Source organism: Sminthopsis crassicaudata, chromosome 4, assembly GCF_048593235.1.
Source record: "Sminthopsis crassicaudata isolate SCR6 chromosome 4, ASM4859323v1, whole genome shotgun sequence".
Taxonomy (NCBI): domain Eukaryota; kingdom Metazoa; phylum Chordata; class Mammalia; order Dasyuromorphia; family Dasyuridae; genus Sminthopsis; species Sminthopsis crassicaudata.
Window position 1 is genome coordinate 429784906 of NC_133620.1, and position 121896 is coordinate 429906801.

The 121896-nt window shown below is 40.0% G+C and overlaps 4 protein-coding genes across 9 annotated transcripts; 2 read left to right on the plus strand and 2 right to left on the minus strand.

Annotated features, from left to right (window-relative positions):
* Nucleotides 1-2620: 2620 nt before the first annotated feature.
* Nucleotides 2621-9438, minus strand: WDR77 (WD repeat domain 77). The gene is made up of 10 exons (XM_074263047.1): nt 9005-9438; nt 8709-8894; nt 7545-7686; nt 7182-7231; nt 6597-6667; nt 6311-6365; nt 5179-5250; nt 4707-4815; nt 4211-4279; nt 2621-3670 (listed from the first exon to the last, which is right to left on the minus strand). The coding sequence occupies exons 1-10, from the start codon at nt 9177-9179 to the stop codon at nt 3499-3501; spliced, it is 1101 nt and encodes a 366-aa protein (XP_074119148.1). The 5' UTR covers nt 9180-9438; the 3' UTR covers nt 2621-3498.
* Nucleotides 9439-9500: 62 nt separating this feature from the next.
* ATP5PB (ATP synthase peripheral stalk-membrane subunit b) lies at nt 9501-17326 on the plus strand. The gene is made up of 7 exons (XM_074263049.1): nt 9501-9640; nt 9806-9842; nt 13334-13479; nt 14262-14425; nt 14879-15004; nt 15611-15790; nt 16418-17326. The coding sequence occupies exons 1-7, from the start codon at nt 9601-9603 to the stop codon at nt 16499-16501; spliced, it is 777 nt and encodes a 258-aa protein (XP_074119150.1). The 5' UTR covers nt 9501-9600; the 3' UTR covers nt 16502-17326.
* Nucleotides 17327-37343: 20017 nt separating this feature from the next.
* C4H1orf162 (chromosome 4 C1orf162 homolog) lies at nt 37344-47052 on the plus strand. 2 transcript variants are annotated; one of them, XM_074263056.1, is made up of 7 exons: nt 37344-37603; nt 37738-37830; nt 41184-41229; nt 44844-44919; nt 45344-45441; nt 46169-46221; nt 46535-47052. In XM_074263056.1, exons 3-7 carry the CDS (start codon nt 41193-41195, stop codon nt 46712-46714), a joined length of 444 nt encoding a protein of 147 aa, XP_074119157.1. In that variant the 5' UTR covers nt 37344-37603; nt 37738-37830; nt 41184-41192; the 3' UTR covers nt 46715-47052. The 2 variants fall into 2 exon arrangements, with proteins under 2 accessions (XP_074119157.1, XP_074119156.1); XM_074263055.1 differs by lacking the exon at nt 37738-37830 and having other exon boundaries at nt 37345-37603.
* Nucleotides 47053-48335: 1283 nt separating this feature from the next.
* On the minus strand, nt 48336-119160 carry ADORA3 (adenosine A3 receptor). Of its 5 annotated transcripts, XM_074263054.1 has the most exons (9): nt 68825-69598; nt 60862-60887; nt 59788-59804; nt 57839-57880; nt 55640-55966; nt 52257-52323; nt 51345-51478; nt 50785-50849; nt 48336-48468 (listed from the first exon to the last, which is right to left on the minus strand). In XM_074263054.1, exons 1-9 carry the CDS (start codon nt 69206-69208, stop codon nt 48457-48459), a joined length of 1074 nt encoding a protein of 357 aa, XP_074119155.1. In that variant the 5' UTR covers nt 69209-69598; the 3' UTR covers nt 48336-48456. The 5 variants fall into 5 exon arrangements, with proteins under 5 accessions (XP_074119155.1, XP_074119153.1, XP_074119152.1 ...); XM_074263052.1 differs by lacking the exons at nt 48336-48468; nt 50785-50849; nt 51345-51478; ... (4 more) ...; nt 60862-60887; nt 68825-69598 and adding exons at nt 65801-66836; nt 109311-109445; nt 118475-119160; XM_074263051.1 differs by lacking the exons at nt 48336-48468; nt 50785-50849; nt 51345-51478; ... (4 more) ...; nt 60862-60887; nt 68825-69598 and adding exons at nt 65801-66836; nt 109311-109448; nt 118475-119160.
* Between the last annotated feature and the right edge of the window lie 2736 nt (nt 119161-121896).

Genomic DNA, 121896 nt, shown 5'->3' on the forward strand with positions numbered 1-121896 from the left:
ATACCCAAGAGCTCATAAAGACCTAGAACAAAAAGGATTAAACCCATTGTTTCCAGACAGCTGAATGTAGAGGTGTGTGTGTGTGTGTGTGTGTGTGTGTGTGTGTGTTGTGTATAAAAAATACTTTGGCTTTCCACTGTTAACAGTGATATGCAGGTGTGATGCAGATGTGGGGGAAGACGGTAAATAAGCAAGTCCTGGCCTCTTTGATCAAAGTGTCTCAAGATCTAAGGCCTCCAGCAAGGTTTCCTGTTTTTATATTTATCTTGTCTGTAGCTTATTTGTAGATAGTAGGCACGTTTATTGACCGATTCAGTTAAACGTCATTTCTGACAAACTAGTGACGTTGTCTCCTGCAGGATATTGTTCAAACGCTTCCACCCTTACTGAAGAGCAGCTGAATTTGTTTGGTTTACCTCCTCTACAAGATGGGGAACAATATTCTCATAGCATGAGAAAAACTGAAGAGTTTATCAGTTCATCCAGACCAGACACATTTTACAGATGTGGAAACTGAGGTCCAAAGCAAGCTGCCCACGTTTTATCAGGTAGGGAGCAGAGCTGGAACATGTGCCTACCTGCATCATTGTGCTTCCTCAGATCATCTAATCTACCCCCTTAGTACTTGAGAAATTTAAGTCCTAGAAAGTGACTTTTTCCTAGCCACACAACCAGTTATTTAGTGAGATATGAATAGAGATAAATATTACTTTGAGAGGGAACCCTCATAAGTGTTTCAAAATGTACTCAGCCTGAAATTCCCATTTTCTAAGGCAGGGGTTCACCTAGGTCTGACTTAAATGGGAAAAAAAAATCATTTAAACCCAACAGATTTTCTAATTCCATGCATTCGACTATATATATTTAAGAGGTCCACAGCTTCACTGGATGGCCAAAGAGAGAACGAGACAAAAATGACCAAGAAAACCCTTTCCAAAAGTACCAGAGCCTAGGGACTGTGACCTAATGCCAGGTTAACCTTTTCTTATTTATCCTTGGGCCACTTCCATAATCTAATTCACTGACCCATTTTCCACCTACACATTCACCAGACTAATCAGCCTGTTTTTTGGCCTTCAATAGAACTCAAGGTCTTAACCAGTTTTTTGCTGGATGCTTCACTTTGTAGTTTTATGTAAATTTGGCTATGTATCTCCCAGGGCCTGGTGCAAAAGATTGGAGGGTCTAAATTTTTTTTCTTAAACGGACCATATTTTAGTGAATTGGTGAGAAAAGTTCTTTTACTAGTGCAGACCGGCAAACCATTTTTGCAACTTAGTGCAGTTCTGGGGTATCAGAGCCACACTGCCTGCATACCTTTACTGCTTACAAACTTAAGTTGCTCATCTCTTTAGTGGTAAGATCTGTTTTCTGATTCTCTTTATCTATGGAACTTTTGCTGATTAAAAAAAAAAAAATCCTAGGAAAAAGATAACCTTATCCCCATTTTTTCCCCTTTGTACATAATAGCTTAGTTTGTAAAACAGTCTTAATATGCACTATATATAGCTGGTGTTGTTAACAGTATTACCTACTATGTTTTCAGGTACTGTGCTAAGTACAAGGATCTCATCTGATCCTCAAAATAGCCCTTTGAGATAGGTGCTATCATTATGCCATTTTACAGTTAAAGAAAACCAAGGCATCTGAAATGACTTGCCCTAATTTACACAGACTGAGATTGGATTTGAGGTCCATTTGATTTGAACCAGCTCTTTATCCTGTGCCATCTAGCTGCCTCTAGGTAGATCATTTATCATCCTTCCAATCCAATAAGCATTCAATAACTATTATTTGCTAGGTTGTGAAGATAAAAAGAAAATGCAAACCCTGTTCTCAAAAGAATTTAGTGGTGTCAGATGGAGAAAGTGCAATAACTCCTACTAATAATAATGTAACAAAAATGAAATTAATTTAGCTTTAAGAGATAAAAATCATTGCTGTTGTGGCAATCACACTTGAGTTTGTCTGCAGTGGTAGATTAAAAACAGATTAAAAAAAATACACAAAAATGACTCCACCATGACCTCTTTAAACAAGCTACTAATATTAAAAGTCTGACAGGAAAAGGCATCAATAATTAAAAAGGTTTAATCAATACAAATTGCCAATCAAGGTCAAGTGGTCATTAAGGGTGGAAAACCTCCCAGCAACTGTTGAGGATTCTAGTTTAGCTATGGGTTAGCTGAAGTCAAAGTTTCTTAAACTGTGGGTCATGACCTGACATAGCAACTGGTAACTAAATATGGGGGTCAGAAATTATGACTATTAATCAATAAATGTTTGATTTGTATACCTTTTTTTAAATCACTATACACCTGGGATCACAATCTCTCAGGTGAAAAGGAATCCAAGTGGAAAAAGTTTAGGAAGCTCTAGCTTTGGTGATCACAAGATCCCTTTCCAACTCTTGGATGATGTGCATCTTATCAATGGAGAAATTTAACAAGATTAATTGTTGTGCCCAAGCAAATGAAGCTTGCAGCTAAGGTGCAAGTTAAGAAGTCAAACCTGAATTTCCCATTTCTTCAGTGCCTTTCTGGGTAGTGACAGCAACACTGGCTATGTTGCCCTTAACCCTTCTCCTTCAACACAAACTTTTAAACACACACACAAAACAGAACCTAAAACAGAAAATTTTATTTCACCAAGTCATCTCAGATTCTCCATTGGGATGGCTCGTAGCAAGGAAATCTATCCTTGACATGGTCCTAACCACAGCAAGCCAACTTCTGAAAGCTGGGAAGCCTCAGGAGGTGGTGGTCAGGGCAGGCTGGTACCAGAGAACAGATCCCCAAGCCCTCCCCCTCTTCTAATCTGTCAGTTTTCTGTCTTGTCCCCACTTCCCACTTTCTCCTCAAATCCACCTGGATGCCCCTAAACCAAGTCTAACTTAACCCCGCTGGCACTTAGCCAAAACAAAACACTGAACTAGTCTCTTATGATTAGGGCAAGAAGGTATCCTTCCTGCTCTACCAAGCAAAGATTCATACCAAGGGAAAGAAACTACCTCAAATGACTAAGGCAAGAGGCTGTCCTGGTGTTCTCCAAGCTGGGAATTTCCAGTTCCTATAATCACAATAACCAAAACCCCCAAAGGGCACAGGAGGACACAGCGATGCTCCAATCTCAGCTGGTGCCCAGGATTCTGCAAATGCTTCACCACCAGAGGGAAACTTCCGAGTAGACTCTTCTCTACCCTCTTATGTACTTTTGGGAAGGAGCAACAAGGGAAGGGGAGGGGAGGGGAGGTAACTAGATGTGGGAACAAACGGTCCCGGATTATCATTTTTTAAAAATTTAAATATAATCTAAAAAAATAAATGGCTGTCTCCTTATGAGTCTACAGGACCCCTGGCAGAGAAACTCAGTGGCTCCCAAATGCTCAGCTCTAACAGATCAAACCTGCTACATACAGGACTTGTCTTCTCACAAACCAAGGAGTAAGTGGGTATGGATTTGTAGGATTTTTTTTGCCTTTTCTGCCTCAAATCCAATCTAGTTGCTGGCACCATTGGGATCAGGCTCAGGATCAGAAATTATAACTGGCTCTGAGGGCACAGTGTGGTGGAAAACCTGATGGTCCCAGCCCACAGTTGTGAGCAACTGGTTATTGGCTGGGGACCACGTAGCATCTCTCACAAAGTCTGTGTGGTCCCGGCTTCTGAACCTGGAAAAGGAAGAGAACAGAGCCTGGCTTGATGAGAAAGGACTAAAAGAAGAAAACAAGTTAGGTGGGTCTAAAATCTGTCATTTGAAGAGGGCATATGATCCCATCTTAAATCTACTGGCTACTAAGAATTTTAAAGCTCCAAGTGTATTCAGACCCTCAGAAGAGGTCCACCAACATCCCAAAGCCAGAGGCCAAGTGAAGACCAGCAACCTGCATGCCCTAGTTCCCGTTGGGGGCTCTTGCCATTGCTGCAGCTCCCAAGATGTAGCTGCTCTCACAGCACAGGCCTCTGTCTCTTAGAAAGGAACTCTTGCTGAGACCCCACCTTTTACCCTCGACAGTGCAAAGTGCTGGTTTCAGGCTGGCCCCTGGTCCTAGGAAACTTCAGACAGACAATGGACTTTTTAAATTGGGCAACCAAAGTCCTGTCATCTGAATACCAGGACAGCAAGAACCTGAGCAGACATGCTGGCTAGCTCCCCCCCCCCCCCCCCAAGGAATTCCTGCCTCAGGCTCAAGGCTTCATTCTATACTTACACCTCTGAAAGTGCACAATCAAGCACAGCTACGGAACAGTCTTCACTGAGGGATGCCAGGAGGGGCGAACTGTAAGGAAGAAATGGCAAGAACAGCAGAGCTGGAGGCTCCCTCAACAAGCCTTTGAGTACATGTTCCTGACTTCCCCACTAGCCCAGGAGATGCTGGGCCACTGCTCAAACCTCAACAAAACATCTATAGCCAAGCAAAGGCAGGGACCAGGAGAATAGAGGATGGATTCCTGGGCCTGACACCCAGCCTACAACTTCAGCTGCACCCAAGTTTCCCCTGCCACACCAACAGCCAGATGCACGAGGGATGGAGATACCCTTGCCATTATCAGTGACCCACCTACCACCCAAGTAATCAGGCCTGTTAGTGCTTTGCTCTGCCTGCCCAGAAGTTTGGACTTGTTTCTGGGGCTCTACCTGCAAATGTCAACCCCTCCCTAACACCATCAAGGCACTAGGTAGCATCAGGGCAGGGAGGTCAGTACCTATCGGGCGAGAACACCAGCCTCGTGACGCTGTGGGAGTGCACAGATGAGGAGAGGATCGAGTTGGGGTTCTTGAAGTCCACAAGGAAGACAGTGCCATTCTCATCACCTGTATGGCACAAACCAAGATGGCTTAAGTAAACAAGGCTTCATGGGCTACTCTCAGGCTAGACTCAAGGTGCCTCTTTGTGAGTTACCCATGGCTCGTTTCAAATCAAAACTAACTACTCAATCAACTTTTCCCCACCTCACAAGCCCTTTGGTCTGTCATGAGATTCACGGGTTTAGGGGTGGTGGTGTGCATTTTGGCTAACATATGTAAGTAAACAATCACAAAGGAGAGGTTATTTTATCATAACCACGGACAGCCAATCTCCCTCCTAAGCCCAGAGATACAAAAGAACAAGAGGCAGGTTGGCTGCTCCAAGAAAAGAAAGTAAGAGACAACTGCCTCAGCTCCAAGACTTCTTACCAAAAGTGAAAACGCGTTCCTTCTGAGGATGCCAGGCCAGTGAGGTAGGAAGGTGATGGGAGGCACTTTGGCCTGAGAAAGTGAGAACAGCAGAGGGAAATGAGCAGAACCAAAACAATGTCATACTTTCTAATTTCTAGTCCTGCTTTTTTCCCACTACCTTTTCTTGTCTTTTTGCTTTATCATGGAGAAAATTTATACAAACTGAACCTGTAAGTATAAATCAACTGGCCTATAATCATTGAAGTTAAATGAAATAAAATTATAATTGATGAAAAAAAAAAAAAAAGACAACGTCATAGAGGGCAACAGCAGTATTATTCAAAGAAAAAACCGTGAATGGCTAAGCTATTCTGAGCAATGTGACCGTTCAAATCAACTATGAAGAAAATTCTATCCACTTCCAAAGGAAAAAACTGGTTCCACGTACAGAGCTAACACAAAAGTTCTCTAACAAAGGATTAAGAGAGGAAATATAACTCAGAACTCAAAACATGACAAAAATAAACTTAAGATTTGGCTTTTTAAAAATGAGAACAAGGGAACTGAAAACCCCAGAGGCAGAAAATCCAACTACGTCCATTTCAGCCCTGAGCCTGGTATTAGGATACAGTCTCCCTGGACCCCATACTTCCAAGACACTAACCAATAAAGATAAACTGATATCTAAGTCCCCTTCCCCTTTCCCCCACCCACCCAACTATTGTAGTCAATGAATCAGGTCCTACCCAGGAAAAAGTGAACTCTCCTTGCTACCTGGATTAATACAATCCTACAGCAGGGTCCCAGCAAACTACAGGATAAATCCAGCAGCCGATTTTTAGATCGTTCTCTTGAATTAATAATGGTTTTTAGCATTTCATTAAAAAAAATTTTTTTTTTGGGTTAAGTGACTTGTCTGGGGTCACACAGCTAAGAAGTGTTAAGTGAGACCAGATTTGAACTCACAGGGCTGGTGCTCTACCCACTGCGCCACCTAGCTGCATTAATAGTTATAATGGATTAAAACATCATTCTTAGCTCTAGGATCCATATAACAACAGGTGGTTGCCTAGTAAGTATGTCTGCCGATCTCTGTGCCAGAAGACAGGTTGTTCTAAAAGCTCTTTCCCCAGGCTACCTTCAGACTCACCAACATGTGAAGCTGGCTTGGGGCACCGGAGATCCCACAGTAAAACTCTGTTGTCCTACAAATAAGAGAATAGTGCTGCATGATCAGCGCAGTGGATTCCCAAGTTCCCGACCCAGCTCTGCCCTTACTGTCTGGGTCACCTGGCACTCCCCCCTTCCCCGGGACTCCCTTTCTTCAGTGTAAGATACGGGTCTCTCCCCAAACTACCTCAGGTGACCACTCTGGGCTCTAGCAGTACCGAGCGACTAACACCCTCGGTGTGGGCAAGGACAGGGCGTCACCTCACCTCCCCGCAGGACAGGAACAGAGCCTCCTTGTGGGGAGAAGCAGCAACGCTGGAGATGGGGCCAGAGTGAGCTAAGGAGGAAAGGAGCGGCGCCATCACCACCAGGCAGAAGCAGCGGGCTGGACCAAAGGGACCCCCCCACCCAGCCTCGAGGTGGCACTCTCGTGTTTAGACGCGTGGACAGATACAAGCAGAACTGAGGAGTTTGCAGAAAACAAGGACAAGGTGAATCACAGCCGTTCCTCGGGTGCTCACAGCATGTGGCTCCCAGGCCCCAAAGATTCCCTCTCTCTGTAACAAAGGTGAATCTCAGAGATTCTTTCCAGCTCTAGGTCTCCCTAGGATCCTCAGCTGCTTCCCTGGAGGAAGTGGTCAGCAGTGGGAGGAGACTTCTGTGAGGCTTCAGGAGGCCACCACAGGCGGAGAACACAGAAAACATCTTTTCCCTTACAACAGGACGAATGCACGATTTTCTAATGACCAGGTAGACTCACTGGGGCCTTACCCATCAACCCACACAACTTTTACCATGAAAATGGAACCCAGAAGACAAAAATGGAAGTGGGAAGGAGAAGCAAAACTCACCTCTATAGGAAGTCAGCATTCTCTCTCCTGAAAGGTCCCAAAACTTTACGCTAAAGAGAAAAAGCAAAAAACAAAACCCTACGTTCATTACTAAACAAAATAGTTCATAAAAAGCACACGCTCAAATACAGATGCTAAATAAAGTTTAGAAAAATGAGTTTTCCCTTTACTCGGTTCCTTACCAGAAACGTTCACACCAATGCGTATTCAGATGGCCTGCTATTTTTGAGGATGTCCTCCAGTTTTGAATGTCTTAATTATTATTCAGGTTGTCTTTCCCCCCCAAGAATGAACTGGCATTGTTTAGAGGGATCAAGAGAAGAGGGGCACAAGCAGGGTCAACAGGGGAGAAGGGGGACTCACCAGAAGTCTTTGCTGCCACTGATCGCCTGCGTGCCGGTGACGAGGACGCTCACACTGGTCACTATGTCATCGTGCTCATATTTGCAGAATTTGTTGACGATAAGTTTCTCACCCTCGTCCAGTTCCCATAGTTCCACAGCACCTAGAAGATGTGGGGAATAGAATCATGCCAGATCTACAATTCATAGGGCAGCAAGGCTCACTTCTAGGCCCCGGAGACCCTAACCCTTTAGCTTTTGTCCTAAACATCAACAAATGAGTTTCATTATTCTTCACTGAGTAAAACTGCAGGATGACGCACGCTCCTGGTCAGAGTTTTGAACTGGTTCTTTCCTCATATGGTTTTATGTTGGTGTTGGTTTCCTAGGAAAAGCCTGACCAAAAAAAAGAATAGAAGAGATTATCAGCCTTCTAGTGGGGGGGGGGGGGGGGAATGAGCTTCCTAAGGAAAAACGACCCTTTCCCAGGTCTTCCTGCAGCTCTCAGCTCAGGGGATCCATCGCTCCAGCTGGTCCAACCTAGAGAACGTCTGTCTGGCAGACCAGAGAGGGCTCCCAAACACAAGACGGGCCAGCGAACGCTGGCCCCTAGCCCCCATCCCGCCTCTCCGCCGCCGGACAGTTCCTCCTCTCCTCGGAGCTGGAGCAGGCCCGTGGAACGTCTCCCCAGTGGGCAGTTGCTCCTTCGGTTGCTGTCATTTAACAGTCTGTTTGCTTTTCTCTGTTATAAGAATTCCACAGGGAGGGGTCATTGGGAGGCAACCGGGGTGCAGGAAGTAGCAGCCATCAACAACACTTGTTCCAGAGCCCAGCTGGAGATGCTCCGCGGGGCGGCCGGCGGCACGCGGGGAGCGGCGGGGAGACCGGCCAAGGCCGGTTTCCCGAGTCTGCTCCCAGACCGTGGCAGCCCCGGCGGAAAGAGGAGCTCTTCATCGCTGGCGGGGGCGGGCGGGGGCCCAGCAAACTTTTCCTGCACCAGTCTGAGCCCGGGGCGGCCGGGGGAGCCTGCCTGCTCTGAGCTCCACTTTGACCGACACCTGCCTGAGAAGGGGCCGTGCATTCAAATCTCGGCCCCTGCAGAGTGTTCTAGGAGAGGACCCTCCCGGCCCCTGTCCCCCCCTCCCCCACCCCTCCCGGCCAAACGGCTCCGGGAGGGGCTACTCACCCGAGTCTGAGGCCACGAGGATGCCCCGGTCCCCCACCCAGGCGAGGTCCGTCAGGCCGGCTTCGGTCTGGACTCCGGCCGAGCAGAAACCCTCGTTGGGGGCCGCGTTGGGATCTTTGAACAGCCACAGGGAGCCGGCCCAGCTGCGGCCGCTCAGGCTGGACGCGCCCAGCAGCAGGGAGCAATCTGCGGGAGGAGCGGAGGCCTCGGGTCAGCGCGGCCCCGGGGGAGGGGAGAGCCGGGGCGGGGGCGGGAGGGGGCCCGCTCGGGGCCGGGGTCGGCGGGGCGGGGCTCACCGGACCGGTAGCGCGCCGCCTCCAGCTGCCGCTCCATGCAGGCCGGCGCGTTGGGAGGCAGGTTCCATTCCGGGGCATCGGGAGGCATACTCGGCGGCTCCGCCGGCGGCGGCGAGGGCGACGCCGACGCCGACTCCGACTCCGGGGGCAGCGATTGCTGCGACTCCTTCCGCATCTCCGCGGCTCAGGCTCTAATCTTCTCTCGGTCCCAGGCTGCGCTTCCCACGTGGTGTCCACTCGGGGTCCCCGCCCCTCTCCGGCCGAGGGAGGCCGGAGCCCCCGCTTCTCGCGAGACTTACTTCCCGGAGCCGACCCGCCCCCTCCACTTTCCGTTAGCCGCTAGCTAAGCTACGCTCTCCGTCCTCCCTCCTCCTCTCCTTCCCCGCCCCCCGCCCCCGTCCCTGTCCCTGCTTGCTTTCTGTTCTCGCGACAATAGGGGTTGGAGACGGGAGAAGCAGAGATTGGACGAGTCGAGAGAACTCTCGCCCTCCTCATCTCGCGAGGTTTGCCTTCCGCCATCTTAGCGCGGCCGCTGACAAGTTCTCCCCGCCGGGGTCATTGGGACGCAGAGGCTGCTGAACAGACTCTCGAGGAACATGCTGTCCCGGCTGGCTCTGCACGCTGCCGGCGCGCTGGGTGAGGCGCCCCGACTAGGGGACGCGGAGTCATAGCTGGAAAGGAGAATGTCCTTGGGATAGCGGCCGCGAAAGGGGTGGGGGGAGACCCTGAGGGTGGTGGGGTGCCGCGGGAAGGGAGGCCTGGGATCGCGGACCCCGCTGACTGAACTCTGTGTCTCCACAGCGCCGGCGCTCAAGAATGCGGCCCCGCTGGCCCCGGGGTAAGTACGGCCACCCTGGCTTCGAGCCCTAACGAAACTGCGGCCCGGGAGCCGCTTCGGGTTTGAGGGCGAGGGGCCTGGCTCAGGCGAGCGGGTTGCGCCGTAGCATCTGGGGCTCTAGTCCGACGTCTCGGTCCGGGAGCCCTGGGTGGGAAGGCGTGGGCTTTAGCCCTCCTCGGTGACCTTGGGCCGCGGGCAGCCCGGCCTCTTCCGGCTCTAAGTCGGAGACCTCGCATCGCCCGAGGGCAGCCCCGCCGTCCGCCGGGGCCCGTTCCGTACCTTCCTCTGCTGTTTTGAATTTGCTTGTTTAAAAGTAGACGGCTAGTGGCGTCCTGTTTTAAAAACAATTTTGTTGAAGCTGTGTGCTTAATGGTTAGAGAACTGACCTTAAGGGGCGAAGCTGTGGCTTCCCATGAGTCCCCCAGGTACCGGCTTCGGGACTTGGGGGAAATCACCTACTATTTTTATGCCTTACTTTCGAGGTCAGACTTTGAAGTTTTCTGGAAGGTGCCTGCTTGCATCGTTAGAAGTGTCTCCTCATCTGGGGTTCCATGTACTAAGGAAGTCTCACGTTTGGGCCTTGTCTCTCTCTGTACTTTTTTAATGCAGGCGGAAGATGCGTTCTTGTGGACCTGAATGCTAGTCTGGTCTTAGAGCTGAGTTTTCCCATAGTAATTGACATGTAGATGATATTAATGAGAGAAAACAGATGCTCTTTTGTTCTCAAAGACTATTGTGACATGGGGTAGGTCGAGGCCCCCTATTGCAGGTGAACTGCCGTTAGTGAAGAGGCTGGTTAAGCTGCCTTCTGCCTCCTCTGGAGTTTTCTGCGGTCCAGCCACTGATCCCCAGGGGGTAGGGGGAGGCGTTTCCAGGTGCTGTCGGACCTTTTTAGGGTCAGATTCTTAATGGGTCTCAGTTTGATTGAGGTAACACCAGACCAGTAATTAAGGCTGGGTGATGAGAAAGAAAAATGAGGAATATAATGACTTTTTAAACCTAGTCCAAAAAACATTTAACCTGGGTAGGGGAAGATCCTCAGGGTTTCTAGCCTAAACCTGAATCAGTTGCAGTTTACATTCACTCAGTCTGGGCCCTGACAAAATCCCTGTGGGGCTTTAGCTAGAATGAATGAGAGCGGGTGGTTTTCCTTTAAGATTTGGTGCTTAAGAAATCTAGCTCATGAGCGTAGATATTTTAGAAAAGTGTTGCTCTCCAAGAACAAGCATGGCTACAGTAAAACTGGCAGACCTGCTGACTGACCCCTCTGGTACTTTGTGGTTTTTTGTTGTTATTAATAACCTTGACAACAAAAACCAAATAAGAAGTAAAATCTTGTCTAAAATCGGCCAGTTCTGATACATGTTTGTTTCCTTTTTTGAGAAGGTTTATTAAACTGTTGGATTAAAAGAGCATTCTGGGCCTTTTGCTTCTTGTTTTTAGGCAAGCATTGTTAGTTCAACATAATGAATTGGCCCGAACTGAAAAAAAAAAGTGGTCCAAATAATATTAGATGAATCCATTTAAATACATATGTGTACATTTTAGTGGAGATCTTAGTGGCACAGCTAACACTGCCCTGCTAGTACCTACCAATTCATTCTTCCCTCTCTCCATTTGTTTTTTATTCTATTTGCATACTGCCACCTCAAGTAGGGTTCAGAGCGGGCCTGCCTGAGTTTAGTGTAGCCTTGGTTTGGAATCCAGAGAGACTGGGTCTGGTCTCAGTTTGACATTTGGGCACGCCTCTTAACTCATTGAGTCTTAGCATAGGCCTTTTAGTCCCCCTCTCCCCCACTCTATCTCCCTTACAGAGGACATCTGCAGTGCTTCCTTAAGAATATTGTGAGGTTCACATACATAGTGTTTTCTAACCCTTTAAAATATTGAACAAACACATATTTTAACATTTTTCAGTATCGAAAATTAAAGACAGTAGAAGTAAATCAAGGAAGACAGTTAATGTTAGAACAAATGTAGTTCATGCCCATATGAGGAGAATTTTTTGAAAGTAAAAAAACATAAATTGAAAGAATAATTATTCTACCATATTCCATATTTTAAGACAAAAGAGTTCTATTCCAGGACTTTGTAGACTTTTCAGGTGAGCAGGAGGCTAGCATATATACAAGTCACTTGCTCTCACTTCCCAGCTTCTCTCATTTTGTTTTTTAAGTTAGCCTTCATTTAATTGAAAGTTTAGGAATAGTACTGCTCTTTTGAATCCGGAACAGAGGTGCCTCCCTTCCTGTATCTACTCTTATCTGTGATGTCACATTCCAGGAGAAGCTACCCAAGGTCACAGAGAAACTGGCCTGAGCTCTGTAAGACAAAGTAGGAACACTTGGGAAGAGGGGCCTGTGTGTCTGTTGCTCTTGGTTCTCCCCAGCCTTGTGTATATTAAAAGGGAAAGAAGAGCAGGATATACAAAAGTTCTGAGATGAAATTGTGAGGAGAGAGATCTGCCTTCCTTGTGGCAGTACCTTGACTTCTTCAGGGTAGCCAGACTGGAAATGAAAGAGTGTTTTGTCTGAAAAGGAAAGTTGCCCAGAAAAATTAGCCATCTTCTAATATCTGTGGGAACCTTCTGGAAGAGAAATTCTTGTTGTTGAATTCAAAAGAGAACTAGAAACAATAGGTAGAAGTTAATAGAAGCCAGATTTTTCATTTAGTATAAAGAACTCCTTTAATATAAAGGACAATTAGAACTGTCCACCATGAAATGTAAACTGTCTAGAAAGATAAAAGACCTATAATGAGACATGCTCAAAGCAGGTTATCAAGATGTTGAAGAAAAAAAGCTTGTATTGGGAAGCAAATCGTATTAGTTATAATCTCTGTAAGGAAGACATAGGTAGTAGTAGTGGGACTAGAAATATTTATGTAAATTCATATTATGCAAATTTGACTTATCTGAAATTTTTTCTGAAAGTAATCACATTCTGAAAAATCTATTAACTCATTGCACTCACTTTCTACTCCTGTCCCTTCCCTCAGCTCTGCATTCAGGCCTTCCATTTCCCCACACAAAACAAACAAACAAACAAACAAACAAACAACCTGCTAGATGAAAATAGAAAAACAGACATGCGAACACCTTTGCCACCAATGGAATAAGGGCTTAACTTGAAACATGTAGTATGGAGAGAGGAGACCTTTGTCCCACTCCATCCAACCCTAGTGAGGCTGTCTTTCATTCTGTGTTTGGGTACTGTGTGTCTGTTCCTGGTCCCAGTCTGTTCATATTTAATTCCCATGCATCTATACTTGTCTCCCACCTACCTACTCCCCAAGTAGCAGGCCCAATCCCTGTGTTCCTCCTTCTGCTCCCACTTCTTTGTCGTCAGCCCCTTCTGCAAGGGCATGTGATTCCCTATCCAATTCCCTTTCTTTCCCATGTCTACAGGCAAATTCTCATTATATAAAAGGTCTGGGGAATGCTTCACTTACTTAAAGTTAGAACTTCTGTATGCTGTCTTTTATTTTTGCAGAGTGCTTCAGGCATCCAGAATTTTTCACACAGCTTCTCCCCATCTGGCTCCTTTGCCTCCTCTTCCTGAGCATGGGGGGAAAATTCGTCATGGGTTGATTCCTGAGGAGTTCTTTGGGTTTATGTATCCTAAAACTGGAGTTACTGGTAAGCAAGCTTTTCTGCAGAGATGATTTAGTATGATATTTATTATGGTAATAGTTTGGGATACATGGATTTCACATTGTTTCTTCCTTTTCATCATACCTTGTTATAATGAAAAACAATCAGTGCTTTTTAAAGGATGTAATCTGTTTATTCTTGACAAGCAAAACTTATTGCTATAACGATTAGCCTTTGGAAACTAATTATTTCTGGACTTTCTAAAGTATGATATAGTTTCTTCATCCGTTTAAAGTATTTAAGGACATATGTGCATAATAATTCTTGATTTATAGATGATAAAGTCAGAATTTACCAAGAATTAAGATATACATGGAAGCTAAGAAATTCTAAAGTATATAATTGTTGAAATGAGTGGCTTAAAATAAACTCTGACAGGTTTAGCCAACTTAAGTGTAGAAGGTGGGCTATTGGGTGACTTCTTTTTTTAAGCACAGCTTCTTACAACTTGCATTGCTGCAAAGAGTACCCCCTTTAATAGGATCAGACTTTTTTCCCTATTTTTAATGTGAAGGTGCTAACTATAGATAAGAGTGGATAGACTTCAAATACAAGTCTTAGTTTGTTAAGAAATTATTTTGACAACAGTGATTATTGAATGACATTAATTTATAATTTTTCTAAATGAAAGGGTTGGGGGGTTTATGCACTAGAATGAATTGATTTTTAAAATTTTTTTAGCTAGCCTAGTCTTCAGCTTGAAACTTCATTCACTCCTTGTTTTTAATGCTGTATAGAAGTTCTCATAAATATTCTTTTTCTTTCAGGTCCTTATGTATTGGGTACAGGGCTTATCCTGTATTTTCTCTCCAAAGAAATCTATGTTATAACTGCTGATACGATTGCTGCCGTTTCAACATTGGGGCTCCTCGTTTATGTGGCTAAAAAATATGGTCCCACTATAGCAGCTTTTGCTGATAAACTCAGAGAGGTATGGATAGAAATTTGATTTTTCCCCATTTTTGTGTTGGATAGAAATTTAGGAATTCATGATAAGGCTTTCAACTGTTGACCCATTTGGATTTAAAATGAATTTTTAGGGAGAAAATCATTATTGCAGAGTTATGTACTAATGTTACCCTAAAATGATTTATGTTTTTCAAATATTTTAATAACCAGCTTTATAGCCATGGTAATAAAACACTTGTAACTCTGAATAATGGATCAAGTCCTGTGGAATAATTTTCTGTATTTATTAAAATGCTTTATTACTTTTAAATTTTAGATAGATTTCTTTCAGATATTGGGCTCCCATAAAAGTTGTGTGCATCTTTTCTTCACATTGCACACAAAGGAACTCTAACTTTGAAAGGGGAAAATGAATTGTTGCTTTATTATCATTGACCCTTTCACCAATATTATCATAAATATCCTCTGATTGTAGGACCAGCTGGCTCAGGCAGAAGCAGTGAAACAGGCCTCCATGAAAGGTATCAGTGATGCAATTGAGTTGGAAAAGAAACAGCAAGCCCTGGTTGCTAAACGTCATTACCTTTTTGATGTCCAGAGGGTAGGTATTTTTGAGGAATTAAAAGGTACTTTTCCCACATAGGAGAGAAAATGCCCTGCTGGGCATTCGGTACACTAAGATTCAGGAAAAACAAAATGTTCAATTAAATGTGTCATATATAGAAACTATGATAATTTATTTTTGGAGAATTTAATTCATTTGTGACTTAGGAATTATATTCAGATTATTAAGTATTTCATTCACTTCTACCATGTTACCAATAACTCCTCAACAAAAGTGTCAACTGCCTGCCTATATTGAGATTATATGACAAGAGCAAAATTCTTGGAGCGTGGACAAATCAGAAGTTGGTTTACTAGGGACATTTTAATCCAGCTTCAATAGCACAGGTCCTTGCTTGTTACGTACAATTTATTCTTCATACAAGTCAGCGACCACTTGCCACTTCACATATGTTAATATCACACCCAATTTGGTTAAGATTTTTATTTTCAAATCACTAAATTTTAAATGAAAACCTAACCAAAAAAGCCCTTATCTTTTGTATGGGATATGAAAGTGTGATGCTCATATTGTTCTCCTGGCACAGATCTTGAGAACATGTGGTTCTTTAACCACAAAAATAAGCTTTCTCACTTTCTTTAGAACAACATTGCCATGACACTAGAAGTCTATTATCGTGAGAGGCTGCACAAGGTGTACACAGAAGTGAAGAATCGCCTGGATTATCACATCGCCAAGCAAACCATGATGCGACGCAAGGAGCAAGAACACATGATCTCATGGGTGGAGAACCATGTTATGAAGAGCATCTCTGCTCAGGAGGTATCACATTTCTGACATGTCTGGTGAATCTGGGTCCTGGGCTGGAGATGGAAGGGAAGCTGGCCAGTGGTCTTCAGAAGAAACTGGAGCTCCTAGCATTTAATCTGGAGAAAGGCATATTCAGAAGAAGTTACTGCACAGCTGATGCAGAGTTCTTTCTTAAAATCTGATTTATAAAAGATTCTTCATCTGAGTTTTAGGTACAGTAGGTCTCCATAGTCACCTAACTGCTGGTACTACAAAGGAATAATTTCTTGTTACTTGCTCTATTATCACTTTATTTCTATTCAGAAATGACTGAGACTTCAGTTCTAGAGAAGAAAGACATGAGAATATGATTGGAATATGATTAAAGGTTATAGGAGCCAATGATCACTTAAATAAATATGCACAAGCACTACTGTAAAATATACATGATAGGAAGATTCATACCTAGTCTCCAGTTTGTTGTCCCACTCTTCATTTTCAGTTCTCTTCCTGGGATAACTAACTTCTGCTCTTGATCATCTCATTCCCTAGATCCTATGGGTCTCATATACAGTCACAGAATTTCAGAAATAGAAAATAACTTTATATATATACAAACATGTACATAACCTATAATTATTATTTTTCTCTTTGTCACAGGAAAAGGAAGCAATTACCAAGTGCATCTCAGACCTGAAGGTACTAGCAAAGAAGGCACAAGCACAATCACAGCCAGTTCTGTAAAAACTATTTCATCTTAATTAAGACAAAGAAAAGCAGTTTACTAGCAATGTAGAAGCTGTATTCTTTGTTACCCTCAATAAAAATCTTTCTCTAAACATTGTATTGCCATCCCTCCTAGAACTGAGCCTGAATCTTTCTAGAGCTATGAGGTTCTGAAGGTTACAAAGGTCACCTTTCAGCTCAACTGCTTTATGTTTTGGTGTAACTAAAAAACTTGAATGAAGTTTAGAACACTATCAGAAATTCTCAAGTTATAGCTTAAGTTTTAATTTTGACTCAAATCTACCATATTGAAATAATAACTGATACTTTTAAGACCTAGGTGGTTTCTGAAATTTGCTTAGATTTCATTAAAATTTAGTGTGTGGTTCCAGAGAGAAAATTTGCATCAGAATTTCTGGAATTTGTAGAACTCATAGTTTGCCATTTGATTGGGTTATGGTGCTAAAGATTATTTTATTTTAACAGTTTTCAGGAAAGTATGCATAAGAAATGTGTTAAATGTTTTCCCACTGAATTTCTTTTTTAATGTCAAAAAAAATCATACTAAGATTCTAAACAGTATCAAAAATCATGTAATTCTCAACCTCTTCAAGAAAATATTGTGCAATTATATGATCTGAGTTATTACACTTTGTGGTCACACTTAAAAGGATATTATAATATATACCACATAATTTAATTCGTAGTTCTTTAATGTTTTCACTCATTTTATGGAACTTGATATTTCAGCAACCTCTATGACTTTACTTTTACTTGAGCTGAGCTCCTATGTTAAACCTAATAATTACACTAATAAAGGAATTTCTAAAGTCTCCTAATTGATAACAGTCACCAGGAATGTCTCTTTGGAGAAAATCTTTTTTTACTTCAATTAATATTGAAGTCATTGGGGACTGGAGAGAGAACCTGACTATATAATTCATCATGCTAAAAAAGTTTGTTGCTTAAATTCTTAAAGGTAGTCCAGATGTTTATCCCATGAAATGAGCTTTATTTCTACAGTTACCTGTCTTCCCAGTGGCTTTTTACAAGAAAATAGATCTGGAAAAAACCCTTAAAAGGGGCTTGATCTGGTCCTCCTTTTACAGATGTTGAGGGTGTAGGTCTATAGATGTGAAATGATTTGCCCAAAGTCACATAGTGACAGAACCTAATGTGAACCTATTCCTTCTGACTCATCTCAGTCTTCTTTCAACCACACAAAGACAAGATATGCATTTTCCTGTTCAGTATTTAGAGCCTTTCACAAGCTGACTCCAATTTAACTTTCCAGACTGTTTCAGATTCTCTAGTTTTTTCCCAAGTTGACCTAATTACTTTTCCCAGTAGAAGACATTCCCTCATTCCTTGACACAGGTTATCTCCTATTTAGGAGCCACCTCCAAAAGTCTTCCTTTTACAGAAGAAATGCTTTTCCTTCACTGTTCCCCGAGATTCCATTTTCAGTAGGAGGTAAATTCTTTGAGGGCATAGTGTGGCTCATTTTCTCTCCAGGGTTATAATCATGCCTAGTGATGAACAGGCACTTAACTGCAAATTTAGTTGAGAGTATTTGGGAGGTAATCTTGGCGAAAGTCAGTTGTACCTGCATTATTCTCTTGATGTAGCCCTGTCAAAAAAAAAAAAAAAAGGAATGAAGTTACTTTTTGTTAAATTCACACTTGCTTGTCATAATCATTACATTTTTAGGGTTCACAAACCATTTAATCATCCATTCTGGAAACCTGCCTGACATTTTTTAAAAAGAGGGTGTTGGACTAAGTGATCTCTGAAGGTCTCCAACTTTAAATCTTTGATCTTACTTTCTGATTCCACAGAGTTCAAGGGGAGTGTGCTGGAACCACATTTTATAAGTGCTTTTTGTGCCCTGAGGTGTATTTTGTTCTGCTCAGATATGTTAAATCATTAGAATGCTATAGGGTTATCATAATTTACCAAGAGTACCGCTTTGGCTAACAAACTTGGAATATTGTTAAGAGGAAATGATGAGAAGAATCCTCAGAGTTGGTAAATCTACAGTGTCTTCATTTTTCTCATGCTGCATTTGACACTGGTAACTGGCCTCTCCTCAATGATATTTCCTCTGGGTTTTCTTTCCATTTTCCCTGATTTTCCTACCTATCTGACTATTCAGTCTCCTATGCTGTCTTAATCTTCCCCAAGCTTTTTTCCTAGGCCCTCTTCTAATTTTACACCAGAGGTTCTTAATCCTAAACCACAGAGAGATTTCATGGGGCTCTTCAACTTGAATGGGGAAATAATTACATTTTTATTTTTACTAAGAAATTTAACATTTAATTATTTTAAAACATTGTGGAAAGGTCCCAAAAGTTTCACCTGACTGCCAAAGGAGGCCATGATGTAAAAATGGGTAAAAGTTGTTTTGCTTTACTTTCTCTCAGTAGATTAATTTTTTATCTCTTTGTAGGTGCTATCTAGTTCCAATTTCTCCACTAAGCATCTATCCAACATTTCAAATGGATATCCCATAGACTTCTCAAACTCAATATGCTCCAAACTGAAATCCTCTTTCCCTCTTTTAAACTTGACTTTTTTTGTTTGTTTTTTGTTTTTTGTTTTTCAAATAAAGTACCATGTCTCCCACATTCAAAACTTTGGCATTATCTGGGACTCTGGCTCATCCCTCATAACCAATCAGCTCCCAAATCTTGCATTTTTTACCTTGACAGCGTTGCTTGCATATGTTCCCTTTTCTCCACTCATAGGACTGTCCCTTTAACTGGCACTCGTCTCTTATTGCTAGTTTTTACACCAGATAGAGCACTGGATTGAAGTCAGGAAGACCTGAATTCAAATCTAGCCTCATACAAACTATGGAGAGAGACATTGTTTGATGTCTCCATGTCAAATGGAAATTTGACATTGTGACAAACAGGTTGTGATTTCCCCAGTTTCCTCATCTTGAAAATGAAAATGGTAATCCCTGGAGTTGTAAGGCTCGAATGAGATATCTAAAAAATGCTTTGCAAACTTAAAACTATATAGCCTAATTGGTCTTCTTGCCTTACCACCAAAGTTCATCCTGTACACTGCTACTTGAGCAATTTTCCTTAAATGAAGATCTGACCATTAGGGATCAACACCAGTGGCTTCTTTTTGCCATATAACATTTTATACATATATATTTTTTCTACATATATAAATATATATATATTATGTGTTATAAATATAATTAAATATGCATTTATATATAATATAAAAACTCTGTCCCCAAACTATCTTCCTAATCTCATTAGTTATTAACCCTCTCACTACAACACAGCCAAATTTGCCTTCTCTGAATTCTTCACAAAGGACCTTCCATCTCTAGTCTCCATTTTTCTATCCAAGTTGACTTCACCATCCTTGGAATGTACTCCTTCCTTGGAGTCCCCTGTTATTTTCAAGTTGCAACATAAGCAATAGTTAAATGAAACCTTTCCCTGATACCATCACCAACTGCTAGTGCCCTCTCTCTTATGCTATATCTTCTTGTATTTAACTTTTTAAATTTATTTTAAAGCTTAATATATTTATAGATACACTTTTATTCCTCTACATACTATTAGTGTGAAAACTTCTTGAGAGGAAGGATTGTTTCATTCTTTTGTACTTTTATGTCCAGTATCCCCAGGGCCTGGAACAAAATAGGTTCTTCATACTTGGTGAATGATTCTCCATATGATCAGAACTCAGTTCCTATAATAAAGTATGCTATGGTGCCCAGCTTCTTAAACTGATTTGACCTCAATTGAAAGTGGGAATTGCATATTTAATATGTATTGGACTACCTGCCATTTAGGGGAGGAGGTGGGGGAAAGGAGGGGAAATTAGGAACAGAAAGTCTTGGAGGGGTCAATGTTGAAAAAATTAGCCATGAATATGTTTTGTAAATAAAAAGCTATTAACAAAAGAAGGAAGGGGTTGCAAAATTATTACTTATTTGCAAATGTTTGCCTACCTATTTACTTATATACTTAAGCATACTTATATATTGAGGGTCATGTAAATTTTTCTCTAGTAAAAAGACTCCCTAGTAGAAAAAGTTTAAGAAGCTGTGCTAGAGTGGGTAGTGTTATTGTTGGAGTTAGAAATATCTTGGTTCAGATTATACTTCTGACACTGTCTTTATGGACAAATCACTTATTTCCTAATTTATCTCATCTGGAAAAGAGCAAAAGTCATTGTATACTAATTTCACAATGATGAAGATAACACTTTTTAACTTAAATAATAATTTTTAGCATTCTTTTAAAGTTTTGAGTTCCTTATTCTCTTCCTCAAACTCTTCCCCCACCAATGAAAAGGTAAGCAATATGATATCAGTTATCCATGGGAAATCATGCAAAACATCCACATTGCAAAATAAAGAGCATCATATTTCAGTTTGTGCTTAGAAGTACATTATTTCTCTAGCGATGGATAGCATTTTTTCATCACAAGTTCTTTGAAACTAATTTAGATCATTAAATTGTTCAAAGTAACAAAGTTTATCATCGAACAGTATTGTTGCTGTAAGTGATGATTTCTTGGCGCTTCTCACTTCACTTTGCATCAGTTAATATAGGTGTTCCCATGTTTTTTTCTGAAACTACCACCCTGGTTATTTCCTATAGTACAATAGAATTCCAATCAACCTACAATTTCCCCAACTCAAGAACATTGCCTTAATTTCCAATTATTTGCTGCCCCAAAAAACTGCTATAGATATTTTTGTACATAAAGCTCTTTTTCCTTTCTCTTCGACCTCTTTGGGGTATAGATCTACTAGTGAAATTGTTCAATCAAAAAATATGCAGTTTTATAGCCCTCTAGATGTAGTTCCAAATTGTTCTACAAAATGGTTGGACCAGTTCACAACATTAGTGTTTGTTTTTTCCCCCATCCTCTCCAACATTTGTCATTTCTGGTAAGTATGAGGTGGTATCTCAGAATTACTCTAATTTTCATTCCTCTAGTCAATGATTTTTAGCATTTAAAAAAAAATGACTATAAGTAGCTATGATTTCTGAAAGCTATCTTTTCAAATTCTTTAACCTTGTCAATTGGGAAATGGTTCTTATTTTTATAAATTTGACTTAACTCCCTATATATTTGGAAATATGTAAGAAAAACATGCTGGAAGAATTTTTGATATAGCTTTATTGTACATGATACCTTGTGCTTTTGATCTCTTGAGGTCATGATTGCTTTTTTTTTGTACTTCAGATTTAGATTCTGCTCCAACCCTTTATTTTAACTGCCTTTTTCAAGTGTATATGTAGTAAATAACATATTATTAGATTCTAATTTCTAAATCATTCTTCTATCTGCTTCCGTTTTATGAGTGGACTCATCCCATTCACATTCACAGTTAGGAATGGAGTTCCCTCCATCCCATTTACTATAGTCTTTTCTGTTCCTCCTCCAAAGTCTGTTTTATTTCTAACCACTATATCTCCCTTACTCTGCCCTCCTTTTTATCAATATCTATCTCCCTCCATGTCTTTTATCCTATTCCCATCTTATTTCCCCTAATTGATAAGATAGGTTTCTATAAGCAACTGAGAACATACATATATGTTCTTGCCTTTTTGAACCAATTCCAACAACAGTGAGATACAGGCATTGTCTGCTTTCCATTTTCCCCTCCACTGTAAAAGCTCTTCCTTACGTAACTTATGTGAGAAAATTTTTCTTATTCTGCTTCTTCCTTTTCCCTTCTCTTAGTGTATCGCTCTATCACCCCTTCATTTTTTTAAAATCACCCCAACATAACTTACAGTTATGCTCTCTCTATGTAGACTTCTAACTGCCCTAAAAATGAGTTATGTGTATTATTTTCCCATATAGAAATGTAAAAAGCTTAACTTTATTATATACCTTATGATTACTCTTTCATATTTACATTTTTAAGCTTGAGTCTTGTATTTGTCAGATTTTCTACCCAGTTCTGGTTTTTTCACAAGGAATTCTTGAAAAATCTTATGTTTCATTAAATATTGATTTTTTTTTTTTCCCCTAGAGATCATATACTCGGGATGTGGGGTCAAGATGACAGAATAGGCAGGTCTTTGAGCTCTTCCTATGTCCCTCAGATCAACATCGGATCAAGACCCTGAATGTCTTTTGGAGTGACAGAACCCACAAATATCTGGAGTGTAACAAATTTCCCGCAGATGATATTTTGGAAGAACTTCAGGATAAGGATGTCTCAATCAGGCAGTGTGTGTATGGGGAGGGGAGGAGGATTGCAGGCCAGCACAGCACAGTGAAGAACAGGGAAACCCATGGCAGAGAGGCTTCTGTACTAGGGGAATCTAGTAGGAGGCTTGTAGACAAAATACAGCAGCAATTCCTGGTTCAGAAGCCTTTGAATCAGATTAACTGTGGGACCTCCATCACATCTACAAATGGCAAATAGAAAGCCCTCAAACCCCAATATAATGCACGGGACTGGGCATGCCCACCCAACTCAGAAAGGGAACCTGTAGCACCAAGTCAGTGTGAAGTCAATGTCACCTGTAGAGGAAGCTTGGGACAATCTCTCCTTTTCCCCAAAAGCAGATCTCAAACTTTTAAAATGAGCGAAAAAGCAAAAAGAGCTCTGACCATAAATATCTTTTATGGAGACAGAGAAGAACAGACCTCAAATACTGAGGATACTAAAGGCAAAACATCTGCAGATGAAGCTCAAAGAGTGATATAAATTGATCTCCATCTCACAAGACTCTTTGAAAAATTCAAAAAGGATCTTTTAAAAGAGAAGAAAAAATGGTGAAAGGAAATGAGAGCTCTGGAAAAGGAAACACAAAAGTTTTCTGAAGAAAATCACTCCTTAAAGAATAGTTCTGACAAAGTGGAAAAGGAAAGCAGCTCTTTGAAAAACAATTTCTAAATAGAAAAAAAAAAAAAATCTAATGAGCAAAACATTTAAAAGTTTAATTGGCCAAATGCAAAAGGAGATAAAAAAGCTAACAGACAAAAATTCACTAAAAATTAGAATTGAACAGAAGCAAATGACTCAAGACATTAAGAGTCAGTTAAAACCAAAAAGAAAAAAGAAAAAGAAAAAGAAAAGAAAAAGAAAAAAGAAAATGTAAAATACCTCATCAGAAAAACAACTGACTTGGAAAATAGATTCAGAAGAGACAATCTAAGAAGTATTATACTATCTGAAAACCACAATGAAGAAAAGGCTTAGACAATGTCTTTCAAAAAAATCATCAAGGAAAATTGTCTTGATGTCAAATAGCCATTGTAAGAATCCACCAAACATCTTCTGAAAGAGACCCCAAAATGAAAACTCCAAGGAATATTGCAGATAAATTTGCAGAGTTATCAGATCAAGGAAAAAAATATTGCAAGCAGCCAGAAAGAAACAATTCAAATATCTAGGAGCCACAATCAGTATTTCCCAGGACCTAGCAGTTTCTACTTTAAAGGATTGAAGGGCCTGGGATATGATATTCTGGAGAGCAAAGGAACTTGAACTAAAGCTAAGAATTGTTTACCCAGCAAAATTAAGCATTATCTTTCTGGGGAAAATATGGACATTTAACAAAATGCGGGGTTTTCATTTTTTTATTATTATTTTAATAGTTTTTATTTACCAGATATATGCATGGGTAATTTTACAACATTGACAATTGCCAAACCTTTTGTTCTAATTTTCCCCCTCCTCCCCCCCGCCCCCAGATGGCAGGTTGACCAATACATGTTAAATATGTTAGACTTTCTGTTCAACTCTGATCTTTTCATCAAAAATAAATTCATGACTGATGCTGAGTGAAATGATCAGGACCAGGAAATCATTGTATACTTCCACAACAATACTATATGACGACCAATTCTGATGGATGTGGCCAATGAGATGAACCAAATCAGTTCCAGTAATGAACTGAACCAGCTACACCCAGCAAAAGAACTCTAGGAGATGATTATGAACCACTACATAGTATTCCTAATCCCTCTAATTTTGTCCACCTCCATTTTGGTTTTCCTTCACAGGCTAATTGTACACTATTTCAAAGTCTGATTCTTTTTGTACAGCAAAACAACTGTTTGGACATGTATACATATATTGTATTTAATTTATATTTTAACATATTTAACATGTATTGGTCAACCTGCCATCTGGAGAGGGGAAGGAGGGGAAAAATTAGAACAAAAGGTTTGGCAATTGTCAGTGTTGTAAAATTACCCATGTATATATCTGGTAAATAAAAACTATTAAAATATTTTTTAAAAATTATTTTACAGAGCTAAAAAAAATAATAAACTTCATCTGGAAAAACAAAAGGCCAAAAATTTCAAGGGAATTAATGGAAAAATGGAAATGAAGTTGGTCCAGTTGTACCATACCTAAAATTATATTATAAAGCAGCAGTCATCAAATCATTTGATACTGTCTAAAAAAGACAATAATCAATCAGTGGAATAGATTCACAAGACAGAATAGTCAATGGCTATAGTAATCTAATATTTGATAAAAGCTAAGACCCCAACTTCTGAGATAAGAACTCATTGTTTGACAAAACTTGCTGAGAAAATTAGAAATTAATATGGTGGAAACTAGGCATTGATCCACACTTAACACCCTATACCAAAACAAGGTCAAAATGGATTCATGATTTAGACATAAAGAGTGATACTATAAGCAAATTACAAGAACAAAGCATAGTTTACCTCTCAGATCTGTGGAGAAGGAAGAAATTTGTGGCCAACGATGAACTAGAGTACATTATGGAATGCAAAATGGATAATTTTGATTATATTTAAATATGTACAAACAAAATCAATGCATACAAAATTAGAAGGGAAGTGATAAACTGGGGGAAAAAATTTGCATTCTAAATGTTCTGCTAAAGCCCTCATTTCTAAAATATAGAGAAACCTCAAATTTATAATAATTCAAGTCATTCTTCAATTGATAAATGGTCAAAGGATATGAATAAGACAATTTTCATAAGAAATTACAACCATTTCTAGTAATATAAAAAATGCTCTAAATCACTATTGGTCAGAGAAATGCAAATTAAGACAGCTTCAAGGTGCACATCTCTCAGATTGGCTAATATGACAGGAAAAGATAATGATGAGTATTGGCGGGGATGTGAGAAAACGGGGACACTAATACATTGCTGGTGGAGTTGTGAATGGATCCAACCATTCTGGCTAACTAATTGGAACTATGTCCACAGGGATATCAAACTGTTCATACCTTTTGATCCAGCAGTGTCACTTCTGGGCTTGTATCCCAAAGAGATCATAAATGAGGGAAAGGACTTACATGTGCAAAAATGTAGCAGCCCTTTTTGTAGGGGCAAGAAACTGGAAACTGAGTGTACACCCATCACTTGGAGAATGGCTGACTAAGTTATGGTATATTAATGTTATGAAATACTGTTCTGTAAGAAATGACCAACAGGATGATTTAAGAGAGCCTGGAGGGACTTACATGAATTGATGCTAAGTGAAATGAGCAGAACCAAGACAACATTGTGGCAACAAGAAGATTATATTTTTGAGGGATATGGCTCTTTTCAACAAGATAATTCAGGCTATTTTCAATGATCTCGTGATGAAGAAAGCAGATGCACCCATAGAGATGACTGTGGGAACTGAGTATGAATCACTCATTTTATTTGTTTGCATTGTTTTCTTTCTCATTTTTTTCCTTTTTGATCTGATTTTTATTGTTCAGAACGATAATTGTGGAAATATATATAGAAAAATTGCACATGTTTAACACATGTTGGATTACTTGCCATCTAGGGAAGGGGTGGAGGGAAAGGGAGAGAGAAAAAACTTTGAAACACAAGGTTTTGCAGGGTGAGTGTTAAAAACTGCATATGCTTTGAAAATTAAAAGTTTAAAAAATGTAACTCAGTTTTGCTAAAAAAAAAAAAAAAGAAGTTATTCTTGATTGTGAACTTGGATCCTTTGCCTTATAGAATATCATTCCAAGCCCTCCACTCCTTTAACACGAAAGCCATTAAATCTTGTGTGATCTTAACCATGGCACCACAATATTTTCACTTTTAAGTTAGTTGGACCATTTCACAGACCTCTATATAAAACAACTTTTACGTAATGCAAATTCATCATCAGAAGTAGGAAAAGGAAGAAAGCAGGAAGGGGGTTGTGGGCAGGAGGAAGGTGGTTAAGGACATGGCGAATCCAGGGACAGAGAAGAGCAGAAGGAGACACATGGAGCCTGGCTAGAACCAAGAGGAAAGGAGAAGACATATGGGTGCTGGACCCAGACATAAAGAAAAGGACAGGGGATACCCAGGGGCCAGCACAGATACACAAGGTAGGAAGAAGAAGACATAGTTTTAGAAAGGTAGGCAGGTAGGCAAGGTGAGACTAGAGCCTCCTCTCTTAAGGCTAAAGATCTCAAGCCAAACCCCTGATCTGGCAGTGATCTTTTTGTTCACTTGTTTTTTTATTTCACTTGGATTTTTTTTTTGGGGGGGGGATACTTCCTGTCACTGGACCCCACATGTCCTTGTTGGGGAGACACTTGGTCAAGCCAAAGGACAAGAGTGAAAAGAGAGCACAAGTATCATGTTCATAAGATCCTTGTGTGTGCACTGCAACTAATATTAAAATTGTCTTTTATTTATACTCTTTAACCATTTCTTAATTGTACTTTAATCTGCTTTGGGCCACACTGCCTACTGGCTGTGATTTGATACCTCTGGCATAGTACCTGACAAAGTACTAGACTTGAAATCAAAAAGACTTGGATTCAGATCCTGCTTCAGACATTACCAAGTTGTATGATACCAGGAAGCTCACCACCTCTCAAGATCAAGTTTCCTTATCTGTAAAGGGTAATAAAGTCTATGACAAATTATGAAGATCAATTGAGATAATGAAAATACTTTACCAGTGTTAAAGTTCTATATGAATCTATTAATTATTATGGCCTCTAAAATTACTTCCACATCTAAAATCCTGTGGCTCCCATTTAAGCCTCAATTCTGTTTTTTTTTAGACTCATGAATGCGAAGGTCTGGTCTAGCTCCTCTTGTCAGAAATAAGCAAAAGTCCTTGCCCCACGTGTGGACGCCAAATGTAGCGTGCTGTTGTCTCCAGAAGCGACTTCCCTTCCTGCAGAGAGCCCCGTCAAGCCTGATGCAATGCAGAGTCTTTCTTCTTGAATCCTGGCTCTGAATCTCCTCCAACTCTTATCCTTCTTCAGGCCGATCTGCTCTCTGCGCCCAGTGCTGTCTCTTTTATCCTCCCAGAGAATGGGCGTGGGATAATGCAAGGGCTTCTGGGAAGAACCACCCCAGCCAATGAGCTTGCCCCCTCTATCAAGTCAACCTGAGTTCTCACCTTGTAATTGTCCAGAAAACCTGAATTCTCACCTTGTCACTATCCAGACAACCTGAGTTCTCACTTAGTAATCCTAACACATGAAGATTTAGATCTATAGATCTAGAGTTGGAAAGTTCTTTGAGCATTTGTGCTGTTACACAAACAAAACCCCCCTTATTTCAGATCCAAACATCTTTTCTTACCTCTGGTACACATTCCCTCCTCCACTCCCTGGTTTCCTTTAAGTCCCAACTTTTTACCTTTTACCAAAAGACTTCCCCAATTTTTAAATACTGTGTCTTCCCTTTGTTAAGTATTTCCTATTTATTGTGGATATAGATTATACATATTTGTTTGTGTGTTGTTTCCCTCATTAGATTGTAAACTCCTTGAGGATAGGAACTATCTTATTGTATCTCCAGAGAACAGCAGAGTGCCTGGCACATGGTAGGCATTTCCTGATTGATGTGGCAACTCTTCAGATATTTAGAAATGATTACCATGTCCATTTTTCCAGGTCCTCTTTTCCATTTCTGTCAAGTGATCTTCAAATGACTGACGTGCTTCACAATTCTAGTTGTCTTCTTCTAAACATTATCCAGTTTATCAAAGGCCTTAAATTGCAGCACCCTAATCTGGCTTCCCTGGTTTCCTTCAAGTCCCAACTGAAATCCCATCTACAGGAAGCCTTTCTCAATTCCTTAATTCTAGCACCTTCCCTCTGTTGATTATTTCCTATTTGTCCTGTTCATAGCAAGCTATATATATGAAGCTTTACATACATATACATGCATACATATATATGTAAAATGTGTATGTTGTGTCTCCACCCATTAGATAGTGAACTATTTTAAGACAGGGACTGTTTTTTGCCTCTCTTTTTATCCCCAACACTTAGCACAGTGCTTGGGACATAATAGGCGGTTAATAAATGCTTTATTGTCTGATTGAACAGAACATAATAGCCTAATTATAGTCTGACCATCCAGAATACAGCAGCAATAGCACATTAAAGCAACAGGAGACTATAAGGAAGAGAAAGGAGGCAGTCTGTGTGCTGAATGAATCCAACCACTACCACCCTCCCATCCTGACCACCATCTCCCCTTAGACCCTGATAGAGAAAGCTCAGGACCCAAAAGTCTGAGAATAGTAATTCTTCAAGACCAGTATTCTTGGCTAATATCCTGGGAAGCAAACTGTGAAGATGCATTTAGGCAATGCCTGTGTAGGTGCTACAATCATAGCTATCCTGAAGAACCCAAAAAAGAAAGTCTTGTTCCCAAAGTCCTTGGCCCTGTCCAATTGTTCAACTGTTATTTTTTTTTTATTATAGCTTTTTATTGACAAAACATATGCATCGGTAATTTTTTAACAACATTGGTCCTTGCAAAAACTTCTCTTCCAACTTTTCCCCTCCTTCCCTCCACTCCCTCCCTTAATGGTAGGTAATCTCATACATTTTAACTGTTATTTTAACAGAGGAAATAACATTAAAGAAGCATTATTCTCTGTTCTATCACTTCACCCGAAGGACCAAGGGACCTTTCCATCTGCCTGGCAACTAAAGCACAAAAATTATCTTACTTTTCTATTTGTATATCTTCAGCAAGAAAGAAGTATCTAATAAATGCTTCCTCTCCCCCAGTCTGTGTGATAAGCTTACCAAATATACCTTTATCTAAATCAATGAGAAAATAAAACATGTTAATTAACCTCCCTGAAGGACGCACTGGAGACCTCTTTATGACTTGTTTTGCCAATTATTGTGTCCAACTCTTAGTAACCCCTTAGAAGTAGTCTTGGCAAAGGTACTGGAGAGCTTTCCCATTTCCTTCTCCAGCTCATTTTATAGATGAGAAAACTGAGGCAGGCAGGGTTAAATGACTTGCCTAGTCACACAGCAAACAAATCTATAACTCAGAGTCAGGACCATCTCAATGCCCTCCTTCTGAGCTGACATATCTTAAAATGGAAGCTGATCCAAAGCTCCAAAGTATTAAAAATAAAATTGATGTGTGGTTTGTAAAAATGAAAAGCTAATAATATGAAGGTGGTACAGTGAATAGGGGACAGGGCCCGGAATCAGGATTCATCTTCCAGAATTGAAATCTGACCTCAGACACTTACTACTCTGGGCAAGTCCTTTAATTCTATTTGCCTCAGTTTCTTCATCTTTAAAATAAGCTCGAGAAGGAAATGGTAAACCACTCCAGTATCTTTACCAAGAAAATCATTACTAGGGCCATGAAGAGTCAGATGCTATTGAAAACTGAACAACAAAATAAAACCTGTTGTAAAAAACTTAAAATTTAGATATTTAAAATTCCTAAAACTGCAGATTCAGGGTGGGACCAAAAGAAGAAATTTTCTATATTTGGTCCTCTTCACAGCAACCCTTTTCATTTCTCTTTCATCACTTCCATCTCTTCATTTAAATCCTATCTGCTCTTCAAACTAGCTAGCTACCTAGTTCAAATAAGTGAGAGGGTTTTCCTCTCTTCTCAACTTCTATAGCACATTGAGTATACACTACCAAAATGAAGTGATTACACTTATATACTAATGTTTATATAATGTTATATTTTTCTGGACTTTGTCTTCTCAACTATTAATCCTAGGATACAAATTCCCCTGGCATTTAAAACTGTCATAAGCAAAGTCTCACTTAGCCTAATCCCCTTATTTTTTACATTTAAAATTGGAAATTAGACATTTATAATTTATCTAATAGGTTTCTTTTTCTTTTTCTTTTTTTTTACAAGATTCACTTAGCTCTCACTGGGAAGGGGTATTCATAGTAGAGAAAGAATTATTCATCCATGATCAAACATTAAACACAATTTCCCAAAGTGATTTGTGCTTTTGGTCTGTGGTTATAAACCAGAGAGAGGCTTAATCTTCTTTGATGCAAACCTAATCCCATAGTTTCTCTTCCAGATCCAAGACCATCCTTCTCCCATTTGTTAAGCCTTTGCTTGTTTTGCGGATTTGCTTATTGATAAAGTTCTTTAGTTATCTAATTCCTTCTTCCTCCCTTTCCCCCTTTAGTGGTTAGTTCAAAATCTCCCTTCCTCTCCTCTTCTTTGATTTTATTAGGTTTTTTTCCCCCCTTTTCTGGATTTTTTTTTTCCAAGAAGGATTTTTTTTTTTTTAACTCAGTTGACTTCATTAATTCTCCTTCTATTTTGAACTTTCATTTTTAATTCAAGCTATTTAGTCCTTCTTTAATCTTTATGTTCTTCAAGTAACTAAGGTTTTTAAAGTACCACAGCTGAACTACCCTTTAAAATTTCTTTTTGTCTTTATTGTGTTTCACTCATAAAATTGAGAAATCATGAGTCTGGAAGCATTGTTCCATAGCAGAAATAATTACTGTGTTACAACAGTCTTTCAAAGAAAGTGGTCTCCTTACACATTCAGTAGACCTTAAGTAGACCTATTATAAGGCTCCTATCTAATATTAACATAGAAAAGCTCTTTCATGGAAATCTCTCTACCCTTAGTTTGAAACTCCCCCCTTTCTTTTCCCTTGTTCTAATCTCTCTTCTGCCACCTCTCCCATTATTCTAAAATCTCTCTTCTTCTCCTTCTACATGGGTTCCTTCCTCTCATTGTTTACTCCTGAAATTTATTATAGTATCTCATATACCACTCTGTACTCCATTTTTTCTTTTCTCATTTTTTTATCTTTCTATTCTATATTCTCTTATATTTTACAGATGAGGAAACTGAGGAAACGTCACACAGCCAGTCCTGAAAGCTGGATTTGAACTCTGATTGAGTCCAGTCCTGCCACTTAGCTAGAAAAGGAACTAAACTTGTTATTTAGCTCCAGGGGGCAGAGCAAGGAGCAATGATTGGTTGTGAATGAGATGAGATCTTTTAAGACATCGGGAAAATCAGTAAAGCTTCATCTATTTCAGTGTTTGAGTAGGCCTGAAGGACTCTGAAGATCGAGTCAAGGACAGAATTGCGTTCCCCTCCCACGATATCATCTCCTCCCTATTTCAGCCAAATATAGGCAACTATGTACTTATTGGTCAAGTTCAATTTCATGGGCAGATCTCCAGTTTAGAATGTAAGACTCTCAGCCAATGAGGAGGAGGGTCAGTGGTGGGAGGGGGTGTTTTGCGTTAGGGATTAAAGGTGCTGTCCTGCCCAGAGGCGCTTCCTCTCTTCGATTGTCTGCTCCAAGGGTTGGACGCCCAACTCTCTCGCGAGAATGTAAAATAAAATTTGCTTTACTCTAGAGCTCTCTCCAGCTTTTTTTATTAAATGGTGACCCCTCACCATTTCCGTACCACACAGTTGGAAAATGCAAAGAGGTAAATTTAAACTTGATATGTGTAAAAAAAAATTCCTCACAATAACATCTATCTTCCTCTTTCTGACTCCTTCCCCTTTAATGAATTTCTTATCATCTCTGTGCTGATTTTGTCCCAATTTCTCTCCCATCTCATATCTCCATTTGCTCTTTAGATATCTTGAACTAGATGTCCACTAGTCATCTTAAACTCAACATGTCAAAACAGAATTCATCTTTGCCCCTGAACCTTTCTTTCCTTTTCTCTTCCCACAATCTTCCCGTAATCTAGGAGTCATACTGTATTCCTCACTGTCTCTAAAGTCACCCCATCGTGGATTTCCCCTTTGCAACACCTTTCTTTCAGATATTCTCCCCTCTCTCCTCTGGCACGGCCATCACTCTAGGCCAGCCCTTAGCATCTCACATTTGATTATTGTAATAGTCTTCTGGTGGGCCTGCCTGCCTGAGGTCTCTCCCCACTACAATCCATCCTCCATTCAGCCACTAAAGTGATTGTTTTGAAGCATAGGTCTGACTGGGTCACTTCCTTATTCAACAAACTTCAGTAGTTCAGTGGTATTGTCTCCAGAATCAAATACAAATTACTAGAGGCTTTCTATAACCTCCAGGATCAAATATAAAGAGCTCTTTGGCACTCGTTGACCTTCATAACCTGCCCCCTCCTACTTTTCCCCTTTTTCTGACACCTTGCTTGCTGACACATGTTCTTTGATCCAGGGACAACTGGCTTCCTGGCTGTTCCATGAACAAGATCCCCCTCTCAGCTCTGGACATTCTATGTCCAACTCTTCCATCTCTGCTCCAACTCCTGACCTCCCTGGCTTCCTTTGAGTCTCAATCTCTCTTAATTCCTGTATCTTCCCTCTAATATTTCCTACTTGTCCTATATATAGCTTACTGTATGTAAATTTGTTTGCATCTTATTTCCCCCATTAAATTGTAAGCTCAAGGGCAGAAACTATCTTTTGCCTTTTTCTGTATCCCCTGTGCTCAGCATTGTGCCTTAATGTTTGGCTCACTGATTAACTGATCAATGGTAGACCTGGGCTGCTCTTTGTTGAGGACTTTTGATGTCTGCCCTAAGTAGCTTCTGGGATGTTAGGCCTGGTTCCAGTAAGACTTTAACACTTTTCAAGCCTGATGAAGTTGCTCACATTGGACCCCTTCCCAGTTCCATTCTGATTCTTGTTTCTTTGGTTGAGCCAAGTCAGTTTCTGCTGCTTTTTAAAGGGTTTGGGGAGGATGAAATAGGTATTCTGGACAGAGCCTCCAATTAGGCACTGTGTATAGTCTTGGTAATGTATAGTTCCTAACCTTGGAAGCTGTAAGCGTCTCTCTACTCATATTTCCTCTCTTTTTTTTTCTTTTAGTGACAAAATAGAGTAATGTCTTCCTTTTTGCTGCAGGGGGTGGAATGTTTTGCCAGAATCACTTTAGTGATAAAAGAATCCCTAGGTAAATCTCAAAACCTGTGCAGTAGGCAGTGATCCTGATGTGCAGAGCAGTCCCTAGGTCAGGCAGGCTGAGCTCAACATGTTGAGTTTAAGATGACTAGTGGACATCTAGTTCAAGATATCCGAAGGGCAAATGGAAATATGAGATGGGAGATCAGCAGAGAAACTGGGACAAGATTAGCACAGTGATGGCTAACAGATAACTGGCCTCCTGGCTGTTCCAGGAATAAGATTCTCCCATCTCTCAGCTCCAGGCATTCTCTCTGACCGTCCCCTATGTCCAGCTGGAAAGTTCTTCCATCTCTGCTCCAACTCCTGACCTTCCTGGCTTCCTTTGAGTTCTAACTTCTTTTAAGTCCAGTATCTTCCCTCTAATACTTGTCCTGTATATAGCTGCAGCCACCCTGTGATCTCCTCCCCACCAATATCTCTCTTTTTATCAAAATGACTTTGAACAAGGTGGGCTTGAAGGGGAAAAGGATCATTATGAGAGTAGATTTTATAGATATTATAAGAGTTCTATTGCTGGAGAATGTTTGCTCCTATTGGTGGTGGGTGGATTTCAGCTTTCTCAAGATGCTTGACAACATGAAGATTGGAACTTCTCTTTTTGATGAAGAGGAGCCCAAGATGGTCAATGACCTGGTGGCCAAGGCTAAGAAGAATGGAGTCGAGATCACTTTGCCTGTTAACTTTGAAACAGCAGACAAGTTTGATGAGCCAAGAATGCCAAGCCACATTGGTCTCTGGCATCCCTGCTGGATGGATGGACCCCAAGAGCAGTAAGAAGTAGGAGGAAGTTGTGTTCCAAGCCAAACAGATCATGTTGGAGTATTTGAGTAGAAGGGAAACCAAAGAGCTAATGAACAATGTAGTGGAGGCCACCAAGAGGAGCTACATCCCTAATATAGTGGGGATATGGCCTGTGCCAAATGGAACCCTGAGGACAGAGTCAGCCATGTGCTGGAGCCAGTCTGTTGCCAGCCTGGAGCTGCTAGAAAGCAAAGGCCACCCTGGGCAATGTCTAATGGATGTCAGTGTCTTATCTGCTGGTTCCTGTATGTGCAGCCCTTCCACATGATCCTGCAGTACTTCCTGTCCCTTTTCTGGGCCTGAGGCAAGTTTCTCCCTCAAAACTCAACCAGTGACCAGAAGGTGGGGCAATGAGAGCACCAGAAGCAGCTGGGCTCAACTTTGTGTTTCCCGGGTGTGCCTACTGTTAGATCTCACTGGAACTTCTTTAGTGTATCTAAACCAATGTTGGGATCCATAGAGTGTGTGTATGTGTGTGTTTATACATATTATGTATATATATATATATATATATATATATATATATATATATAAATTTATATTTTGTCTTTAGAAAAGAAAAAAACCTAAAGCTTCTGTTAATCACATTCTATTGCAATAGTTTGTTCTGTTCAACTTTGTCAGGAATTGTCTTTGTCATTACTCACACACAGCATGAAAACAAGAAGAAATTGGGAGGGAGGTGGGTGGGAAGAGAAGGTTGACCTGTCAAACATTTCATAAAACTGCCAGCTTTAAAAAAATAACAACAGCTCCCCAGCCTGTCAGTCAGTTTGAGGACTCTAAACGTGGAAGCTGGTTGGGTACTAAGTGAGGTTGGCATTCTTTTGCATTAATTCTTGGGCTGCAACTTTGTAGGGTTTCTTGTTTTCTTTTCCTCTAGTTTCAGCTCATCATAGCATTTTTTTGTGGAAGCAAAGAGCAAGAAACAAAGTAAATTGATCAGAGAATGACTAAATAAATTATACCTGAATGTACCACACTACAAGGAATGATGTGTGGAGAATTCAGAGAAGAATGGGGAAAGTTAAATGAACTGATACAGAGTTAAGTAAAGAGAACCAGGAAAACAATATAAATGACTGCAGTATTGTAAATGGAAAGAATGACAACCAAAAGTCTTAAATTTTGTCATTGTAATGGCCAAGTATGGCTTGGAAGAAAAGATGAAAAACACCTCCCTCCCTTCTTTACATAGATAAAGGATTAGAGATGTGGGGACATTGTGATTGTTAGACTTGCTTGATGTATTCATTAGTTTTGTTGAAATGCTTTTTCCATTTTTCTCTTTTATTTATATTTTGTGAGTGTACAAGAAAGAACACATATTAGAAATTGAAGGTTAAAATATCAATTTAAAAAATTCTTAATCAAGTCTCTGTCTCTGTCTCTTTCTGTCTCTGTCTCTGTCTCTCTTTCTCTCTCTCTGTATATATCTGGCTTGTTTATCTTTGGAGAGTCTTTCTTCATATAGGAAATGCTCATGCTTCTCACATTGTCACCTCTTCCATCAATCAACAAGCATTAATCTATTACTGTGTTCCAGGGACCATGTATAAAAGAGCCCTCATGGATTCCGAAGCTTACATTCTACCTCTCAGAAGCCTTAATTCTCTTCAAGACCTCTCTGATCTTCCTCAGTCTTTAATAATTTCCCACCTTGTGCCAGGCACTATGATAAGGAAGGTTTGGGGAGAAAGATGGAGATAGAGATAGAGAGACAGAGAGAGACAAATAAAGAGACAGAGAAAGACAGAGACAGATAGAGACAGAGAGAAATGAAAAGAGTACCTACACTCAAGGTTCTTGCATTTTTCTGCCTTTTGTGTCTTATATATTTATTATTCTATGGCCATGTTGTTTTCCTACCCTTAGAGGAATTGAAGACAAAGAACTGGATTTGCTTTTATCCTTGAATTACCAGTGCTTATGCACAAGCATTTAATAAAAGCCTGTTTAATTGAATTGAATTGGCTCATACAAACTCTCAGAGCAAGGATCTATGTGTCTCTGCACTGCCTATATGTCTTGGTTGGATGCTGAAAACTAAGTGGGATCGTCATTTGGATGATCCACATCAAATGGAGTTAATGGAAGGGACACAAATTGTCTATGATGAGCAGACTAATTTCAGAAAAGCCTAGAAAGACTTTTATATGACCTGATAATAAGTGAAGTGAGCAGAACCAAGAGAATACTGTCCACAGCAACAAGAAGATTATGTGATGATCAACTGTAATGAACTTGGCTTTTTCCAATAATATGGCGATTCAAGGCAATTTCATAGATGTGTAACAGAAAGTGCCATCCATATGCACAGAGAGAACTATTGACAATGAATATGGATCAAAGCATAGTATTTTCACCTTTTTTGTTATTGTTTGCTTGGGTATTTTCTTCTTTCTCGTGTTTTTTTTCCTTTCTAACCTAACTTTTCTTGTGCAGCTTGACAAATATGGAAAGATATTTAGAACTGCACATATAATCTACATCAGATTGCTTACTGCCTTCAGAGGGAGGAGGGAAAGAAAGAGGAAGAAAAAATTAGAACACAAGATTTTTCAAAGTTGAATGATAAAAACTATCTTTGCATACATTTGGAAAAATAAAATAAAAAAGAAACTGTCCAGTCCAAAGCCCATATTTTTCAGATGAAGAATCTGAGGCACTAAAAAGAAAAGCAACTCCTCCCCCCCAGTTACACAAAGAATATATGGCAGAACTAGGATCAAAATCAGGATCTTACCTGACCTCAAACTCAGTGACTTTTCTACTGCTTAGGTAGGCCACCTACTTAGGGTGGTCTACTATTCTGCTTAGGCATTCAACAAACATCTGGCTGACTAAAAAAAAAAAATAAATCTATCTTTTTCTATTCTTCTTTTCTGTTCCTGTTTCATGTTAGACTTACAAGTGACTATTGGGACATTTAAGGACCAAAATGGTTCAGCACGAAGCTCTGCTTATGAAATAAAGCCACTTGAGAGCACTCTCCCAGTGACTTACTTGTAAGAAGAAATTTAATGCTGAACACATGTGGAAGCTTTGCACTCAGTGACTGGGTAGTTTGATTGGTGGTTTTACAACAATATTTCCTCATTGTTGCAAAAATGAGCCGAGTATCTAAAAAAGGAAGCAAGTGCGAGCAGTCTGACTTTTCTTCAATCATCTTACCAGAGTTTTGCTTTTAAGGTAAATTCATTTTTTATAATTCTTTCATTAGTCTAAAACAAATTTTTCTCCTAACAAAATCATCAGCATTTCTGTTTATTTGTGGTAAATCTCTGCCTGTTTGTATATACACATTTTTGTTTGTTTGTTTTCAGGAAGAGGTTATCTTTAAAAAATTAGGGAAATACCAGCATCCTGAAGGGTGATATTTGTATGACTGAAGTGCACCAGTCAAAAATTGTTTTAAGGTATATTTCCATGCTTTCATATTGCCAAATATTGGGATTTTGAAATTAATTTTTGTTTTCTCTTTATATAAGAAGCAAGCACCCAAGAGAATTGTATGGCTTCTTCCTTTTATGAATTTAGAGAATGATTTCAGTGGCTTTAATATTATTTCGCAGGGACAGAGGTAAACTAATCAATGAATCAACAAACATGTATCAGTCACCAGTTTTGTATCAGACATTCTGCTAAGTGCTACAAACAAAGTAACGGTATAACCAGTCCTCTGGTTTTACAGAGCTTGTCTTCTAAAAGGAGAGATACCATATACATAAATGTATACATAAAAGATACACAGTAGATAGAAGCCACAGATGGAAAGATCCTTGCAGCAGCTGGAAAAGCTTCCCATGGAAAGTGGCATTTGAATTGAACGTTGAAGGAAGCCAGAGAGTCTAAGTTGGAAGGAAAAAGGGGAATAGCCCGTGTCAGAAACAGTGAGTGGCCCAGTATGGCTAGACCACAGTGTGCATAGCAGGAAATAATGGGTTAAACACTTGGAAAAGTAGGGTGAGGTTGTGAAGAAAACAGAAATACACATACACATATGTGTATATATGAGTATGTGTGTGTGTATTCCCCAAGAAGGGACGCAATCTGATAGAGGTTATACATGTGCAATCATAGAAACATTTTCACATTAGTCATATTTTGAAATAATAGACCAAAAGGGAAAAGCCCCTTTCCCCCCCCCCCCACATACCAGTATGCTTTGATTTGCATTCAGACTCCACAATTCTTTCTAGGATATGGATAGCTAGTATTTTCTGTCATGAAGCTTTTGGAATTATCTTGGATAATTATATTGCTGAGAAAAACTCAGACTCCACAATTCTTTCTAGGATATGGATAGCTAGTATTTTCTGTCATGAAGCTTTTGGAATTATCTTGGATAATTATATTGCTGAGAAAAACTAAGTCAAATCAGCTGATCATCACAAAGTATTATTGTTACTGTGTACAACATTCTCCTGATTTTGCTAATTTAACTCAGCATCAGTTCAAGCAAGTCTTTACAGGTTTTTCTGAATTTTTTTTTTTTTTTTTTTTTTTTTTGCTGAGGCAATTGGGGTTAAGTGACTTGCCCAGGGTCACACAGCTAGGAAGTATAAAGTGTCTGAGACAGATTTGAACTCGGGTCCTCCTGACTTTAGGGCTGGTGCTCTATCCACTGCACTATCTATCCAGGCTTTGCATTTCTTAAAAAGCACATTCATATTCCAATACATTCATATACCATAACTTGGTCAGCCATTCCCTCCATTTCTAATTCTTTGCCACAAAAAGAGCTGCACATGTGAATCCTTTCCCTTTTTTATTTCTTTGGTTACAGATCTAATAGTAATTTTGCCAGATCAAAGTATATCACAGTTTGATAGCCTTTGGTCATAGTTTTAAATGTTTCTCCAGAATGTTTGGATCAGTTCACAACTCCACCAAAAATGTATTGGCATCCAAATTTTCCCGGGTTTTCTCTAATATCATTGTCTATGTCTGTCATTAGCTAATCTGATAAGTATGAGGTGTACTTTAGAGTTGTTTTACTTTGCATTTTTCTAATCAATGATTTAGAACATTTTTTATAAGACCATAACTTTAATTTCTTTTTCCTAAAACTGCCTGTTCATATCCTTTGACCATTTATCAACTGGGGAATAATTTGTATTCTTATAAATTTGATTCTGAATGCATATATACACACATACATATATTTAAGAAATGAGGCCTTTATCAGAAACATTGGTTGTAAAAATTGTTTTCCATCTTTCTGGTTTCCTTCTAATTTTAATTGGTTTCACATTCATTTCAAGCAGTTTGGTTTATTCTCTAGGATTCTCTAAATATACAATCATATCATCTGCAAAGAATGATAGTTTTGTTTCCTCATTGTCTATTTCAATTCCTTTTTTCTTATTGCTAAAGCTAAAAGTTCTAGTATAATATTGAATAATAGGGTGATAATGGGCATCATTGTTTCATTCCTGATCTTATTGGTTAAACTTCTAGCTTATCCCCATTATGCTACTTGGCTTTAAAGAGATATTACTTGTTTCATTTATCCATATGCTTTTTAGTGTTAATGGGAATGGATGCTGTATTTTGTCAGACGCTTTTTCTTCATCTATTGAGATTTCTTTTTATTTTTGACATGGTCAATATGTTTTCCTAATATTGAACCAGTCCCGAAGTCTTGGCATAAATTCTTCATAATCATGGTGTATGACCTTTGTGATATATTGCTGTAATCTCTTTGCTAATATTTTTAAATTTTTACATAAATATTCATTAGGGAAATTGGTCTATACTGTTCCTGGTTTAGCTATCAGCACAACATTTGTGATTTTATATATATATATATATATATATATATGTATATATACATGTAGTTGATATATAATATAGTATTGGAATTAATTTTTGAATGTTAGGTAGAAGTCACTTATAAATCCATTTGGCCCTGCAGATGTTTTTCTTAGGGGGTCCACTGATGGCTTAAATTTTTCTAAAGTGGGGTTAAGTATTTTATTTGCTCTTCTATTAATCTGGGCTGTTTATATTTTTGTAAATATTCATTTCACTTAGATGATCAGATTTACTGGCATGGAGTTGGGCAAAATTGCTCCTAATTATTGCTTTAATTTGCTCTTCATTGGTTGTGAATTCATTTTCATTTTTGATACTGGTAAATTTTTTTATAAACAAATTCTTAGTTTTGTTTTAATTTTATTAACCTTTCCTTTGAGTTTTAGCAAAGGAATTTATATTTGATTTATATTTGATCCTAGAGATATTGGGGAGGCACTGAAGTTCACCGAGTCATGGACCGAGGGATACTTACATTATCATACTCACTTTAGGAAAATCATTGGTAACTGTTGGATTTGTAGTGGAAAAAAACATTAGCAACTATGGCAACAGTCTAGTAAGAGATGATTAGGGAACAATTGGCATAGTGGCTTTGAAGAGTGCAGAGTACACACATATATGCACATATACTATATATGTGTGTATAATACCCATGTATGTATATGTATATGTATGTACATGTGTAGACATATATATATATATACACATTTTTTAAATTCAAGATTTGGCAACTGATTATGTGAGCAAGAAAAAGTCTGGGATAACTGATATTGCAAATTCATATAATTGCTACATTATTTTTGAGCATCTTCAGATATATGGCCTGCAAAATAAGGGAGTAGGATTAGATTTAATTCTAAAATTCTTGCACACAATCTCAGACATAGGCAATTTAGGGCAGCTCCACGTGCCAAAGTATTACACCTTGTCCTTTTTGTTTTTGCCTCAGAGGAACAAAATGGGATCAGGTGCCTCCAAACCAATGCCACCCACTGGTAAGTTCTGGCTGTGTAACCCCAATATTTTCTGTTGCCAGCCTTTAGTCTAAACCTCACTTCTAGGCTCTGATTAATGAGGCTATGGTCGTTGGTAACAGTGCTCATTAACAATGGGAAGCCACTGATCATTAAATCTCTACAGATGGAAATTTTCATTCTAGCCCTAAGAGGTGAAAACAAGGAAATGAGAATGACCCTAACCTTGGCCTGTGAAATTGGGATGTTTCCTGTTCTCACTTATGTAATAGAGATTTCTAAAGTATAGTTCGTTTGCCTTGAGTAGTTAATTTCCCAATTGTGAGAATATTTACAGAATTAGTATATTTCCCTTCCCACCTTTTGACTGCTATAACTTCTTCCCCTGTTGTGTTTATGGAATGCAAATAACCATGCTTACTGAAGACAAACTTTAGCCTTTGGAAATTATATGTCTTAGAAATTATGTCATATGTCCTTAATTCTCAGTAGGTTAAGGACAAAAATTATAGAAAAGGATAGGAATGGGCACTCATTCTAGCACAGGGGTCCAGAAACTTTCTTTTATCCTATTCTCTATATTTCAATCAGTTTCTTTTATAATTCTATGCATTTAAAAACATTTTTGAACTGTACATATTTAACCTATATTGCTATCTAGGGCAGTGGGGAGAGGAAAAGGAAGAATAATTTGGAACACAAGGTTTCCAAAGGGTGAATGTTAAAATCTTTGCATGTATTTTGAAAAATAAAAAACTATTAAAAATTCTTAGTAATTCTGAGTAATCTATAGGTTTCAACAGACTTGTCAAAGGAGTCCTTGATGCAAAAATCTAGCAGAAATAAAATGAGCTAGAAAATGAGAATGGATATGTTGGAAAGAACCCCATACATTTGAGTTTCAACAAATCAATCTCTCTCTGGCTTCATGACTGAAAAACAAGTTTTAGTTTCCAAGACTAAAAAACAAGTTGGATGCACTAAATGACCTCTGATGTCTATTCCCTCTTTAAAATTGATCTATGAGTCAATAACTTCAAAATTTTTCTCATCTGTAAAAGGAGGGGGGGGAATGGACCAGGTGATTTTTTTTAAGCTTCCAATTCTAATCTCTCATGATTCTAACATCTGAATTCAGTATTTTTTTTTTTTTACTAAGTTTTAGTCATTTTTATTTTTAATTCATAATTATCCAATTTTGTCAATAAAATCCTATTAAGAATACACATCTGTCCCTCTCCCTAACCAAAAAGGGGGAAAAAACTTGCATTTTGTAACTATTTGTTCTTTATGGCTCATCCATGCCATTTTTTTACTGCAGATAATTTCAGAGAGTTGACTATATTCAGTTTAACAAGCATTTATTACTTGTCTGGAATAGACACTATATTACCTATTGGGAATAAAAAAAGTTCCTGCTGTCAAGATCTTACATTCTACTGGGGAGAAATAAAAATGTACTTAAAAGAGAAATCCAGAATATATGCTGAGTCAGTACAAATTAATTGCAGGGATAGGGATGGGATGGGATGGGATGGAGAGACAGAGATAAGAGACAAAGAAGGAGAGGGAGGGAAAGAGGGGAAGGGAGGGAGGAAGAGGAGGAAGAGGAGGAAGAGGGAGGGGGGGAGGGAAGAGGAAAGAGGGAGAAAAGGAAAAAGGAGAAGGAGAGGAGGAAAGGAGAGAGGGAAAGGGAGAATGAGCACACTTAAATCAGAAAAAGGCCTGCAGAGTTGTGGGTGGAAAACTAAGCTGAAACTAGGGATTCTCCAAGAGTAAGAGAAGTCATGGGGATCAGTTTGTAGAATCAAATGGAAAAGTAGGTTAAGGTATAATACAGAGTACAGGAGGGGGAGTCATGTACAATCACTCTAGTAAGATTGAGGTGGTCTCTGACAGACTTATCTTAGGGATTCACAGAAGCATCTTGGGCAGGGCAGGATGCTATCAGATATGTTCTATTTTGGCAACTGTGTGGAGGATGTTAGAGAAGAGATGAAGGTACAGGTACAAAGACCATTTGGGAGATTAGTGCCTTAGTCCAGGTGGTGATGAGGGCCTGTGCTAAAATGAATTAAGGGGGCAGATGGAGATCTAGGGAAGATAGAATTGACAGGATTTGGCAAATGAGCATAGGAGGTGGAGGATGAAGAGTCAAAATGATTCCATGACAAAAATAGGCAAGTTTGTAGGGGGGAATAGTTAGGGATATGGAGAGTTTTGAGATACTTATGGAACAGTTGGTAATTTAGGTACTAAGATTGAAGGGCTAAGATTAGGATGTTTAGATTTGGGAGTCTACATGGATATAATAGCCTTTAGGCACTCATGAGATGTCTCAAAGAGGAAACACCAGAAAAACTTTTTTGGTTCATCAATGAGAGTTTATTGCCCTGGAACATATAGCTCTTTATCACTACTGAGTGCTAGGGATATAATCAACAGCAGCTCCTTTTCTCAGATTTTAACTAGCATACACCCAAGCAGTATATACATTATAGGTCTCAAAGGAAACTGTGAACTCCAGAGGGATGATATTTCAGGCAGAGCAGAGGTACAGAGAATGTGTTGTGAGCAACAGCAAGGAGAGGCCATGGGGTAAAGAACTTGATCAAAGATTCAGACAGGTTATCCCAGAAAGTGGTGTAGTTTTTTCAATTTCAAGATTTCTGTGATGCGCTTCGATTCTGGAGGTCATAGAGCCCCATAGAGCAATTATATGTCTCAACTTGGATTAGGATGCAGTTTTCCTCAGGAAATTGGGATGAGAGAGGGGTTTGGGGGCAAGAATGGAGTTTGTCTCCATAATGCCCCGATAATCCAGAAAAATAATTTAGCAATCCGATAAGATGGGAAGAACTAGAATGAAAACCCCAGTAGAAGAGAATCCAGGAGTAAAGGTTGACCAAGGATGATGAGAAATGAGAAAGTAGCTTGGAAGGATAACAGGGCCAAGATTAGATTGAAAATTTTAAAAAACTTGGGCATGTTTGTAAACAGTAGGGGAAAAGGTATTGAGATTGAAGGAGCTGGGGTGATCAAAGAAAACTTCTGGAGACAGGATTAAGGATAGATATAACATCTGGGAGTATGTAATCAAGTTTTTATCATATATGTTAAATGTCCATCCAATACCAAAATAGGTGAACAAATTGGGGATATATATTGATGCAGTAAGAATTGTTTGCATTAGTCTTTGGCATATAAACTCTTGTTGTATATACTTAATTACATACTGGATTCTCTTTTGTCTTGGCACAATGCTTGTAAATTTTTAAAACAGTTGACAACACAGGCTCACAATTCCATGCTTCTCGTTTGATCTTAACATTTTTTTTTGGTAGATCTCTGTTTTACAGATGAGAAAATTAAGGCAGACTAAGCTCAAATGTCCTGCCCAGGGCCAGATAGCTATTATCTGGAACAAAATTGGCATTTAAGGGCTTTCTAAATCTAGTATATTCTCTAACATTGTCTAAAATGTTGGGTTTGGGGATGGGGTTGGATCCAGGATTTGGAATCTACTAATTACTAATACCTACTAACCCAATTCCCAATTCCACTTGCATCGTCTTCACCTACAGCCAGTTTCTGAGGGACAAGGAGTTCCCTAACTTATTTATATTCCATTGTAGAAAAACCACAGAGTACAGCAGAATATCCACCCTGTGAAACTAGAAATTGCCCAACTCCTAAAAATGATCTCTATGAGTAAGTTGATCTTTGATCCTCTTTACCTGGGGTCAAGAATGTTATTTTGTACTGGGAGATATGTCAGAGAGGAAAGGGACATTGAAACCTTGCACCAGTTTCCTTATTATCTGAACTTCACTCTCCAGACCTCTCCCCTCCCAACTTTCATAAGATTTTTTCCCATTAGAATGCAAGCTGCTTGAGGAGAAGGACTGTCATATCTCCAGTGCTTAGTACCAAAGTGGTACATGTACTTAATGCTTGACAATGCTAGACTCTTAGTGGGAGAGAGCAGATAAGGTAACAAGCCAAGGTTAAATTCAATGAATAATGTTCATATTTTATGAGTGTTTTGCTATAATAAGACAAAGCTACATTCTGGCTTGGAGAACAGGGGCTTGGATTTCCAAGGACTCAATTTATTCCCTCTTTGCCAAAACAGAATATACCCCTACTTACTTGTGGCATTTTTTGCTGGGGTTCTTCTGACACTTCTGGTCACTGTTATTGTCTGCTTCATCAGGAAGAGCTGTTCCAAAGGTAAGTGGATCCTGTAACTTCCAGGATCAAATTCCTCTTACTTTTAAATCCCTTCACAATCTGGCCACCTCCTAACTTTCCAGCCCTTTTATAAATTTTATGATCAGACACATTATTCACATAAAACATTCTATCTCCCGTGACTGTGCCTCATTACTTTAGGTGTCCACTATGCCTGGAGTGCTCGGGCTTTCTCACTCTTACCATTTAATTGACCTGGCTTCTCTGCAAGAGGCTTTTGCCCATTTCTTGACCACTACTTCCTCCCCTTAGAGTACCTCCCACTTACAGTGTATCTCTTATATGCATATATATATCTGTATACACATTCTACATTATTTATATATATATATATATATACATATATATATATATACATATATATATATATATATGAGAGAGAGAGAGAGAGAGAGAGAGAGAGAGAGAGAGAGAGAGAGAGAGAGAGATCTATCTAGAGAGATATTTTGGAATATATAGAAAGTCAGCTCTGTGAAGGCAGGAACTGTCTATGTCCACACTATTTTATCTTAAGTGTTTGACATATAGTAAATACTTCAATACTTTTGTGAATTACTGGAGGAAAAAAAAACCTCTCACCACTATCTTCAGATTTGAGGTTCTTAGTCCCATCCCATTCTCTCACACCATAGCCCTAAGTATGTGCTAGAGGGGAAGATAGCTGCTTTCTACAGCTGTGAAGTGTCTCTTTTTGATCTTCTGACAGAGCCAACCAGGAGCTCCCAGCAGATTTCCCAGACCTCAGACCCTTGCCACAAGGTAAGAGCATTCTACATTTAGACGACATTGAACTTCAAAAGTGTCTTTATTTGTTGCATGGAATGGACAAGTTGTGTGCCGACACTTCTACCTGGACTTTTCCGCACCAGCAGCAGGAGCAACTTGGGTTTTTTGGATTCTAAGGCAGAGGATTTTGAGGAAGACCCCTTCTGATGTCTTGCCTTGGCCATAACCCTTTAGTCCAATGCTTTCCAGATCTCTGGTTTCTGATGACCAAACATCCCTTTGTTTTCATAGCTCCAGACTCAAATTAAATCTCACTCATTTCTCTTATTCCATGTCTGCCCTATAGGGTTGCTCCACTACTGAGGAGACCCTTACCCATGTGTATATGTCTCAGCAAGACTCAGAAGAAAACAAAGTCTACTTTGCCCAGCACCAGGATGGAGATGCCGATTCCATTGTCTATGCAAAAATCAAAGTGCAAACCCAAACCAGCCTTCCTAGCAATGGAAGTGAGGAGATACACTAGAGCTACTGATGGCTTTAGCCTTGGACTGTTTCCTCTCTTACAGATTTTAGTCCCTTTTCATTCTGTGAATCTCAACAATTCCTGTATAGTTGTGACATATTTAAATACTTAATCTAATAATTTCAAAAGCTGCTAGACAAAGCATTCTCTAGCCATGGAAGGGATTGCTGATTCTCTGGCTCTGACTCTGTAAAACCATGGAAAGTAGGGACTGTGTCTCTTATGTAGACTGCTATAGTTATAAACAGCATATAAAGCTCTGAGTTCAATTAATCTTTTTAAATAACTTTGGAGGAGCAGTTGGGAAATTCCAAATAAAGAAACCTGATACAACCTTGTTTTTTCTCATTTTTTTCTTTCCCAAAAGATCACAAACCCTCAGGAAAGGGCATCAGTTGCCACAATGGCAAAGAAAAGACAGAAGCCAGAAATGGGATTAAGTCCAATTTCTAAGGGATTAGGAATCTGAGGGAGAAAAAAAGGAGAAAACCTGGGTAAAAATCATTATACCCTTCTTATAATAGATTCTTAGGCAGAGAAGAGGCCACCATCAGGGAAACCAGGTTTGGGAAAATTCAACAGTAAGCAGCAAAGAGGAACATAAACTAACCCAACTGGCCCCATGATGGCAGTGGAGGATAACACAACTGTCCCTTTTTCCTGCCGAGTAGTTTAAGCAAGGGAGCTTTGGGTGACGTCCTCTTCCTTATCCTCCTCTGTAGAGGGACCATACCTTATAAAGAGATAAAGCACAGGACCATACCAAGCCCGTATATAGAAAGGCCTCGCTCCTTTTCTCTGTGGTTGTGGGACCTGGGCTAAGATTGGCCCCTAAGAGGAGTGGAAAATTTCTAGCTCAAAAACTCAAGTGAATCATTCTTAAAACTATTCCCTGATGCGTCCCAGCTTTGTTCGACCTCCTCTAGCTTTTTGTTATTTGGTTCTCTGAGAGCCAAATGGAATCCTCAGAACCTTGGTGGGTCGTTTGACCTGAAGATTTTGATTCCAAGCTTCTCTGGGTCATTGGCAGACTGGTATTAATGTTTGCAATCTGACCATGTTTGTAATTCTGTTTCCAGAATGAATTTATAATTCACTTGTGGCACCCCTTATAGTTTTTTCACTCATTAAAGGCAATGCCTTTTAATTCTGGTGAAAGCTAGTGTCCTCCTAAAGAAGTCTGCACATTAAAAAAGTTATTAAACAATTAAATGACCCATTAAACACCATCACCTAGACTCCAGATAGGGTTGATCCCTATTCATCTCTAAAATTTTATGGTTCTATGACATTCTACCTGGGGTTCATAAGAGCTATTTTCAGGAAAATTTCTATTGAAATAACCTACTGAGATTCCTAAAGAAATCTGTTATACTCTCCTGTACATTACAGTTTTATCCAGGAATTTATAAAGGTATACAGAGAAAATGTAGACCTTCCTCTGGGCCCTAATGAGAGTTCACCCCCTTGCCCTTTTCTAAGCACCTAAGGAGAGAGGTCTTTGAGTTGTTCTCTGGTTGCAAGGCCTGTTGAAGATGTTTTGCCTACCCATAACCATCACTTAATCATTTGCAAACGGAATTAAAGGCTGAGAGATTGATATCAGTTCCTGAGACTTGGGGCCAGTTACTATGTGATTCTGCTATGGCATTATTTTATTTCTGATTTTTGTTTGAGAAATCTTCTATCACACCTGTTTCCATGAGTCTTTTCCTGCATCATCGATTGGCCCAAGGAGGACTTCATGGAGTCATCTACTTTGTTGGGGAAAAAAAGAGATGGTTGAGTTGAGATAGATCATTTATCACTAGGAAAAGTTACAAACTTTTTGCACATATCTTTTAAGGGGAATGAATTTACAAAGCTATATTCTCAGGACTTCAGTCAGAGGCTACTTTTTTTCCAGCTTCATCCATTCAAGAAAAAGCTTGCTCATTCTAAATTGTTCTGGCTTAGGCCCTGAATTGCTACATAGATAAATGCATCATTAGATTTTGAAGAGAAACATTCAACTGAGCTCATTCAGAAAATTTTCAGGGTTTTGATAGCCAGAATCATGGCTATTAAGCACTACTCCTTATATCACTCATCTAATGCCCATTCATGCTCCCCAGAATGGAAACTGCATAACAGCAAAGACTCTGTCTGATCTAAACTTTGTATTTCCCTCAGCATCTAGCCCATAATTTTTCTTTACATAGTGGCTATTTAATTAAGCTTTGTTGAATGTTTAAAATGAGACCTGAGAAAGAATGGGCCAGGATTCTGTGAGAACAGCTGTAGCAAGTCTAGAAGTAAAATAAAGAATGCTAGAATGCCATCTTTTTACAGGTGATTAATCAGACTTACATAGATTGTTCAGGGTTCTACCAAGATTAATAGATTAATGATCGAGCTTGAGAGAACTCAGAGCTCCTAGCCACTGAAAAATCCTTTTGAGTTTTCTGCTAAACCAAAGCTTCTTAAACTGTGAGTTATGACCTTATATGGGGTTCACATAATGTGTAATTTGCACATACCTATATGCCTGGGATGCCATACAAATTTCTCTGGTGAAAAGGGATTAGGAATAGAAAAAGTTTAAGAAGGTCTGTGCTAAACCATCCTGATGCCCTTGGACAATCACTAGAAATTCTAATTATAAGAACTGAGAAAGATCAAGTCTTCCATCCCCAGCTCTGCCCAATAAAGGAGGAGAAGAGAAGCCCTTTTCCTTTACCTGCTAAGAACTCATTTGACCAACAGCTTTGGGAAGTAGCTCTAGTAGTTCTGAACCCAAAGTATAGTATAAAGTAAAAGCATAAATTGAGACATGCTTAGGGCTTACCTATTACAGAGTAACATAATGGATAGAATATTGGCAAGGCAGCCCCAAATCCTGCCTCCAAATTTTCTGCTTCTGTGACAAGGGGGAAATCACCTGACCTCTCCCAGGCTCCATATAAAATAGGAGTAATAATAACCCCAAAAAGGTTTTGTGAGGCTCAGATAAGATAACAGTCATAAAAAGCATTTTGCAGATCTTGATGCATTTTAAAAGTATCAGTTCTTATCATTCGGCTACACATAAAACCTTTGAAGATTTTTTCTTTTCCAATATCTGGGGGATTTATCATGTTAAGTTGTCATCACTTCTAATTCTACGGAGGGGGTTCTCAATCTAACTAGTCTCTGTCCCCCAGTTTATATCCCCAGCTTTTACAGACCAGGCCTTCTACAAGTAGTGTAGGCCATGTGCAAATTCAGCTCACCTAACCCTGGGTCACCTAAGCATTTTTTTTTTAATTTTTTTTTTAGTTGATCAAATTAGCTAGCCCAAAGGATTTAGCAAGGCCATCAGCACCCAGTGATTTGTACACTAGAGCTGTGTAACTGGATGGTAGTAGGGTTAGATCAATGAGCAATTATCCTTGAAGTTGAAAGTAATTAATTCTAAAATTACATTTGTGTGGACTGCAGAAATACAGATTTCTGATTATGTGGTTCATTACTAGAAAAACATGAATGCCTTCTCTCTAGAGCCTCTTCATCCAGGCCAAGCTATTTCTGGGTTATTGGGATTAGTCAGCCTCAGCTCACAGCTCCATCTAAAGTTATTCCTCTCCTCTGTAAATACTAGAGGTATTAGGAAAAAACATTGCACAGCTAATCTACAAGAGCCGCTAGACATTCCTTCCAAGCTTGCTCTTCCTCAAGAGGATTTTTATGTGAGGAATGATAAAATAAACAGGGCTACCAGATAGGCTTCCTGGTTCTCCCAGGAATCCTCGCCTACATGCTCTTTCTGTCTCTCCATATGTAAAAAGAAGATAAATTACTTTTAGAACTTTCTGACACTGGAGTGCCAGGAATTTTGTGCTCACTGCAGATCCAGAAATAGTTCTGGGGCACATCGCAACTTAATAACTGGAAGCAGAAGCAAACCTTCCTGCTGGAGTGCCCCAGAGCCCCGTTGTGGTCAGGGCCTTAATACCTGTTCTCTGCTGAGGAACAGAGAAACTTCTGAAGCCCGTGCAAAGAGGCCCTGTCAGGCTGGGGCCGGGAATAGAACAGCCAGTCTGGCAGCTTACCAAGGGCGTGGGTATCATAGGAGACGGTCCAAGGCTGTGATCTCCCAGTCTAATCAGGACTTTACCTGTGGAAGGACATAGGGAACCTTAGAACATAGCAACTCTGGATGCCAAACCCCAGAATTACTTCCTCATCCACCTGCTCACAAATTCAGTCTGGAGGCATAAAAGGACCCTGAAAATCTTCATCCTGCAATATTACTAGGAATAAATCACCTCACTGGAAGGGGCTGGGACTTCTTTCAAGGGAACCACCAGCTGTCTAGACAAGGGTAGAAGAAACTCCTCCCTTAGTTCTTATATTGAGACAGTCTTTGGCCTCCGGTCAAAGTTGTGAAGATAAAATGAATCTATGTAAAGAGAGCACTCTGCAAACTTTAATGTGCTGCTATTATTATCCCATGGAGTCAGCTAAATACCCAGGACCTGCCATTGTCTTCAGCTCACAGGCTGGCTTGATCAGGTCTTTCACCTGTTGGAGGCCAAAGCTTTGTTGTGGTAGCCATTTGCCAGAGTACTTTTAGAGCTTCTCCGCCTTTCTCCCTGCCCCTACTACTTACCCCGATTATATTTTTTAATTCTCTTCCTCCTGAGTAAAATAATCGCAGTGGTGATGATCCCCATCCCCATGATTAGGATGCAGATGGACAAGACAGATAGCCTCAAAGGGAGTACAGGCTGGTAACATGTTCTTCTAAAGAAAAAAAATGTGCTTACCTCATTCAAAAGTTTATGGCGACACATTCATATGTTTACTCTTTGCTTCCCCTTTTCAAGACATCTTCACTTCCACCCCTCATTCTAAACCCCACCATGCCCAAGCCAAGTCTGCTCTGAGTGCTTACTGTAAATCACACAAGGCCTTCAGGAAACAAAGAAATCACCTGATTTATCAGTTACACACATGAGTACAATATTAGGGGCTGAGAAGATGAAAAAAGAAAACTCAATAGCCATCCTTGAGTTTAGGCAAGGGAATAAATCATATACAAAAGTGACACGTTAGAAGGGAATGTCATGGGAAATACACTCATTTGACGTCAGATGACTTGAGTTCAGATCCCAATTCTACCTCTATGGTATGACGATGGACAAGTAATTTTTTAATAAGGGAATGAGCAGGGGACAGGAAATAGGACCACAGGGACAAGAATTCTTAAGCATTTTTCTGAGTCACAGATCCTACCCCCTTTTGGCATTCTGATGAAATTTATGGACCTTTTCTCAAAATAATATTTCTAAATATATGAAATAAAATACATGATATTACAAATAAGGAAATCAATTCTATCTCAATAAAGAGATTAATTTTTCCCTTCCAAATTCACAGACCCTTTTAAATCTATCCAGGGACCCTTTAGAGAGTCTCTGAATTAAACAATCTATAAGTTCTCTTCTAACTTCTAAACCTACGACCTCAAGTTTGAATTAAATCTTTTCATGCCTTCTTTTCCCTTAAGCTCTTGACGCACCTGCTGTGATTTCCACTATAGCCGAAACTGCCATCCTTGCAAGTTCTGTTCTGTTTCCTTTGTAGGTCTGCATCAAAAAATATTCAACATTAATGTGTGCTACTTTCCTCCAAGGCCTCCCTTTGCCTGGAGGCAACTACTCAGCTCATAACAAACTAGTGTCCTGGGTGCACTGACACTGGACTTAGTGTAATGGAGAGGGGGAATGAATCAGAAGTCCTGGGAGCCAAATGCTGTCCTCCAGGGGTTTTCCTTAAGCCCACCATGAAGAACAGGCAACACAGCTCATGGGGACAAAGAGGAGAGGGAAGGACCAATTATGAAGTGTCCACTGGGTGCCAGGCACTGTGCTTCCATGCTTTCTAACTATTATCTTGCTCAGTACTAGCTATAACCAGGTGCAGACTCTCAGCACCTGAAGGTTAGATGCCATCAGACCTGGGCATGTGTGAGAGCAAGTTTCATACTTGAATGGAAATGATCAGAAGGCAGCGACAGCTGAAGAGAGTTAGGGACTTTGAAATGAGGAGAAGCACTGACACAGAGCTTCCTAGAGCTGTTGTCCCTGGAAATGTACTCCTCCCCAGGTAGAATAGAGGCTTCTTAAGACTTGCCAAAAGAAACACTGGGTCACTTTTGATGAATTTTGCCTTGTTTTGATTTAGCGTCTTCACCAACTTTCTGACTTTAACTCTGCTCCCTAACTTGTCTCCCCTACTGGGAATTTGCTAAACAATCGAAGTGCTTATTTCTACTTCCCAGCGTAAACCATTACATAGGTTCTCTCACACAATCAGTATAAAATGGGCGTTTTGTTTTTTCAGAGCCTAATCATCCCTAGGAGGACTGACCATTGAGGCTCCAAGTATGCAGGGCCAAACAGAAACCTCTTTCTGATCACCAATCTCCCAATACACTGAACTCCAAAATACTTAATGCTTAATTAGCTATTGCCATCCAAAATCCACCACACATATGTATCCATGTACATATACATCTATACATCTATAGATACTGCTTTTGTTCATGTCACCCATGACTTTTCATGACCCCATGGACAATAACATGTCAGGCTCTCCTACCCTCCACAATCTCTCAAAGTCTGTCCAAGTGCATGTTTCTTGTTTCCATGACACTATCCATCTTATCCTCTGCTATCACCTTCTCAGTTTGCCAACATCAGGGCCTTTTCTAGAGTCCCATCTTCTTATTATGTGGCTAAAGTATTTAAGCTTCAGCATCTGACCTTCCATTGAATAGCCTGAATTAATTTCTTTAAGGTTAACCACATTGATGATCTTGCTGTCCAAGGGACAAGTCTTCTGCAGCAACACAACTGTGTTGACTGTGCAGAGTTCACCTTTCCTTAATAGTTCCATGGAACAAAGGTGGAAAAAATTTTTTTCCACCATTCTGGATGGGTCCACTACAAATTTAGGACTTTCCTTGCTGCCTGGCTAGCAACCACTATCCCACTCTCCAAAACAGCTCTTCCAAATTTCAATACCCTCATGGGTCTTCCTCCCCTTATTTTAAGCTGAGAATCAGAGCACATATTTTACAGATAAAACTGAGGCCATTTGCCCTGAACTCCCTATTCTCTTCTCTTTATTTCTTATCAAGAAAATTGTCATTTTCTTCTTCTCTACATGTTTCACAAGATCAAGCAGCTTTATTCTAAAGACTAATCCCTCTACTTCTTCAATTGATTCTGTTCCATTCTGTTTCCTCTGGCAGATGGCCCCCTCATCATGTTCACTTATTTTCTTTTTCTCCTTGCCTACTCTTGCTCTTTCCCGTGCTGCCCATTGAGTCCTCCTCCAACCTGAAATCCTTCCATCCCTCTGCCTTCTCTATTCTGCCAAATGTAGTTCAAATACTTCACTTTTTCCTCCTCTCACTCTTCTTAAATCTTTACAATCTTAAATCATTTTACTGAAACAGCTCTCTTTTAAGTTACCATCGATCTCTTAGTTGCCACATTCAATGACCTTTTCTCAAGTCTTGTTTCCACAGCCGGTGACATTGCTGAACAGTCTCCTCCTCCTCTCTAGCCTTCAGAACATCACTGTCTCCTCATTTTCGGACCAGGTACTGGTCATCCCTTCACTCCCCTTTGCTGAATCCTCCTACTGGTCTACCTCTAACTACCTCTAACCCTCAGGGTTCTGTCTTGGGTCCTTTTCTCTTTTGTTCCTAAAATACTTCACTTAATGATCTCATCAGCTTCTGTAGATTTAATTATTTCTATGTTGATGATTTTCAAATCTACCTTTCCTACTTGTCTCTGCTGATCTCCAATCTTGTATCTCCAGTTATCTTTCAGATATAAGGAACTGAATGTTAACTCAATATATCCAAGACAGAACTTGGGATATTTCCTCCAAACCCTGCTCCATTTCTACTTACTTTGTTACTATACAGGCAACACTATCTTCTCAGCCTAGGGAGGCTCCCCACCAGGAGATCCCACCAGGCTCACAACCTAAAAATCATCCCGGACTCTTCACTACTTCTCACCACCACCACCCACCACCCCATATCCAAGATGTTACCAAGGCCTTTCAATTTTCATCTTGGCAACATTTTGAATGTGACCCCTTCTCTGGTCCAGGCTCTTATTATCTCATGCCTGAAATATGCAAAGGCTGTGAGGAGGGGGAAAAGGAGAAGAGGAGGAAGGGGAAGGTGCTGCCTGCCTCAAGGTTCTCCCCCTTCAATCCATCTCCATTCATCCACTAAATGTGATCTTCCTAATGTACAATGTCCAACCATGTCATTGCCCTAACTCAATAAACTTCACCTCTAGATCCAAATTCCTAAATGCTCTAGCATTCAAAATCTTCAGAACCCATCCCCCTCCTACCTCCCGGTCTTCTTGTGCCTTATATCCCATCAAGTGCTTCCTGATCCAGGGGCACTGGCCTCTTTTCTATTTCTCATACAAGACAGTCTTATCATTTCTTGATTCTGGGCAATTTCTCTGCCATTCCCCATAGCTGGAATGTTCATCCTCCTCTAATCTGACTTCTGACCTCCCGGGCTTCCTTTAAGCCCCACCTAAAATCTCACCTTCTACTGGAGGCTTTCCCCAACCCCTCCTAACTCCAACATTTCCCTTCTTTTCTTTATTATTTATATGTACATAACTTGCTTTGTATATATTTGTTTATATGTCTCCCTCCCTCTTTAGATTATAAACTCTTGAGGGCAGGGACTGCATTTTCTTTTTATATCCTTGGAACATAGCAGAGTGCCTTGCACTCATTATTGAACGAAATGAAGAATGTTGCTAACGGAAAGCAATTTAGGGTGTTGGTCACACCAATATCTGAGCTTATGGGTTTCCCCCTGATGCTTCCTCTTTTTCAGTCCAAAACTACCTGCTGTGTCTTTCACACCATCAAACACAATCAGTTCTGTATAATCCATGTAGTCACTGGCGTAGTCTCTCTGTATACCACACCAGTACCACCCTGTATCTTCCTTGGTAAGGCATGTCAGAGTGATGATGAATTGCATTCCCGTGTCTTTCAGGGACACTCGGTTGGTGCTGTTAGGTGTGGAAGCAATGATATTGCAGTAGTTACGGTAATAGCCTTTGCACCAATATTTGGGATAGTTCTTGTAGTAGGGGTCATAGCTGCAGGTGACAGAAGCCTTATCCTGTACAAAGGCTTCCTTGACCTTTCCATCCATGACTATAGCATCTGCAAGGGAAAAAAAAATTTCACCCTTTCAAGCATCATAATAGGCCCTGTCCTCCCTGTGAACAAATCATTCAATACCTTTTTCTTACCTTTAACAATTTTTTTTTTAATTACAGCATTCCAGACAAGTCTATTTTCTACACAGTTTGCCCATCTATATTTGGCCTTTTATCAGTTGACTCATTCTGACTTCGGGTTAGAAATTCCTTATTTTTCTCTCGATATATGATTCTTTTTTTTTTTCTTTTAATTCAATTTTTTTAAAAATTTTCAAAACATATGCAAGAATAATTTTTCAACATTGGTCCTTGAAAAACTTTTGTGTTCCCATTTCCTCCCCTAGATGGCATGTAATCCAATATATGCTAAACATGTTAAAAATATATGTTAAACTTGATGTATAATTTCAACAGTGCACCTGGGTAGCATCAGTTTAAGAATTTGCCAACAAATCTCCAGATCTAACCTAAGATCACCCAGTTTTCTCAACTCCAAGATTCTTTTGGCCTCCCATGTAAAGAATAAAAAGAGAAAGTAAATCCATAGGACAAAGTCATTGTTGTCTTATTTCCCTCTTATCTCTGACTTTATTCTGAATATGTGTTGGCCAAAACCCTTTTCCAGACATTGAACCATCATTTCCTATTAAGAGTATATGGAAAAATTCATATTATGTCTTGAAAAGCATGTACTGTCTATTGTCCCCTCACCAACCTCCCAGTTCCTAACTTCACAGACAAAAAAAGAAAGAGTGCCTCTTTCACATACTGCCATAGAAAGGGGAAATGAAAAAAGTTGGGGATTTTTTTTCTTCCTGTCACTGCAAAAAGCTTAAAATATGTGCAGGGAAGCCTGCGCTGTTTCCCTAGTTTGAGTTTCAAGATGTACAAAGTTTGGTGGTGAGATCCTTACTCTAGAGCAATTAACTAATGAGAGAGCCACAAAAAAAAAAAAGTCTTTCTCCCCCAGAGTCCAAAAGGAAAAATAACAGTGAAAAGGGACATCTAGTCCATCCCTTTCATTTTACAGATGTGAAAATTGGATTCACGGGAATTCAATAATTGGCACAAGATTACAAAGTTAGTAAGTATAGTGTAACAATGTGTTATGCATGACTCCACATGTATAATCTAACTCAAATTGTTTGCCCTCTCAATGAGGGCGAAGGAAGGAGGAGAGAATTTGTAACTCAAAATTCAGAAGGGAAAAATGTCAAAGTTGTTTTTAAATGTAATTGGGAAAAATATTTCTTAAAAAAAAAATATAATAAAGTTAATGAATAGCAGATCTGAGATATGAACCCAGGTCCCCTACTTCCAAAGCATCCCTCACCTCACTCAGTCTAGCATTACCCTGCCTAGTGTAGCCTGTTGGCCCTTCTCAAGCTGGTGTATGTGGGGCTCATTTTGAGATCACGTCTCAGAAGTTCTGAAGTGGATCCCTGAAGGGGATGAATATAGAGGGAACTTTGAACCGTAAGAGAACTTTAAAATGAACATGGTCACTTTAAAATAGGGTTCAGATAGATTGTGTACACCATCACACACACAACTGAACAGTGTCAGCGCCAACATTAAAAACCACATTTCTAAACTCCAGCTCCAGTGCTGCTTCCATTTCTGAGAAGCATGTTTTATTTTTTGTGCATGTGTGTGCTAATATCAGATACTGGGAGCCTATAGAGCAGAAAGAGAGAGACTCCCAACTCTCATTTTGACCAGTGGTTTCAAATTCCTCCCCCTATTTAACCTTTTGTCAGAGATAGGAAAAAGGAGTACTAAGGATGGTCCCATTTATAGTCTGCAGACAGAATGTGCCCCCTGAACCCATCATCAGTCACAGTGCTGGACATGCTCCTTTCCTGCCTCTTACCTGATAAAAGAGCACTCAGGAGCATCAGGAAGAGCTGCATCACTCAAGAAGCAACCCCCTGAAAGAAAGATGAAAGAGCAATCTCCAGGGACTCCCAGGCCTCTGCAGACGGCTGGATCTGTTCAAGGGAACACAGACACATGTGAGCTGGAGCCCTCTCTCTCTCTCCTCCTTGAAACAAACTTTGGAAAGCACTATCTCACTGAGAAAGTGCTTTGAACAATTTGCACATGGCAGTGCTACTCAGTATGCTGCTACCATTGCCACTGTCCTCATTCAAACCTCCTCACACCTCCCAGCTGTAACCATGGCCTCTTAATTGGCCTCCAGGCCTAAATGCACAATTAGCTACCTGTGACACCTCAGCCAGTGTCATAACTGAGTCCAAACTCCCTCATTTGCACAGTAAAAACAAAAACAAAACTCCATGTTTTTTGTCACCTCTAAATCCAATGAAAATTCCTTTGAATCCTTAGAAAATTCTTTTGTCACCTTCTCTCTGCATATGACTAATTCTTTGAAGTAGAAAACAGCAATTACCATCATGTCAACATTCTAGAAATGTTAGAATGTCAGAATTTTTTTTGTGTGTGTGTTATCAAACTGAGCAAAGGATTTTATTGGAAGAAATATAGCAGAAACACACGTTTGAAGTTCTTCTGAATGCTTCAAATTTTCTCATTTTTATGTTCTTGCAATTATTTGTATTGCCATGATGTTTTCTTTCTCACATCTTGTATTTATCTATAATTTTCAGATACTAACAATGAATCTTCTTTATTCAACCTCTCAACAAATTGAACATTAAGAACACATTCTTTCAATATATAAATCTTGCCTTCTTCTGTTCTGAAGGCAGACCCAAGCACTCCTCTCCCTGTGGAGTATAATGGACATAAAACACTCCATCTTCTCACTTCAGGCACTTTCCTTGTCTCCCATATCTAAAATACTTACCTCTATCTCCCACCTAAAGTTCCACCTTGTATAGGAGCCTTTTCCCAATTTCCCTTGCCATCTCTCTGATGATTACCCCCAATTTTCTATCTTCTTTGGACATAGTTATGCATGTTTCTTCTTCTTTTAGACTGTGACCTTCATGAGGACAAGGCCTAAATTTATTTTTTGTTTCAGGAGGTCTGTTTTTTTAGGATTTGGGGTTTAATTTTTGGTTTTCTTTTGCTTTTCTTTCTATCTTCAACACTCAAGCACAGTGTTTGGTATTTAGTAGACACCTAATAAATGCATTTTTATTGGTTCTGATGTGGATTGAGGTCCCTTTAAGATTCCTTTCTGATTTCCAACCCCCTCCCCCCACCCATGGCTAAAGAAGCAAGCACCTTTGATTCACAAATCCTGGTCAAAAGCACCCTTTTGAATTCCAAAGATATCTGAGCTTTCCCAGCCCCCATCAGATCTGAGCTAACTTGGGCTTTCCCTGCCCCCCACTATCTGCTCAGGTTTCCTCAACCCCCACAAACAGCTTCCTCCTTATCTAAAAACCCATTGAATACTGTTCAATTCTAACCCTCCAGGAGACTGGAACTCCACCCACCTTCAAGATCACCAAGAGTCTCCATTATAAAAAGGAGAATCCTGGAGCCCACTCTCTGTAGGTATCCTTCTAACCAAACATGGTATCCTTCTAACCAGGTAAGGGTTCCTGTCCACCCGGCGCCAGCTCTGGCCGTGGCATCTTTCTACTTTTACCCTTACTTCCAAACCCCTTCAATAAACCTTTTTTATCAATCTAGGTTTTTGGGCCTATAAATTCCTTTACAGGGGACTCTGCACCGTCACTAGACTGCATTTAACTATGTATCCTTGTAAGAACCAAAAGGGGTTACCCCTTATCTAATTCTCATCAGTTCCATAGGAGATTAATAGAATTACAGGTTTTGAGCTTGCAGGTACCCTAAGAGTCATAGAGTTGAGCCTCTTCTTTTGACAGAGAAGGAAACAGATTCTGGCACATAAAAGTGACTTACTCAGGTCTTCCTGACACCAAGTCTGATGCTACAACATCACAACTTCCTATGCTGCCTCTCAATTGCCTCCTGTCACTTTAACCTGTATGTTTCTTCACACCCATTCCCATCACCTCTAGCAGGTTTGAAGGGAAACAAGAGAGCTCCTGCAGCTTCCTGGCTTTACTCTGCCATTTGGCTCCATTTCTAGAACTCATTACTAATTGTTAAAAAAGTGTTCAATGACTTGCCACAAAAATAAAGTCAGATTTAAATAATTGGAAAGACATTGAGTGCTCTTGGATAGGACAAGCAAATATAATTAAGATGACAGTACTCCCTAAACTAATCTATTTATTTAGTGCTATACCAATCAGACTTCCAAGAAACTATTTAAATAACCTAGAAAAATAACAACAGAATTCATATGGAACAACAAAAAGTCGAGAATTTCAAGGGAAGTAATGAAAAAAAATCAAATGAAGGTGGCCTAGCTGTACCTGATCTAGAACTCTATTATAAAGCAACAGTCACCAAAACCATTTGGTATTGGCTAAGAAATAGACTAGTTGATCAGTGGAATATTTTAGGTTCACAGGGCAGGATAGTAAATAAAAATAGTAATCTAGTGTTTGACAAACCCAAAGATCCCAATTTTGGGGATAAGAATTCATTATTTGATAAAAACTGCTGGGAAAACTGGAATTTAGTATGGCAGAAACTAGGCATGGACCCACATTTAACATCACATACTAAGATAAGATCAAAATGGGTCCAAGATTTAGGCATAAAGAACGAGATCATAAATAAATTAGAGGAACATAGGATAGTTTACCTCTAGGACTTGTGAAGGAGGAAGGAATGTGTTTCCAAAGGAGAACTAGAGACCATTATTGATCACAAAATAGAAAATTTTGATTACATCAAATTAAAAAGTTTTTGCACAAACAAAACTAATGCAAGCAAGATTAGAAGGGAAGTAACAAATTGGGAAAACATTTTTACAGTTAAAGGTTCTGATAAAGGCCTCATCTCCAAAATATACAGAGAATTGACTTTAATTTATAAGAAATCAAGCCATTCTCCAATTGATAAATGGTCAAAGGATATTTTCAGATGATGAAATTAAAACTATTTCCACTCATATTAAAGAGTGTTCCAAATCACTATTGATCAGAGAAATGCAAATTAAGACAACTCTGAGATCTCATTACACTCCTGTCAGATTGGCTAAGATGACAGGAACAAATAATGATGAATGTTGGAAAACTGGGACACTAATGCATTGTTGGTGGGAGTTGTGAAAGAATCCAACCATTCTGGAGAGCAATCTGGAATTATGCCCAAAAAGTTATCAAAATGTGCATACCCTTTGACCTAGCAGTGCTACTACTGGGCTTATATCCCAAGGAAATACTAAAGAAGGGAAAGGGACCTGTATGTGCCAAAATGTTTGTGGCAGCCCTTTTCATAGTGGCTAGAAACTGGAAAATGAATGGATGTTCATCAACTGGAGAATGGTTGGGTAAATTATGGTGTATGAATGTTATGGAATATTATTGTTCTGTAAGAAATGACTAACAGGAGGAATACAGAGAGGCTTGGAGAGACTTACATCAACTGATGCTGAGTGAAATGAGCAGAACTAGGGGATCATTATACACTTCAACAATGATACTGTATGAGGATGTATTCTGATGGAAGTGGAAATCTTCAACATAGAGAAGAGCTAATCCAATTCCAATTGATCAATGATGGACAGAATCAGCTGCACCCAGAAAAGGAACACTGGGAAATGTACAACTGTGAGCATTTTTTTTTGTTTTGTTTTTCTTCCCAGGTTATTTTTACCTTCCGAATACAATTCTTCCTTTGCAACAACAACAAAATTCGGTTCTGCACATATATATTGTACCTAGGATATATTATAAGATATTTAATATGTATGGGAATGCCTGCCATCTAGGGGAAGGGGTGGAGGGAAGGAGGGGAAAAATTCAGAACAGAAGGGAGTACAAGGGATAATGTTGTAAAAAAAAAAATTACTTCTGCATATGTACTGTCAAAAAATGTTATAATTATAAAATTAATAAAAAAACATTTTAAAAAGTGTGCAATGGTCCTTGAAGCTTCATGAAGCTTCTTCTCTAAAGTGTTCTGGAACAAAAGGAAAGATTTGATGGAGGGACTTTTGTCAGTCATTGGGAGATCTTCCCCATTCACATTGATGAGGGTGGGGTCTTGAGAGGTGTAATGTGTCAGGGATAGGTGTGAGGTCCTTGTCTCCAAAGCTCCGGCGGGTTGTAGTGAAGGAAATTCACTTACTAAAAGGCTGTGATAAAAGGCTTTTATTGTTAGAAAGACACCAAGATAGCGCTCTTGGCGGACACATCATTCTCAAGAGAGAAGCGATTTTGCAAAGAGACATTTTCTGAAGGCCTACTTTATACAGAAATAGAACAATAGAACAGAATAGGCAAGACCATTTAAGTTTGTATCTGAAAAGGTACATTCTCTGGATATTCTTTTTCCTAGTTCCAGAGGGTGTGGGACCGTTTAGGTTTGTATATGAAGAGAGTCGTTCTCTGGAAGTTCTTCCTGGTTCCGGAGAAGTTTGTATAACTTTTTGTTGGTAATTTTACATAACTTTACAGGGCTGTCTGGTTTCGCTCTCATCACCATCACATCTTGCCTAGACTGTTATAACTTTTTAATTGGTTTCCCTGCCCAAAGTATCTTTTTATCTGATTTTCTCCATACAACTGCCAAACCTTTTTTTATAGTTGTTGAAAGTTTTGGTTTCTTCCTTTAAAAAAAAACAAAAAAAACTACTTATCTTTTCAAAATAGTATTTTTATAAACACATGGTATAAACACAAGATAGTTTTCAGTATTCACCTTTGCAAAATCTTGTGTTCCAAATTTTTCTCCCTTCCCCCTACCCAGATAACAAGCAATCTGATATAGGTTAAACATGTGCAATTCTCTTAAATATATTTCCATATTCATCATGCTGTGCAAGAAAAATCAGATCAAAAGAGAAAAAACACAAGAAAAAAAAAAGAGCAAACAACAGGTGAAAAAATACTATGCTCTGACCCACACTCATAGTGCTTTCTCTGGAGGTGATTGAATGGCACTTTCTATTGGAATTGTCTTGAATCACCTCATTGTTGAAAAAAATCTAAGCTCATGGATGTCCTTTCTCCCCTTTTATAATCTCTTTGGGACACAGATCCAGTAGAGATATTGCTGGATCAGTTTACAACTCCACCAAAAATGCATTAGTTAGAAATTAGTTTTCTCACATGTCCTCCAGCATTTATCATTATCTTTTCCTGTCATCTTAGCCAATTTACTTTTTTCCAATCAACAGTGATTTAGAACATTTTTCATATGATAGAAATGGTTTTAATTTCTTCATTTGAAAATTGTTCAAATCCTTTTATCATTTATCAATTGGGGAATGGTTTTCAACTAACTTGAGACAGATTGGACCATATTATGCCACTGGTCAAAAATCTTTTTTCAATAGTTTCCTATTGCCTTTAGACTACCAGTGCATTAAGGGCCATCTCCAGTCATCTTAGTCCATATTTTGCCATTGGACCCAGAGGGCACTGGAAGAGAAAGTGAAGCAGATGACCTTGCACAACCAACCCTCCCTCACTTCAATTCAATTCACTGACATGTCATCTTTAGCATAGTCATCTTTAAGGAGGATAAACTACAACAACAATATTGCCAGGATAATATACAGGCTCCTTAAACCAAATGAGAAAATCTGTAGAGCCTTTACCATAATGCATAGCACATAAGTGCTCTTTTCTTTCTTTTCCCTTTCTCCATGTCTCCATAAGTCTGACATCTAAAGCCTCCCACAAATATAGCTTCCTCTTACTTTGCAGACTTATTTCACATTACTCCCCACTTTATGCATTCTATCTTCCAGCTAAATTGTCTCCCAAACTGGACATTTCATCTTCTAATTCCATGACTTTTTGTCACACAGGCTGTCTTCTCATCCCTTGAATGCAATCTTTGCTACTCTTCTAAATCTATGGTCGTTCAGGGTTTAGTTTAGGTATCATCTCCAAAGGGAAAGTTTTTTTCAATCATCTTTATCCTCCCCCTTCAATTATCTTGTTAATCAGTCAACAAGCACTATGTACCAGGAACTATGCCAAGTACTGGGGATAAAAAAGAGACAAAAAAATAGTTCCTGCCCTCGAGAAACTTAACAATCTTTTGGAATAGACAATACAAAAAAAGAAATTGAAAAATGAGGAAGGTAGGAGCAAAAAAAAAAAAAAGAAAAAAAAGAAAAAAGAAACTGAAGAATGAGGAAGGTAGGAGCAAACAAAAAGAAGTTGAAAAATGAGGAAGAAAGGAGTAAATGGTGGAGAGAAGGTATATGTATAGCTCAGGGGCATGATAAATAAGTTCAAGTAAGTATTGATGAATTGAACATGAAAAAATGGCTAACCTGGTGCCCTCCTCAAAAGGAGGTTTGAAAAAAACTCAGTACAAACTCAGAAAAACATCCAATCAGAGAGAAGGAAAGTTAGCATGGGCTGGTGACAAAGTGTGAGTTTGAAGGATCTTATTTACATATTATGTAGAAGGAAAGTTCCTTAAGGGCAGGGATTGGTTTTTGTATTTCATTTTTGAATGCTTAATGCCTAATGCCTTATACTTTGGGACTTTGGTATATATCCATGTGAAAAATATGCCTTCAATTTCATTGTTATTTTACAGGTGCTATTTGCCTTTTTTATGTAAAGATTAAAATGAATTTTAATGGTTAAATATTAATGAGCAAGGTCTGTGCTTTTAAATTAGAATGTAATTTTTTTTTCTCTTTGTATAGTTTTCACACTTGAGTTGGTTTCTAAAAAAACAGTCTATTATTTAATCAAAAGTTCTTTGGTCTCTTGTTTCTATAAAGTAATTTTAATATGAAAGTAAAAATCTATGGATAGTACAGGGGGAAGCACCAACTGTGTGCAAATCCTACCCATGATAATTATATAACATAAGACAAGTCCTTAACCTTCCCGGGCTTTATTTTTCTTCCTCAGGACTTAACAGACCAATGGGATTGCAGGACTTTAAAAGGATATTAGGATTTTAAGACTAGAAGTAACTTACCTGAATTCTTTATTCAGTGGTAAAGCCAGGATTCAACCTCAGGTGTTTTGATTTCAAAATCCAGGGCTTTCCATTATAGCACAAAACCTTAAGCCTTGACAACTTTGTGACAACCTATCTACCTATCTAAATACATTTCCCCTTCCCCCTCAGGATTGTTGTGGTTGCCTAGTCATTTCAGTCATATCCAGTTCTTTTCAACCATATTTGGGCTTTTCTTGGCAAAAATACTGGAGTGATTGTCCATTTCTTCTCTGGTTCATTTTATAGATGAGGAAACTGAGACAAATGGGGTTAAATGATTTGCCCACAGTCACACAGATAATAAGTATCTGAGGCTAGATTAATTTTTGAATTTTCAAAAAGAAATATTAATCTTCCATGAGATGAAAAATGAAAATACACAGTAGTAGCGACCCTACAATAAATAGAGAAGTTCTATCCTATGGTTTGTAATATAGGAAAACGGCTCTTGAAATTGAAATGTACTTCCTTTTAGCCCAAGAATAAGGAGCCAGATGTTTTGGGAAAGAGGACCAAGAAACTCCCACTCTTTTCCTCCTCTATCTCTGTCTCTCTGCCTACCTGTGACTTTCCTTTCTTCTTTCACTTTCCCTGTTTTTCCCTTTTCTCTCCTCTCTTCTGTCCTTGCCTCTGTCTTCTTTTTCTTCTGTTTCTTCCTTCCTCCTTCCTCCTCCCTTTTTCCTTCCTTCCTTTTCTTTTTTTTTGGGGGGGGGCTCAAAACAATAGGGCCCACCTTTAAAAAGCTAACCATATGCTAGCTGCAACTAGCTGTGTTATGTTGCAGGCAACCCGTCCCCAGGCAAGTTGCTGTGCCACATTGTTAAAGTATCATCTTTTATTTGATCATGTATACCAACAAATTAACTCAGTAGTTCAAACCATCATTCTGTTCCGTCTACTTCCCTCCCATCTTTCCCAGTAGGTATTAAAAACAATCCTATTATTAGGAGGAGAGCAGATCCAATGGTACAGAACTCAAACATTGTCCAAAATGTTTACCACCTACTGTAGTTCCCATTTTACAGATTAAAAAATGGAGCAATCTCTAGTACTTATTGCTCAAACTTCCCTCGTAAGCTCAGAGGAGAAAAAATTATCAGCAGTTAGGCTTTTCACTAGCTGCCCATCCCGAGTACAATCCTCTGTAGAGCAAAGACAGAAGGGGGAGGTGTAAATGAGCCAAATGACCCCCTCAATCTCCAAAAAGGAAATAAGAACAAGGGAATGAACAATGTGATTCCCAGGATTTCTATTCTGAAGTTTGCTTAGTGCTCGAGGAGTCAGATGGTATACGTAGGATGTAGGATTTGAGGATCAAAAGGTAGGTTTCCTTGAATTTTTTTATTTTGCAAGCATATACAATGGGATTCATCATGGAGTTGGCATGCGACAGCAGAATGCCCAAGCAGAGCAAATTTTGGTTTATGATAACCTTGGGGAAGAAATAAGAAACACAGTTCATGATGGACAGAGGCAGCCATGAAAAGGCAAACAAGAGGAGGATGAGAAGCAGGGACTTGGCTGTCTTGGATTCCCTCCCATAGAATGCACCAGCCTCTCTCGAGCCAGAGAAGCTCTGTCTGAGCTTGTTCCGGATGACATAGAAAATGTCGACATAGATGGCACACATGATGACCAGCGGGATGAGAATCCAGGTGAAAAAGCTGAAATAAACCATGTAGTCCATCCTCATAACTGAGTGGAAGCGGCACACAAGGGAGCTGGCATTCCCAGAGCTCCCTGGGCTCAGTCTCTCATTCCAGCCAAACATGGGGACCAGCCCGACCAGGACAGACACCAGCCAACAGAATCCCAGGGCTATCCATATTCTTCTCTGAGTGATCACTCTTTTATATCTGTTGGGAGGGGAAAGAACTGATGGTTTTAAGGTAGAAAATTCAAAGAGAATAGAAAGCAGAAAGATAAGGGGGGGGACGGGGGACGGGGACTGAATATTCTATCCTCAGAACTTCAAGATCAGCTTGCTATTCCATGCTTAAACAATATAGATATACTATAGTCTAGATGGCGCTCAACAACAGGTTGATATTCTGTTGTTTCCATGCTTGAACAGCATAGATATAATAGCAGGAGGAACAGAGTAGGTTGGAACAAAAATTTCCAAATCTTCTTTGAAGATATTTCCTTAAGGCAAGAGTCACATTTTGGATGGATAGAGAACTGGCCCAATGGCTTCACAAGAACATTTGCAGTATAGGTGTTGCAAAAAGAACATTGGCTCTATAGCCAGAAGGCTGGACTTGAGGTCTGCCTCTGAAAGTTCATAACATGTGTAATTTTAGGAAAACTACCATCACTTGTGAGTACCTCTGTATCCTTATCTGTAATAGGAGGAGGTTGGACTTATTCTTTAAATCTTATAGCTCCATTCCAAGAAATTTCCAAAATTCATAAAGATATTTTTCCTAAGAACTCCTCCTTCTGCTGTGTTTGGTGAAAGGATTGAGTTTCTAGTCAGGGAGAAGACTGACAGGAACAATACAATAGTTATTTTGGCAGTGGGGCTTTCCACTCCCACTTCTCATCTTCAGTAAGAAAGAGGGATGTAGAAAACAAGACTGTGTCTTTTGGGAAATTAGTCAAACATGCTGTGGAACACAATTGCAATGGAATATTACTGTGCCATGAGAAAAGATAAATCTGGTGGGGAATTTGGAAAATGTCAAAAAACAGAGAAACTGATGCCAAGTAAAGCAAACAAAACCAAGAAAACATAAATAATGACTGCAACAATGTAAATGGAAACACCAATAAAAGGCAACCAACTAGTATATGAGTATAATGGCCAAGCTTGGCCCAAGGAAATAGGTAAGAAAATACACTATTCTCATTTGTCAAATGGGGAACAACTCTGAGTGTCATATTATGCAAGACACAATCTACATCTTATCTAGTTATTTCTAGGTAAACCTTGCTGGAAAAGAGAAAAAGAGTACATTCAGAAATAATTGTAACATAAAAATAAATCAATTATGCTTCAAAAACAAACCAAGAGATGGAACCCAAATGATCTATTGAGGAAGTTTGACTTTTTCTCTGGATTTTTCCACTGTTGTTCTTACAACTTAAGATCTAAACCACTTGACAGAAGGAAAGAGTCTTGGTTTAAGGGACACACTTTCAAAGCAAAAAATAAAACTTTCTTGTGAGACCACTTAGCTAGGTGGGGAATGAAATGGAGGAAAGTTGCATTTTTATGGCAGGAGGCCAATTAGCATCACATTCGGTCTCCTTACCTTTTTGTTCCTTTCATATTGGCCTGAGCGAATAGTGTGGCCACTTAAAAATTCTAGAACATTTCTTATGAATTTGACACTTTTGAGTAGAAGATACACTGGCTGGGGAGCCAATCAATTTGTGAGAACAGAGCTGAGACAAAAGAACACCACTCTGCCCTTGAAGTAGGTATAGGGAATAGTATGAACAGACAGACAACAAAGTGCAGGACTGAGAATGGGGATGGGGGACAGGGAGACGTTTAAAAAGTTTATTTATGCTTAAGCAACAAAACTAGACATTTGGAGAAAGTTCTAGTTCTCCCTCCCCTCATCTCATCTTCAATGTCACTCGGAAACTCTTTAGATTTGGAGCCATCTGGTCCCACCCTCTCATTTTATAAAGCAACTGTGACTTACAAAGTTTAAGTGACTTGACCAAAGTCATAGGCTCTGACTCTAAAGTCATCCCATTTTTACACATTACATGCACTAACCACTGTACCACATTTTCTATACAGAACCAGAGTGGAGCTTTGCAAGATGCCATCCTGATGCCCCATAGCAACCTCTCCCTCCCAAATCCCCATTCTCTTCCCCAACTCCACAACACAGGCAGGTGAACAGTACCTGATCGTGAGCTTGACTCTCAGGTAGCGGTCCACAGCAATGGCCAGCAAGGACATGATGGAGGCATGGGTAAAAACTAACAGCAGACAGGACATAAGAAGGCAGCTATAGAAGTGAATGATGATGCCCAAGCTAATCACAATGGAAAGAGGCATGACCAGCACACCCACCGCAATGTCAGCCAAGGCCAGAGACACAATGAAATAGAAAGTGGTATTCTGCAGGCTTGGGTTCAACTTGACCACCCAGATGACAAGCACATTGCCTACAATGGCACAAAGTCCAATGATAATCTCTACAACGATATATACTATACTCCCAGATGTCAGAGTAATCGTGTCATTTCCAAGCATTTTTTCCATTTGGGAGATGAATAAGTAACCACTTGGAAGTGGTAAAACAGTCACTAAGATATCAATTCTGTTAAAAGACTTCCCCAGAAATCCAAGGTCAGCAATTGTCAAGATTCATAATTCACCCATTTCTTTTCCTTGCCGGTGGAGAGAACTCTTGCAGACACTTTGATCTTTACAGAGTATCCACTGAAGAGCAAAGCCATATATCCTTCTCTAGGGTATCCTGGAAGTCTTGATGGAAGGTTCTTTGTGGACTGGGATCTTCAGAGCGTGATTCTGCAAAGCTATTGCTGCTGTTTACCCAAACTGACAGTCTCAGACCCTTCGTTTACTAATACCCTTAGATTTTTCTCCAAGCTCCATCAAGATAAGCTCCACTCTTTAGTGGCATTTCAGGAAGTGAGATAATCAAGAGGAAGTATTGGGCCAAGAAGGATCTCAGTCTGAAGACCAAAGGGGAGGAGGGAAGATTTTGGGAAAGGAAAGAAGCTGAGCTTGATGTAGAGATTGTTGTGTATTTAAAACCCCACCAGGGATTTAAGGGAAGGGTAAAACAGGCATGAATCTAATTTGGGGAAGAAGGGGCAAACATGTGATTATCAAATAGAATTCGTGGCTTTTTGCTAACTTTGCAAGAGAATTTCTGGTCAAGAAACATGGTCAAAATGCCTACTATGTTTAGAGTCCTGTTCCAGGACGCTGGGAATTGAATTGAATGAGACAGTATTCCTGTCTTCAAAGAGTCTGAAACATAATAAATGCATAAGAATCCTAAAAGAGTTTATACTCTAATAAAAAGCTAACAGATAAAAGAGTTGAAAAGCAAGATAGTGAAAAGGGTCCAGGTACTCAGGGAAATTATCAACTGGTTTTTGGATGGCTCAAACTGGATATTGACTCAACATGACAGGACTCATTATTTCCTATCCACTAATCCACCCCTTTCCCTAACTTCTATAATCAAGGTATCCTGGGTCAAGAATACCACCATTTTTGCAGTCACTAGTATTCCTAACCTTGGATTCATCCCTTATCCCACAATCCAATCAATTGCCAAGTCTTGTTGATTTTACATCCATAACACTGTTGACATTTCCCTCCTCTTCTCTACTCACACAGCCATTTCTCTATTTCAGACCTTCATCACCTCTCACAGAATGATTGCAACCATCTCCTCATTGGTCAAGCCTCTCCCTTGTCCAATCCATTTTCCATACATCTATCAAAGCACAGGCCTGAACCTATCCCTTTTCTGCTCAATAAATCCAATGGCTTTGTAGTATGTTTAGAATCAAATACAAACTTCTCTCAGTTTAGCATTTAAAGGCCTTTACAGCATAGCTCCACAACCTGCCTTTCCACCTTATAATACAATAATCCTCTTCACACACAACTGACATTTTTTGCTTTTAGTTACATGTAACACTCCATCTCCCATCTCCATGTTTTTTTTCTTCGATCTGTCCCTCATTCTAATTACAACCTCGTAAAATCTTCAAAGCTCACCTCAAAGTCTACCTCCTAAATGAAGTCTTTCTGGCCCTCTGCCTTCCTGCTGCCAAAATCTCTCCCTTTAAATTACCTTGTTTTTAATTAGTGTCTACTTCATACACATTTTATATATGCTTATACACGTATATATTGTCTCCAAAGGAGATTGTTTCAACTAGAGACTGGCTGTCTTTGTGTCTTTGTATCCCTAGGACCTAGTGCAGACACAGCAGACACAGAATATTTGTTGGTTGATTCCAGATTAAGAAACATCAACTTCACTTAGTAAACAATAGGAAGCCACTGAAAGAGTTTGTTGCCATGTACAATGATCTCCTGGTTCTGCTCACTTCACTTAGCATCAATTCATGTAAGTCTCTTCAGGCCTCTCTGAAATCATCCCACCTATTTTTTTCCTTAAAGAATAATATTCAGTAACATTCATATATCCTAACTCATTCAGCCATTCTCCAGCTGATGGGCATTGCCTCATTACCAGATCTAGGCATCAGGATTATGTCTGGGGGTAGTCATACATGAAAGATGGGGGAAAGAAGTAGGCAGGGAGAGTCATAGGAAAACACTATTAAGAGTCTGTGCAAGTGCCAATGAAAGGCACCTTTTTATTTGGTGGTGGTGATGGCTAAAGAATAGGCATCAGCTTTGAAATCAAGTCACCTTGGCTAAAATGCCAGCTGTGTGACATTAGCCAAGTCACTGGATCTCTGAAGCCTCAATTTCAGGTTATCCTAGAGCTAATTCCAACTCAAAAGTACCCATTATTAAATCTTTAATTAAAATCTTGATTTAATTATTTGATAAATTTATTTTTAAAAAATTAATTTTCTGAGAGTTTGGATGGGAGAAAGCTAGCTAAAGATAGATGGTAAGGTTAAATGAAGGGAGGGGTTGGTTATTTTTTTTTCTGGTTATACATGTACATTCTTTATATACATCTCCTTATGAATCATGTTGAAAGAGAAAAATCAGAACAAAAGGGAAAAACCAAGAGAGAAAAAAAAGGTAAGGAAAAAAAAGTGAAAGTAATGTGTTATTTACATTCAGTCTCCCTGAGTGAAGGTGTTTAATGAAATGGAAGAACTGGGCATATTTGAAGACATTAAATAAGATGTTTCTAGAAATGACAGTGATAATGGTTTCAAGGATACAAGTAGTGAAGCTGGTTTTAGCAAGAATAGTCACCTCTTCCTCTGAGATTGGAGCAAAAGAGAAAAGAATGGGGAAGATATGGGAGAGGTTATGGGACTGCATGATGCGTCAAGAAAAACAAAAATGAAAACTATTTTCTAAGCAAAGAAGTGAGGTTCCTAGTAGAGAAAGATAGTAGTGTAGGAGGTGGAAATTCCCATCTTAGGGAATTTAATAGTTAATTAGGTAAGAAATTCACAGAGCCATAACAATCTCAGTTGATTAAATAACTTACATTTATAGCGGATTAATTTATAGCTGATTATGGGCTTAGCAAGGCAAGAATGATGATAGGGTAGAACTGTACTGGTACCAAAGGAACAATTTTTTAAAATTAAAGGTTTTTATTTTTCAAAACATATGCATGGATAATTCATTTCAACATTAACCCTTTTAAAATCTTGTGTTCAATTCCCCTCCTTCCCCTACCCCACCCCCTAGATGGCACAAGAAAAATCAAACTGGAAAAAATTGAGAAACAAATAAAATGCAAGCAAACAACATCAGAAAAAGTGAATGCTAGTTGTGATCCACACTCAAGTTTCCACAGTCCTCTCTCTGGGTGTGGATGACTCTCTTCATCACAAGACCATAGGAACTGCTCTGAATCATCTCATTGTTGAAGACAGACACGTCCATCAGAATTGATCATATCATCTTATCTTTTTGTTGCCATGTACAATGATCTCCTGGTTCTGCTCACTTCACTTAGCATCAATTCATGTAAGTCTCTTCAGGCCTCTCTGAAATCATCCTGCTTGTTATTTTTTATAATACAATAGTATTCCATAATATTCATATACTATAACTCATTCAGCCATTCTCCAGCTGATGGGCATTGCCTCAGTTTCCAGTTTCTTGCCACTACAGAAAGGGCTGCCACAAACATTTTTGTGGGTCAAAGGGACAGTTATTGCTATAGTAACAATAGGTATCACACAAATTCAGAATATGAGAACTAAAAGACCTCAATAGCTATCCATTCCAACCTATACTTCAAAGGAGTCTTCATGATGATATACTTGAGAAGTCAATATTCAACTTCTGCTTGAAGATCTTCAGTGACAGAGAACTCACCATCCCCTGAAGCAGCATATTTCACTTTTGAACATCTTGAACATTGGGAATTTTTTTTCCTGACATCTAGTCTAAATTTGTGTCTTCACAAATTCCAACCACTACTCTTGGCTCTGCACTCTAAAGCCAAACAGAAACATGTCTAATCTTTTGCAGATGACAACCTTTCCATATTCCTAACACAGCTATTGCGTTCCTCCCTTCCCTGCCCCCATCTCTACTTTGTCTTCTCTGCTCCAGTCTTACATCCTCAATTTCATCAGCCAATTCTCCCATGCAAGGTCTCTAGGTCTTTCACTTTACTGGTTGTGTTCATCTGGACATTTAAGTTGATCAATGTTCTTAAACCCTGATATCCAGAACAGATGTGCTCTGACCAGGGCAGAATAAGGAGGATCCATCACTTATTTCTGGAAGCGATGATTCTCGTAATCAAGTCCACATTGCACCAGATGTTTTGGCTGCCATATCATCATCCTGTTGAGTTTGAAGTCACTAAAACCCCAAGATCCTCTTCTGATAAACTATTGCCTAACAATACTTCTATCAAGGTTGGCAATGTTGATTTTTTTAAACCCACGTGCAAAACTTGACTCTGTTAAATTACTTTTTAAGTCTAATATTCTAATCTGTTAAGATCTTTTTTGAATGATACCTGTATCGCTGGATGCATAAGCTAGACCTCTCAGCTTTCTTTGTGTCATCTGAAAATTTCATCTTAACACCCTCTCAAGCTATTGTCCCATTTCTTTCCTCTTCATAACCAAACTCCTAAAAAAAAAATCTGTCTACACACATTGCTTCTACTTCCTCTTCTCTCACTTTTTGCCCTCTTTCAATCAGATTTTTGTCCTCATCACTTAATTGAATTGCTTAAAATTACCAATAATCCTTACAACCAATCAGGTTACTGGTAAAAATGAACTCTTCTCATTCCTCTTCCTTGTTGATCATTGGACACTACTGACCATCTTCTCTTCCTGGATACTTGGTCATCCCCAGATGGCACTCCGTTTTTTTTTCTCCTACCTCTACAACTGTTTTTTTCTCAGTCCATTTTGCTGGATCATCGTCCATGTCCCTCACACACTCTTGTCTGGGCTCACTTCTCTCCTCTCTCCAATACTCTCTCTGTTGATGATCTTATTGATGTTTTCTATCTCTATGAAGATGAATCCCAGATCTACATATCCAGCCCCAGTATCTCTTTTGAACTCCCGTCCAGTATCATCAACTACAAATCTGGCCCCTGGATCCAGATGACCCTGGAGGGGAAAGTGAGGCAGGTAACCTCGCACCACCCTCCCTCAGTAAAATCCAATTCACTTGAATGTCATGTCATCACTCCCTGCAATCATGGTTTTCTTCCAGAATGAAGGACAAACATTACTTTTTCAACCAGATATACCATAAGCATCATAAATGCAGCATTTCCCAAACTAAATTCATTATACATCTCCCCTAATCCTCCCCTTTTCTAACTTCCTTATTTTAAGGAAGCTAAATAAGCATTTTTTTTTTAATAAACTTGTGTGCAATGAAGAGACATTGTGTGCAATGATTTGTTTTGTTTTGTTTTGCTTTCTAAGATTCCCAAGTGTCCTGGTCTTCAAGACTACATTTGTAGAGAGCAAAGAAATGGAGGGTCCACAGCCCCTGCTCTCAAGCTGCCGCCAGGATCTCAGGCCAAGGCTCCTTTGGCCACTGCTTTGAGGCATTCTCTTTCTAGGATATTGTATGTTGTTGCCGTTTGGTCGTGTCCAATTCTTCGGGACTCTATTGGGCAAAGATGCCAAGCTAGTTTTCTATTTCCTTCTCCAGCTCACTTTATACATGAGGAAACTGAGGCAAACAGGGTTAAGTGACTTGTCCAGGATCACACAGCTAGTATATGTCTGAGGTCATATTTGAACACAGGTCTCCTAACTCCAGGCCTGATGCTCTATCTGCTGTATCACTAGATTAATTCCAATTGTTAGCAGAAGGTCAGTTATTCATAAGTCTTTAGTGTGATTGTATTTAAACTTGATAGGAGAAGGACAGGGCAAGAAAAAGTGTGGGGACCTCTGATGTAAGTTGTTTTCTAGGTAGACTTAGGAAAGGGACATGAGAATTATAAAATCTTGAATTAGCAGGAAATTCTGTCCTGGGAAGGAAGGAGACCATTCATAAGCTGCCTTAGGGTTGATTTCAGGACTTTTCGTGCCTTGGGTCCTCTCTATCTAAACCAAGAGAGAGACTTATGAGGAATGCTTGATCTGCTTCCTAACCCCCCAAAAAGATGAAGAGGAAAGGAGGTCAGTATATAATCATAATAATGTAGCTGATATTTGCATATAATATAAATATAAAAACATTAAAGTGCTTTTATATACAGTGATTCAAATCTTTTAAGAACCCTTTGAGATAGGTACTATTTTTATTCCTACTTCATATAGGATGGTTGAGTTGTAGCAGAAAAGAAAAGAGCTCAAAAGTGGAAGGAAGTATAAGGAATTTGGCCCAACTCACAGTAGCATACCTCTTCTCCATGTCTCCCCCCCAAAAAAAACAACAAAACCTTGGGGCAGGGAGAGGGAAAGAAGCACCCAATCAGAGACATAGTTAGGCTCAGATGAGATCATGGATATAAAGAACTTTGTAAACCTTAATGAACTATATTAATACCTACTACTATTATCATTAGCCTGCAGTCACCAGGTTTTGGATGTAGTGATGATTTTATTCCCCCAGCCTTCTTACTACAATCCTGCTGAGTTCAAGCCAGGTTTATAGAGCACCTCGGAAGTGCTGGACAGGAAGGGGAATGTATACTCACACTTTAAGTTTAATCTTCCTTATTAGCACTTTCTTAAATCTAGATAATCAACAAAGTAATACATCAAGCCCTGTTGTACCACTGCCCATTTCTGAATACACGCCCCCCCCAAAAAAAAATTAAAAATAATTTAACAATGGATTCTTGAAGCTGGCTCCAGCACATCTTGCTAAGAGTAAACGATCTTGTTTGGGTGATGTCATCAGATCACTGACCCTGATCATCTCTATGAATATGATTGGCAGATCTTTTAAGAAGCTTCTCTCCTAAGCTCCAGTGGAATTATCAACTGCCTTTTTTGAACATCTTAGACTGAAGATCCCATTTGCCTCTCAAGGGTAGACACATCCAAAAACATAGCTCATCTTGCCCCCCACATCCTCCTAGCTTCCCAAATTTCCTGTTATTGCGAAAGAGACCATCCTCCTGCCAGTCAGTCACCCAGGCTCAAAAACTGCCCCATAAAGTTTGGAAATTAAAAGGGATCGCCATAGGGCTATTCTAATCATTGGCCACAAGATGGCATCGTGTTCCTTCTTCCACTCTAGTGCCCCAGGCCCTTTTTCCAAATCCTGATAAGCCAAAGAGAAAGTAAAAGAGATTTATGGAGTATTAAACTGAAACTCTCTAATATTAGCCAGCTAACTGGGGCTCGCTGCTGGGGATATAGATGGGAACGAGGAAGGAGAAGGGAGCAAAGCTGCCCCCAAATGGGGCATTGAAAAATAAAGAGGTGATTCTTATACAAGTATTGTGTGGACCCGGTGGTCTCTGAGGTTTTAGCCTTGTGTCCAACTCCGGGTTTTCTAACGATTCTGTGAATCTGTGACTTCTCACCCATATAAGATAGTGGCTTTCAAGTTTTCCTACATTATCACGTGGCTGTCCATTCCCTGATGCTCCAAGACCATTTTTTTGAATTGTATCCCGAACAACAAGAGGAACTCTACCTGCCACTCCCAAATTCCACGAAGCTGGACACTGGTTTACAAAAATGTGTTAAGTCACATGCACTCAGTTAAACATTACTCAGTTTAGCAGGAGGTCATATACAGATCTGACTTTTCCAAAGTAGTTTTGTAAGTTCAAAGCTTCTTAAACCATGGTTTGCAATCCCTTGTGGGGTCATGCTACTGAATGTGGAGGATCATGAATTTATGATTTGTTATCAGTAAGTGTGTGATTTGTATCCCTATTTAATCACACCAAAATTGCGAGGGCAAAAAGAGGTTGAGAGTGGAAAAAGTTTGAGGCCCTAGCTTTAAGTCAGTATTCCCCTTGCTCATTTAGGTGGAAAAGCCTTTTATGGACAGACTCAGATACATTTCTTATTCTCAAGTCAGAACTGTTCTTGCAGTCACTCAAACCCTGTCTGACTCAGGCCTTTCTTCCCTGCTACACAACTTCCTTCATTTCTTCCTTCTTTCAACAAAATAGCCCCCAGTCAACTTCCCTGAGCTGCCTTTTTCTCTGAAGCTGCCCTATTTTTTGGAACTTATTGTTCCTCTTAAAAAAAAAAAAAAAAAAAGAGCAAAAAAAAAAAAATTGAATAAGGCTCTTTTACATGCGTCCGATAAATGACTGTTTTTGTAACTTTGCTCAAAATGATTGATCTCTTTGAAGCATGACTACAATGGGAAAAGAAGTAGATTTGGGATACGGAAAATTGGGCTCTAATCTTGCTTCTATTGCTTTACTACCTATGAAACACTGGGCAAGTCTGCCTCCGTGACTCAGTTTCCTCATCTGTAAAAATGAGGGGATTCAGTTAAGATGGCCTCTAAAGTCCTCTAAAAAAAGTCTTAAGTCTATGGTCTTAACTAAGAACACTCTTTTCTGCCTCAGCCTTTTCAAAGTTTACTCATCTAATCCATGGCCCCCTACATTCATGGTCCTTTCTGTGATATCTCTTTCCTCCTTGGAGGTCAAATAACATTTTATGTTCTCATATGCTTTTCAGTATATTATTCTGCATTAAAAAAAAAATATATATATATATATATTTTTTTCTTCTTCTTTTAATGTGCTAGACTGAACTCCAGGAGAGCAGGATCTCTTTTATTTAAACTTTACATCTCCCCAGTTCATAACCCAGCCATCTGTGCATAGTAGATGGTTTGTTTGATACTTCCTGAATTTACCACTTAAATGCTCCAAGGGCTACCTACCATCCAAAGCTGCTCATCTTATCCTAGATTCCCACACACTCAGAGCTCACTCTCTCCCCCTCCCAGTCATGATTTTTAAATATTCACATCTATAAAAGAAGTATATTTAGATTGTCCTGACCCCAAACTGACTGGGGTTAAACTTACACATGTGATTCAGGAGGAATAACATCTGGAAAGCTCAGTCTGAGCACAGGGAAATCTGATGGTAAATAAGTTCTGGGACAAACACTGAAATAAGACCTTTAGGGAATAGTTTTTAAGGAAACACTTGAAATATCAATATCCGAGGACAACTTTTCATTATATTCTTAGCCATGGTCCCAAGTACATGTAATGATATTATTCCCAGATCTAACTTCTCCGAATGCTTATTTCAAGGATAGTTCTTCATTGCCTACTGAATGGAATCCAACACGTATCCTTAGCCTCCCATTCAAGACCCTTTCCAATCTGGCTCTAATTTATTTTCCCAATTTTTTCTAGCATTTCGTCTCTTCTGGTGTTTTGGAAAGCACTCCCCCATAATCTAATCTGCCTCTTGCTCCCTTTGACAAAGTCAGATCTGGCCTTTACCACCAGGCCATCAGAATGTACGGTGTACAAATAATGTGAACAGCATGTTCATTTTATAATTAGTTACATTTCTGTTTGACATGTTTGACAGCCCTCCCAATCTTTTAATAGCTAGAATCTGCTGAGCTTAATACCCACTTAAACCCAATAATTGGTTAAAATAGGAAGTAACCAATGTCCTTCGTCTCCCCTTTGGCCTTATTCCACAGATAAGGCCCCCAGACCTGGCCCTGCCCATTTGACCTACTAGATAGAAATCACTGACTCCAGCTGCAAGGACTGTGTCCCCCCCTCCCCCCAAGGGGGACTTGGGGGATGGGAAGAAGGTTGTATTTCTCTTAAATGATTTTTACATTACAAATTACAATTCCCTAGAATGTAAACTGTTAGCGCTACTGTCTATCTACCCAGGTTACTTATACCTTCGGAATCCAATACTTAATGTGCAACAAGAAAATGGGATTTACACACATATATTGTATCTAGGTTATATTGTAACACATGTAAAATGTATGGGATTGCCTGTCATCAAGGGGAGGAAGTAGAGTGAGGGAGGGGATAATCTGGAAAAATGAATACAAGGGATAATGTTATTAAAAAAATTATTCATGCATAGATACTGTCAAAAATTTATAATTATAAAAATTAATTAAAAAAAAAGATAAATTACAATTCCCAACACTCATTCCTTACCAAGCTACGCTCCAGATTTTTTCTACTCCTGCTCCAGGTACCACTTCATCCTGGAAGCTTCTCCAGCCCTATTGGAAGTACCCTTGGTGCTTACTGCCCCTCCTTCTGATTGGATGACTCCTCTAAGAATCTTCGTTTCAGGAAGACAACCAGGAGAGCCCTGTCTCGTCATCCTCTGGACTGCAATCTGGACTTTCTTTGCCTACTTACTGGATGTTTTCACAAGTCTCTCTCCTTCTACCCTCCAGCTTTTCTAGGTTGTCTTTCACTATTAGAATGTAAGCTCTTTGAAGGCAGGAACTACCCTTCTTTCTGTTTGTATCTGCATTCTCAGCTAAGCTTAGGATCAAGTACATAGTAAGCACTCAATGACTTTTTGTTGACTGGACCGGAAACTTGTAAATTGTGGTTCTAAGTGCAGATGCCACCTGCTCCATGAGGAGCTTCTCGATTCCCTTCAGCCAGACAAACTTAGAGGCCCTTCGTGATTTGCGATAGAGCTGGGCAGTAACAGAATTAGGAAGGTCGGAGCTCAGACACTAGTAGCTGTAGGACTCTGGGCAAGTCAGGATGGTCCGTGGAGTCACCAAGAATCAGACGCAACTAAACAACCTAAATTCAACTTCCTTGTATTTCCCAAAGACCTTTATCCTTCCTTATATCCCTATAAGCATGCACTTATAATTGGTGTTTGTACTTTTGTATTTGTCTTATATCCCTCACTAGCTTTTAAGCTCTTGAAAGGCAGGAATTGTGAGTTGTGGAACTTTCCACATCTAAAAAATGGCTACAGTCTTCATCCTTCCCAACAGTGGTCAATGGCTTCCAGGTGTCCAAGGGTCTATCATCTTGAGGTTTATAAGGTAGGGTTTCACTTCCTGCTCAATAAATTTCTCTTAATTACTTCTTGTTTTATTTTCACATCATGACAGACAAAGGTTAATGCAAAGATACGAGTGCTCAACTTGGCACATGGTCAGTGCCTATTGATTGACTGACCAATCTTCTGGAGCTCTTTGGAGGAGAGCACTTAGAGCTTTGTCTCTAGAAACACAAGCCTGAGCGCAGTCTCTGCATGATTCAGCTTTGCATCCTCCAGGTATTCAGCACAGAGACTTCCACACAGTGGATGCACAAGTGGTCGCTGAGCAAGCATTTCGCCCGGCTAGATGAGGCTTCAGGCCCAGGCAGTTCCTGAGTTCTTAGGAAGCCCCTTTGGCCAGCTTTCCCATGTGCCTGTGGCTGTTCAACAAGATGGACTAGTTTCCACTTGAAGGCCCGAGGCAAGGCTTCCTGGGTGTGGAAGGGGCAGCCCTCGCCAGATCTGGACGGGCTACCCACTGGGCAGGTTCTAGCTTAATGGTCAGCCTCTCAAAGGAGAGGACCCGCTCCCACTGCTGGCTTTAGAAAATGAAAGTGTCCAGAGGCCTTTGTGGAAAGTCAGTCATCTCTTCCTCTCCCTGCCCTGCCTTTGGCAGGAAGAGAGCGCTTCCCTTGCTTCTGAGTGACATGCCAAGGAAACACAGGCGGGGCCCCTGGGTGGACACTCCAGAGAGGCCAGTGGCTGGCGCCTCAGTGAGGGGGGCGGTGGACAAAGGGACATTCAGAGCCATAATTCCCCTCCCAGATGTTAACTCTTCCGTGCAATTGGCATCCATTGTCGCCAGTCCCTTTGTTTTCAATACTGTGGGAGTCCTAGAAGGAAAAATCTCACTGAGGATAATTAAAGACCAGGCTGCTAGAAGGAATTATCAGTGTTCCCAGGTCCTTCCTGTTCTCTTAGGGGCTCACACAGGGCACCCTGCATCTCCCTCCAGGACTCAGCCACCTCTGGGCTACAGCATGGGGTAGGGGATAGGCTGTGAGGAATAGGCAGCAAACTCCTGAAAAAGTGACAAACCTCAGCCTGCTCAGCGGTCTCCTTCCTCAGCTCCAGGTACTCATTCTCTGAAACCACAGGGTCATCCTTGACTCCTCATTCTCCCTCACCCCTTAAATGCAACTCAGTTGCCAAGTATTGTCAATTCTTCCTCTACTACTTATAACCTCTCTCTTCCCTCACCCAGTCTCTGCGCCAGTTTAGGTCTTCATCACTTCTTGCCTCGACTAAATCCGTAGCTTCCTGCTCCATCTCCCTGCCTCAAGTGTCTCTCCTGTCCAGTCCACCCTCCACACAACTGCCAAAGTGATCTTCCTAAACTCTCATCTGATGTTGTCGCTCTCTTATTCAATTAACTCCAGACCCTGCCTGTTAATTATCTCTAGGGTCAAATGCCACTTATTAGCACTTCACTATACGCTATTTCCCTTCACATACTCTAGGATGCAGGCAAACTGGATTTCCCCCCTAGATTCTTTTAGAGATTCTTCATAATATAACTCCCCCTTTTATTTCTTCTCCCATGCCTGAAAAGAATTCTCGACTCTACCTCTAAGAAGTCCATCAAGGCTCAGCCCAACTTTCTGACCAGAGGTCCTTCCTGAGGCCGCCTCCCTCCAGCTTCCTTCCCAAAATGACCTCATCTTTGTTTATGTTCTGTATGTCACTATAACCATATATCTTATTGGCCCCACAGAACAGCCATGTCCTTGAACAGAGGGACTGTTTGACCATTGTCCCATTGTCCTATAAGTGCCTGGTCCAGACGAAGTGCTTAACAAATATTTGTTAATTGATTGCTTCATTCATTCCACTATTGGCTGTTCTCCCCCATTTTAGGAAAAAAAATGCACAGACAGGATTATTCCAAATCCGTGGGTCACAAGCAGAAAGGACATGGATGTGGGTTTGTGGCCCACCTATCCTTCTCCAAGTCAGACATTCCATGTGCTCCCGAGTCTCACTAAAAATGATCTTGCCCCATGGCCCAAAAAATGCACCTCTTGTTACTTTGGGGTAGGCCGAGAAGGGAGCTGGTGCAAGTTCATTTGCCGTGATTGGAGTCAGGGCTATGGGAACGTTACATCACAATGGCTGTTCAGCCTCCCCTCCTGCCCATTGCCCATGACTAGGGCTTTTTGTGCTGTCCCCAGAGTTGGCACCCTCTCTGTTTCCTCCCAATAATGCTGCCCGTTGTTTCACAGCAAGTGGAACAAATGACTGATGTGAACTCTGAACAATCCGCAAAGTGGAAACATCTGCTGGGAGCCATGGGAAGCCTAGATGATGAGGGGGCTGGGGGAAAGGAAGGGGATGGGGATGAAGGTCTCGGCACTCCTAGTGAGAGGACAAAAGGGTGAAACTTCTGCAGAGCCAGAAATAGAAAAGGGAAGACAGACCCAAGTGAAATCTTCCGGGATCTGCAAGAGTGTTATAAGCCCCCCTCCCACTCCCTAAGTCAGTGATCAGCTTCCATCTTGTCCTCCTCCTTCCTTCCTTGAATCTTCCAGTTCAAGATTACTGTACTGATTCTTACTAGATCAGAGAAGTGTGTAGACCTGCTCATTTTCTAAAAACCATTTATCATCCTTGTCATACCAAAGAAAAAAGGTAGAACTGTCTATTTTCAACTGAATGGCATCCCCAGGACTAGCTTTTCTCCTGTCCGTATAATATCGAAAGAAAGAACAGTTGCATTCCCTGAAACCTCTAGTTCCAGATTCTGACTGTTACTACAAAGGAGCTACTGGGACCCAGTGGCCATCATATGAATCTTAGAAACTCATCCCATAAACATTTGCTAATTACCTATCACATAGCGAATGCTTTTCTAACCCTAGCAAAGAAAGAAAGGTTGGAGAAGGTATTATCTTAGCCCTCCCTCTTAGAGCTTAGCAGTTCCTTATACACAATTAAATTGAGCAAATGTTTATTAAGCACCTACTGCACGCAATTGTATTAATTGCTGAGAATATAGGCGACACTTCCACCCCACTCCCCCCCAAACCATTTCATATATTAAAGACGTTCTACTGGGAAATGCAACAAGTAAATAGATTAAGACAATCTGAGGATAAAGATGGGGGATCAGAAAAAAATTCCTGTAGGAAGCCTGGAGATGGTGAGTTGAGCAGAAAAGGAAGTTAGGATTTCAATAGACAAAGGTGAGCAGGTGTGAAAGTTGAGCCTGCAGAGACATGAGGTTGAGAGATGAAGCCTCAAATTCGAGTAGTAACTTAGCCCATTTGGCTATAGTAGAGGCACCTGGGAAGTGAAAGGTTTTGGGTCAGTACTTTATCATTCAATCCATCAACAGGTATCTTTCTTAAGTACTAACTGCATGATAAATTCTGGGGATACAAAGAGAAAGCAAAATCAGCTCCTGCCCACCCTCAGCTAACAATCTAATGTGGAAGACAGTTCTATGTAAGCATACACACATTTATACACACAAATACATTCAAATCTATACATATGCATATTATACGTGAGGATATGTGTGTGTGGAGATATATAGATATAGTGAGTAAGTACATTGATGGAAGGCAAGCTTAGAGCAGAAAGCATTAACAGTTGTGGAGGACAAGGAAAGGCCTCTTGGAGGACAAAGTGGTCGACTATTGCAATAGTCCAAGTAACAATAATGGGGACCTAAACTTGAATGTTGTTTCATGAATAGAAGAGAGGCAATAAATGCAAGATATATGAGGGTGAAATTGGTAAGACTTGGCAATTGATTGGAGAGGGTAAGAAAAAGGGAAAAAGCCTAGGATGATTCTAAGACTGAGCTTGGTGATTGAGATCGGGGTACCCTCCACAGAAATAGGGAAGATAGTCTGAAAGTCAGGTTAGAGAAGAAGGTAGCCATAATGCTTGATGAGGACAGGGATGGGGTGGTAGAACCAGGGAAATCTTCACATTTATTTATGTCAGACCTTCAAACTTGGATCAGATTTTAACAGAGAACAATAGGAAAAGGCCTTCTAAAAACAGAGAACTCTATGATTTAATGAGGAAATTACATGCCAGGACCTATAGCTATATTTTGTGAGCCAGTAACCTAACGGGAAGGAGAGAAGATGGGTAAAATGTTGGGTCCTACTAGCTCCTACTAGGAGCTGAACACCCATCTTGAAGATGAATCTCAAAACCAGCCTTCTTCCCACAGGTTCTGAGGAACACTATTTCCAAGAAAATGTCCTCCGTGCTGGTAGGTGCCAGTGTAATGGGGTTGGAAGAGCCCTTAGTAAAAACTGGAGTTGGGTTGTTGAGTTCTGTTGGACTTGGGGTACTCCTGCTGAGCCTCTGGAAAAGTGAAAACTGCTTAGGTTGACTTTGGATGGGACCTTCCCATAGCACCGTCTCCCTAAGATATTCTCATTCTTTGAAGAAGCAGGAAATATCCACATCCCCCACAAAAGCCACGTCAACATTTCATCACTATCTCAAAATGACACAGGAGATGATACTGTGAGATGTGATTTATTTTTGCACACAATCTAAGGATACTGGGACATATGCAAAGTCAGACCATGCTCTTCCTGCACTTTCTGAAATGTAGAGACCAGCCTTCCCATGATTCATGGGTTGGGGCATTCCCCTGTAGCAGGGGTGGGGAAGCTTTTTTGTGCCAAGGGCCATTTGGATATTTATAATGTCATTCTCGGACCATACAAAATGATCACATCATAGCACTCAAGAAGTAGAAGGTTTTTGTACTAACTTTCAGTTCCCCATTGCTTGTGGTTGATTGTGGAAATAATCCCTCAGGGGCAGAGGTTCCCCACTCCACCCATACCCACGATTTGGCCACAGCTGATGGGTAGTAGGGTTTAAAAAGGAGAGGGAGCCAGGCCAAACAGCATCTGATTTGTATTAAGATGGATAATAAATAGAATTATGTTCCCCTTCTGGGAGCCATCACAAGAGACAGCAATGCTGGTGGGTCACAACCATTAACAAAATGCCAAGTTAAAATCAGCCAACTGATAACTCCTCTCTGAGGTTAGTCATTCAATCATTTCTAATCCAATTAGGCGTGCCATAAATTAGCCCACATCCTCCCATCTTCTTCAGAATGAACAGTGCCAAAAGGCAAATCTTCATGGGCCCTGCTGGTGTCTCTGGTCAAGCAGTCACCACCAGATAGTACTTTGTACTCGCAGTCTCTACTATAGCTGTATACATGGTCAGTCAGGCTACTGTTTCCACTCAGAAAATGACAACAGTCCAAAGTAGTGTCTCTAGCTAACACAATCGATAGAATTGGAATAAGTCTGGGCTGGAGCATTATTAGGCGTTGGCTTGGCCAGCCCCCTCCCGCCATGACCCCACATGTAGAGTATGAAGAGACTTTAGTCCAGCTCCTCTACAGATGAGGAAACTTGAGTCCCAGAAAAGTTAAATGGTTTGCCCAGCTAGTAAATGTGGGAGGGAAGTTCATCCTGGGCCCAAGTCTTCTGATCTATTCACTATCCCATGATGAGATTCCTCAGTTTTTGGGTTGCTTCATGCTCAAACTATACTCCTGGGACATCTCAATAAAAGTTCTGAGACTGTCTTTTAATCTTCCAAAGTCCGCACTGTCCTCCTTGATGACTGCCTCACCTGGCTCAGGCACTTTATTCATTCCCTACCAGCTATCATCTCAACAATAACTTTCCATATTCATATTTTCCATATTCACATTTCCATATTCATATTTTCCCCACTAGCAGCCCTCCAATTCTTGAATCATGAATAGATCAATTCTTCCCGTGTTCCTGAGAAGGCAGTCTACTCCCCTGTGGCCCTATTCGAGGACTTTTTCAACCAAAATGCCTCTCTCTGGCCATCACATCCCTATGTGTGTGTGTTTTCTTCCTGTGTTAGAAGGGAAGCATCCTGAAGTCAGGCACCATCTTTGCTTTGGTATTTGTATTCCTTGTCTGGTACATAGCAATGCTTAATAAATGCCTTTTCATTTATTCATTTATTCTTATATGATAAAGTAAGTCTGAGCAGAAAGATGATCTCAGAGTGATTGAGAGTTAAGAGGATTGAGAAAATACATGTCATCAAAAGACTTAACTTAGAAATTGCCTTCTCCTATCAATCACGAGGGAGAAGCTCAGAAAGAGCCAAGTTCAGGCCACCCAGAACATCTAGCTCCAGAGCAATTTAGCAAAGCCAAAAGAGGCTGTTCAGTCTCTGCTTATCAGCCTTGGCAAAGTTGCCATCAAAATCCCCATCTTCTTTGCAGAAGCTTCCGTACTGGTCTAGCATCTGTTTCCTGTTCTAAATTTAAATAGTCAGGTTAGTGAACTTGGAAGAGTATTTCAGGCACTGAAGGGAAGATCTTCCCAAAGAAGGAGGTTGTGATATGGCCTTGCCTTGGCCTGGGGAAACCCATGCAGCAGCAGTAGCAGCAGCAGAACCAGCAGCAGCAAGGCTGAAGCTTTCCCTGGTACCTGGATATTCTTTGTCTCCAAGCTTCTGCTGAGGATCTCTTCCCTCTACACTGGGGTTGATTAAATTGAGAAGCTGAGCTTTTGTATATTATGAAGTAATTAAATCTAGAAGAGTGATGGGAGGAGAGCTGAAGGTAGGAGTTCATGCTGCCTTTGGGGAAGAGGGAGGAAGGACACAGACCACTTTCTGTCTTGGACGGCTCAGGACGCCTCCTGAGAAATCTCATCCCGGTGTCTCAGAGACCAATGAAATCATCCTATTCAAGCCTGGACTGTTGACTTAAGGACTAAATTCCAGACAAATGTAGAGACTTCTTGGATAAAATAATTAAAATGAATTCTCAGAGATCAGCTTTGGGAAAGTAATGCCTTTCCGGATGAGAGATCCATTTGGGTTAGAAAAGACCAAGATCTTTTCCTTGGTCTCCCTGGCTCTCCAGTCTTGTGCTCTAGGAATGTCCTGGGCCTCATGTAAACATTAGAGATCTCATTCCTAAAAGGGGGAGCAAAGGCAGGCAATGAATAGAACACTGGTCCTGGAAACACTTGAACCTGAGTTCAAATCCACCTTCTAATGATTCCTGTATAATCTTAGACAAGTAGCAGCCTCTGCTTGCTTGCCTCAGTTCCCTCATCTGCACAAGGGAGGAGAAGAGTACAACAATAGCACCCACCTCCTGGGGCTGCTGGGAGGATTAAATGAGAAAATAACCAAAATGCTTAGCGTAATATCAGCACTACATAAAATGTTAACTCTCATCGTCAGTATTGTTACTCCTCTAGGAACTGTAATAACTGTGAGACTCAGGTAAGTTGGAAGAGGCCCCAGAGGCACTCTGAAGACATCAAGGAACTACTTCTTCAGCATTTTTACTAATGGCGTAGATCATAGAGTCCGAGCTAGAAGTGACCTCAGAGGTCATGTACACAATCAGTCTGCCAATCAGTCAATAAACATTTGCTAAGTGTCTGCAGTAGATAATTTAACATTTATTTAGCACCTACTATGTGCCAAGCACCCTTCTAAGTGCTGGAGATACAACGAAAGGCAAAAGACGGTCCCTGTCAGCTCTCAGTCTCATTGAAACTTCATGAAGTTTCTTAATGCCCTAGAAAGTTACCTTACTTCCCCCAGACCACCCAAGTGTCAGAAGCTGGGTTTGAACCCTAATCTTCTGACTCCAGGGACACAGTGCCCATTCCATGGTTCCACACAGCTTCCACGGTAAAGGAAGAGAGAACCTGTGTGCCAAACTTTGGGTGAAACAAAGCTGGGAAGAGAAGCTAAAACTATTGCTCTGTCAAATTCAAACAGAAAGAGATCCCTGTTAACCCCATCCTGACTTAGAAAACCACAAATTGACATCATTGCATTGTATGTTAATTTATTTTGTCACATTTCCCACTTACGTTTTCTTCTGGTTCAAGCCACACTCTGGAATTTTGCTGGAAAGCAAGCATCTATGAGTCTAAAGTTGGACACCTCTGCAGGAAGACCCAAATCATATTAAACAGGATCTCACCAAGATAGAATTCTGGACTAAGTCAAATAAATGAAATTGAAAAAAATTCACTATGAATTCAACATATGTTATACCTATTCAACTTATAGAGTTGGGTTTATTTTATCCAGATGCAAGATTTCATATTGAATTATACCATATGAGTCAATAATATGAGGTATATTCATTTCAGATCAACAACATATTACCTATTCCAGTTAGGTGGTGCCATGGTGGATAGACTTATTAGGCCTGGAGCATTAAATCCGAGTTCAAATCTGACCTCAGATACTTACTTGCTGTGTGAGGGCTTCCCTCAATGTCCTCATTTGTAAAATGGTCTAGAGAAGGAAATGGCAAACCACTCCACTCTCTTTGCCAAGAAAGCCCCAAACAGGGACACAACTAAACAACAAGGCTTTAGTGATACAAAAGCAAAAAATGAAAAGCAGTAGGAATTTGTAGAAACATAATGCCTAGAACAATGAAAGTTATTGATGCAATATGTTCTGTCTTGGCCGGCCCATATCTGGAATATTAAATTCATCTAGAAATGAGGAATGATGTCAAAAAGCCAACATGACTTCATCAAAAAAGGTCATGCAAAACTAACCTCATTTCCTTTTGTGATAAAAGTTCACAGACTAGAGTATCAGAAAAAGGATTTAGATATAGTTTACCTAGATTTTTACAGAACATTTGGCTACATCCATCACACAATACTTTGGAATAAAACAGAGGGATGTTTGCTCAGCATTCATGCAATTAGGCTGAACTCCAAACTGGGTGAATGACTGAACCTTAAAAAATAGTTAATGGATCGATGTCAACTTGGATTTTTTTCCTTGATTCAGATATATTTGTCAATGATTTAGCTGATGATATTTACAACACATCAATTTTCAGGAAAAAAATATAATTGAATGATAGAGCTAACATATTGTATGACTGATTCAAAGTTAAAAACAATACCAACAGCCTAAAATGTAAAGTCAAATCTAGTAAGGCAAAAGATAGTAGGGATATAAATATAAAGTCCTAGATTTATTTTTTTTTCCCTTTTTAATTATCACTTTTATAAGAATGAGATGTAAAAAAGATCTGGAGGCTTATTGAACTTCAAAATCAGTAGGGGCCAGCAATACAACATGGCAACCAAGTCCCATTCTGTCCTTACACATGGTTGCACATGACCCAGAAAGGACTAAATATCATCCTTGTTTTTGGCAGCTGGTAAAACAATGCTTTTTTTTTTTTTTAAAGCCTAGAATCATTGCCTTTATCATCTCCTCCCTCCTCAAACCCACCTGTACACATCTCTTACTCTCCTCAGTCATGATACACCAAGCACAAGATTCTGGATTTCCTTCTGGGAAGTCAAAATGGTGACTATTTGACCCTTTCATGCCCTGAACTTTGCAGTTTCTCTGATCTTTTTTTTCCATTCAAAGGAGACAATCTGCTATTTAGAACTTGTCTTGAATCTAGGAAAGAATTGTGATAACCTTCTGCTCTCTAGGAGCTGGTCTATAGCCAGACCCACTGACTTGGATATCTGATCTCTTTTTCCATGAAGAAGTTGACCTTGATGTCAGAATCATACGTTGTCTCTCAGCACAGTTCTTCTCACTACCAGATATCAATGTTTTCCAACTCTCCCCTAAAGCCTTCTTAAATCCAAATGTTCAAACTGTTAAGTACTACCTATCTAAGCAGGTTCTAGGTCCTAGACTTTTAGAATGAGGCTCTCAGTGTCCTAGGCCACTCTGCCAAGCTGGTGAGTGTCCAATTTGGTTGACAATCCATTTTTCCAGAGGCCTGCCATAGCAAGATGACTTCATTTTGGGCAGAGTGTGAGATTATGGGGGTCTACCATTAATGAACAGTGATTTCCAAAGGTTCTCTTAAAATTATCTTCCAGTGGTAAATTTACATACAATCCAGAGAAAACAAAGCTCTCAGAGAAAAAAATGGCTATAACTCTGGGTGCTTTTCAGAAAGTCAGTGTTCAGAAAGGGCCATGGATCCAATTCACAACTGGATTGAACTTCTAATTTGTGAATTTTGTTTCCTTTCAGTTAAGAATTCAGGAATAAAACGTAAGGGAAAATAAAACAGATTAAGTTTGCAAACTAGAACTCTTCTAGCCACCTAAATAGCCCTATCAAGACACCAACATATCTTTCAACACTTTCCTATTACTTCCCTTTCTCTCTCTCACTCATAGACAAAAGTCTCCCCGCTATAACCGAAACCACAGAGATTCTGGGGGGAGAGGGTATTTGTTAAATTCTAGATTTGCATTTTTCTTCTCTGTAGGTAACCTTTTCTAAATGTACTCCTAAAGCCCTACTCCAGGACTTTAAGTCATAAACGACAGGATTCTAGGCACAAAGAATAAATTGGAAAGGATCTTAAGAGATCAGATCATATATAATCCAATCCTCTTTTTACAGCTGAGGAAACTGAGGACCAGAGAGTCTAAATGACTTGTCATGGATTGCTCCTAATCAACCATGAACCACTTTCCGTATAAACTCAGACAATGCTGAGAAAAACCAATCTTAGAAGAATAAAATATTGTAGAGGAAAAGGAGCGAGTTAAATTACAGATATGGATTATTTTTTTACTTTGTTAGTTGGTGTTTAACTCCTTTAGTTAATGTTGCTGATGGGACTTGAGGGTCCCTTTGCCCTCCCCATAATTAGGGCAGCCTTTATTAAAGGAAAATGGCCCCATTCCTACATCTCCTCTAAAGCTCCCATTAAGTGACTGTGTATTGATGTCATTCACAGCATTCTTTCCAGCCAGAGATTAAGGAAATCAACAGTCTCCTGATGCAGCCAGGTAATGAGATACTCTGGGAAATGTTTAGAATTGTTTCTCTCAGTCTCTGGATCATCAGGATTTAAGAGCTGGAAGGCACCTCTTCTGCCACCTGGCTGAATCCCCACATTTTACAGATCAGAAGACTGAGGCTCAGACAGATTTAGAAACTCAGCCATGGTATCAGAACCGTGATCCAAACCCAGCGCTCTCTGCCTTCAGAACCCGTGGCTTTAGAGGTTGCTACTACCACATCATGCTGAGGCTGGATTTGAACCTGGGAAGGGGAGCCTTTCTGACTCTAGACTCTGTGCTACCTGAGTTCAAATCCAGCCTCAGACCCTTACTATCCACATGACCCTGGCCAAGTCATTTCAACCTGTTTGCCTCAGTTTCCCCTACTGAAAAATGGAGAGAACAACAGGGTTGTTGTGAGGATAAAATGAGTTAATGTGATAAAGCAACTGGCACATAGTAAGTGCTATATAAATGTTAGCTCTTATCATAAACAATCACTAAAGCACTCACTACCTAGTGAACTAGTTATACAATATGGAAAGATACTGTCAACCTAAAGATAACTTCTCAGATACCAATCAGTGCATTTTTTCCTCAGGCCTGTGGATTCTACCCATTACCTGATTTCTCTGGGCAGCAGGAAAAAATATTAGCTATGGGGTCCCAAGCAAAGACATATTAAGCAATTGTCTCCTCCCTGGGGGGTGGTTCCGTTTGTATCAGGAGTGAGCTCCAAGACTCCACTTGGGCAAGTGATAGCCACTATGTTGCCCAATTGGTGGGCACTTGGCAGACATGTAACTTCTCATTCATTAGGTCTTAGAATAGAAAGCTGAGAGAGGAAAGAAGAGAAGAAATAAATCTCTTGACTTGCATGTCGGGAAGACTCCCGCAGAGCTTCTTGTCACTCACCTGTTCCCTAAGCTATAAATGAGACTCTTTTAGAAACTGACTCTCAGCTACTTTTTCAAGCTCCGGGGCCATAGGATACGGCAGCCAAAAATCTAGGGTAACCTCAGGCTTCATTCACACACATGCCCATAGAATGCCAGCCTGAGGGAGGCGGCGGTCCGGGCGTGCTAGAATACTTCCAGTACCCCAGTTAACACAGCCGCTTCCAGCATCGCATCTTTGAAAGGACATGTATGCAGATGGAGGCATTACAGATAATAATGCAAGATCATGACACAGGAGAATCATTTCAAGGAACTGGGGGTGCTTTGTAAAGCCACACGCATCAGCAATTTTCAACTATCTGAAATAGTGTTACTGGGAAGAGGGATCAGACTTAATTGTTTACCACAATGAAGAAGAATGAAAATAAAGGGTGGAAGTCATTAAAAAAAAAAAAAAGAAAAGAAAAAGATCTTGTCTCAGCCTAAGGAAATGTTTCCTTACACAATGTTCAGAAAAGGAATGGCTCACGATTTCTGAGAATCCCTATTATCAGAGGCCTTCAACCAAGGGCTGGATAACAGTGTAGAAGACTGAGAATTTGCAGAAATCTTTTCATGGAAAAACAAATTGGATTAAAAAAAAAAAAAAAAAAAAAGGATGGTTTTCCCCTCCCCCCTCCCCTAGACAATTATGCTTAATTTTTTAAAGTGTTGGATTGAATAAAGAAAAATCTCTGCAAAGGTTAAAAGGAAAAAAAAAAAGATGGCTTTTAGTTTCAGGTGATAGTAGTGAGTCTTGCCTGAATCTGGGAATTATAGCACCCGGGATGAATGCAAACATTAGATTGAGAGCTCCAATGCAAAGACTTTTTTGGGGGGAGGGGGGAAGGGTTAGTATTCCTAGTGCTTAGCACAGTTCCTGGCACGTAGTAGGTGCTTGATAGGTGCTTGCTGACTGACTTGCCTATCCCTTTGACTATAGCACAATGAACCCAACTGAGGCACTGAGAGGCAAAGGGCAGATCCCATCCATGTCTATACAAAAGACTGAAACATGGGAGGTCCTTCTCACACCTGTGCAGAGGAGGGGTGCTAAAACAGGTAGAAGCAGAATCAACTCGTGGCTCAGATGGTGGACAGGCCCCTCTCTGGCCCCGGCCCCTGCCCACCAAGGGCTCTCTATCCTGCTTCTTACCCACGTAAAGCTGCTCCTACAAGGCAAGGAGGAACCCAGCCCTTTACAGCTAGGCAGAATTTATGACCCAGGGAGCTCCCGTGCCTGATGACCTCTGCAGTTCCTTTTTAGCCCTAAGTCCACAATCCTGTAGCTTACCAAATTAAGCATTCCCCCACCCTTCAGGCACAATATAAATGTGAGCTATTTTTACTATCAGTTATATTTATTATCCTCGCTGTGGTCAGCATCAGTGTGGCTTCCTAAGGTACCAGCCAACCAATCAGGGAAGAGCTTACACACAGGGGAAATCTGACTCATTATCTCGGATCAGATGGTTTCAAACCCCTGCCCCGGGTTGCTGCCTATTCCCAGAAACCAACTAGTTAAAGTACGACCTGACTTGTAACGACTTCTCATCTTTCTCTGGAGGCTGATCACGTTAATTCATATAGTCAGGACACATTTATATTCATAAACTAATAATCTAAGAAAATCTCACTTGTAAACCATCCTCCCCTCCCCCTGCAATAAAAAATCAGTGACATCAGTATAAGATACTGTGGCCCATGCTCCCCCCACCAGTCTGTGCTGTTCTCTAAATGCTGCTCCCTTTGCTTCTTAAACTGTGACCCACACCAGGCCCTGGCAAAGGGGAAAGGTCACCCCTGCCAGCCACTCTACAAGGTACCACGGCCCCCTGCTACAAAACTAGCTGGACTCAGACCTTCTATGACATACGCTACCGGCCTGCTAGCTGCCCGACCTCCCCCTTGTCTGGCAAGGACGCAGAGCCATCTGAGAGCAGCAGGCCGGGGAGGGAGCGCCCGACACGTCCACAACGCAGCAAGGTGCAGCGGCGGCTGAAACCCAACCTCCGCGGGTGGTTGTGGGTGGCTCTGTTTGCTCAGACTACCTATGCTGCAGAGCGAGAATCAATACAGATCTGTCCTTGCTCAGGGACAGGGAGCCCACTCTCGCTGCGAAAAACACCCTCCCTCTAGCCTGTGTGGCTCATCTCGGGCTAGAAAGAGCATTTGTGGTCAACAAGCCGTGACCGCCTAAATAAAACCACAAAAATCATGCCCGGCGCCCATTGCTGTGCATCAAAGATGCACAGATTTTCTTCCTCTCCTTTTTCCTTTCTTTCCTTCCTTCCTTTCCTTCTTTCCTCTTCCTCCTTTCCATTTTTTCCTCCCTCTTTTCCTACCCTTCTTCCTCTGTCATTGTTTTCCTTCCTCCCTCCTTTCCTTCCTCCTTTCTCTTTTCTTCCTTCTCCACTTTACAACAGGGGTAGGTCTTTTATTCTGATAGTGTCCCAGGTCTCAGGCAGCTCAAACTGAGAATATCTAAAAGAGAATTCATCTTTGTCCCCCAAGTCTTCTGAACTTCTCTATGATTGTTGAGAGTATCCCCATCAGCCAAGTCGCTCAGGCTTGCGTGCAACCTCACTAGTATCTTCAGTTCACACTCGCCCCACATGGCCAATTAAGCTACAAATCTTGCCGTGTCCTTCCTCTTCGACTTGCCTCAAATAGCTCCCCTCCACCTCTTTCACAATGTCACCGGCCCAGTTGAAGCCCTCATCACTTCTTCCCCAGGTAACCACAAAGTCTCCGGTCCCCTCCTGATCCTATCCATCTTCTCCCACTTGATTGCCAAAGCCATTTGACTACAGTCCAGGTATGAATATGTCATCCCACTTTTCAATAAACTCTGATGGCTCCCTATTACCTCCAGGACCAAATATAAAGTCCCCCATTGGGTATCTCAAGCTCTTTACAATCTGGCCCTTTGCTACCTTTTCAATCTTCTGACATTTTACTTCCATCCACTCTCATTGTCAGGCAGCGACATTCACCTTGCTGTTCCTTATATACACAACGCTACATCTCCCACCACTGCACCTTTGCACTGACTGTGCCCCTCCTCACCTTCCACTTAGAATCCTTGGCTTCCTTTTAAGACTCAGCTTTTCAAATGTCACCCTGTGAGGAAGAAGCTTTCCTGATACTCCTCCCTCCTGATCTGCCATCTAACTCTATGTACTACTTGTATGTGCTTAATATATCTTCATGCTGCCTGCCCTGTTGTTTGCACTTTTTTTATTAAGCACCTAATATGTACCAAGCATTGTACTAAATTGTTTTATAAATATTTGATTCTCACAACCACCCTAAGTAGAAGATGCTATTATGCTCATTTTACAGTTGAGGACACTGAGGTAGACAGAAGTTAAATGTGTTGCCCAGGGTCACACAGATGGTTAAGTGTGGACGACTTCATCAGAGGCTCCACTTTTCATTGCTGTCTCCACTGAGAACTCAGCCTTTCCTCTCCATACTCATTAAGTCATAGTCCAAAGTATTCTTTCCACTTACAATTTCAACTTAGGTCTCACCAGTCATGGAAGCACTAGGTGCTATATCCTTCGTCCCTGACCCTGCTGCTACAGCCTCAATGCAATATGTTTTTTTTTTACTACTAAGGGAATTATTTTTAAAATCCCAGGTCTGGAAAATCCATAGTATATCTCTTTTATAAATAACTCAGTCTTAGTGTAACACTTTCAAGAGCACTGGGCTTATATTTGCATTAAGCAGGACAAATGTTGAGGAAAGCTTTGCGTAGACATGTCAGTGTTTTTATGTGTTTAAATTCTTTCATTATAAACTCCTAGAGGCAGCACTGATTTCCTTCTTTGGTTTAAAGGTGCTCATTGTGCTATGCTCAGTATCTGGTGATTATAATTGATCAGTTCCTGCTAGATTCTTCCTCCCTAATTCTTTTTTCTCTGAAGGCTTTCAAAGAAGAATATAACTCTTTTCTGACTTGAATTATGATCCAGGTGAAAAGGATGAGGTCCATAGGGGAAAGCAGTGTAGAACTGTCAGGGGAATAGAGCTACAGAATAAGCGTTGGAGAACGTGCCCTTGATGAGATTCTAACGTAAAGAAGTAAAGAGACACCATGTGTGGCTTGTGAGAGCACTGCCATTCTTTCACAGTCCCACCTTGGGTAGCTGGCAACCCTAACAGGAAGCTAACATAGTTCCTGGAAAAGAAAATTTTCAGAAGTTGGAACAAGAAAGCAACAAGAATTTCCCAGACAGGAGGTTCAGAGACATTGCCACTGTATTCACCCACCACTAAAGGGCTTATAACCCTCATGGGCAGTTCTTTTCATAAAACTTCCCCAGGACCCAGTCTGTCCCAGAAATAAACACAAAACGTTATTCATACAGAGACTGAGCTGAATTTTCAACTCTGCTTTAGAAATTTCCCCCAAAGATAGATAAGGCCAGAGCAGTTTCAGAAAGCATTTAATTAAAATCGACAAATAGTAGGCATAGGGAACAGTAGGGATTCTCAGAATTAGATGTATTTCTATCCATGACACTATATGAAACTGAACTAAAACCAACATGTGGTCCCTACTTTCTCAAAATCTACTTTAATACCTCACAAACACGTGACTACATCTGGGATGGGTTTCACAATTAAAACTTGAATCCAAAATGATAAGCCTTACTTAAAAGACACAGAAAAGATAAAGTTGGGGTGTAGAGTGAATATAACTAGATCAGGATAGAAGAAAGAAATAGAAGTGGCAAATTTCATCAGAGTATGTGTTTATAGGTCACCTCGACAAGAGCAGTGATTAGTTGAGGAGTTTGAGAAACAGATCACATCTGGCATGGAGGAGGCAGGATGTTATGGGGATGAGAAAATGTCACGGAAGCCCACATGTGTGAGTGCTTTTTCCTTTTCCAAAATCAAAGCAGCTGAGAAATTCATGATTTGCCATAATGATAATTTCATTTCTCAAAGGGTAAAAATCAAATGATAATGAGAATTGTTACTCTGGACGATTCTAACAAGAAAGGACTGACTCCAAAAGTAAAAATGTTAAAAACTTTGGGGACAAGTGACCACTTCATACCAGAAAAGGAAAGGTCAATGGGGCACACTTTAATATGCAAATTCTCTTTGTGAAGAACAGATTTCAAAATATGGAGAAAAAAAGATGGTTATAATCCAAAGGTTTAATATCGAAAAAGGGAAGAAATGTGAGCCAAAGGGGGACAAGAAGCTTTTGAGAATTAAATGCTGAAGACATAAAAGTTATTTCAATGAGGCAGCTGGTAGTGGAGGATAGAAAACCCTCGATCTGAAGTCAGAAGGACCTGAGTTTATCCTCAGACATTGTCTAGCTGTATGATCCTAAGCTAATCACTAAAATCTGTTCGCCTCAGTTTCCTCAACTGTAAATTGAAGAAATTTTGAGAATCAAATGAGATGTCTTTTTTTTTTCAGATTCTTTTCTCCTTCTATTCCCACCCATTAAGAAGGAAAAAATATTCCCAATGACATTTTTTAAAAAGCACAGCATAGTGCCTGACACATAGTAGATACTAATTAAATGCTTGTTCCCTCTCCTGCCCAATGAGAAGGAAAAGGAAACGTTTCTCAAAGAGATTGACTTGACCAACTCAGCTTATAAAAAGTCATGAATAAAAGACTCAATAACATCTTTTCATTGGGAAGGAATACACAGCAGCTTCGTGGTTCTATAAGATTCGTGTCTGGATCACTAAAAGCTAGAATCTGAGGTTGGTAATCCATACCAGCCCATTTTGGAAGACTTTCCAGTTTGGTAGGCACCACCTTAGTTTCTGCCCACTAGCATAACCTTTGTGAACCCAGGGTCTTTTCTATATAGAGATAAGGGATTGGAAAACTACTTTAGTGGAAGATCTAAAAAACCCATAATTAAAATTATATATAAAATATATGTGCATATATTGTATATACATGTCATATATATGTAGATATTCATATGTACATGTGTGTGGGAAGAGAGGATGGAAAAAAGAAGTACTTTCATTAAGTTGAGGGAATCGATGGGTGGATGGCTTTAAGGATCTCTAACACTGCTCTCTAGAAAATGTTAACCTTAAAAGATCTGCAGGTGAAACCTTTGTGCCCGAGTGAATGTCTCCAAGAGAATGACTTCATGGGTTCAAGAGGACACGGCCCATCGATATTCCAGAAATGCAGTTGCCTTCTCCCAGGCTTTGGATGCACAACAGCCTCATTGTGTGGAATGGAAAGATTGAAGTGAACTGCAGATTTGACTGCAAGCACATCTGAACTTGGACCTCTAGTACACACACTGCCAACTCAAGACTCCAGGCCCCTCCTCCTCCTCCCTTCCCCATCTCTGCAAGACAACTTAATTCCATTTAAGTCCTGGAGTTCTGGAAAAAATAACACTACTACCACCGCTTCCATTTATGGGGATGGTATCTCCCAGACCAGTGAGGAGTAAGCCTTGAGATCACAGGCTAAATTACTGAGCTTCTCCCTGTGCCTTTCTCCTTTTTGTCTAAGTTCCTATGGCTTAGTGGAGAAGTGATCTCTAATCAAGACATTCTGAGTTGCTTCCTGAATGGTTCTGTGAGGAAAAGCGTTCTCAAACCAGCAACTAATCTTTAAATCATGGCACTTTACTTCCAGAAGGGATCTCAGAAATTCTCTGGTCCAAGCCCACTTTTCTTAAAGAGAAGTCAATGAGTGAAGTGGTCCCACAGCAGAATTTAAAGAGCCAGCGGCAGCTGCCTAGAGGGCATCAAAGGACCAAAAAAATCACAGTGAAGTTCACATACTCACATACACACCTATACCCATTAGCTGATCCCGCAGTCTGAGGATATCATCTTCAGCAATGAACATTTATTGAGTAAACTGCAGGTCAAAGCTCTCTATTACTGAGTAAAAACCTATAGCATATTAAAATTTGCTAAACATTCGTAAAGAGGATAGGTACTTTTTTGTCCCGATTGAACAAATGTAGGACAAAAGCTCCTTAAAGCTTAGCCAAACACCAAATCAGTTTGTATGTCCTGGGCACTCTCTGTTGGAGGTGTGATGAGAGCTAAACGGGGAATGCAAAACAGAGATTAACTGCAACTTCTCAAAGACAGAAGGAAATGACAATCACATAGAGGAACCATGCACACAGCCTGGTCACCCAGTCAAGAATAAGGCCCAGGGACTTTTCTGTGAGCAGGGAGGAATGTAAGATATGGAACATTTTAAAACTGCTTGAGTAACCCTTGATATGTCTTCTGGATTTTTGTATAACAATTTTTTGTTCTGAAAAAGCATTCATTACATCTGTTCAAGACAAAGATCCAAGATAATTCCAAAGGAACCATGATGAAAAAATGCCATCTATCTTCAAAGAAAGAATCGATGAATTCTGAATGTAGATTGAAACATTTTAAAAATTTTTCTTGCTTTTGTGTATGTTTTCTTTTGCAATTATTATGGCTAATATGGAAACATGTTTTGCCTGACTTCAAATATATAATTGATTTAATATTGCTTGTCTTCAAGGAGGGAGAAAGGAAGGAACAGAGAAATTTGGAACTCATTTAAAAAAAATCAATGTTAAAAGTGTTTTTAGTGTAATCAGGCTATTTTCATGAAATAAATATATTTAAAAAGAGAAAATGCAACCATTAGTCTTTAATTTTTTTAAAATTAATTTTATAATTATAACTTTTTTTTTGAGAGTACCTATGCATGGGTAATTTTTTACAACATTATTCCTTGTACTCACTTCTGTTCCGAATTTTCCCCTCCTCTCCACCTTCCCCTAAATGGCAGGTAGTCTTATACATGTTAAATATGTTATAGTATATCCTAAATACAATGTATGTGTGCAGAACTGAATTTATTGTTGCACAGGAAGAATTGCATTCAGAAGGTAAAAATAACCTGGGGAGAAAAACAAAAATGCTCACAGTTTACACTCATTTCCCAGTGTTCCTTCTCTGGGTGTAGCTGATTCTGTCCATCATTGATCACTGGAACTGAATTAGCTCTTCTCTATGTTGAAGATTTCCACTTCCATCAGAATACATCCTCATACAGTATTGTTGAAGTGTATAATGATCTCCTGGTCCTGCTCATTTCACTCAGCAACAGTTGATGTAAGTCTCTCCAGGCCTCTCTGTATTCCTCCTGTTGGTCATTTCTTACAGAACAATAATATTCCATAACCTTCATATACCATAATTTACCCAACCATTCTCCAACTGATGGTCATTAATTCATTTTCCAGTTTCTAGCCACTACAAAAAGCAGCCATTAGTCTTAGAAACATGTCAGCCTGGGACAGTTTCATAAAAGGACAGTCACATTCCCTTTGAAGGACAGCTCCAGCAAAAGGTAGCTTTGGAGACAAGTGGAATGGCAGCTGTACCTGGCAGGACCCTAGGTCTGGCATATAGAGCAGGTGCTGGATCAGTGCTTTTCAAATGATTAATTTTGGGACTGAAGCAAAGTTTAGAATCCTGATGCACAGTTGGTTGCTGTCAAGTCACTTGTCCCTCTCTAGACCTCATTTCTCCATCTGTAAAATGAAAGAGTGCAACTAGATAGTCTTGATGATCCCTCTTCTGAATCTCTTTTCTGATCCCATGTGTCCCAGCCATGATCCACTCCGTCCTCACTTAGGAGCACCCGTTTCCCAGGATAAATCTCTTTTTCATAGGTGTGGGAGTTCATGGGATAATGAAACCCAAAGGTATTCCCAGACAGCTCACAAAACTCCCTGCCATGGTCTGAGCTAGATGCAATTAAGAAGTGTTTAAGGAAATAAACACACCAGAGAGATGGTTAATTTGTCATTTTCTAACTCCAACATGCCTCCTCAAGGGATCAGCTCTCAGTTGAGCCCATTTGTTTATGGGAAGCACTGAAGCCAAGGAGGACACCTTGCTGCCATTTCTGGAGTATCTCAAGTTTTCCAGGGTCCAGTAGGTTCTGTGATCTCTCATTTGATCCTCACAACCAGCCTGGAAAACGGGAAGCTGGGGCACTATCTTCAGCGTAACTCGGTTACATACGTTATTGGCTCATTGTTTCAAGCTGTAACTATCAGAGGTAGGGCTCAAGCCCAAGCTCCTACAGCACAGAAGCACAGACTACGTCTAGAACATAATGTTACTCTGGAGGCGATTTGGTGCCATGAAAAGGACCCTGGCCTTTGGTTCAGAGGACCTTTGTTTAAGGCCTGTCTTTTCTGCTCAAATGGGGTGGCCCTGGGCAAGTCACCCATCTGTGCCAATAAAATAGGGATTCTTCCTAGTCATTGTGAGGAACAAATGAGAAAAATTTTAAATGTATTCCATAGCTCCAAAGCGCTCCATCCATGTGTCGAAGGGCTTGGCACTTTAGAGATGCTGACACTTGGGGCTGACCAAGCGTGACTCATCCCTGGAGATGATCATCTGCCAGTGAGATGAGTCAGTGGACCTGCTGTAGATCACGTCAGGTCGGTTTGAATCTATTCCTGGAGCTGGGGGGGGGGGGAGAGAGACAGAAGATGACTCCTTCTTCCAACAGAAAAGGTGACAGCTCCCACTTGGCACTCAACTGGAAGGGGCATTTGGCCGAGAAAGCCAAGACAGACTTTGAGACAGCCGGGGCGGCAAAGGCAGCTGGGCTTTAAGTGGAGAAGACCTGAATGCAAAGTTTGCCTCAGATCCTTTTTAGTTGGGTAACTTCCTCACAGTCGTTTCTTTAAATTTAAAATGCAGACAAAAATAGCGCCTATCTTCCAGGATTGTTCTGCTGATCAAATGAGGCAGCATAGCATGCTCCCTGGCATGTAGGTGCTTTACAAATGTTTGCTTCCTCCCCCAACATCACTTTGCCTTTCCCTGGATACGGGCGGTAAAACAGCGATCCTGCAATAGGTGTATCCAGTCCTGGACCCTCAATGGCTACTGGCTGCAAGGAGGAGTCCTGAGCAACAATCTTAGAGCTTAGAAAATGACTCCCAGCCAGATGAGCTTTGAGTCCTGGCATTGGCTGGTCAGGTGACAGGGACTTTGAGGGGGACAGTTCAGAGCAAAGGTGAAATGTAAAATGTCTCTTCAGCAACACTGCAACTATCATATCTTAATATTTTAAGTATCAACCTCCCAGAAAAGTACAACTTTTAAGTTTTTTTACAGCTACATTTTAGTTTATATCAATGCATGTGAAGTTTAATGTAGTTCTAAGGTACTGAATCCTGTTTTAAATGTATCATTCTATACTGCTGAGAACTTAATATGTTTAGGAAATAAATACCTCTCCCATACATGTTTTTTAATATTGTATATCGAGTGTATTTCTGCTTCTCCTTTTGGAGGATGTGATCTGACACCTAAGCTTTAGATAATTTTCCCCAGGGTATCAAAGTTAAGGTTGTAACGAGCCAAAAAGGGAGTCTCCCCTGTCTTTTGGGTGGTTGGATACTCCTATGATGAACCATGGGTCGGAGTATAGTGCTTCACAACTTCTGACCACAACAGGGGTTCTAATTATATATTAATAGTTATACAGTTGGAGGAAAAGGAAAGGAACTAGGTAAGTCTACCAGAGTGAAAAATAAGGAATCTGGTCAATAAAGTGAATTGTACTTTTTACACTTTTAGAAGGAAAAGGAAAAGTAATCCTGTCCCACGGTTGTCTCTTTTTTCTTTTTTGTAGAGTTTTCATTTTCCTGTTTCAATTATCCCTTCTATACAACCAGGCACTCAATTTTCTACATATCCAATCCTCTCCTCAAAATCCTAAACCCATCCCCTCACAGCTTTCTTAACATTTGCACAAGGAAATCCCTCTGACACAAAAAATTTAACACATTCAAAACCAAACTTATCTCTAGGCTTCCTCTCTGTTAAACTCCTAATTTTATGAGTGTCACCATGATCCTTCCAGAGGTAAAACTCTAAATTCGGTTTTTAGCTGGTTTGTGATCATCAGCTTTCTCTATCTAGTCCACCAAAATCTCATCAAGTCTTCATTCCTTTCCAGTGCCTATTGGGCCCTCACCTTAATGCCGACCCCAGTGCTACGCTTAATCCAAACCCTAATCACAATTCACACAGATGACCACAGAAGCCCTCCTGAATTACTTCTCTGAGTTCAGCATTCTCCAACTCCAACACATCCTCAAGATACTTTTTTTGCCAGGATGATTTTCCTTAGCTATCACTATGATCAAAAGATGTAATATAAAATTAAAAAAAAAAAAACTGCAAACTTGAACTCAGAGGACCTGAAACTGAATCCCAGTCCAACCAGTTAAGACCTATGCAGCTTTGGACAAGTTAACTCTTTCATCCATAATTTCCTCAGCTGTAAAATATTTAGAGTGGTACATCAAAGGCCTGGGCTTTGTGACTTGTGTTTTGTTTTATTATTTTTATAACTTCAGTTTGTAGCAAATTTGTGCCCAGGTTCATTCTCCCGGTGCCAGGCAGGCTACATGTATTTGCCCCTCAGGTTATAGGGTATTCTCAAATAACTTAGGGTGTCTCTCTGAGGCTATTGTTGGCTCAACCCCCACCCCACTGTTAGGCAACAGTGACTAGTACCCAAGTTCTATTTACCCACTTAATACCTCTCAGCTTTTACAAAGGGATAGTCACTTCAAAGATATAGCAAGAACAAAGTACAAATATTTGCCCCCAACCCTTTAGGGACACATGCTATGGTTAATACCTTCACAGCATTGGCCACAAGTTCATGTCTAAATGTGGCCTGATTGTTGGATCCCAGCCTCAGCTAGTGCTGACATGGCTCCTGAAGGTCATTCCTTGAGGCATCAAGTTGGACTGACTACCCACACAGTCTCTGGAATGTCAGGATGTCAAAAGGGCCCCTCTAAGATTTTGGAACCCTCTACTCCCGTTCTCATAAATATCCTCTCCTTCAGAACTCATGCAACCTTTAAAGAGTTTGTACCACTCAAATTAGGATGTAATTGTCTGCTGAAGCATTTCTCAAGCTACACAATCAAGCAATGCAAATAGAGGTCCTCTAAGAATGATACCATGTAATTGGGGAATTTGTTGATATTTTTCCTTTTTAAAATATTAAAATTTAAATCATGGCTTATTATACGAACTGATGCAAAGTGAAGTGAGCAGAACCAAGAGAACATTGTACATAGTAATATTGTATAATGAACTGTGGATGACTTATTCTTGGCAATACAATGATAAAAACAATCCCAATAAATATGCAATCCATCTGCAAAGAAAGAATGCTATCTGAATTTAGACTGAAGCATACTATTTTTCTTTTCCTTCCTTCCTAATTTCCTTCCTACTTTCCTTCCTTCCTTCCTTCCTTCCATCCAAAGTTCAAGTCTTCCTATGCAAAATGGCTAATATGGAAATGTTTTTCATAATCACACATGTATGATCTATATCATATTGCTTACTATGTCAGAGAGGGAAGAAAGGAGAGGGAGGGAGAGAATTTGGAACTCAAAACTTTTTAAAAATGCTTTTGTTTTAATATGTAATTGAGAAAAAAATTTTTTTTTAAATTTGGGCTTATTATCCTTGAGGGAGACACCACATTTTTAACCTTTCTTTGTATCCCCAGATGTTTAGCCTGGCAATCAGCAAGAACTTAATAAATGCTTGTTGCCTGAGGTAGTGCTTCCAGAATAGGAGACAAACTTGCTGAACACAGCCCTGGCCAGCATCTGGAGTTCTTATCTTCAGGTCTGGGCTCCACATTTTACGATGACAATGATAAGTGGGAGACTGAACAGAGGTGGTTAACTGGGTGATGCGCCATATAAGGTCTGGTTGAAGAAACTGCAAATTTTGAGCCTGGAGCAAAGATTCAAGGGACACACATTAGCTGTGTGAAAGGATCTTGAGTGCACTTTCCAGTAAAAAGGGAAGGGGACAAACATTTGTTAGGTGCCTACTCTGTGCAAGGCATTATACTAAGTGCTTTCCAATTAATAATTTCTTTGCGTTCCCACAACATCCTCGGAAGGTAGATGCCATGATTATCCCCATTTTACAGTTGTGGAAACTGAGGCACACAGGGTTATACAGTTAATGTCTAAGGCTGAATTTGTATTCATATTTTCCTGAATCTAGGCCCATTGCTCCGTCTATTATGATGCCTTCATTCTTGGTCCCAGAAGGACAACTAGACTTGCTTTATTTAGCTTCATGAGGTACAGCTGAAAGTTGCAGAAGCAAACTTGGGCTTGATGGTGACAAAGACAAAAACTTTTGTACAACTGCACAAAAAGTCTGCAAGCAAAAGCTTTTTTTTTTTTTTTTCTTCCTGGAATGAGTTAAGATGAGCTGGATCATCAAAGTCCCTGATGAATCTAGGAATCTGACATGTGAAACATCCAGTTTTGCAGGGTCAAAGGCTCAGTCCTGGGCAGAATGACCCTTCTTTCTTCTCTTTCCTCAGCTCATTCCAAGGGCCACTGGATGAGAGTCTTTTTTTCAAGGCCAGGTGGGAGGGGGAAAGGACAGAAAGGAGGGAAGCTCTCAGCCCATTCCAGGAGAAACTCTGATCCAGCCAACTTGGGAGGAACCAAGAATCTGGATCCAAGGCTGCCAGCTACTCCAAAGGAGAGATGGGGGTTCTGGAGAACACTAATATAAAGGCAGGGTGTGTAAAAGTTACTGCAAAATGCAAGAACAACCGAGACCTGAAAAGCAAGCCTGCCATCTGATTTCATTCATAACATTTTCATTCTTTAACATTATGTTTCCCAGAGAAGCATCACTTGTTTATCAAGCCTAAGGAAGACAGAGCCAATCTGGAATGAATATATTTTAAAGATGATTAAAGCAGTCTAGTTTAGTAACGTGAAATGCAGAGGGGCCCTGATCATTTAAGTTGAATAAAGAACTCATTATTGTTTATTTTTGCAGAATCATTTAAGCATCTATTTATTCCATTTTCAACATCATAGACCCATTTCTGCCTGGATGATTTTCTTTCTAACCAAGTAACTTCATGAGACCTGTAATCTTACTTCCCAAACCATTTATTCGTCCATTGCTCCTATGCTTACATAACATTTCTAAGTCATTTTTAAAAAGTTTTATTAGAAAACTGAACGTGATAGGATGTGTTTCATGAAATTGCCACATGTGTATACATGTGTACATATGCACCTATATATACATGTGTGGAGAGACAGACAAGACAGCTAGTAATATTGGGTAATGTGATGTTATCACAGAATTTGTGCCAATTTCACTGCAAGACTTGGCTTGTTTTTTTGGCTCAAACTAGAAAATTTATTTAGGCTTTTTATTCATATACTCATTGATTGCATGTCTAGTTATTTTCTATTTTGGGGGTCTGGACATTCTGTCTTTCCACTGCTGAGGATTTCCTCCCTCACCTAAGGTAGCCTGGCAATTTGCTTGTAGCGTACAGTCTTCGAGTCGCATGGGCAGGCGCCAAGTATTTAAAGCATTTGCTCATGCTCCCAGAGCCAGTATGTGTCAGGATTCAGGATCTAAACCCAACTTTTGCTGACTCTAAGGCAGCTTTTTTCATGCTTTCAAATCACTACATATGAGGCAGGTGTCCACCAGCTCTGACTCAAGACCTGTCTGCTTCAGTCAAACGTTTACTTAAAATCACCCAGGAACCACAGAAAATTATTCCAGCCCATCCAAGCCATTTCCTTTTTCATATCTAACTAGTAAGCAGGTGATAGATAGCAATACTTGATATGAGTGAACACAAACCAAAAATAAGCTATGAAGTGCTGGAGTCCCAGAAAACATGTTCCTATCAGTGCTGAGGGAAGAAAATAGGTTTCCATTATCTCTGGATCTACCAGGGCTATGTCAGGCAGTAGCTGGGTTTTTGTTCAGTGATCTACAGAGTGATCTGAAATTTTTATATTTTTCTAACAGTCACTTTTGGATGCCCTGGCAAATATGGGCATTTGTTTTTCTGGCCAACTTAGTGGAGGCCATGCAATCCTATCTTGGGCAACCACCCAAGACTAATCAAATGGGAGCTCTGTTATCACACCAAGGAAAGTGGGTGAGGAGGGTGGTCTGCTGTCAGTTGAATTATGGGTGTGGAAGGCAGCAGCCTTGGGCTGGCTGTACCACCTCCTCTCCCATCCCTGAAGCTGCCTACAGGCAGATAAACTTGAAAGTAGGTGGTGGAAAGGGGCTGGTCTTCTTGGGTTCCCTTATTCCACTCTTCTTGCAGAGCTTATTTATATTGGAAGGTGAGAGACACCAGAGTGGAAGAAACCTCAGAGACTACTGAGTCCAGCCCCCTCCCGATACTGATGAAGACACTGAGAAAGTGAACCTGGGAAAACTCATACACCAGGCCACGCCATGGCAGCGAAAAGATGGAAAGAGCGTGGATTTAGGCTAGAGAAGTCCAGGATCTTAGTTTTCTATAGGAGGAAAGTGAGCCCGGGTGATCTGAGTCCTGAGTCAGGCTGAGCTCAGCTCTTCTCATCTACAAGTCGGGTACTTTACCCCAAAGCTGTCTCTTGTAAAAGACTTAGGAGGGGGATGTCAGCATCCTACAGGACTTGGGTCAAGCTGAATCAGCACTCCAAGGGCACAGCTCTCTCCTCAGCCGCCTCTCCTGAGACTAAACCATTCTCCATTTTCTTGGGCATTCCAGCACCATCGGGCCAGGCCCTTCACTTCCTCAGTTTCCTCACATTAAAAAACTGGAGCAGACAATCCTGAAACTCCGTTTCAGTTCCAGATCTACCATCCTAGGAAAGTGCCTCTCTAAGTGTTGCTATATTTTTGTCATTCAACAGAAGATACGAAATAGGCAGTTGAAAGCTGGCCAGGGATTTCCACCATTGGCTACCACAGAGGTCCTCCTCCACACAGCCCCAGCACTAGGCCCAGTGCCTGGCACTAACAGGTGCTCAATAAATGTTTATTGAAAGAATGACGACTGAAAGGATAGGTCCAAATGCTTGTGATGCTAAGACAAGGGAGCAGATCTTCCCGAAGGGAAGCCTTGGGATGGCAGCACTGCCAGGCCCTTGTGGCAGGACATCCAATTATGCTAGGAAACACAATTCCAGAAACCCTTTTCAACTCTCCCTTCCATTTGGCTCCCCTTCTCCTTTCTTTCCTTCCCAAGGGCGCGGCCCCTGACTGGATCCATCATCTCACAATTCTGAAGGCCCTTGAAAGCGTGCCTAGGAAGGGCCAGCTATGGGCAAGGTTGCCTGTTTTATATTTGTAGAGAACATTTCCTTCCAATCCATCAGTGAACACTTATTAAGCACCTACACCAGGCACTGTGCTAACACCTAACAAATTCAATTTGACAAGTATTTATTAAGCACCATCTAGATACCAGGCCAGTCTTTGGCCTGTATCCTACTCTGTGACTCCATGGACTTTTCCATAAGGTTTTCTTGGCAAAGATAGGCATAATTTGCCTTTCGCTTCTCCAGTGTACAACCATTTTACAGATGAGGAAACTGAGGTAAATAGGGGTCAAGGAAATTATCCAAGTCACAAAGATAATAAGTGTTAGAGGTCATATTTGAAGTCAGATCTTTCTGACTCCAGGCCTGGTGCTCCCAATCCACCATACCACCTAGGTAGTCCAGGCACAGTCCTAGGCAATAGAAATATGAGGCAAAATCCAAACAGTTTCTTCCAGAAATTTGAAATCAAATAAAAAAAATTGAATAATAGCATTTGTGCAGCACTTGAAATTTGCAAAGACCCTCATGTAATGGTCCCTGCAACAGCACCTTGAGGAATCATTATTCCCACTTTATAAACAAGCAAAGTGAGATGAGCAGAGGTTTCTGACTTTCTCGCTGCCTGCCTGACACCTTACTCACCTCAGATCCTGGGTTCTGTTCCCACTTTGCCCACCAATCATTCCAGCTTGCCTTTGATGTAGACTGTCTGCAGTGGGTAGTGTAACCAAGAGGCAATGAATGAAGGCAGGTGTTATTTCTACCTAGTTGGAAGTCCTCCTTCCTCATCCTTTAAAGAAACTCTCTAGGTCCCAGAAGATTGGGCCATCACTGACTCCCACATCATCTTAGAGAAAATCACCTAAGGAAACGATGCGGGCCAGTTCCAATGATCTATGATGGACTCTGTGCATTCAGAGAGAGGACAGTGTGAACTGAGTGTGGACCACAACATAGTATTTTCACTTTTTTGTTGTTTGCTTTCATTTTGTTTTCTTATTTTTTTTTCCTTTTTGATCTGATTTTCCTTGTGCAACATGATAATTGTGGAGATATATATAGAAGAACTGCACACGTTTAACATATATTGGATTATTTGCTATCTGGGGAGGGGATGAGGAGAAGGGAGGGGAAAATTGGAACAAGATTTTGTGAGGGTCAGTATTGAAAATTATCCATCCATATGGTTTGAAAATAAAAAGCCTTAATAAAAAAAAAATCAAAAAAAAAAAAAAAAAAGGAAAAGAAAAGAAAAGAAAATTACCTTTGGTTTCTGCTCCTTGTACTATTACCAACCTTGGAAGCACGCTGTTCACAGCTGCAACTTGGCCTGGAGTAATATTATTGGTCAGCTGTAGCGCTGTGTGGGGCTTGATCCTTCCACTAGCTCAGCTCCTTTCTGCTGAATTAAAAAAAAACAAAAAAACACAAAGAAACACAAATTTCCATTTGAAATATGAAGGTAGAATAAAAATCTATGGTGGGATCTTTTTATTGCAGTTTTATAAAAAACCAAGTAGATTTTATATAGAGATATGTAGAGATAAAGAGATAGCAAGTCTTTGGATATAAAGACAAAGATATCTATAGATATGACACATAGAGATAATTTTTATCTGCCCAAATGGAAGTGTTCTGGGCCTTGAATGTAATTCAAAAAGATTTCCAGGGAAAAGAATTGACTGGTGAAAGAGGAAGGGTTTTGGTTTTTTTTTCTTTCTAAAAGTCAAAGTACGATCAGTCTAATGAGATGTCCTAGGAAAATATGCTTGTGTACCCTGTCGGTCAATAGATATTGGTAAAATATCTATTGTCCTATGTGACAGGAAATATGCCAAGTAGTCTGGATAGAAAAAGAAGCAAAGACAATCCCTGTCCTCTGGTATTCTTGAGAAACTCACCTCCCTAATTTGGGCCTTATTTTCATCACCCAGCAAGTCATGGAACTAATTTAATTTGTCAAAATGAATTAAACTAAAAACTACCTGATGGTCATAAAGAAGTCGGGACCCAGAATCTAAACACAGACATTTGAGTTCAACTACTTTTTTTGTCACACAGTAATAACGTCACACAATAATGACAACCACCCTTTATAGCTAGAATGTATGATGACTTACAAAACATCATTCCCCCCCCAAGCCTCCCTACAACCTGTGAAATACAGGTTAGTGTTCCTGATTTACAGGGAGGGGGAAGAGCATGGAAGTGACTTGTCCAGGATCCTACAATTAGATAAAATGGAGACAGGATTTGAATTCTAATCTTTCTCTGACTCCACCTAGGCTTGAGTTTTCTTTTTTCCTCTTATGTAAAGCTCTTGCAAACCTCCAAGCATTCCTCAAAAATATACACAATTCCCCCCTCCCCAATCTAGGAATACTATTGTTCTGACAATCTGCCTGATTCTGGAGACCACTCCTCCATCCTACCTATGAGCCATAGAATTAACACATCAATGATAGAAAGCTGGATAAATGTGTCTCCTTGCTTCTGTTTTGCTGCTAATTTCTTTTGGACATTCTGCCTACCTTGCAGTGGCCTGTTTCTATCTCTGTCTCTCTGTCTCTTTGTCTCTGTCTCTATCTCTCTGTGTCATCTCTGTCTCTCTCTCACTGTCTCTCGATGTCTTCATCTTTTTCTTCTTTCATCCCTTTGCTTTCTCTCCACCTAACAAACAGCTAGCTCCAAATGTCCTGCTGCTGCCTTCTCTCATCTTGGCCTCTGCCCCTTGTCCTTGCTTCCTGATGTGATTTCCAAAATTTTTAAATTTTTAAAAAATTTTATTTAGGTTAGACATATACATTCATTTAACATATTTAATTTTAATTTTAATTTAACATATTTCCATATGAGTCATGCTGGAAGAGAACAGTCAGAACAAAAAGGGAAAACCATGAGAAAAAAAAAAGATGAAAACTTTGTGCTTCAATCCACATTCAGTCTCCATATTCTCTCTCTGAATGTGGATGGCATTTTCCATCCAAAGTTTATTGGAATTGCCTTGGATCACTGAATTGCTGAGGTAAGACCTAAGACTAGCATAGTTGATCACAGTGTCTTGCTGTTATTGTGTGCAATGCTCTCCTGGTCCTGCTCATTTCACTTAGCATCAGTTCATGTAAGTCCAGGCTTTTCTGAACTCAACCTAATCATCATTTCTTTAGAACAATAATATTCCATTACATTCATGTACCACAACTTGTCCAGCTATTCCCTAATCAATGGACATTCATTCAATTTCCACTTCCTTGCAACAGAAAAAGAGCAACTACAAACTTTTTTACACATGTGGGTCCTTTTCTGGCTTTTATGATTTCTTTAGGATACAGACTCAATAGAGGAACTATTGGATCAAAGGCACTTTTAAGCTGCCACCTTCTCTTATTTCTTTGCCATTTGGAGATTAAAAATCTTTTTCTCCTCATTTTATACCACAAATCATCACTGTTTGGAACTCATGGTATGCAACTCTCTCCATTAATAAGGATCCATAATTATTCTGCCACTGACACCTTACGGGTGTAGCCTGGGGGAACTTCTGAAAGACTGAATGACTTGCTCAGCATCATATAGCTAATATGGATCAGAGGCAGTTATCTAAATTATGCTACATTTTCCTGATTGCAAGATCAGCCCTATCTATAAGCATTATATCACTCTTCCTCAACTTGCCCAAAGTAAGTCTTTAGGAAGTATTTGCTGATATTAGGTGTGTATCCTAAAGAGATGAAAAAAAAAAGGGGGAAACGATTCATTTGTATAAAGTTATAGCAACTCCTTTTTGTGGTTGCAAAGAATTGGAAATCAAGGACATGCCATCAATTGGAGAATGACTGAACAAATTGTGCTATGTGGTTGTGAGATAATACTACTATGCTATAAGAAATGATGATGAAGAGGTTGGTTTCAGAAAAATCAGGGAAGATTTATATGAACTGATGCAAAGTGAAATAAACAGAACCAGGAGCACTTTATACACAGTAACAACAATATTGTGAGGATGATAACTGCAAAAGACTTAGCTACTCTGATTATGACAATGATCCAGGCAATTCCAAAAGACTCATGATGAAAAATGCTGTCCACCTTCCAGAGAAATGATGTTCTTGATGTACCTGATGAACTCTAAGACAAATTGAAGCCTAATTTTTTTCACTTTGCTTTCATGTGTGTGTTTTCTTTTGCAATATGGCTAATACAGAAATATGTTTTGCATGTCTTCATTTATATAATTAATATTTTACCTTCGCAAGGAGTGGAAAAGGCAGAAGAGAGAATTTGGAACTTGAAATTTTAAAAATGAATGTTAATCATCTGTATAATATAACTGGGAAGTATTTAACAAAATAAATATATAGGTTTTCAAAAAAGAAATTCTGTTATATATGAATGAGTTCTCACCAAAAAGTGACATTTCCTGTCTCTTTATTCTCCATGCCTCCACTATCTCTATTCTCAGATCTATCTTATATGCTGCTACTAGACTAATCTTCTTAAGCTCTACTTTTATCATGTGATTTTTTTTTTCTGCTTCAAAATCTATAATCTCTCATTAATTCCTAGTGCATCCCATTTCAATTCCTCTGTATTTTTCAGAACCTTCTCTCATTTTCCTCTGTCCTATCCCATTTTCTTTGCTGTGATTCCCTAATAAAAACTCTTCTCCTTAAGCTGGGCTTTTTTAATGTCTTGCCCATTATATCCTATTCATTTTTATTTTTTACCCATGAGCTCACTCATGAAATGGTATCACTTTATAGAAGATCTTTCTTCACAACGCTGCTAATAGAGCAAATATCCCCATCTTACAGATGAGGAAATTGATTCCCTGAAACAAGTAATGACTTGTGATCACATAGTTAATAGGGTCTGAGTCAAGTTATTAGGTGGTAACAGTGGATAAAATGCAGGGCCTGAAGTCAGGAAGATCTAAATCTAGCCTCAGGTACTTCCTAGCTGAGTGATCCTGAATAAGTCATTTCACCCTGTTTGCCTGTTTCCTCATCTGTAAAATGAACTGGAGAAGGAAATGGCAAACCACTTCAGTATCTGTGCCAAGAAAACCCCAAATGAGGTCATAGAGTAAGACATGCTCTGTCTACTGAACCATCTAGAAAAAACACAGAGGATCACAAAAAGCACCCCACTTCTGTACCCCATATTAAATAAAGCAGTATAGAATTTGGAGCTCTTTTTGGAGACAGCAGCTGAGAGACCTAAGAGAAACATGGTCTAGCCCTGAAGTCAGGAGAACCTGAGTTCAATTTCAGCCTTAAGACATTTGCCAGCTATGTGCACCTGGACAAATCACTAATTTCTTTCTTAAACCCTCCATCTCTCAAGTTTATTGTGAAGATGAAATGAGATAATATTTCTAAAACACTTCGGAAATCTTAAAGTACTATATAAATATTTGGGAAGCAAAGTCATCTAGCCCAGTGATCTCTAAATTTTTTTTAGTCATGCATGCTATCAGTAAAAAAAAAAAAAAAAAAAATTATATGTATACATGTGTATATATGTCTCTCTCTCTCTCTCTCTCTCACACACACACACACACACACACACACACACACACACACACACACACATACACACACACCCCTATATGGATGAGGGTATAGAGCACTAGCTCTATAATCAGGAATTCAAATTTGACTTCAGATACTAAATGTATGACCTGGGGAGACTGATTACTACCTTTGTTTACCTAACCCCACTGGAGAAGGAAATGATAAACATTCCAGTATCTTTGCCAAGAAAATCTCACGGATAGTATATATAGGCTATGTCTTGATCCACAGTGTCACAGAGTCAGTAATGACTGAACAGCGACTAAAGTTTTACCGTGTACATAATAAAACTTACCCAGACAAAAAGAAATTTTTAAAAGGTAAAATATTTGATCTGAGAGTCACTAGAAAATCCCTGGGACTTATTGAGAAGGTAATAGTAACATGGTGAAGAAAATCACTTTGGCAGCTGAGTGGAGGATGGATCTGAAAAGGGAGAAACTTGAAGTGAGACCATTGAATAGTCTAGGGGAGAGGTGAATCAGGGCTTGAATTCGAGTGTGTGATACATGACAGGGAAAGGGGATGGATGTGACAGATGATGCACTAGAAATGATAAAATCTGACAACTATTTGAATGTGTGGGGAGAGTGGAAGCAAAGGTTAGTGATGCCTTGGACAGTAATAGGCAAGTTCCAAAGAGAAATAGGTTTAGTTGAAAAGATAGTAATGAGATGTGCTATGTAGATTGCAACACATCCAAGCTAGTTCTTTCATCCTGTGTGACTCATTACTCACTTACTGAAAATGAGAAAGTGGTCTTACTCACTGGCCGTTGCTCCAAACACCTGCTGAAGCCAGAAAGTAGTCTGGGGAGCAGATGGGGGTGGGCAGAGAGTGGGACAAGTTGGGGAAGGGAAGAGTGCAGCTGCTTCAGGGTCCTGGGTCCGGTTAGGTTATATAACTGCCTCTGAGGTGCTAGCACACCTGTCACAAACCACAGGAGGCCAGTGGTGGGGCTAGATAAAGTGTAAGAGGGTTGAGCAAAAAGGGGGACTGTGTAATCAAATAGCTTTGAGTAGCTATCAGGAAAAGGAGGTGGGATGAGACCCATCTTCCTACCCTTCCATTGGTTAATCACAAATCCATGGGGAATCATGCCCAATCTTGCCAAGACCTCAGAAAATCTTCCCAAGACCTCAGAAACCCTTTTTTGAAGACCCTTATTTTTGGGAGGTTGGATGTGGAATTAGGAAAACCTGGGTTTAAAATCTGCTTGGGCTTTTGTAAGCAGAAGGATCTTTAGCTACCTCCCAAAGCTTGAGACAGTTCCCTAAGAGTATAAATTATAATTGTAGAATTGTAGAAACTCTACACAGTTTCCCGGGATGAAATAACTTGTATGGGCCAAAAAAAGAAGAAAAACTAGGGAATATTAATAGTATCTACCTCAAAGGATTGTTGTAAGACTCAAATCAGATGATGTAGGCAAAGTGCTTTGCCAAGGATGTGAAGCAGCATTATCAATAGAGTACTTGCCCACAGCAGGTACACAATAACTTATTTTTTCACTGATCAGTTGATCCAGTTACAGCCAATGGCAACTTCAGAACTTCAGATTCTAGGAATGTTTCTTCAGCCTGATACAATCATCTATCTCCAAACACACAGTAACTGTATCTCTTGCTACCACACCTCTGCCTCTCTCTTGACACAGGATAAATAAAATGGGTGCTGCAAGCTCCAGTTCAAGCATATCTAGAAAAGCTCCTTCCACTTCCCTGCCTCCCTTAGCCTTAGTTACCATCTTTAGCCCTGTCCATGGGTCATCTGTCTCTCAAGCCTCTGACGAGTAGCCTTGTTCTGGGGTGCCACTCCCTGAATGTGGAAAATAACACTTAAGGCTTTTCATCTTCAAAGCATCTCCCAGATAAACAAGCATTAATTTAGCGGGACACTCCCCTGTGCAGCTGGCCACTGTCATTATTCTTGCTCATCTCATTTTATCGAGGGACAGACAGCAAGAACAGTGTGAGATTCAGGGACTAACTTGTGCAAGATCACAAGGTGAACCAGGAGACAGAAGGGAAGATTTCTGACCCCTTGCCACCCCAGACTGGAGGACCCTCAGCTCCCTCAGTTCAGAAATACAGGTAGCAATTATCAGATGTCTCCATTCAGGTTAGGCTACCCTTTTTAGTGGAACTTTTGTCTGAAAGTCTTTTTTTGATCTCTTTCAATTATCATAAGTCTTTTCTCACTGAAGGGCAGCTAAGTGTTACAGTGAGCAGAATGCTGGGTCTGGAGTCGGGAAAACATCTTCATGAATTCAAATCTGGCCCCTATGCTTCCTAGCTGTGTGACCCAAGGCATGTCATTTAACCCTATCTGCCTCAGTTTCCACATTTCTAAAATGAGGGGGAGAAGGAAATGCCCAAACTACTTCAGTATCTTTGTCAAGAAAACCCCAATTGGGGTCATGAAGAGTCAGACATGACTAATCCACGAAACAACTTCTCCTTCTCCCAGCCCCCAGTGTTATTTTGCCTTTACTTTCTGTAAGAGACACAGTATAATGTAATGGAGAGAACTGTTCTTATAGTTAGAAGACCTGAATTAAGTACACATCTGACAAATACTGACGTGTGACCCTCTAAGTACACTAGATAGATTCCTGGACCTAAGTAGCAAAGAAGATACTGACCTGCTTGGAAGAAAGACTTTAAGCCAGAAATTACCTGTTCCAATTAAGTAATTGTTCTGGTCTCCCCTTTTTTGTGAGGCAATTGGGGTTAAATGACTTGTGTTATGATTTGAACTCAGATACTTCTGATTTCAGAACTGGTGCTCTATTCACTGTGCTATCTAGCTGACCACTCCATTCTTACTTTAATACTTAAATCATGTATTTTGTTCCTGATTATATGTGTCTAAGCTATTCTTCCCAATAAAAGACTGCTGAAGGCAAGAAATTTTTATTTTTGTCTTTCCAAACCTGGTGCTTAAAACAGTGCCTTGCATACAGTTGGTACTCAATAACTGAATTGTCTCCACATGAAGTTAAGCTCCAGGATCCATCATATCTCCCAGCATCTCTCTCCAGCATAGTTGGCTTATTTCTCCTCCCAAACTCTGATCTTAAACCCAGTACCAATTCTCAGATAGGATCCGTGCTGGATACTTGTCTTCATTATAATAACTAAGGGTCAACCTAAATTAAGCAACAATAAACCTTTTGTGTCCTTTTGATATGTTGAGAAGCAAAAACCAGGGGCAGATTTGAATTTTTCTATTTTTTTCCTCTTCTTCCCCCTCATTTCCAGGCTATGAACAAGTATTTACTGAGCACCACACCTTGTACCACCATCAGGGGAATTATAAGGCAGTATTGCTCATAGGCAGGGACTTCCAGTCTAGTTATGATTGAGAGAAAGGCATAGATCTGGGCATGAGCATATGATGTCACAAAAAGAGCTCTGGATAGGAAGTCTGTTCATTGTCTATGGCATTTGTTTATGTGGTGACAGTGGGTAGGACCTTTTCTCTGACACTTAATTTCTTCCTCCACATCATTATCCATTATTCCCGTATACCTGCTCTACTAGGTTGTGAGGAAAACACTTTGCAAACTTCTGAAATGGGAGTTATTACTAATAAAGAAGAGCACATAATAGCATTTAATATAGCGATTAATCTCCCTAACTTGCAAGATTGCTTTGAGGCTGTCCCACACAAATCTTTATTTCCTTTTAATTTCCCAGAAAAACTCTTTCACTTGACACAACTCCATCCTCTATAATTCTCCCAAAGTTAGACCCAGCTACTTCTTGGTTCCATAAGGAGGTATAAATCCAAAAAATAAATAAAAAACCTCTAAATTATGGTTATGTTCTTTTAAATAAACAAATTAATCTCCTCTCCTCCCCAGTGTGTTTTGCCCATGGGCAGGAAGGAAGCCTAGAGTAGCAACAGTTTGCTCAGGTTGTTCCTTTCATTCACTTTCCTACCTGGCACCTCCTTCTTTTCCTTTTCCAACAGAAGATCCTTCTAGAGTTTCTTAGATCCCAATCCTGTGTACCAATTGGTGATCACCTCTGCCAACTGTCATGGAACCTTCCATCCTACCCATTCCATCATCCTCACCCTTCCCCCACTTCTTCTAACTCTCAACAGATCTCTTTGCACAATAAACAGGGGGAAAAAATAGCCTATCACCAACTGCCTCCTATAGCTAAGCAATTGGATATCCTGTATTCATCTCAATCTCAACATACATTTAACATTTTTCTCTTCAACTCTTCCCCTTTCCCGAACTTTCTATATTTCTTCAGAGGGTACCGTTATCCTTTATCAGCTAAGTTTCTACCCTTAGAATCAGTCAAAATTTAATATTTCTCTGCAACTCTTCCCCTTTTCCTAAATTCTATTTCTTCAGAGGTTACCGCTATTCTTTATTAGCTAAATTTACAGCCTCAGAATTAGTCAACTCTTCCCTCTCCAACTTTATACTCAATCAGTTGCCAACTTTTGTTGAACACAGTGCCTAGTTCACAGTGTCTAATAAGCTTTTGATTGTTAATTGATCCACAATATCTCTGGGATCTATTTCCCTTTTCTCAACTAATCCATTTCTCATCAGCTCTCACCTCCGTCTAATAAAGGATCTCCCTGACTCAAATCCCTTCTATTCTCCAATCCATACTCCATACAGATGTCAAATTATTTTCTTAAAATATAGATTTGACCATATTACTCTTTTGATTAAAGAAGCTCCTTTCTTCCTTTTAAGATATAATACAAACTCTTTCTGATTGACTTTTAAAGGCCTTCACAATATGGATCCATCAATATTTCCAGTCTTATTACCCATTACTCCCCTTCAAGTAATCTATGGTTCAACCACTTGGCTTACTTGTTCTTAGACACTATATTCCATCAAATTGATGTCCTTGCTTTCAGTTCAGCCACCACAGTCATTATTTAGGGGAGGAACCCCCGTGGAGAAGGAGCCAACATCCCTACTACCACCAACTGCCAACCAACTGCCATCAGCAGGGCAGCCAAGTCAGCCTAACTGGAACATCAAGGAACCCTGAGGAAAATACAGGAAGTAGCATGAGTCAGATGGGTCAAACCACTGACCAGCATCTCCTTTCAGATGCTGGTGGAGGTGGCCCAGGATTCAAGAGCCCCAGAAATAGCAACACCCTATCCAGAACACTAGCCCTGCTATCACACCTATCCTCCACAGCCATCATCCAAGGACTTATCACTTATGGAGATGAATCTTGGCAATAGTCTCTTGTCAACCTGGTTAGTGGCCACTGCTCCTGAAGACCAGGAAAGGAAAATTTTCATGTCCTCAGTCTTTGACATGGTCAAATAGTTCAACATCAGAAACAGATTTTCCCGGAAATGGAAATGACTTTAAAGAAGATAAACCATCATCTCCTTTGCTGCTGCATCTAAAGGGCTATTGAGCTTTTCTATTTGCAGAAGATTCCTCCTTTATGTATTGTCTCCCCTAAAAGAATGTGAGCTTTTGAAGGCAGGGAACTCTTGCTTTTCTATTTGGTTCTCAAATATATATTTTATTGATGTCTTTTATTTTGTATATCTCATGGATTTCCTCCTCTATCCCTCTCTGCCTTCCAGATAGTCATCCCTTAAAACAAAGAATTTTTTTAAAAGAAGAGAAAAATAATTTAGCAAAACATCAAAAGTCAACAAATATATGTGCCAAATATGGTGCTATGTGGTAGAGATATAAACATAAGGAAAAATCAATCCTTGTTCCCAGTGAGCTCAAAAGGTTTTTTTGGGAGACAACATGCAAACAGCAATGTACAAATAAGATATGCTGGATTACAGGATAAATAGGATGATCAATAGAGGGAAGGCTTTATCAGCATGGGGACATTCAGCACAAGGAGGCAAGGAGAGACAGGGTTGGGATAGGCTATGATTTACCTTAAAATTTTCCATTTTATGCAATATTTCACACCTGTGGGCCCTTCTGCAAAGAAATCAGAAAGTATCTTCCCATATCTCTTTTGCAGGCCAAGCTTAGACAGTATAATCTATTATAATATCTGTATTAAATTATTTTGTAGTTCTTTCCATTTACAATATTGTCACTGTTTTTGACATTTTCCTGGTTCATCTTACTTTGCTTCATATTAGTTCATATCAGTCTTTGAATGCTTCTCAGAATTCCTCACATTCCTCTTATAGCTCAGTAATATTCTATTACATTCATATACCACAATTTTTAGTCATTTTCAAATCACTGGGCATCTTATTTCAAATTCTTCATCACCATAAAAAGTGCTCCTATAAATATTTTGGTGCATATGAGGCTTTTTTTGAAGGGGGTATCAATTGCCTCCTTGGGGTATACCTAGTGGTGGAATCTCTGCATTAAGGGAGAGGAATATTTTAACAATTTTAATTATATAATTCCCAATTGCTTTTTAGAATAGTTAGACTATTCATAATATTCTTATATTTTGTCAACTTTCTTTGGCAATTTTCTGTGTATGGGGTGGAACAAATGGCTGTTTTGATGTGCATTTCTTTTATCATTAATGATTAGAAGCATTCTTATGTTTGTTAATAGTTTGCAAGTCTTTTTGTAACGTGCTGTTGTCTCCAGAAGCTGCCGATTGCTCTCTGGGAGGAGAACTGCTGTGTCAACTCAAATCTCTCGGACAGATTCTTCTTCCTGTAGAGAGCCGACTTCCCTTCCTGCAGAGGGCTGCCTCAAGTCTGTCTAGATCAGAGACTGACTTTTTCCTCCAGAGCTGCCCTCTTTATCCTCCCAGAGAATGGGCACGGGATAATGCAAGGGCTTCTGGGAAGTTCAAGTACTTCAACCAATGAACTTGCCCTCCTAAGCATGCAAGCTCTTCCCCAGGAATTCACAAGTCAAACTTCCAGGAAAGGCTGGAACTAGAAAATTGTTAAGTACCGACTTAGCACTTAGTAAGAACCTAACATCTTTTGAAAATTATTTTTTCACATACTTTGACTACAATGACTTTTGGTTATATATATACAAATGCATAAGTAACCACACATGTATGTGTATGTATATCTGAACATACATGTACATACATGTGGTTCAGTATGTATTATATGTATGCTTATCTGAACAAAATGCATGTATGTGTATAAATATATATTATACACACACAAACACATACACACATTTGTTGTCTATATGTTTTGGATGGACAATCCTCATCAGAGATACTTGAAAGAAAGATTTTTTTTCCTTCCCTGTTCACTGTTTCCCTTTTTAATCTAGATGAATTACTTGTGTTTGTGTTACAGTTTTTCACTTTTATATAATTTAAATTATCTATTTTGTCTCTAGTAATAGCTTCTTTGCCTTCTTCACCTATCCATAGCTGAGAGGTATACGATGTTTTTCTTTTCATTTTTCATGTTGTTCAGGTCACATACCTATTTTGAATTTGTCGTTGAATATGGTGCACATTGCTGATCTAAGCTGAATTGCTGCCAGATTGCTTTCTAGTTTTTCCAACAATTCTCGTCAAGAGACTTGATATTTCTAAAGCGCAGATATGACCATGTCATTCCTTTCATTAAGGAGCTTCATTCTGCCTCTTAAGAAAGAATATAAACTCCTCTTGTTGACTTTTAAAGCCCTTCATGACATGGCTCCAGACTACATTTCCAGGTTCATTACCCATTATACTCCTTCATGTAATCTATAGTGTAACTACAAGGGCACTTTTTTTCCCTTGAGGATCTTCTGTTCCACAAACTGATTGTTGAAATGAGTTACCAAAGTTGTTTCAAAGCTGACAAACTAAGAAGGAAAAAGAAAAAGAAAAATAAAAAAACAGGCAGGAAAGCTTAGGATTGAGAGCTTTTTAAATTTTTCCACTTGTAACCCATTGTTGCCTGAGAAATTTTTACAGGACCTTGAGCATATATAAGCATCTAGCATAGATATACAAATCAAACATTTAGGATAATCATAAATTAATTTTAAAACATTCTTTGGTATACATATAATTCTATACCATTTATTAAAAATAAAATATGCATACTAATGAGTTGTATTTGTTTATTTTTCCATAAAGAGTTAAATCTTGGTAGAATATTTAATACTTTTTACTTTTGTCAAATTTTTCCATGACCTCCAAATTCAGTTATACAACTCCATATGGAGTTTCACCTTATAGTTCAAGATGCTTTAATCTAGCAAAGTTGTCACATTTCTTCAGATGAACAACTGGAAGCCCAGAGAGGGGAGGAATTTTCCCAGATTCCCACAGTGGATATGCATTGAAATTAAGATTC

Coding starts and splice junctions, on each gene's coding strand:
- WDR77 (XM_074263047.1), bottom strand. CDS start 9,179: ATGCGGAAGGAGTCGCAGCAATCGCTGCCCCCGGAGTCGGAGTCGGCG. Junction 7,687..8,708: donor CCTCGTGGCCTCAGACTCGG/GTGAGTAGCCCC, acceptor CACATCTTCTAG/GTGCTGTGGAACTATGGGAA. Junction 5,251..6,310: donor CAAGCCAGCTTCACATGTTG/GTGAGTCTGAAG, acceptor TCACTTTCTCAG/GCCAAAGTGCCTCCCATCAC.
- ATP5PB (XM_074263049.1), top strand. CDS start 9,601: ATGCTGTCCCGGCTGGCTCTGCACGCTGCCGGCGCGCTGG. Junction 9,843..13,333: donor GCGGCCCCGCTGGCCCCGGG/GTAAGTACGGCC, acceptor TTATTTTTGCAG/AGTGCTTCAGGCATCCAGAA. Junction 15,005..15,610: donor ACCTTTTTGATGTCCAGAGG/GTAGGTATTTTT, acceptor CACTTTCTTTAG/AACAACATTGCCATGACACT.
- C4H1orf162 (XM_074263056.1), top strand. CDS start 41,193: ATGGGATCAGGTGCCTCCAAACCAATGCCACCCACTG. Junction 41,230..44,843: donor CAAACCAATGCCACCCACTG/GTAAGTTCTGGC, acceptor ATTCCATTGTAG/AAAAACCACAGAGTACAGCA. Junction 45,442..46,168: donor CAGGAAGAGCTGTTCCAAAG/GTAAGTGGATCC, acceptor ATCTTCTGACAG/AGCCAACCAGGAGCTCCCAG.
- ADORA3 (XM_074263054.1), bottom strand. CDS start 69,208: ATGGAAAAAATGCTTGGAAATGACACGATTACTCTGACATCTGGGAGT. Junction 55,967..57,838: donor CCTGAGTGCTCTTTTATCAG/GTAAGAGGCAGG, acceptor TTTCCCTTGCAG/ATGCTATAGTCATGGATGGA. Junction 51,479..52,256: donor TATAGTGGAAATCACAGCAG/GTGCGTCAAGAG, acceptor TTTTTTCTTTAG/AAGAACATGTTACCAGCCTG.